This window comes from Dromiciops gliroides, chromosome 4 (assembly GCF_019393635.1).
Source record: "Dromiciops gliroides isolate mDroGli1 chromosome 4, mDroGli1.pri, whole genome shotgun sequence".
NCBI classification, from domain to species: domain Eukaryota; kingdom Metazoa; phylum Chordata; class Mammalia; order Microbiotheria; family Microbiotheriidae; genus Dromiciops; species Dromiciops gliroides.
Window position 1 is genome coordinate 54,299,821 of NC_057864.1, and position 144,179 is coordinate 54,443,999.

General features: G+C 38.8%; 1 protein-coding gene and 1 pseudogene across 1 annotated transcript; one reads left to right on the top strand and one right to left on the bottom strand.

The window, feature by feature from the left end:
• Nucleotides 1-6,382: 6,382 nt before the first annotated feature.
• RGS5 (regulator of G protein signaling 5) lies at nt 6,383-96,668 on the bottom strand. The gene is made up of 5 exons (XM_044001431.1): nt 96,433-96,668; nt 46,568-46,680; nt 33,342-33,403; nt 17,869-18,035; nt 6,383-11,644 (listed from the first exon to the last, which is right to left on the bottom strand). Exons 2-5 carry the CDS (start codon nt 46,630-46,632, stop codon nt 11,483-11,485), a joined length of 456 nt encoding a protein of 151 aa, XP_043857366.1. The 5' UTR covers nt 46,633-46,680; nt 96,433-96,668; the 3' UTR covers nt 6,383-11,482.
• Nucleotides 96,669-132,349: 35,681 nt separating this feature from the next.
• Nucleotides 132,350-133,064, top strand: LOC122754589 (annotated as a pseudogene).
• The last annotated feature ends 11,115 nt before the right edge of the window (nt 133,065-144,179 follow it).

Here is a 144,179-nt window from a genome sequence, read left to right on the forward strand (position 1 = left end):
GTTAGGGTACTGTGACATCATACTAGGCCTGAAACAGGGACCATAATCAATGGATCAAATAAATCTGATCTAGATTCAAGGGAATGATATGGATACAGTGAACAGGTAGACCTCTGCTGGAAGACAGATATTCAGGAAAGGCCCAGCTTCATGCAAGTCACAGAGACATTTTAGTAATCAGTCGATTTTTCTCTCTTTTCATTTTCATACTATTGACCCAAAGTTGCGGTGAGGATGACTACAATCTCTCCAGAACATCTCCTTTTTATTACTGTGCTTAATCAGTGTAATTGGGTTACCTTATAAAAGGAGGCATCCCAGTACAGTGGGGAGTATGTCGGATTTGTAGTCACAGAACCTGAGTTCAAATCCTGACTTTGTCCTCTACTGCCAATATGACTCTGGCTAACTCCCATTTCCTGTCTAGCCCTCACTTTCCTCATTTGTGAAACAAAGGAGTTGCCCTAGATCAGGTTTAACGTTCCTTTTAACTTTAAATCTATGATCTCCTCTTTCTTCATGGGATGAAAAATAATTTATGGCCAACGTGTTGCTAGTCTGCTTGATGTTTGCCAAAAACATGGCTATTTGAAGGAAAAAGCCTATGGGAAATTTTAAATAGCAAAACTACAGCAGGTGAAATGTTTGGGAGGGTTTTTTTCTTCTTTTTGGTGTGTTTTAAATTTAATTTATTTTCTTGTCATATATAAAGTAAAGGCTATGATGACACTAACTCCCCTGCACAGACTGGTAAGAAATGACTAACAAAATTACTTAGAAATACACATTGCTATATAAATACTGATTATGAATTCTTTCACAGACTCTGAGGGAATGAACTAAATATGGTACCCATTTGCTCTACTTGAGTTTTCTGTGTCTTCTAAAGTTTCTGGTTTCTTTCTTCTGGACTTTCTGGTGCCAGCCAGCAATGGTACCCATTTTTGACACTTGGGGACTAGGCACAATAGCTGTGGGTTCCCAGTGGGCCCTGAAGGGCACTCAAGAAAGGATCAGGAAGACTGTGTTCCAGTCCATACCCTACTACTAACTAGATACATGATCTTGTGTAAATCATTAAACTTCTCTGGCTCACTTCTTTCTGGGTCTCTCAAAAACATTGCCAATTAATATTTGCCTGGACTCTTTCCCAGAGTTGTAAGGCCTAAATGAGAGCATGTAAATCAAGTTCTTTGCAAACTTTAAAGGGCTATGAAAATGTCAGCTTTCATTGCTATTGCTATTATAATATGGTGTACGATTAACTCCAATGTATATTTGCTTTCTTCAAACCCAAAGTCATTGTCACTAGGTGACAAAGAAAATCAAGTCAAGGAAGAAACAAAAAAGACCTAAAATGATAAAATGAATAGCAGTTATTTAGGCATCAGTATCTCCATGGACAAATCTACTTTGAGCTTCCTCAGATATTTTTAGATCAGTAGAATTCAACCTCTAAATTGGGGGGTTTTAACCTGAGCTCTGTAAAGTTGTTTTTAAAGATGATAACTGCACTTTACTGTAATTAGTTTCCTTTGAAAGTCTATGTATTTTATTTTGTGCACTTGAATCACTATTTTGAGAAGGGGTCCATAGGCTTTACCAGACTTCCAAAAGAATCTATGACATGCAAAAAGATGAGACCCTCTGTTAGATTGTCATTGAAGAGGAGGAGTGAAGGTGGAAAGAATGCCTGTTTTCTCAGAATTCCAGGGAGAAGTATTTTCCAGGAGTGTCTAAGTCACTGCCCTAAGAACTCAGTGTTGTGGTGGTGTGGACAGATGAACATGGAGTAGGAAGGACTGAATAAAAATTCTATTTCTGCTATTTCTTGCCTGTTCAGTCTAAGGAAAGGCTTTGTGATTCACTTTCAGCTTCTTTGTCTATAAAATTAGGGCTTTTCATGAGATAATTCCCAATGGTTCTTCAATGTATGTATCCCATGGTTCTAGGACAATTCTTTAAAAGCTTCAATGAATAATGGTGAAGCCAGCGTGAGGGAACATTGCACTAATAATTTACAAACAAAAGTGATTTCACAAACAAATGAATAATAGATGAGCAATTGAAATATCTGTCTACTCTGGACAGTATTAGGAGTGAATTAAATATTGATAATTACAAAAAAATCTTATTTCTTATTATTAATGATCCTGACAAATTTTAGCTCCCGTCTTCTAACACCACACTTCCCACCATGTTCCAGTGATGCTGGCTTCCTTCTTATCCATGAACAAGGTCTTTTCTCTGGTTGTCTGGAAAGTTCTCTCTTTTTATCTCTAACTCCCGGTTTCCCTGACTTCTGAGGCTGAGTTAAAATCCTTTCTTCTGCTGAGAGCTTTTCCCAATCCCTCTTATTTCTGGTGCCTTCCCTCTGTTAATTATTTCCTATTATTCTATATATCTTCTTGTATATATTTGTTTACATATTTCCTCTGTGTTGTTTAAAATCTAAATTGTGGGTTCTAATCTGCTCCCCCCAAGACTGATTAAAATCACTGATAAATTCAGCAAGAGTTTAGGCTTTTAATGATTTATTAAAATACATATTATAAGTTAGTGAAGAGAGAGATTGAGAACAGATTCCTTATAGCATGGGAATCCTAGCTCAGATCTAATTCAGTAAAGCCAGGGAGGAAGAAATCAATTTTCTTTCCTAGCAGCCCACATAAAATATCTCATCACCAAGCTGTTGTCTGAACAACTCCCCCCCCCGCCCCCCATTCTCCATTTATCACCATGCTCATTTCCTGGACAAAAAGAGGCCAATTCTCAATGGCTTCTCCCAGAATACATCTGTGAAACAGGAAGCAAGACTGTCCACACACACATAGCTCCAAGCTAATTGCCTGGTAGCTTTGATTGACATGACTACAGGTGATTCTATAGACATAACTTCTGGATGCCAAGTCACATGCTTTCTCCTCAGGGTGGAGCTCTGATTCTCACACTTCCCACCCCATTATATTGTGAGCTCCTAGAGGGCAAGGACTGTCATTTGCCTCTTTTTGTATCTCCATTGTTTGACACAGTGCCTGGTACATGGTAGATATTTGATAAATGTTTATGGACTGACTAATTATCTGTGGTCAGTGTAGCCACCCTTGTAATGGGGGTTTCAGGACATCACTGGCAGATTAAAAATCCTGGAAAGTCAGAGCAAGGCCACAGATGGATATATTACTGCCCCACTTACAAAACCCTATTGTCTCTAGGATAAAACATAAATTCTCATTTAAGCATTTAAGGTCCTTTATGATTGGTCTTCCATTTACCTTTTTGGTCTAATTTCATATTCTTTCCCTTCAACACTCTTGGTTCCACTCAAATTGACCAGCTTGCTGTTCCCTGCATATGACATTAACTGCCTTGATGCTATTGTGAAAAGGTCATCCACATCTGGAATGTACTGACTCCTCATCTCCATGTCATAAAGATTTCTAGTTTCCTTCAAAATATAGCTCAAGGGCCCCCTCTGGCCCATGAGACCTTTGCTGATCACCCTCAATTATTAGTACTCTCTTTCTCCAAAAATTACTTATTTCAATTTGCATGTTATTTGTATTTAATTACTTGTGTCCATGATATATACCTCTGGTAGAATGCAGACTACTTGAGAGCAGGCATAATTTCATAGTCAAAGAATTTCAGGGTAGGGAGGGACCTTAGTGACCATCTAGTCCAATTTATGCCTGAACAAGAAACCCCACTAAGACCCATCCCACAAGTGGTTGTCCAGCCTTTGCATGAAGAGGAAACCCACTCTCTCCCATCCGAGTCATTCCACTTTTTTTAAGGCTGAGTCTTCCTATATCACTCAGGTTGGAAGCACAGAGGCTGCTCACAGCCCAATCCTACCCCTGGTCAGTGTGGGAGAGCTGACCTACTCTGCTTCCAGTCTGGGCTGTTTGACCTTTCCCTAGGCAACATGGTGGCTCCACTTAGCACTGGGCACTGGTTGGACTGAGTGTGGCCACCAAAACAGTACTTTGTAGCTCAGACTTCCCAAGCCATTTAAATTTTTTTAAGTTTTAAAGGTTTATTAATAAAATGAAACCAATGTACAAAGTATTATCCATTACAAATTAAATTGATGATTGCTTGTTTTTCTAGATGAATGCTTTTTTTAATTTTTAAATTATATTTTTATTTCATTCTTTTTCTCTAGGTCTATAAAATGATTTTTGATAGTTTGTTACGGCACTGAATAAGTAGATTAATTTAGGTAGAATTGTCATTTTTATTATATTGGCTCAGCTTACCCATGAGAAATTAATATTTTTTTCCAATTGTTTAGATCTGACTTTATTTGTATGAGAAGTGTTTTATAGTTGTATTCATATAGACCCTGGGTTTTTCTTGGCAAGTACATTGCCAATTATTTTATATTGTCTATAGTAGGATCCCTTCACCTATTGTTTCAAATGGTATTGGGATTAATTGTTCTTCAAATGTTTGGTAGAGCCATCCTACTTTAGAATACCTTCTAATCATTAGGAAGTTTTTGTTTTTCTGGTTTGAGATTTTGTTTGTTTGCATTTTTTGTTTCTTTTCTTTTCTTTTTTTTTTTGGCCTAAAGCCTTTTCAACTTCTATCTATTACTCCTCATTTTCCTCTGGGATCCAAGAGTCTAATACTTTTTTTAAAAATCTAAGTACTTTATCTTTCAAGTACTTTTTCTCCTTCAAGTACTACTTTCAGTTATCATGTGTTCCCTTTTACCCATTGCAGCTCCTATAGTCCCAGCTACACATCTTCAGTTCCTTTAGTCAATTGGCTTATGGCAGAGACTCAAAGGCCTTCATTATTCTGGTTGGCTTTTCCTGAGCACAGCAAAGTCTGTCCTTTCTAAAAATATGGGGCCCAGAATTCACCACAATATTCCAAAGGTGGTCTGATCAAGGAAGAAGTCAGAAAGATCATCAATTCCTTATTTTTCAACACTATGCCCCTCTTAATGTAGTCCAAATGGTCTTCGCTTTATGAGCTGCTATCTCATATTGTTGATTCAGTCAAACTTGAAGTCAACTAAAATTGCCAGATCTTTTTCAGATGAACTAACATAACTACTAGATCCTGACACTGAGGAAAACTGATCTTTCGCTAAAATGGAAATGCTTCCATTCAATCCAGGCAAAGTAGTTCATTCTGAAAGCAATGTACTTTGACATAATGGAAAAGCACCCAATGAATGGTACAGTGTCTAGCACAGGGTAAGCGCTTGTTAAATGTTTGTTACTGATTGACAATCCATAATTTCTTGGGATAGTTTTAAAGTACAAAATAGTCCACAAGGCTTTGTACTTGATTACTCCATATAGCTGATGTTTTTGAGGGAGCAAATCCAGCTCTGCTCTTTGAAATATTTTCACACATTACCACCAAATGCTTTTACCATCTGTACTGTCCCAGCTTAGGCATTGAGCCATGGGGCTATGGCTCTGGGCAATTATAGCTCAGCATACTGGAGAGCCTTATCACATGATGAGATTGGGTAAGATACTCAAACCAACTATTTCCAAATATCTTCAGTCTACTAGGCAAGAAGCAAAACATGGAAGAAACAAATAAATCTTATAGGATCTTAGTTCTCACATGCTCTTTTTAGAGGCGGACATGGGAGAAGGGAGTCTAAGATACTTATATGTTCGTAAATAGAGCAAACTAACTCAATCAGGGAAGGACATGTTGACAATAAATCCAAGGAAGAATTTGTTTACTTTTCATACATAAAACTGGGATCCAGGGTCTTGTGGTATCCCATTAAAGGTTTTCTCTTTGGGCCCACCTTAGCTCCTGTGTGGATTTTTAATGTTAAACCAGAAAAGAGAGACAAAGACTAAACTAGAGTTCACTGATTTCAAATGATGTCAGGAACTGGATCCACATACTAATGGTAACTGTGGTTTTGCCATGAGGACATTGTGTAACAGCTCAACACAGAGGAGGGATGTTGCAGAGATGGCATGAGTGCATTGGGATTGGAGTCAGAAAGACCTGGATTTGTATATGCCCTATTAGACACTAGCTGAGAGGTACATAATTTCCATCAATTTGAGTTTCCTCATCTATAAAATGGGGGTAATTACAGCCTCTCCTTCACAGAGTTAATGTGAAGATCAAATGAGATAATGTATAGAAAACATTTTGCAAATCTTAAGGCTCATATAAATGCCAGGTATTATCATTACTACATCACTTTCATCTTTCAGCCTAAGATATCAGGTGGCATTACAGCTGATTCCTCCTAGGATTGAAGGCTTCCTAACTTGGTCTTTCTCCCATTCTCCAGACCTAATAAACAGACTAGGAAGAAGAATCACATTCCTAGTTAAAAGATATTTTTAAATGTCTTAAGAATCAAGGAAGACCCACAGGACACTAATGTTAACATATAGATATGAATTTAATATATGATATAATATATGTGATATGATTACAGAATACATGTTTGGTGTTTTATTGATCACAATGTATGTCAGAGTACATAAAACATTGGCTAATAAAATGAGGAGGAAAGTACAAATGTCCCTGTAGTAGATGATCATTGGATAAATGTCAGATCACAGATTTCCAAACCCCTTCCCAAGTACTTGGGTTGTATGAACTAAAAGGAAAGTGAGATTGAGAGTTGAAGCAACTATCAAATTGGGGGCCATCTCTCCCTTCCCCTTAAGTCCTGCTTCTGAGGAGGGGAAAATGCCCCTTTAACCAAATTTATCAAGATGACCTCATTCTACTGTACTAAGCCACTGTCAAATTCTCCAACTCTCCATTTGGCCTATGTCAATGGGACTTGATCTTTTTCCTTTATAGTAACGAGGGTTCCTAAAGTTACCCATTGTTTCATCCAGATAGCTAGTTCCCATCCACTATCTCTATTTCCCCTTGCCAAGGGATAGGTTGGAGGTAAAGGGCAGTCTTGGGGAAGAAATGAGAAGTTTAAGGAAGGAAAATGGATAGATACCTGACAAGGAAGTCATTTAAATTGGTCATGTATGTTGGGAAAAATATTGGTAGTTTGTTCAGTAAAAAAAAAAAATCAAAGAGTAAGTAGATGGATTAACGTTAAACAATACAATTAAAATAAAGTTTCTAAAGTATTTGGTTTTTTATTTTGATTTTTTTCCTCTTAAAAGCTTAGGCAGGCTTCCATTCATTTTTGGGAGCATTATCTCAGATGGAACATGAGATGTCTTAAGGACAAACCCTTCTGGCAGGCCCCAGACATGCCTCCTGGGGAAGAAGGATGAGTTTCCCACCATCAGCTTCAGGAGGGATGACTAAAGTGAAAGGTGAGCTTGGCTCACACCACATGACAGTCCCACTCAGGGGGTTGGTGAATTTCACTATGATCCCAAGCCATGAACCCTCAAAGAGTTAGCAGGCTCTTGGGGTTCAAACTCCTTAAAGGGTCATGGAAACTCCCCAATCCCCCCCACTCCTCAGCACAAGCTCCTGCCTTTCCAGCTGACTCTAGACCAATAGGAATGAACACCTGGTCCCCAGCTGTTCTTTTCTGTAATCAGAAGCTTTCCTGGGGTTAAAATGCAGCTCTCATCTAGCCACTTTTTCATCATTCAGTGAACTGTGAAGGCACTGATTGTTAAGAAGCAAGTGCCTTCCAAACAATTTGAAAAGTGGCAGCAGGCAGATATTTTGGCTTTGTATAAATCAGGTCTGACGGTTGTTCAAAATTGTCTCCTAGCCATTAAGAGTATTTTTTTTCTTGGTGATTTGTGAGAAAAACTTAGCATGCAGCTTTGATTCCCTTTAATGGATGGCGGTTCACATATGTCTGGCACACCTTTCCCTAGCTCACCCTTGTCTGCCAGGAGGAGTGGGACCATGTGCAGCTAGATAAGACATTTTTTATGGAAGGAAGTCCTTTTCCTGAAACATTTTGGCCAATAAGATGATCGAATGTCACACAAGCTATGGCTCAATGATGAAATTAATGCTCTTTAAGATTCCTTTTAAAAAAGTAGCCTAGGTAAATTAAGTATTCAGAAAGAGGGAAAACCCATCTGTCAGTCACATAGTCCTAATAGCAATAAGCACAGAATGAAGGATAGAATGGAAGCCAAAACGATTGTATCAGAATGTGTCTGTTTCCCAGAAGCAGGCCAGCTCTAGTGCCTTGAAGCCAGAAGCCTTTAGCTAGCCTAAACTATAGGTGACATCACAATCCAGGTCAGATTGCTTCAACATTAGCTCCATCGTTAAATTGGTGGGAGATTCTGGGTTGTTTTTTTTTTTTCAATTTTATCAGCGGCGTGGGAAAGGATAGTTTCACTTGTCTGCATATTAGGCATAAACTCTAATTTTACAGAAATTGGAAAATGAAGGGTGCACAAATGGAGCCCTTTAGTTAAGACTGTATTGAATGAGCTGGAATTGGGGAATCTTGATTTAGAGAAAAAGAACAATCACATTGTTTTCATACCTCCCACCTTGCTATCATCTTTAGCTCAACCTCAATTTTGCATACGATGAACTTATTTGGAGGAGACACAGAGAGAAGCTATATAAAAACTCTTTTTCTCACCAAGGTTCAACCTGTCCCTTTACAATCATATTTGCCATGCAACCTTATCTGTCCAGGAGATGACTAAAGGGAGAAAGAAGCCTTGAACTTCATTTATAACTTCATTTAGCTCTTTTTGGGCAGTGCCTGGACTAAATTGCCTTGGCTTTTCTTAAAATAGAACACCCACTTCACAACATCTCCATCTGGGAGCTCAGTTGAGAGAGAAAGAAAGCTAGAAAAAGAATGTGTTTCCATGTGTCTCCACTCATGAATACTTCCATGAGGACTTTTAGCAAACAAATGGGAACAACATAATCTGGCTTTTTCTTCACAATCACTGTCCTGTTTCTTTGTCCCAGCACTGCCTTAGCTCATGTTCTTACCCAACTCAAATTCATGGTAAACCCAGGCTGTAAAAAGCCTGGTTTCCAGGGCTCATCTTCATTGTATTTTTGTGTAGGATGAGAAACATGATCCCCACTTCTGTTAACCCCGTTTGGTTCCTTCACCATCCACAGCCTCACACAGTCAAAGCCAACTTACAGCAGCAGTTATATTTTCACAAGGAAGGAAAATGGAATCACCACGAGGTTCCCTTGTCATTAAATTTTATACTTTTCCAGGCAATTTGCTCAGGGGAAAAGAGGGGAAAAATGCAAGTCTATTACATTTTTAAAAAATTCTGGAATGAATATCTCAACTCCTCCTCTTCCCTGGGAAAAAAAAATTATTTTCATCATGTTTCTATGGAAACCACTTGAAACACAGGGATTTTTTAAAAATACTTTTTGTTTGATTCTTTAAATAAAAGAGATTCTCAGATAAGTTTCTTCAGAAATTTAAAAGTACTTATTTTTTCCTAATTTGAGTTGCAGCATTTTTTTCTTGTTTGTGGTCTTTTACAGTTAATTCATCTATTTGGAGGATGTCTGTCCTGCATTTAAAAACATCACCACATTTAATTTGGGGGTGTCTACTAAAAAGAGCTGGCTTGACAGGCTGGGAGACAAACAGCCTTTTAGCACCTTGCCCTCCTGCTGATACAGCTCAGGAAAAATTCTAGAGAAGACAGTTCTTACCCTCCTTCCTGACAATTCTTCTCCATCATCCTGAGCCACTGTCTATGCTGAGAACACTCAAGTTTTGCCTGTTTTGACCCGAAACAGATACAGAGACTAAAAAGTCAGGTTCTGAATAAGCTCAAATAGCATGACATTTGGTATAGTCTAGAGAAAATATATGGATTTTTGGCTGAATTGTTTTTGCATTTTTGTGGACATTGTGATACCATTAAAACCAGTCTCCAAATCTCTTCAGTCTTTCTTGGACCTCTGGTTGCCAAAGAGGGTCCCATTTTCCCTAACCCCACCATTAAGGCCTGAATCACATAGGCCAAGGTGTCAAATTTTTTGGCTGTGTTGACAAGCTACTCTGGAAAATGTGGGCCAATAAGTCTGCCCTGGGGTATTCTTTTTCTGTGGCTGGTCTACACTAATCACTCAACAGGTCCAACCATGTCCTTCGCATTCTCACTATAAGTCTAAATTTTTAAAGCCACCGAATAAAATACTGGTTTCCTGAGCTGTTGGAACAAAGGGTCTTCCAAATCAAGATACCAGGGAGAGGGAGGGTCATTGATTGTTGTCTGAAGTGAGCATCTGATCTAGAAGGAGAGATTCATAGCAGACCTGAAGGAAATTGTGGGTAGTGACTTTTAACTATTCTACCTACCTCATCCCCCTCCACCTTGACATTTGCTAAATGTGAAGCAATGGCGCATCAATAGAGATGAAATATCCTGGGAAAATTATACATGGAGGTGGGTTAGGGGTCAGGTTAGCTTTGTCTTAAAGAACAAAGAGACATCAGGATGGTCCTTAAGAAACAAATGAATCAAAGTGTAATAATCTTATAGAATTAGTGGACTGACAATAACAGAAACAAATGGAAAAAAGGGAGGGGAAAGGGAAAATAGATTGCTGGAAACTAAACAATTTATTCTTTCTGCTTTAAGCACAACATACATTTTATTCCTCCTGCTAGCATCAGAACCCTTCTCCTCTGAGTGAAATCCATCATCAAAACCTCAATTGCCCCCACGAGTTTGTTTGAAGACAGGGTTCAAATATGCTCAGACTTCCAGATTTCATTTCTATGTCCCAACAGTTTGAAGAAAGGTTATTTTGACACATCTACTACAGGGGAAAGAAATAGAACAAGGTCTCTTAACATACCAAAATAGACAGGCGTACAAATATACCATAAAATACCTTGGTACCATGAGTTAAGGGCTTTATCAGGCATCTTGGGGGCATGCGTGGCTACTGTGATTATGAGTTCACTAGTGCTGATAGCAGAAACTACGGAAAGAATTTGGGTTGCTAAAAGACCACGTTGTTTTGGAAAATACTGACTACTCCATCTCCCTATACTTCTAGAGATAGTCAAGGTAACTTTTCCCAAAGAAAATAATGGTAATTCAAAGATAATGCCATTTCTTACTAAGTAACTATAATGGTATTAAGGAGTAGATATATATCTTAAGTAGGTCTACATATTTGCTTTAGTTCTGACCATGCACTAACTGGTCTGGGTGAACAACAAGGCTCGATGTCCTATTCATACAAGAGGAGGAGAAGAGGCTAGATTACTACCCTCAAGAATATAGTGGTAAGGATTCTCATTCAGGTCTGCACTGGACTGGACAGTCTCTGTGGGTGCCTTCCAATTCTGAGATTCTGAGGTTGTATTTCTGTGAAATAGGGAACACTGGTCAAACTTGAGTATATCCATAACAATGTGGGGGATAATATCTTAGCAACAACACCTGGGATGTATTCAGGTTGGGTAATCTTCAGGTTAGAGCTATTATGGAAAACTTTGTACGTTATTGGAAAAAAAGAGAGAGGTTGCTGTTGCGGGGAAAGAACTCCCAAGATGCCTTTCACATTGTTACTTAATCAGTTCCTGATAAAACTCCGACCGGATGAATCGCGGCAGGGAATCCTTCTCCATCAGAGCATGGATCCTCTTTTGGGCCATGTCAAAGCTACTTGGTGAAGGTTCCACCAAGTTCTTCATGGTCACAGCCTTAGTGAAATGGTCAATGTTCACCTGCAGACAAGAATACAAGGAGGGAAACTTCAATCTTCACAGCTTGTCTGGAGAGGGGAATATAGCACACGAAATCGGATAGTTTAGGGAGAGAATGGGAAGAAGAAGGGGGTGGTGCTAATTTTAATCTACTACCTCTTTTTCCTTTTGACTCTCCAATATAGAAGATTGTTGAATTTGAAGTCATAATCTTTCTTCCTGAAGTACTCTTCTTCCTAACTTTCCTATTTCTTTCATGGGTGCCACCATCCCGCTAGTCAACCAAGCTCAAAATCTCAAGAGTCATCTTCCATTCATCTCCCTCCCTACTTATCAGTTGCCTAGAGTCATTGATTTTTCTCTCCCAAACTTTTCTCTCTAATTTGTACCTTTTTTATTCACTTACATAGCTACTACCCTGGTATAGGGTCTCCCCACACCTTGGCTGGGTCATTTAAAAAAACTCATGATTTTCCTCCTTGATTCGTGTCTCCTGCCTATCCTCCATACAGCTGCCAAATTGATATCCCAGCCATGTTACTGCACTGCTGGAGAATCTTTAGTGAATCTTTCTTGGCTTCACAGAGCCATATTAACTAATACTAATTCTCTAGGGTTGGCAGATGTTTCATTGTGTGTTAGGGCTTTAGGATAAGGATAAAATACAACTTCTTTCTTTGGCATGTAATGCCCATCACAGCCTGACTCCAATCTCTTTTTCCAGACCTATTCCACATAATTCTTTCTCATGCATTCTAAATTCCAGACAAACTGCCTTACTTACTGTCTCCTATCCTACCAGAGTGTGTTTGCATAGGCTTTCTAACTATCCTCCATATCTGGAATATTCTGTCTTCTTCCCCTGTACTTTTTGGAATTCCCAGTGCCCTTCAAAAGGCTAAGCTAGGGCACTTTCTCCTACACAAAGTATTTCTTGATTCTCTCCCAGCCTTGACATTATTAGTATTCTCTGCCTTCTCCAATTACTTTGCACTGGGCTTGCAAATACTTTGAATTTCCTTATCCATGTTTTGAATACTGTGAATTTAATAATAGCCAATATTTATTTGGCACTTTCATGTGACAGACACTACGTTAAGATCTTCTCAAATATCATTTCATTTGATCCTCACAACAACCCTAGGAGGTAACTGATATTATTATCCCCATTTTATGATTGAGGAAATTGAGTCAAAAAGAGGTTAAGTGATTTGCCTAGCATCTCCCAGCTAGTAAGTGTCTGAGAGGTTGTATTTGAACTCAAGTCTTCCTGACTCCAGGCTCAGTGATCTATCTACTGTGCCACAAAACTGTTTCTAATTTACTCTAATGGAATCTAAGCTACCTGAAGGTTAGAGCTATTTTGTTCTCTTCTTTGTATACCAAGCCTAGCACAGTACTTGGCATATAGTAGGTATTTAATACATTTTCCATGAGTTAAAAAGATCTGGAGTCAGAAGACCTAGATTTGAGAGCTCTGATACTTACTATCTGTGTCTTTTCCTTTGTTTACAAACAGATGGGAATTTTTAAAAAAATGTTTGTGTCACTAAAGATGGTCTGTAGGAGCACATATGTCAGTCCTGGATTTGAAATGCACAAAATCAGGCTCAGCTCCTCCCTCCAACATTGACTGAGTGACTATGGGGAAAGTCATTTAATATCTTCAAGTTTCAATTTCCTCACCTGTAAAATGAAGACAAAAATAATTTCCTGCCAGGTGGCTGTAAGGTTCTAAGGAGAGAGCAGATAGGCCAAGCTTTTTGGGGGGGGGGGGGAGAGACAGAGACAGAGAGAGAGACAGACAGAGACAGAGAGACACAGAGAGAGAGAGAGAGAGAGAGAGAGAGAGAGAGAGAGAGAGAGAGAGAGAGAGAGAGAGCACAATGTCAGCTCTTCATATTACCTGCCTCACAGAGTTGCTGTGAGGAAAGCATCTGGTTGCCCTTAAAATAAGATGAAAAAGTGGGATATTTTTCTATTAGGATGGGAGAGAGGGAAAGGAGGTGGAAAATGGTGACAGGAAAATTTAGCAGGACAAGACTTTCTGAGTTCGAATTAGGACTAATACTTATAATAGTTATATTAGTAGTGTAACGATTGGAATGACGCCACCTGCTGGATACTTACTGTAGAAGAGTTCTGCCCGTGAAGGGAAGGTCTTTGAGGGCAAGACCAGGAGTCAGGAAGTGACGCGGGCTAGTGGGAGGAGGAAGGGCTTTTTCCTCCCACTAGCCCGAGTCACTTCCTGACTCCTGGTCTTGCCCTCAAAGACCTTCCCTTCACGGGCAGAACTCTTCTACAGTAAGTATCCAGCAGGTGGCGTCATTCCAATCGTTACAGTAGCTAATATTTATATAGCACTTACTATGTATCAGGTGCTTTCTGATTTTTTTATCTCATTTGATCCTCAGAATAACCTAGGTAATAGCAGGTGCTCTTATTGACTTCAGTTTGCAGATGAGGAAACTGAGGCAAACAGGATCAACTGACTTGCCCAGGGTCACACAGCTAGTGTCTGAAAGTTGGATTTGATCTCAGATCTTCCTGAATCTAGGCCCGTGCATTATCCATTAAGTCACCTAGCTGCCCTAAGGCTGATGTTTTACTTGTAGGACCCTTATTTGGCATTCCATGATTGAGTGATGGACAGATTTTTGTTTCAAATGAAGCTTAAATAGCTTATTAGGGATAGGGACAGGGCCTGAACCCATGATTTCATTAGCAGAGAGAGTTCCCAGGGGAAGAAATTCCTTCTGCCAATGCAAGTAGGGTCATCTTCTGCAACTTATGGGCTTAGTAAGGTGCCTAGAGCACTGAGTGGTTAAGAAACTTTCCCAGGCTTACTCAGCCAGCACACGTCAGGAGGTACATGAACTAGGTCTTCTTGACATGGAGGGTCACTCTCTATCCACTATGTCATGCTTTGTCTCCTAAAAAGTGTATTAGGCCAGATCCAAAATAAAGAAAATAAAGTATCCGATAGTTATCCTGAATTGGAACACTAGGGAGCACTGCAGGTCACAAGTGTGGTGGTCATGAGTTCCCATGGGCTAAAAGCCCAGAGCCATAAAGTGGGGGGATGACTCAAAGCATAACAAAAAGGCTTCAGAGCTGTAAGGCCAGGGCATTACTGCCTGCAGAGAAAAGCAGAGTTAGAGTTAGGAAGCCAAGAGTAAACAGCAAAGCATAAAGTAAGAGAAGATGGACCTTCTATTCCCCTTTAGCACACAATCCTTCATATGGGACCTAGGCCCTCAATTGTCCTCAATAAATGTTTGTTAAATTGAATTGGATAAATGAGAGGGTCTCTAAGGTCACTTTGGGGTCTTAACATTCTGTAGTTCTAAACTGTACAGTGTGTTCTCTGATGCTAGAAGAATTAATGCTGGTCCTCAAGTACCTACTCTGTTGTGTGCAGAGCACTGTGCTGGATTCTGGGAAAGATAAAGCATCTCTATAGATAGAATATCCCTGCCTTCATGGAGCTTATTGTCTAGTAGGATGACAAGACACATAAATAACTGTAATACAAACTAATATCTGATAAATTCAGAGGCACAGAACAAAGTGCTATTTGAAATTGAACCAAGAAAGTTGACAGAAGAAATCAAAGAAAGCTTTATGGAAGGGGAGGCATTGAGTTGTGCTTTTAACTACCTTGTATTTAACAACTTTGTTATACATGCAAATATACATGTGATTCATTTATCCACTTTAAAAGGACAGCTGGGGGGCAGCTAGGTGGCACAGTGGATAGAACACCTGCCCTGGAGTCAGGAGTACCTGAGTTCAAATCCGACCTCAGACCCTTAACACTTACTAGCTGTGTGACCCTGGGCAAGTCACTTAACCCCAATTGCCTCACTTAAAAAAAAAAAGGACAGCTGGGTGGTTCAGTGGACAAACTGCTGGGAAAGTCACTTAACCCTGTTTGCCTCAGTTTCTTCATCTGCAAAATAACCCGGACAAGAAAATGGCAAAGCACTCCACTTTCTTTTGCCAAGAAAACTCCAAATAGAGTCATGAAGAATCAGGCATGACTGAACAGCAACAAATTTCTTCACTTCATACTTGAGTTGTACCATTTGTATAGGTACTTGGATTCTTCATGAGAATGCAAGTAGGGACTGTTTCATACTTTGTACTTTGTTCCCAAGCTTAGCCCAGTGCCTGACACATAGTAGGTCCTTAATAAAGACTTGCAGACTGAATGAGGGATGGATTGAGAGCCCCTGAGGATTGTCAAGGGTGAGTTTGGGAGATAAGAAGTAATCTAGATTAACTGGAATACAGAGTACATGGAAGGTGGATAATGAGATGAAGCTGAAAAGGTAGAAGCCCAGTGCATGATGAAGAGCCTCAACTGCCCTCTAAAGATGCTTGAACTTTACTGAGTTTGGAAAAGGAAAGAATGGCATGAGCAAAGTTAAGGAGGGGTAGCTGGGTACCAGGAAAAAGAAGACTTGAAGGACAGAAGACCTCTTAAGAGGCTATTGGAATAGTACAGATGGTTGTTGATGGAGGCTTGTCTTAGAATAGTGTCCATGGGAATAGTATTTTAAATGTAACTGTAAGACAATGTCTCAATTCCAGACGCTTCTGATGTATGGCTTCCTTCACAGGGCCCTTGGACAGAATGAAACATTCACAGACCCTGGAGACTCATCAGGATTGATGTTAGTTATTCCAGCTCTAGGAAAACACTGCCTTCACAGTCCCCTATGCAAACACAGGGAAATCTTGGGCAATGCCACTGTATCGAATCCTGGCTGCCTTAGCTGATAGAACAAGTATCATCAGAAGTATGACACCAGAGAAGAGGTCTGTTGACCTACTAAAACAGTTCTGAATTATCTAGTAGCTAGGTGGCATAATGGATAGACTCAGTATTGGCCTGTGAGGTCAGGAAGACCTGCGTTTGAATCCTGCTTCAGACACGTCCTAACTGTGTGAATCCTGCCAAGTTAATTAGCCTCTCACTCTTTGTTTTCCCCTCTATAAAATAGGGAGAATACTAGCATGTACCCCACATGATTGCTGTGACATATGTAAAGCTCTCTGCAAATCTTAAAGTTCCATATACATATTTTTTTAATGTTGGCCACCTGTATTAATGGAAGACATTGGAAACAATTCCCCCCAACCCTATGTTTAGGGCTTAGGTTGTATGACTTCATTTATGAGTATAGCAGATTGCTCAACAAGCATGGACTTCCTGTGCCCTTGTGCTAGGCACTAGAATTACAGAGATAAAAAGAAGACATTCCTTTCCCTGGAGGAGTTACACACTATCAGGGAAGACAACCAAAAAAAAAAAAAGGGAAGGGGGTGGGAATTGGTAGTAGGGAAGATCAGAAGATGATTAAAAGGTATCAATTGAGCAGAGTTTTTAAAAAGAAGCAAGGGATTCTAAGAAGCAGAGATGGAGTGGGAATGTGTTACACGTGGAAGGCTCTGCTAACTCAAAGGCACAGTGAGATGGGGCAAGGAAGGGAAAGGAATAAGCATCTATGGTGTGCTTGGAACTGTGCTGAGCTTTTTGTTGTTGTTGTTGTTGTTGTTGTTGTTGTTTACAAATATTCTCTCTATTGTTATTCCCATTTTACATATGAAAAAACTGAGGCAGGCAGACAGTAGCCAAAATAGTGTGAGTGGTCATCAAGAAGGCCCGTTGAGCTTCCTAATGGTGGAATTCCTAATCATCTCTCTAGGCCTCAGTTTCTTCATCTGTAAAAGGGGGGATTGAAACAACTTCTCAGGTTACTTCTATTTCTGAATGTTATAATCCCATGTCCATAGACTACTCCCACCCTGCAGCCCTTAAGAAGGGCAAGGAGTGAAGGTGCTTAAGAGAGATCAGGCTCTGAAATCCCAGCACTGATGCTATGGGACAGAACAGTCCCTATATAGCAGCTCTGTTTTTGTCACAGTTCTTCACTTCTGGTCTCGTTGTATGTAGAGCAGGAGAAGACCACACTGTGGTGGTGGCTGAAGGAAAGAGCCACCAGACAATAGCACCATTCACCAAGAATTCCTACCTTTATTCTGTTCAGTTGTTTTGAATCTCATCCAATTCACCTTTTCCCAAATAGGCCCCTCTCCCCCTTCCTACACTTGCTCCAATGTTTGCTGCTCAAGCCTTTCCTTCCCACTATAATTTCCAAAATTTCTAGGCTCTTTGGTGTTTTCCCTTATGCTGAACTACCCTAGTAATGCTCACGCATTTACTAGGTTAAACCAACCTCTTTAGGAGCCTCAGTTTGGATGAATTCTTCATAAATTTTCTTTGCCTTCTCAGCCATCTTGATGGGTGACTTGGTCTTCTTATAATCCTCACAGGCAATCCAGAACTCGATGTTCTCCTCACTGAACTCAGATTTCAGGAAACTCTTGAAGCTGGAAAGTCCATCTAGCAGAAGGAAGATGAGTAGAAAAGATGAGATGCTATTAAGTCTATATTTGAGGATTTTTCTGGATTTGTGGTCAGATCAAACCAAAAACAAGAACCTTTTTATTTCTGACTTTCCTTTGAAGTTCAGAACTTGGGCATCCAGGGGTAGAGGGAGAGCACACATACACTGGACTGGAAGTAAAGAGGAGAGAGAACAACTTCAGTCATTAAATATCTATTAAGGGCTCACTATAGGTCAAGAGCTGTGCTAAGCATTAGAGATCCAAAGAAGGGTAAAAGACAATTCTGCTCTCAAGTTTCTCATAGTCTAATCAGTGAGACAACATGTAAACAACTGTACAAACAAACTATATACTGGATAAATTAGAAATAATGCAGAGGGAAGGAACTGGGTAGTGGTGGGATCTGATCTGGGACATGGAGCAAGCCAGGAGGCAGAGATGAAGAAAGATAGCATAGGAGACAGCCATGGAAAAGGCCCAGAGTTAGTCAATGGAATGTCTTCTGTGAGGACAGCAAGGAGGTCATTGCTCTGGATCACAGAGTGTATGGTGCGGGCAGTTAAGGTATAAGAACACTGCAAAGTCTGGGGGGCAGGTTATAGATTCAGGAGAACCTGAGTTCAAATCCAGCCTCAGACACTTGAAACTTACTAGCTGTGTGACCCTGGGCAAGTCACTTAACCCTCATTGCCCCGCAAAACAATAAAAGAATTAAAAATAAATAAATTAACAAAAAAATTTAAAATCATAATAAAAAATAAAAGACTTTTAATGCCAAATCAAGGATTTTATTTGATCCTAGAGGTGATAGTGGTGGGAGCAAGGATTGCCTCTGGAGTATATGGAGTAAGGGGGTAACATGGTCAGATATGTGCTTTAGGAAGATCACTTTGACAAGTGGATGCTGAACTGGAGTGGGGAAAGTTTTGTGGCAGCCAGACCAACAAATAGATTATTATAATCATCTAAGCATGATGTAAGAAGAGCCTACCCACAGTGGTGGCTGTTTCAGAGGAGGGATGGGGGTGTTGAATTTGAAATCTGTTTTGAAGATAAAATTAACAGACCTTGGCAACAGGATGGATATGGGATGGAAGTAGAAAGTAAAGTCAGGCAACAAATATGTCACCTTCACTTCTAGACTCCTGCTGCCTGGTGCCCAAATGTTCTACCACTCTCCTCCTGTATTAGAGTATAGGCTCCTTAAGGGTAGATATTGTTCCATTCTTTGCATTTGCCTCCCCATTGCCTAGCACAGTGACTGGCATAAAGTAGGCACTTAATAAATGACTGTGAATTGATCAAAGAGTAATCAACAAATGCTCATTTTATAGTTTAACATAAATATTTCAAAGCATTGGGACCAACAGGATATAGAAGCTTGTTCTCAGGAAGTGCTAGAGGTGGAAGAGAGTATGTTTAATGTGCTCACTGGTCACCAGCTTCTCATCTCAGACTCGCCACCCTAGAAGCCATCATGACTGAGCATGGGTGGTCCTACCCAACTTATAACTTCCCTATACTGCATTCATGCATAGTCAGGACCTGTTTCCTTTTTGTCTTTAAGTCTCCAGTTCCTAGCAGTGTTTTATACACAATAGGTGCTTCATAAATGTTTGCCAGGTTGAATCAAATGTCTCCTGCTTTTTATGTAGCATGATTATCTGTTCACAACTTAAAAACACCTTAAGAACATGCTGTCCATGAATTTTAGCTTCTTTTACCCTACCTCTCCATTCCTAAGTCACAAAGTAGTGAGAGGCATGGACTCTCATGGGAAGAAAAGTAGGGAACACTAATCCATGTCCATATTTTTCTTCATCTCAAGCCACATTTATAGGTATTTATCCATGACACTAGACACATGAACGTGGTAGCCATTGGGGGAAAAATAACAAGAGAAGAAAAAGAACATTCCAATTTTCTGAGTTCAATCCAAATAATGACTTATTAAAAACTTGAAAGTTTTTAAAATTAAATGAAAATGAAAAGCTTTCAAATATCACTTTGCCTCCAGAGGGGGAGACCCAAGGAAAAACCTCAGCTACATATTTACAAATACTTCCTAAGTGTAGAATTTTAGCCAACTTCTCTCACTCCTAGGTGCTCTCCTAAAGTCCATTATCTTTACTTAGCAAATGTATCCTCAATCTATTCATTTAACTTCATTCCACTTCCCTCTCCTATTTAATAATTCCTTCCTCCCAGAATGTGTCCATGTCTATCAGGTTTCCCTTCTTTCTTTAGCCTAAATACAATGCCTTACATACAGAAGGCCTTCCAAAAATGGTGTTGATGCCCAAGTAAAATGAAGCATATTGGGCCCTTTTTTTCATGTCTTTTTCACTTACTATCTCAGCCCATTTTACAATCTTCCAAAATGTCATTCAAAATTAGAGTAAACAGGGTAGAGGGAAGGATTAGCTTCATTAAGAGCCATCTCTTGGGAATAATATGACCCAGGAAGGTCACAGTATGCTTTGCTCAACCATCACTATTTTTATCCACATGAAATCAAGTTAAATTGAACATCACAGTGAACTTTGAATGGAAAACATCACCAAACATCCATCTTGAGAATTGGATATGGTAGTAAGTAGGAGATAGCTCACCCCTTTGCTTTAGTGATGAAGAAGAAGGGGAAGAGAGATTGTATACACATCTATATCAAGTTATTTTCAGCACTAGCTGGGATGGGAGAGCTCCCTCTCCTTGAGAACCACACCTACTTTTCTTCACAAAGTCTTAGTACTGTAGTACCAATATTCATATAGTCAAAAACAGCTTTGGCTCATCTAAGTCCCTTCTAGATTCTACAGATATTTATTTTTACCATCCTTTCATTGATCAAGGGTGAAAGGAGTTCTTTTGTTCTTGGGCTCTGAAGTATGAATTAATTTTATATTTGTGCTTCTGTCATTTTTGGTGTCTATAGTAGGTGCTATGTAGACCAAAAAGATAACTCCTGGACTATTAGAACTGGAAAGAACTCATGGTATAAAGCAGAAGCGTCAAATTCATAGTTCAAGGGCCACCTGAAACACTCCCCAGTGTGGCAGGAACCAGAGTTAAGTGCATTTGGGAAATATTTAACAAAATAAGTCAAAAAATATAAAACATAGATAATATATTTTTTAAATTAAGTCAATATGTAGCCTACAGGGAACCTTTTATACAGATTAGTGGACCCTGCAGATACACTTAAACTAGCTTGGATTAATTCATAGTCATATCTAATTTTCAACCCAAATTAAGTGCCATCTATCTTGGACACTCACCTTATTCAGCAGCCTAATCTCCTAATGCTTTCCATTTGTTTTAAAAAGTTAAATCCATCTACAAAGAGAAATGATTTGCCACTAGTCTAGATATTCAGAATGATGTGCCACAAGTATATAAGTCAATTCCTAAAGAAGAATTTCCCACTTGATTGGAAAGATGGCAGTATTATTACAATTAATGGGCAGCCAGCCTCCCAAGGAGTCCATAATGACAATCATCATTTGAATAGATGAAGTTTCTGTTGGTTTGTTAAAAACCCTCATCTGTTGCCTTATAATCACACATCGGATTGGAACTGACTATGAACTGAGTAAGTGAGGAATGAATGGAGATGGATTACTCTGAACATTTAGACTATTAAATCACTTGCAGCTTACTCAATGATTTGTACCTTAGTATGAACAGAGAGTTCAGAAAACTTGCTTCCCTTTAATTTCCTCCTCTTTCTGTCCCTGTCTATCATTTCTAATAGGGGCAGATAGGTGGCACAGTGGATAGAACACTGGCCCTGGAGTTGAGAGGACCTGAGTTCAAATCTGACCTCAGACACTTACTAGCTGTGTGACCCTGGGCAAGTCACTTAACCCCAATTGCCTCAAAAAAAAAAAGAATGAAGGGCAGGGGCAGCTAGGTGGCACAGTGGATATAGCACCGGCCCTTGATTCAGGAAGACCTAAGTTCAAATCCGGCCTCATACACTTGGCACTTACTAGCTGTGTGACCCTGGGCAAGTCACCTAACCACAACTGCCTCACTCCCCCTCCAAAAAAGAATGAAGGACAAACAACAATAATTTCTAATACCACCTATTTTCAAAAAGTAGGCCAGCTAGGTGGCACCCTCAATGGAGTGCTGGATTTGGAGTTGCCAAGACTTGAGTTCAAATATGGTCTCACCCACTTACTAGTTGTTTCATCCTGAGGAAGTTCCTTAATTACTTCCTGGCTCAGTTTTCTCACCACTAAAATGAGAATAATATCACCTACCTCCCAGGAACAGGAGTGTTGTGAGGATCAAATGAGACAGCAAATGTAAAGCATAGTGCAAACCTGACATCACTATATAAATGCAATTATTTATCATTGTTGTTATTATTGTTATTATTGTTATTATTATTATTATTATTATTATTATTATTATTATATACCAGCACAGGGGGAACTGGATATCCCAAAGAGAAATATGGTTCACTCCCTTTTCAATATTGGCTCAAAGTTGAATTACAGAAGTCAAATTGCTTTCTTCCAAAGTCATAATTATGCCCAGAAACTTTATCCAAAAAGATGTAAAAAGAAGAAAGGATACCAACACTGAACTAGAAACCCCAACTCAGTTCTAACTAAAGATTACATTTATTCCATGTCATAAGGGTTATAGCTGGAGATTCGGAAGGGCCCATCTTAGTCCCACTCCTTCATTTTATAGATGAGGAAATGGAGACACGGATGGATTAAGTGACTCACCCAAGGTCACACAACTGAAAAGTGTTTGAACCTGGATCTAATGTCCTCTCCATTATTCCATGCTTCCTCTAATTCAGGTTAGCCCAAGTGTATGCTGGGAACTTTGACAAGCCATCTTGTAACTCAACTTCCTTATAAATTAGGAACAAAAAAATTCTAATTTACCTATTAAAGTGTAATAAAGTTCTACTCCCAGGTCCCAGTTAAAATCTCACCTTCTACAGGAAGTCTTTCCTTATCCTCCAGTGCCTTTAGTTTGTTGAATAAACTCCGATTTGTTCTATATATAGCTTGTTTGTACCTAGTTATTTTTCATGTTGTCTCTCCATTAGACTGTGAGCTCCTGGAGAGCAAAGTCTAGTTTTTGCCCTTCTTTGTTTCCCTAGCACTTAACACAGTGCCTCTCGAATAGTAGGCATATCAGTAGGTGCTTAATAAATGGTTGTTATTGTACAGTTGTTTTTATAGTAGTGTTCGATTATTTGTGACCCCATTTGGAGTTTTCTTGGCAGAGAGATAAGAGCAGTTTCCCATTTCCTTCTCCAGCTCACTTTACAGATGAGGAAACTGAGGCAAATAGGGTTAAGTGACACCCATGATCACACAGATAGTAAGTGTCTAAATCCAGATTTGAATACATGAGGATGAGTCTTCCTGACTCCAGGCTTGGTACTCTACCCACTGTACCACCCAGCTTAATAAATATATATTGACTATTACTGATTATTCCATAATAATACAAAACATTTCTACTTTTCACTCAAGGAGTTATGCTCTTCTCCTAGATCAATGACTTACAGCTCAACCTAGTATGAGTGAACATTGCTGTTCTCTCCCCAGTACTTTACTGGAAGTAGGGGAGAGGGGGTGGGATGGCCAGTAGCTGAATGGCCTACTGGTCTATTTTACCCAATGGTCCAAGAAAAAAAGAGGCTCAACAGTCTCTAGCAGGAAAAGAGGATTACTGAGGACCAATGAATCAATCAACAAACATGTATTAAGCATTTATTATGTGTTGGGCACTGTGCAGTGACTGGAATGATCCTTTTACCTTGATTATTTGTTTGACCTTGGGCAAGTTGCCTCCTCATGGTTTCCATTTCCATATCTATAAAATGTGGAGGCTGGACTAAATGTTCTATGACTTATATGTGAGCCTATTATCTGTTACTAATTAAGAATTACTAAACAAAAACTACAGCAGTAAAAAACCCAAACTGAATATAATTTTGCTAATGCTCTTTTCTTATTGTTATATATATATATATCCTCAATCTCATTCCTGGGACAGGATCTGCCACAGATAGAAACCTTTAATGGAATGAGCCTGAAGCAAGTGAAGGAGTTCAGATGTGACCAAAAGGTCAGCTATCACCAGGTAACAAAGAGGCAGAAGGGGAGAAAGGGAGAGATAGGAGTGATGTCCAAAGCATGTGGTTTAATTGGAACACAAAACAGAGAATTGTGGGATAAGATAAGGCAAGAATCCAAGGATCACAGCATACAAATGGGTCTAAGTTTCTAAAAATGGCCTGCTTCTCTATTTGGCTTGACACAAAATTTGTACCTTTATACTCTGTGTCTTCGTATTTGGGATAATGAACAGCTGGGTGGTGCAGTGAATAGAGTGCCAGGCCTATAGTCAGGAAGACTTTTCATGACACTTTTTGGAGTTTTCTTAGCAAAGGTACTACAGTGGTGTGCCATTTCCTTTTCTACCTCATTTTAGAGATGAGAAAACTGAGGCAAACAGGGTTAAGTGATTTGCCCAGGGTCAGACAGCTAGTAAGTGTCTGGGGCCAGATGTGAACTCAGGAGGATGAGTCTTCCTGACTCCAGATCTGGCACTCTATCCACTGTGTTACCTAGAAATTACTTTAAATACTTCTGTGTACATGACACTTTGCTAAGTGTTATATACACTTGAACTAAATGAGGTAGATGGAAAGAATACTTTGCATTCAGGGCAACTAGGGTGTAGTCATATTTCTAATGTTTAAAATGCAGCTCTAGGACCAAGAGTCAGCCTGCCTTCTTTACCTCTTCCTATGGGTTTCTCTCACTTCCTTCAAGACTTGGCTCAACAGAACCAAGAGAACATCATACACAATAACAACCCTGTGTGATGACCAACCGTGATAGCTCTTCCCAGCAATACAATGATCCAAGACAATGCCAAAAGACTCATGATGGAAAATGTTCTCTACATACGGAAAAAGAACTATGGACTCTGAATTCAGATTAAAGCATACTATTTTCATGGGTTTTGTTCTCTTTTTTTTTTTTCTTTGGTTGTTTCTTCTTTCTTGTGGTTTTTCTCTTCTGATTCTTTTCTCGCAACATGACTAATGTGGAAATATGTTTGACATGATTGTAATGTATAACCTATATCAGATTGCTTGCTGGCTTCAAGAATGGGGAGGAAAGGGAAAGAAGGAGAAAAATTTGGAACTCAATATCTTACAAAAATGAATGTTGAAAATGATCTTTACTTGTAATTGGAATAAATAAATGCTTGGCTTAAATCCTCCCTTTTTCATGAGGCTTTTCTAGGTCTTTCTCTTCCTACTCCCATCCTTCTTACCCCAACATTGCTAGTACCTTCCCTCTGAGATGGCCTTCCATTTACTCTGTCTATATCTTGTATGTATATAGTTGTTTGCATACTATCTCCCCATTAGAATGAGAGTTCCAAGAGGAAAGGGATTGTCTTTGGGTTTTATATCAGCTCATAGCATAGGGTGTGGCACAGTGTAAGCTCTTAATACATCGTTGCAGACTGGGTGAGGACTGGCTTTTGCCTTTCCTTTCAACCCTACTGTTTAGCATTGTTCCTGGCATATAATCAGTGCTTAACAAATGCTTGTTGACTAACTGCTTATCACTAACTACTAACTGTGTAGATTTGAGCAGGTCACTTCACATTTCTAGATCCATTTTCTTATCTGTGAAATGAGCTAGGCAGACTACATGAGCTCTAAAGGGCCCTTCCCACTCTGAAATTTGTGATTCTACACTAGTTGGGACATGGAATGGGGTTGATTAGCTCAGGTTGTACATGCTGCCAATGAGTTCAGTGTAGGAGTTTCAATCCTAGTAGAGGCCAGTTAGTCTGACTGTTATTTATGGTCACAAGATTGTATAAGTAACCCCGCTGAGGGCCTAATAGAGCCAGGCTAGGAAGTCATGGCCCTAGTCCCAGAGTTCTAATCCTGATTAAAACGTTAGGTAAATTATTGGGTGCTCCCTTTGCAAATCAAGGATAATGGCAAGCCTAGTTAAGCAGCGATGAAATGAAGCAACAGATATAAAAGCACTTTGAAAATGCAGAAGTGTTATATAAATACAAGGCGGTGACAGCATATAGGAAAGAAAATATGTCATTGAGGGACTCTCAGTTTACCATTTAATGTCCTCCAGTGTTTTGCTCCATCCAGCTTATCTTTTGATCTCTCATCATTCTCATATATTCTACTTTTCAGCTAATCTGGATTCCTAGCTCGTCTCCAGATTCAACATTCCATCTCCCATCTTCCCAGTCTTGGTCCCTCATGTGGGAATGTACTCCCTCTTTGTGACTGACCACATCTTAATATCTCAAATTCCTTTAAGCCGCAGATCTGATGTCACTTGCTATTCAGAGCCTTTCTTGATCTTCCCCCGTAATTAATGTTGTCTCCCCTCTAAATATAAGTATCCCACAGGGCTCTGTCCTGAGCCTATATCTCTTCTCCCTTTGTAGCACTTTATTTGCTGATCTCATCAGCTCCCATGGATTTAATTACAATAACTATACTGATGATTCTCAAAGATACCTTTCCTGCCTTTACCTCTCTACTGACTGCTATTCTCACATTTCCAATTTTGATATCTCAAAGTGGATGTGCAATAGACATTTCAAACCCAACATGTCCAAAACAAAAATCATTATCTTTGCCCCCAAACTCTCTCCTAACAAGCTTTTGTATTACTGTGGAAGACACATTCATCCTCTTAGCCCCCCAGGTTTACAACCTAGATGTCATCCTTGACTCCTCACCATCTTACATCCCCTTCCCCCACACCCAATCTGCTGCCAATGCCTGTTGATTTCATCTTTGCAACATCTATCAAATATGCTCCCTTCTCTTCTCTTCCATTGCCACCAACTTGGTGTGGGGATTCATCACCTCATGCTTGGACTAATCCAATAGCCTGCTGGTGGGTCTGCCTCCCCCAATTCTCTTCTCACTCCAATCCATCTTCTACTCAGCCACTAAAGTGATTTTCCTAAAGCACAGGCCTGAGCACCCCACCCCCTCTTCAATAAACTCCAAATGCTCTGTCTAGTGTTCAGAGCCCTAAAAAGTAGTGTCCCTTATCCCACTTTGCCAATTTTCTTATACCTGAATCTTTATCACACACTTTTCAACCCAGTGACATTGGTCTTCTGGCTGTTCCTTCTACAAGACCCTTCATCTCTTGTCTCTGGCCATTTTCTCTGGCTGTCCTCCATGCCTGGAATGCTCTACCTTCACATCTCTGCCATCTGGCTTCCCATGCTTGTTTCAAGTCCCAGCTAAAATCTCACATTCTACAGGAAGCCTTTCCCAATCCCTCTTGATTTTAGTGCCTTATCTCTTTTAATTATGTTCTATTTATCCTGTTTGCACATATTTGCTCGCTTGTCATCCTGTCCATTGGATTTGTGAGCTCCTTCTGGAATTCCTGCCCTTTGCCTTTTTATTTTTTGTATCCCTAGTGCTTAGTACAATGCATGGCACATCGGAGGAAGCTTAATATATGTTTATTGATTGACTTACCCTCTGAAATATATTTTCTTTTTATTTTACTGTGTGAACGATAAATTACTCCAGTAGAATGTGAGTTTTGTGAGAGCAGGGAACCTTCATTTCTGTTTTTTCATCTCCAAAGTCTTAGTACCATGTACAGGGTAGGTATTTAATGATAGTTTATTCTACAAACCTGATAAAGTTTGCCATTATCCACATAAAATCTATTCTCTTTACAAAAAAAAAAGTCTAAGGCTTTTTGGTGTTTATTCAATACAGTAGTATCATAACACAAAAGCACAAAACCTATGGGAGTAAGCTTAGGCATCATCAATTCAGTCCAACTTCCTTTTCTTTTTGATTGATTGATTGATTTGTTTTTATTTGTCTTTTTGCCTTTTCTTTTTTTTGATAGATAAATGGCCTAGAGGGAATATGATGTATCCTAAGTAACACAATTAGAAACAATACCAGAGCCTATACCTAGATCTTCTCTTTCAAATGTTTCAAGGATCACAGATTTACTAAGTATGAGTACTTTTCTCCATTAATGGAACTTACACTCCTTCTAAGTCTTAGTTAAAGAGTCTTCATGAATGGCTTAAAATGTAAAAGAAAGAGAGATAGAGACAGAGAGACAAAGAGAGAGAAAGAGAAACAAAGAAACAATCAAGAAGGAAGGAAGAAAAAAGAACAAAGAAAGGAGAAGAAAAAAAAGTCATTACTTAATAGACAATTCCTGTAATATCAATCTCTGGAATTTAGTCAAGTTGGCTCTTCAATAATACACAGTCCATCATGGAGCCCATACTCTGGTAGCCCATGTTACCAGAAAGCCTCAGAGGATGATTATTGTAGAGGATATTTTTCATAAACAAATGATATATCATATGGAGACTAAGCTTCCCCCCAAAAAAAACTATTCCAGAGAATAAATTTTCTGTCCCTCTGACGCTCATATATATAAAATAAAAATATTTTATTGATCTTGATGTATTTGGAACATTTAATAATTTTTGTTGTAAGGGGTAAGGATGCTGGACACAAGAATAAGTGGGGGAAAAAAGAGTAGCGAATGTGGAGGAAAATGATGTAGCAATGGGAAAATGGTAGCAAGTGTACCTAAAGATAGAATGAAAGATGAAGACCAAATGTTGAGTTGCTCTGCTTCCCATGGAAGAGGACAAGGCCTGTGAGTGTCTCTAGGAAACATTATGACCTTTAGAATTTTGGGGGGGGAAAGTAGGTCTTGAATGGAAATTTCTTGCTGACTGAGTATGGTATCTTAATTCCCTGGACTCACATATTGTTATTGAGGGGATTATTTAATAAGGCCATTCCTAATATAAATTGTCTAGGGCTATTTATTTTTGAGTCTAAAGAAAATACATTTTGTGAGTCCCTCCAGACCTTCTGAATGAAAGCCATATGAATCCTTCTCCATAACTGAAGGAGAATGTGTAGGAGTTGGAACATTTTTAGAGCATAGACACACAAATGATTAAGGTTCCAAGGAAAGAATTTGAGATGATGTAACCTGGAGAAGAGAAGGCTAAGATGTGACTTAATAACGGTCTTCAGAAAAATGTAAAAAATCATTGTTTGTTTTGAAGAGGAACCCAGCTATTTTCATTTCTATTAAAGAAAGATCAAGAGAAAACAGGTTTACTTTAAGGGAACATGGGTAATGCCAAGAATTAGTACCAAGGATGTCTAAGTTCAGTGTAAATCAAGACATAAGATCTAGACTGAATGTGATGTGTCCCCTCTTGGACGTTTAAACTGTTATATTCAATCAGAAAGATGTAATCTTGGAAACAAAAATATTTACATACTAGGTTTTCTGGACCTTTGGTTTTCCCCAAACATTTAACAGCTCCAGAGGCTAATGTTTGATATATTACTAATGTGGGACATAAGATAAATTTGTTTTTAACTTACAAATAGGATAGATATGTGTTTGAATTAGGTTTTTGAAGGAAGGACTGAACTTCCTAGTATAGAATCACTGGAATGGAATGGAAATTTGTGTCTAATGGTAGCCATCTCTAGGGTAAGGTGTGGGGAGAGGAAAGAAAAAAAGGGGGATTGTATGATAACTTTATTACAAATTCAAAAAGAATATCAAGTTCTAAATACGAGATTTGCAGTTTCATATACAATCATCTTTTTTCTACTCTACTATATTATGGAAATGCTTATTTTATTTAAGTTTAGAATAATGATGTGAAATCATAGAAAATATGATAAATACATATAGAAATAATTTAAATACATATAAAATAATACAAATAAAATAAATACTTTTTATAAAGCACTTATTAAATTCTTACTCTGTACCAAACAGTGTGCTGAATGCTGAGGATACAAATACAAAAGAAGCTCACAGCCTAAAAGATGGAGATACCCCATAAAGGAGAGTGTGGTTTTCAGTTCATTGAAGATGAAAAGGTCAAGTGGTATTTATGGAAGTTCAGAGGAGGGCAGCAGGGCAGAAGGCAAGGCCCCTGAAGATGTTGGGAAGCAAGATCTAATGCCTTGTGGAAACTGGGCAATGGGGCAATATGGGATAAGGTGGGGAGGAGAATGATCCCTGGATCCCTTATATGGCATTTGGTTATGCTGATCTGAAGTCTGTGGGCAGACTGAAATGGGGTGAATCGGGGAAACAGGTAGGTCTTGTATAGATATAGAGCTAGAAGAGTCGTCATTCATACTTATGAAGAAGTCATGATCCTGCTTGTTGGCAGGAGAATGGACTGGATGCCCTTTTCTAATTCCTCCAGACCTAATATTCACAACTTTCTCTCCATTGTGATTATGTTGTTTTAGTAGATTTGGACGTCTGAAGTCCTGATTGGACAGGACTTTAAAATGATGAATGATGTCTTTCACTGGAATGTAAGACACAGGCTCCAAAGACAAAATGTTGAAAATGAAAGATTCAGTGCCTTTCCCTCTGAAAGACCATCACCTCCTGAGCTAAACACTAAAGATGGAAAATTCTATGCCTCTGACTTATCTCCTATCCTAGCTCATTTATCCCAACAGTTTTTTTGTCTGATAACATCACTAGAAATGTGGGCAGCTTTCCCCAGGATTATACTGACTCAAAGGAATACATATGGATAGAGCAATATTTATCTATTTTCCTGCCTCTGTTGAAGAAAGAAGCATGGGACTAGGGAATACTAGAGCACACTAAGAACATCAATAAATAGAAGTAGAAGGATTGATTTGATTCCATAATTTTTCATTTTATTATCACAATTACATGGATTTCAAAACCTCCAAGTCAAATCTCAGTTAGTAAAGGACATTAACCCAGTAATGGAATACCCCAAGGAACCCAATAAGTCTGTAGCTGTTAGCAGGGGCCAGGACTTGTACAATAGCAATGAGTGAAGAATGGGAAGTTGTGAGTTAGAACTTCTCCTAAGAACTTACTTTAAGGAAAAATACTTATATAGAATCAGAAGATATGTTTTGGAATAATAAGAACACTCAAAAAGGGGCTTTTAAAAGCTATTGGGGGCAGCTAGGTGGTACAGTGGGTAGAGCACTGGCTCTGGATTCAAGAGGACCTGAGTTCAAATCCGGGCTCAGACACTTGACACTAGCTGTGTGACTCTGGGCAAGTCACTTAACCCTCATTGCCCCCCACCCCCACCCCCCAAAAAACTATTGGAAAGAAGAAGACTAAAGAAGGGATAGGGAATGGATGAGCAATGGTAATAATAAATAATAGTAAGAAGGTAGAATCACACACAAAAAAGATAGAATCACTACTTAGCTTCTGTTCTCTCTTCTAAAATGGAGGATCTTTGGACTGGAAGAGCAGGACGAGACCACTAGATTGGAAGTCAGGGGTCCTGGAATCAGGAGTTTAGTTCTAGAGAACTAATAGTCTGGTTGCGCAGACCATACCTGAAATATATTGTGTTAATTTCTGAGAATCACAATGGAGAAATGCATTAGGGAGCTCTGCCATGAATATACCCAGGAAGCCTTTGATAAATGTTTGTTGATTGATGGATCTCTAAGAGGGAAACCAAAGTGCTCAAAGAGTTGAATTCCTAGCATATGAAGACTGATGGAAAAACTAGGGATGTTTAACATGTAGAAGACAAAGACTTAGGCAAGGCAGTCTTAAAGTACTCAATGGAGTGCCTTGTGGAGTGGGAAGGAGCCTTGTTCTATTTCAATCCATCAATAAACTTTTACTAAGTGCCCACTGTGTGCCAAGCACTGTGGTAAGTGATGGTTATACAAAGAAAGGCAAGACAGTGTGCTTACAATCTATTTAGCCCCAAGGGCAAAAAACCAATCAGCCCACTAGCATGTATTAAGTGCCTGTTATGTGTCAAGCAAAGTGTAAGTGGTGGGGAGAAGAAGGGATACAAAGAAAGGCAAAAACAAAACACTCTTCCTCTTAAGGATGGAAGTTGCAGAAAGGTGGATTTCATTGTCATGTACAGGGAATGGACAAGAAGTTATCATTGAAATCCTTTCCAACTCTGAAACCCTAAAATTTGATGTGGTTTTGAATGCTGTCACTAACTAGGTCTGTCTCCTTGAAAAGTCACTTCTCCTCTATAAGCCTCAGTTTCCCTATCTATAAAATGAAGATGTTGGTTTAATTGATTTCTAAGATCTCTTCCAGTTCTGCCATTCTTGAATTATTGATATTAACTATTTTGACTTTTCCTCCCCAGTGTTCTGAGACAATTTTTACTAAACCAACTGAGTAGTTTTGTTCTATTCTCAGAATTATTCAGTAGAGAGCTAAGGTACTAGCTGAAGAGCAAATATGCCAAAAAGGAGACAAAAGAGTTGGCAAGGGAATGGCGCCAATGGGGAGAAGTTGAGTTGGAAGCACATCCAACTCACAGATACAGGGTGTGGATAAGTCAGACCCAGAGCAATGGAAAAGTCCCAGCAGGAGATCCTGGGGTACAAAAGTAAGAGGCTTGTAAGTACTGTCTCGGTCATCACCTCACTGTATAATCTTGTCAAGTGACTTATTAAAACTCTGCTCCCTTAGGGCAGCTAGTTGGCACAGTGGGTAAAGTACTGGCCCTGGATTCAGGAGGGCCTGAGTTCAAATCCAGCCTCAGACACTCGACACTTACTAGCTGTGTAACCCTGGGCAAGTCACTTAACCCTCACTGCCCTGCAAAAAAAAAAATTAAAAAAATAAAATAAAATTAAAGTATATATATATTAAAAACAAACTCTGCTCCCTTTTGTACCAAATAAGGGAGATTAGTTTCTTAATATAAAGGTCCCTTCCAATTCCTTGACTTCCTAGCAATAATCATGATAAGAACTCAATGAATAATTCTGTCCTCAGACACTTACTACCTGTGTGACCCTGAGCAAGTCTCTTCATCCTGTATGCTTCAGTTTCCTCATTTGTAAAATGAGCTGGAGAAGGAAATGGCAAACCACTCCAGTATCTTTGCCAAGAAAATCCCAAATGGGGTTGTAAAGAGTCAGGTGCAACTGAAATGACTGAACAATGAAATTATTATTATTATAACCATTATAGCTAATTATTATTAAAGCTTTATAGAGCATTTTACATATACTATTTTAATTTATCTTCACAACAACCCTCAGAGGTAGGGGTTAATATTATTCCCATTTTATATATAATGAAAGTGAGACAGATAAAGGTTAATTGACTTATCCAGGGTCACACTGCTGGTAAGTGTTTAAGGCAAGAGTTGAACTTAGGTTTTCCTGAATCTAGGTCCAGCGCTAATAGCAGTCGACACTCACAGTTATTCTGAAGAAGTTTCTCAAGGGAATCACGCCACTGTAGAGCCTCTTCTGATGAAGGCCTAAAGTCAAAGAGAAGGAAATGAGTGAAGACCATAAGTGGAGAGTTACACATTTGCAACATTAATCGATCAAAGGCCCTCTTCTGACCCCCCCACCCCCCCCACCCCCCCCCACCCCATCAGCAGGATGTGGGGACAGACTTGTTTTTGCAGTTGTAAAGTTGGCTTTGTGCTAATGTCCCTACAGGGCCTCCCCTGGTCATCCTGATATTCTCTTGGTGACATGGCTGGCCCAGGTTAAGCGTTCTTCCCTGGAACCTTGGCAAGCTGCATCTGGCATTTCCTTTGTATCCCTCCAGTCTCTGTCACATAATGTTTAGGGTGGTAAAGCTGGAAGGGACATTACAGATCATCTGGGCCAACTTACTCAATTTAGCAAAGGAAAAAAGAAGGTTCAGAAAAGTCAGCTGACTTGCTTGAGGCCACACAGCTGGAAAACAAACCCAGGGCTCACTCTGGTAAACCTAATAACCATGAAAACGCTCTCCATAAAGCTAGCACCCATTGAACATGGCCTCACCCCACTGCCCACTCTGGGGCTAAACCTCTGCTTTTGCCTCTTCTTCCCTCCTAGTTTCATCAGGGCAGATGCTTCCTCCACCAGCAAAGATCATATTCCTTCCAAAAGGGACCATCGCTGATATCTGGCCTTCCAGTAATGACCTTCTCAGACCTTGACTAGGCTGGCCCTTGGACAAGTCTATCACTTAAAGCTTCTGAGCTTGGTGGAACCTGCCAAGGAGAATGGTCACATTGTATTGGGAGGACTAATGAAAACTCTGATGCCACCTTATAGGGAGGTATCAGAAGAGATGATTTGCTAGCATTATAATCTCCCTAACTGTACCTGGTGTAGCAGGATAAGCATAGAGTCAGGTAAGACCTGGGTTTGAATCCTTGACTCTGTATGTATAATCAGCATGACCAGGAGCAATTCATTTAATCTCTCTGAGGCAGCTGGTGGTACAGTGGATGGAGTGTGAGGCCTGGAGTTGGGAGAACCTGAGTTTAAATCTGGCCTCAAATACTTATTAGCTGTGTGACCCTGGGCAAGTCACAGCTGTTTGCATTAGTTTTCTCAACTGTAAAATGAGGAGCATGATAGAACCCACCTCTCTGGTTGCTGTGAGAATCAAATGAGATAATATTTTTAAAGAGCTTAGCACAGTGCCTGGCACATAGTATGTGCTTAATAAATTCATCCTTCCTCCCTCCCTTTCCTTCTTTCCTTCCTCCATCCTTCCCTTCCCTCTTCCCTCCCTTCCTTCTTTTCTTTTTCCTTCCTTCCTTCCTTCCTTCCTTTTCCTTCCTTCCTTCCTTTTCCTTCCTTCCTTCCTTCCTTCCTTCCTTCCTTCCTTTTCCTTCCTTCTTCCTTCCTTCCTTCCTTCCTTCCTTCCTTCCTTCCTTCCTTCCTTCCTTCCTTCCTTCCTTCCTTTTCCTTCCTTCCTTCCTTCCTTTTCCTTCCTTCCTTCCTTCCTTCCTTCTTTCCTTCCTTCCTTCCTTCCTTCCTTCCTTCCTTCTTCCTTCCTTCCTTCCTTCCTTCCTTCCTTCCTTCCTTTCCTTTCCTTTCCTTTCCTTTCTCCTTTCCTCCCATCTTCCCTGGTTTCTTCATCCGTAAAATGGTGATATTAGCCATATCCATCTTGTAGTATTGTTGTGAAGCTAACACTGTATAATTAATAAATAAACACTTATAAGTACCTACCATGGTGCTAGGGGATAGAGATACATAGACAAAACCTAAGCAGTCCCTGCTTTCATAAGTGCTTTATTCTTCTGGCTTAGCACACATGTGAGAAAATTATTGCTGGGGAAATCCATATAGTCTTTTTCATTACTTGCTGACCGCCAGACTCACTGTACCCCCCCCAGGCCCACACCCAGATAATAGCTGGCATGCTGGCTCAGTCTGAGTAAAGTCCAAATACTTTGGATTGATTACCACACATAGAGATACTGTCCCAAATCAAAGAGATGGTCAGTTTTTCTGACTGATGTAATGCAACTTTAATTGCATGGACCAATTAAATTTGATTGTTTATAATGATCTGCCTCTCTTTTTTTTTTGTGAGGCAATAGGAGTTAAGTGACTTGCCCAGGGTCACACAGCTAGTAAGTGTCAAGGGTCTGAGGCCAGATTTGAACTCAGGTTCTCCTGAATCAGGGCTGGTGCTCTATCCACTGTGCCACCTAGCTGCCCATGATCTGCCTCTTATCCAGTGATAAAAGCCTGCCAAAGTATTCATGCTCACTCTCTCTGGACCATGAGAAGTTATGGAGCCATTTTGTAAATCCCTTACTGGTACAGACTGATAAATCTATAAGATGCTTGCCCAGAACTGGTGTTTCTTTTAATTATTTTAAATGCAACACACAGGTAGTTGTTAATAAATGCTAATGACTTTTGGGAGAGACAATGTGCATGTGTGTGTAAGATATATATGTATATATACACATATATGTGCATGTATATACACTATATATAGGATATATACAAAATATATGGTACTTTTGAAAAGGAGAAAGGGCACTAGCAGATATGACGATCAGAAACACCACTTCATGATGAAGGGCATCTTGGAGCTAAGTCTTAAAAGAAGTAAGGAATTAGGGGGCAAATGTCAGGAAGGAAGCACTTCAGGAATGGAGGATGGTCAGTGTGAAGACACTATGCAAAAGTAAGTTATCGATTAGTTATTATAAATCTTAATTTTTTTTAGTGAGGCAATTAGGGTTAAGTGACTGCCCAGGGTCACACAGCTAGTAAGTGTTAAGTGTCTGAGGCCAGATTAGAACTTAAGTACTCCTGACTCCAGGGCCAGTGCTCTATTCACTGTGCCACCTAGCTGCCCAGATATTATAAATCTGCTGGTGTCAATTGCTTTTACACCTTACTTACATCTCATACGCTCTCATTCAGTTTCTGAAAACAGTATGTTTTCTGTAAGATATGTGAATAAATAAAACCTATCATAAATATATCCTGTCCTATACTTATCTACAGTCAGCCAGGTGGCACCATAGTGCTAGAGCACTGGGCTTGGAATCAGGAAGATTCATCTTAATGAGATCAAATCAGGCCTCAGACACTTACTAGTTGGGTGACCCTTGACAAGTCACTGAATTCGTTTGACTCAGTTTCCTCACCGGTAAAATGAGCTGGAGAAGGAAATGGCAAACCCAACCCAGTACCTCTGCCCAAGAAAACCCCAAATGGTGTCACAACGAGCCAGATATGACTGAACAACTGATAACAGTACCTGTCTATAGAGAAAACTTGGGTGACATTGACTTGTCCCATTATAATTGGGTAATGTGGAAGCCAAAGGCTAGGCAAAGAATAAAGTATTCATTTTCTTGAGCACAGGTACCCTGAATTCTCATATTGAGTCAAAAAGAAAGGATAAAAGGATCATAGATTTTGAGATGGAAGGGACCTGAGGGATCATAGTTATAGATATAGTCTAACTCCATCCTCCGTTTTACAGATGAGGACACAAGAATTTAATTAACTAGCATAAGATCATATAGGTAGTTAGAAAGCTGCGATTTCCAAATCTAGCTCTCCTGTTATAATTTTATGTTTCTTTGATATCAGCACATAGAGAATTCCCTCAGCCCCTCTGCTTTAATTTCCAGTTCCTGTCTTGCAAAACAGTCCTGTGTCAGGGATACAGGATGCTCCCATGTTCTCTTTGCAAGGGGGGCAGGTTTTTTGGGGCTGGGGATGGGAAGAAAAGATTAGATGCCTTACTCCTGTCTCCACTAGCCTCAACTATCAAATGAGATACTATTTTTGACATTTTTTGGGGGGGCAGGGCAATGAGGATTAAGTGACTTGCCCAGGGTCACACAGCTAATAAGTGTCAAGTGTCTGAGACCAGATTTGAACTCAGGTCCTCCTGAATCCAGGGCTGGTGTGCCACCTATCTGCCCCTCAAGATAGTAATTTTTTAGGTGCTTAGAACAGTGCCTGGTATATAGTATGTATTAATAAATCCCATCTTCTTTTCTCTGTCCCTCCCTCCCTTTCCTTCCACCCTTTGTTCTTCTTTTCCCTTCCTTCCTCCCCTCTTTCTTCTTTTTCTTTCCTTCCTCCCTTCATTTTTCCTTTCATTCCTTCTTTCCTCCCTTTCCTTCCTATTTCTTTCTAGTCAAAGATATGCAACATTTATCACGATGATAGGGGTTTCCTACAAATTGATTCATTTGAATAACTTGTAAATGCTTTGTCTAAATTACGTCTACTGAGCAGCAGCTAGGTGGTGCTGTAGATAGAGCACCAGACCAGGAACCAGGAAGACCTGAGTTCAAATCCTATCTCTTTTACTAGCTATGAGACCCTGGGCAATTTGTTTCACTTTTGTTTGCCTCAGTTTCCTCATCTATAAAACAGGGATGAATAATAATAGTACTTGAATTAAAGGGTTGTTGTGAGGATCAATATAAATGCTAGCTATAACACTGACAAAAGTCAAGAGGACTGGTGATAGGTCAGGACGCAGTAGATGACCTTTGCATCTTCAATGTCTGACCAAGCTCTGAGAGCTCCACAACACCTGCCTTAGCCACCTTCAGCACCTTTGGAACAAATTGTTCTCATCTGCCCATTCCAATTGGGGAAGTCTTTGCTTGCTTGGGTGGACATCCCCCTAATTGAGGTCTGTCAGTTACCATCAACCTGGATTAGCCCGCCAGCCAAGATGGTTTCCCAGGATGTGGCCACTGAATATGCCTACAAATTCTTGGAGGTACAGGTGAGAGTTGAGTGCCAGGTAGGCAACAAAGTGAATGAGTAGGGGGCAGCTAGGTGGCGTAGTGTCTAAAACGCTCGCCCTGGATTCAGGAGGACCTGAGTTCAAACTTGGTTTCAGACACTTGACACTTATTAGCTGTGTGACCCTGGGCAAGTCATTTAACCCTCATTGCCCCACAAAAACAATTAAAAAACAGTCTAATTTTTTAAAAAGTGAATGAGCATCCCTAAGAATTACCTCAGGTTAATATGCAGCTAACCTGAATTTAGACCAGGTGTCAAATTAAAAAACTATGTGTAGAGTGCTTTAAGGTCTGCAAACAAAATGAAAAAGATAGCTCATTAGATCCTCACCAACAACCCTGGGAGATAGGTTGCTATTATTATCCTCATTTTATAGGCGAGAAAATCAAGGCAGACAGAATTTAAGTAGTAGTGTGCTCAAGATCACACAGTGTTTGAGGCAGGATTTGAACTCAGGTCTTCTTGACTCCAGCTCCAAATCTCTATCCAAAGACAGAACACCTTAAAAGGAAGAGAGGCTGTTGAAGAATGGGAACAAGAGGAAATAGTCCGGATGTGGGAATGAGAAGCAAATGCATGGGCTCCTTTTCCTTCTCTTGCTCCAGGATGATATGGGACTTGAGAGGAGTACTGAAAAGGAGGATTGAGATTGAAGGAAATGTCTTCTGGGGAAAACCAGGTTTCTGTGAATCCAAGAAGGAAGAATGGGAATGAAATTCGGGAAAAAACCATGGTGCTTATAAATAGATGCTCAACAGATATTTGATGGATGGATGGTTAGGTTAGCTGAAGTAAAAAGGAGTCATTAAAACTTTGTAGGAAAGGAACAGCTGGTGGCACACTGGATACAGTACTGGCCCTGAAGTCAGGAGGACCTGTGTTCAAATCCAGTCTCAGATATTTGACACTAACTAGCTGTGTGACCCTGGGTAAGTCACTTAACCCCAATTGCCTCACCAGAAAAAACAAAAAACAAAATTGTAGGAAAGAAATAAAAGTCCCTCTGCCTGGAAGTGGAAGAATGGACCAGCTAACTTATTGAATTCCCTTTAAGACCTGAAAGTGCTTAGCTCTGTGCATATCCTTTCCAGATAGAAGTGCATTTGCCATCTTCCCCTCTCCTCCAGTTAATAGTAAGGGGTATCAATAAAGAGCTATCACATGAGCAGGGAAACTGGGCTTGAGTGTGTTACCACATCCAATTTGTCTCTAATGGGTTTTTGAAAACTAGGCTAATGGTCAATAATGGTAGCACATCACAACCAAAATTAAATCCCTGAAAGGGACATCTGTAGTCTGCCTGGGGTTTAAATGAGTTCAGATTGATTCAAGGGACAGAAAGTCAAGCAGGATGCATCTCCCACTTCATGAGACCCAGCATTCTGATCACCAGCCCAGGAAGTACCCAAGTCCATTTTGTCCCAATTCTCTGAACTCCAAGCCCTTCATTAAGGCTAGGCTTTGAAAATAAAGTTACAGTTCAAAATGACCAGTAACACCCTGGGTTTTAAGGTCATGGTGGACTCTAATTCTGGAGGTGGTAGATAGGATGGAGAAGGTATATTTGAGGAGGAGAGAAAGTGACTGGTCAGGAATGCTGATGGTGACACAATTCATAAATATGAAGTAAAATAAAAACATTTCACAGGTAGCTAATTCCTCTAGGGATGGCCTGGATAAATGGAGTTCATAGATGATCCAACAACACTATGTTTGCTCATTACCTCAACAGCCTCCACTAAAGCTATTGGCAAGAAACCAAAAGGACAAGATTGAAGAATTGAAGTGATCTCACTGATTGACACATTTTGTTCTCTCTCTGCTCCCTCTCAATGATTGAAACCACTTGCAACCAATTCATTAGTCAACAAATATTCTTGGGCACCAATAACTTGACCAGTACCCTTCCAGCTTCTCTGAGGAATGCCAAATGAGTATAAGTCTTCTAATAAATTCATACTTTTCTCGACTTGTTCCTTCTTCTTCTTTTTCAAATAGCTGCCAATATCCACAAGGGCAGGGCTTCTTAAACTTTTTCCATTCATGACTCATTTTTGCCCAAGAAATTTTTATTCAACCCTGGGTATAGAGGTATATGAAATAGGTATACATAACCTTTTACTGTTGCCAAAGTTTTCTTGACCCTCACATTCAATCACGTGACCACATGTGGGGTCACCACTCAGTTTTAGAAGCTTTGTACTAGGGCATGCATGCCTTGTGCTTCTATGTGTTCCCAACTTTGCTGATGTTAAGCACTGATCAAGGGGGTCATTGATAGAACAATATTTCAGAAGAAGTAGGAGGGATAGGGTGGCACAGTGGATAAAGCACTGGCCCTGGATTCAGGAGGACCCTAGTTCAAATCTGGTCTCAGACACTTGATACTTAATAGCTGTATGAGCCTGGGCAAGTAAGTCACTTAACTCTCATTACCCAGCAAAAAAATAAAAATAAAATAAAGAAGGAGGAGGGATAGGATCAAGGGCAGAGGTAAAGAGATTAAGCCTCCAAGGGTAAAGAGAGTTACCCAGGGATAACCAAGGAAATGAGAAGATACAGGTAACAATAGGGAGATATTTCAAGGTATAGAGGAGAAAACCTAAAGAATTTCACATCAATTTCAGTCTTTCTCAGTAAATTAGGGGATGAAGCCAAATGCTAATGGTAATGGAATGAGGGGAGAGATTCAAGTGGGTGTATGAGAATGGAAAAGGTCTGTAACATTAATTCCCTGTAGGGAACATGATTATGAGTCATACAAATGTCTTCTGGGGATAAGTGGCATTTTCCAAAACAATTTAAACTCCCAGAAGAGATTGGGGCAGGGGAGGGGCCAAGGGGGAAAAGGGGACACATAAACATTTAGAAGTGGACAAGCAGTTCCATGCCTTGGGTTTGCTTATAAAGCAGGCCCTTTCTGTCGAATCTAGGCCAGGATTCAGTGAAATAGTTCAGGACTGTACAGTAGGGATATCAATGCAGGAAGCATGATACTGTATTTAACTTTTTTTAAAGTAGGTTCTAACAGATCAATAACTGCCTCTTTATTTACTTTCAAATGGAGGTTATGGTCTACTGCTTCTGCAGCCTCAGCTATGAAATGTGGCTTTTATAATCCAATGGCCACTCTGCACTGATGAGCTCTTTTATAAATGCAGAAAACTCAATTATGTCTCCCTTCCTGTGGCTAGGATCACTTTGAAGAAATAAAAGGAGGACACTGGTAATAACCACTTAGGTGAATGAAAAAAAATAAAGGTAAGAATAAGGGCCTGCCCTCTTCCCATCCCAAGTCTTCAATTCTATTTGGACAAAAAGCACTTACCAACTTCTATAAATGCTGGTTTCTCTTTCATTTATGGGTAGGGAGGGAAAGATTCCTATGTTATCAAATCTTTTCATTTGTTCCCAAAGCCTTTAGGTAGGAGATTCACAGATTTATAGAATTGTAGAAATAAAAGGGACCTTAGAATCATTCTGGTTCAGCCATTCATCTTACAAATAAAGAAACTGAGACCCAAGGTCAATCAAGATTCAATAAACATTTATTAAGAGCTTACTATGTGCTAGGCACTGTGCTAAGAACAAAGAAAAACCAAAGACCTTCTTTGACCCAGGTACTTACCATCCTAATGGGGGATATAGCATATAATTAAATCTGTAAATATTAGATAGAAACAGAGTAGGTAGTCAGAGAGGGGAGGGCACTGCCTGGGAGGGGAGAGAGGGAAAGTCTGGAAAGGCCTTCTGAAGAAAGAATTTGAGCTGAGAAATTAAAGGAAGCCAGAGAATCTAAGAGGCAGAAGGAGAGAGCATTCTAGGCACAAGATGGTTATTGATGGAATGGGACTAGAATTCCCAATCTTCCTACCCCTACTCTCATATTCATCCTGTTTCTCTAGCCTCTCTCTCCAGGGTACCTCCCCAAATCATTTCCACTTACAGATGAGGTAATTTAGATGTTTTTTTGTACTTACTATAAAATATTCTTTCAGTCTAGGGACCCAAAGGAAAGGGTGGGGATGGATGGAAGAAAGCATAGCCTCATTCAATGTAGATAGAACCAATGTACATCTTGGAAATTGAACTGAGGCAGCTTTATAATTTCTTACAATGAATACACAAAGAGATTGCAGAAATAGGAAAAGATCCTATATGTGCCAAAATATGTATAGCAGTTCTTTTTGTGGTGGCAAAGACCTAGAAACTAAGAGGGCACACATCAGTTGGTGAATGGATAGACAAATTATGGTATACTATTGTAATGGAATATTGTTGTGTTATGAGAAATGATGAAGAGAATGGTTTCAGAGAAACCTAGGAAGACATATGAACTGATGCAGAGTGAGGTGAGTAGAGTCAGGAGAACAATTTGTACTATGACAATAATATTGTAAAGATGAATGAGTTTTAGAGTATCTATAATAAAGAGTGTACCTAACTAAGTGGTATAGTGGATAAAGCACCAAGCCTGCTGAGTTCAAATCCAGCCTCAGATACTTATTAACTGTGTGACCTGGGCAACCCACTTCACTCTCATTTGTCCCCATTTCCTCAATTGTAAAATGGATATAATAATAGCATCTACCACACAGGGTTGTTGTAAAGATCAAATGAAATTATATTTCTGAAGACCTTAGCACAGTACCTGGCACATAGTAGATGCTATATAAATGCTAGCTATGGTTATTATTAGTATTATTATTACCTCTTAACAAAAAGGTGATGGACTGAAAATGGAGAACGAAACCTATTTTTGGACATGGCCAATATAGGAATGTGTTTTGCTTGATTATACATATTTATTACAAGGGATTTGTGTTTTGTTTTTTTTTCCAGTGGGGTCAAGAGGCAAATGGAGAGAGAAAATAAATGTATGTTAATTAAAAATATATATATATACAATTTACAAAAATGTAATAGGGAGAGCTGTCTTACATTTGGGTTCAATAATGAGATAGAGGATAGAAGTTTATCTGAAAAAGGTGTAGGCATGTGCAAGACGTATCTGCTATGTAATAGATACAGAGTTGGTGTCAAAGTCAGGAAGATCTATGTTCAAATCTTACCTCTTGACACATACTTGGTTGTATGGCCCTTGGTAAAACTATTGAGCCTCTCCAATGTCCTAAACCTATTTAAGTGCAGAAAAGATATCAACCTTCATTGCTAGAGGGTGAGAAGCATGATTAGACAAAACTGAAATCACTTGTCTGACAAAAAAAGTAATTCCACATGAGACAATGGTGTGATATTAAGTACCCAAAGTTAATGTGGTCATAGGCTTTCATTGAGAGGCATAGCTTCTAGAAATAAAAAGGTGGCAGGCCAACTGCACCTTTATCAGACCATGTATGGAGTAGTGTGTTCAGTTCTGGGCAAATTTTAAGAAAGACATTGGTGAGCTTCAGTATCTAGAGGAGATCAACCAAAATGATGAAAGTTTCCATGACTTTGGCATATGAAAATGGGTTGAAGGAAATAGGAATGTCTTCCATAGAGAAGAGAAGGCTCAGGGGGAAGAGAAGAGGGGTCTTCAAGTACTTTAAAGACAATCATCTGAAAGAAAGACTAGCTTCTCCTGCTGGTTCTCTGAGGCAGAACTATGAGCAGTGGGTGGACATTACCTAGAGAAAGATTTGGGCTTGAAGTAAAGGAAAATCTCCTACAAATTAGAACTATGCAGACGCACCTCATAAGTAGCGGGTTTTCTCCTCAGTGGAGTTCTTCAATCAAAGGCCAGATGACCATTTGTCTGGTTGTTTTAGGAAATGGGCCTGTTCAGATATGTCAGGTTAGATGGCCACTGAGGAACCTTTTAACTCTGAGATCTTGTGATTCCTTTTAGGTCATAGTCCCTCCTGCCCTATATAGAGCCTATGGCCTAACAAAATGAGACCAACCTATCCTTACCCAAGGAGCATTTCTACATGTGCACTGAAGCTCATAATAGAGGCACCTGCCCTTTTGTTTGGTTGTTTTTTCAGTCTTATCTAACTCTTCAATAACCCCTTTTGGGTTTTTCTTGGCAAAAATATTGGCATTGTTTGCCATTTCCTTCTGCTTTATAGGTGAGGAAACTGAGGCAAATAGGGTTAAGTTGACTGTCTAGGGTAACACAGCTAGTAAGGGTCTGAGGTTGGGTTTGAACTCCACAAAGATGAATCTTCTTGACTCCAGGCCTAGCGCTCTAGCCACCGCACCACCTAGTTACCCTAGGGTATAGATACATAAACTGAGGTCCCAAGAGAGATCCTCATTCCAGTGCTCTTTCTGTTATACCACACTGACCACAACCTAGGTTTACTGAGTTTCACCCCCTTTTTATTTCTATTCCAAGAAATGGAAAGAAATATGGAAGAGAAAGTCCAATGGAAGGAGTCAGAGAACTTGTTTTTAAATGTCTGCTCTACTATTTACTATTACTCTCTGACCCCGGACAAGTAATTTGGCTTCTCTAGGACTCAGTTTCTTCATCTTTAAAATGTGGGGGGTTAATCTAGATGAGTCTAACATTTCTCGTCAATTAGAAAAGGAATTAAGCTGAGATACATATTGGTTGGTAGACATCTAAGAGTCCTTTAATTTTTGACCCATCCCCAGTTTCCCATGCCCATTTTCTTCTTAAAAAGGGAACATAAGTTAAAGTGCATTTTAGGGTCACCATTACTAGCCCAGATTTTCCCTAGGGATTTCTCAGGATCTTAAAACCCCTTTGGAATAGTTCTTGAAAACAAGGAAATGAACATGTCTGTAACCCTTCAATTACATTGTCTCACTGAAGCCACATCATCTATCAATATCACAGAGTCAAGTAGCTGGGGAGCTGAGTAAGGCCAAGGTTGTTTGTCATTACGTGGAAGGACAAGGGAAGGGACTTTTTATGCTGAGAAAGTTGTTTTATTTCTTCTAAATTAAAACTTATTTTAAACTTGCTGTGTAACCTTGAACAAAACTCTCTCCCACTTCTCTAGTTTTTTAAATCATGAAGTCTCTAGGTTTGTTTTATCTTGAGAATTCTATAAATCCTTGAGTAATAATAACATTTTATATAGCTCTACGAGGTTGGCAAAGCTTCTTTTTCCATCACAAATTTCTCTGATGTAGGTTGTTGCAAGTATTATTATTATCCTCATTTTGCAAATGGAGTAACTGAGGTTCCAAAGAAGTTAATTTACTAAAGTCATGAAGCTAGTAAGTATCAGAGCTGGGACTTGTACCCAAGTGTTTTGACTCCAAGACCATTGCTTTTTTCAACTAAACCATAATGGGGATTATTAAATACTTTCACCAGAACCACTCAGAATCATGAAATTAGAATTATGGAAAATCAGAGTTGCAAGGGGCTTCAGAGCTTATTCACTCCACCTCTTATCAGGATACAAGAATTCCGTCAATAAAAAAGCCAATAAATGGGTATCCAGACTCTAATGGAAGACCTGTAGTAAAAGGGAACCCATTATTCCTGTTGCAAATCATTCCACTTTGGGATAGCTCTAATTTCTAGGAAGATATATTTTCCCTTACATGGAGCTGAAAACTACTTCTTTGCAACTGCCACTCATTACTTCAAATCTTTCTCTTTTTCTGTCACCAACCAGGACAAATCCAATTCCTTTTCCTCATGAGGACCCTGAAAATACTTGAAGATAGTTTATCCCACATCTGGAGCTCTCCACTATGACTTTTACAGCCTAAAAAAAATGCAAGTTTTTTCAAATAAAACTCCTATGACTTGGGGGCCTCTCACCAGGTCGATCACCCTTCTTGGGATATCCTCCAGTTTGTTACCAACCTTCCTTAAATATGATGCCCAGAACTGAACACAGTACTCCATATATGTTTGGATAGAGACAGATGCATTAGGATTATGACCTACTTGGTCTTGAACTCTCTAACTCTCAAGGCAGCCTAAGAATATGCTTCTCAGAGGGTCTTTCTGCCACAGTACCACACTGTAGACTGATGTTGTTTGCAGTCAGCTAAATCCTCCTGATCTTTTCCCAGGCTGACCTCTACCTACATTATCTGTGCCCCTTCTGAAATGATTTCATTAAACCCACGTGTAAGATTTCTGTTGGGGGCCTTTTGTAAAGTATCTGAAGCCACATCATGTGCATGAGCTTTGTCTCTTCCATGAAATCGATTGATCCTCTAGGGAAGAACCTGCTGTCTTTTGTTTTGTACCTAGCCCACCAATGTCCACTGCTAGATGTCGTGGGCAGGAGGGATATGAGATGTCCTATGACCTGCTTTTCTAGCCATCTCTCTAGGAGCTCTCAGGGACTTCCTGAAGTACCAATTTGGGAGTTCTACAGATGAAGGGAGTCATTCATATCAAACTGCCAAAACCCAAGTATTGATACTTATTCAATTCTCACTTTGGGGTCTTCACAGGCTTTTTCTGGCTTATCAGGATACGGTATGATAAAATCAATGGTGGCATCGGGCTTCTGCAGGAGAGTGCCCCAACTTAGTCTTGATCTCCTTGGCCCTGCAAGAAAAAAAGGAAGAAGCTATAAATTTCCCAATAGTTGCCAATATGCTTTGGTAGAGGGAATTTCCTCACTCAGAATCCCATATACCAATGAAATCATAAGTCAAAAATTTAAAGAAAGGAATATACCCAGCATTGGAATATCTTTGCCCTATTTTCAGATTTGTAAAGCCCTTTTAAATATATTATTTTATCTGAGCTTCTCATTGACCCCAGATATTAGGTACTCTCAGGCATTATTAGCTCCATTTTACACGCTGAAAAATTGAGCCTGAAAGAGATTAAGTGATGGGACACCAATAAAAACACCATTTCAACCTAGGAAGTCTTGGCTCCAATTCAGGCCTTTAAATACTATACCATATGACCTCTGCAAAAAGCCCATCTAACTCTGAAATTCCATTCATCTAACTTGTTGATTCATCTATTTATGACAAGTGTTTTTCAGTTCATTCATTCAGGGACTATTTATTATATGCCTATAGTTTACAATACACTGTGAAAAGGACACTACAACATATGCTTCTTGAGGTCAGGGACTGTCTTTTGCACTTTTTGTATCCCCAGTGCTTAGCATAGTACTTGGCACATAGCAGATGCTTAATAAATGTTTTTGATTGATTGACATGGCCTCTATTCTCACTGTAATCTAGCAATCATATCCCCTCTTACTAGACTGTAAACTGACTGCAGATAAAGGTCTGCTCTTACTTTACCCCCTTTCAAATCAACTAAAAACCATATATTTTTTTTAATTCTTTTTTTTTGTGGGGCAATGGGGGTTAAGTGACTTGCCCAGGGTCACACAGCTAGTAAGTGTCAAGTGTCCGAGGCCGGATTTGAACTCAGTTACTCCTGAATCCAGGACCGGTGCTTTATCCACTATGCTATCTAGCTTCCCCAAAACCATATATTTTTACATTTTTATTCATTTATTTTAATCATTTTACTAAGTGCCTACTATATGCCAGTCAATGAACATTTATTAAACATCAACTCGACACCAGGCATTGTGCCAGACATTGGGAGTTACAAATAAAAATATGAGATAATCCCTATCTCCAAGGAGTTTACATGCCTAAGAGAGGTTCCTAGACATATTAAGCTTAAGGGCTCCTTTACTGACAATACCTGAAGAACAATGGCTTCCACCAACACCTTACCTAAGTGAATAAATGTGATGGGAAATCATAGGATGGAATATTTAAAGCTAGAATGAACCTTAGAAGTCATGTTACATATAGAAACCACACAAGCTTTTTTATGTTCACAGATGAGGAAATTTCATAAACTTATCCAAGATCACGCAGATAGTGGATGATAAGAGTTGCCATTTAAACCCAATTCCAAATCCGACAGTCTTTATGTGACCTCCATATTGCTGCCCTGGTGCCTTCATCCTTCAGAGAAGACAGCTGGGCTCCCACTTAACCTTTCAGGTGTCTCTCACCTTGTCAGGGTTCTGGAACCTAAATAATAATTCATTTTATATAATGCTGTAAGGTTTACAAAGTGTTTTCTTGTATAATAGATCTGAGAAGAAGGTTTTGCAAATATCATTGCCCTCATTTTACAGATGACGAACCCAATCTCAGGGGATATGAAATGACTTGCTCAGGGCCACACAACTGATGTGTTAGAGTTCCTCATATCATCTGCATGAGGAAGACACTCACAGTCAAGTCAGATTTGACCTTTACCCAAGAGTCAATCTTACTGTTGGCTGGGAGAGATTTGTTAAGTTTGTGCATTATTCAAAATCTTTCCCTTTACTTCCCCTTCCTAATGCCCAACTTGGGCCATTTCACTGTGGTGAGTTTCTAGTTAAAGTTTGGTGATGTGGGGCAGCTAGGTGGTGCAGGGGATAAAGCACTGGCCCTGGATTCAAGAGGACCTGAGTTCAAATTTGGCCTCAGACACTTGACACTTGCTAGCTGAGTGACCCAGGGCAAGTCACTTAAGCCTCATTAACCCCCCCCCCAAAAAAAGTTTGATGATGGAGTAGAATTTGCCTAGATCAGAGGTTGTTGTTTGTCCTTAGTTTTCAAATAAGACCAATGAAAACACAGAGTGATGCCTTGAATCATGCATGAATTGGATTTAAGTGAGGCAGAAATGTGCGGTGTCATCAGCCTCACTCTCTCCTCCAGAGTTATCAGAGTCCAGTGGCAGGACAAAAGTCAAGATGACTTGTGATGGCCCAGGATTCAGTGGGTGACTTTGGTATCTTTGATGTCTGATGGCTCTAAGCATGCCACCTTCATGGCCTTTAAAACAAATTTTTCTCATTTATTCATTCATTCATTATGCCAAAGTAATTCACATGCTTGGGGTAGATAATCCCCTAACTCACTGATGGGTTTGAGGCCTGTCAGTTACCCTCAACCTGGTTTACCCCATCTGCTGAGATGATTTACCTAGGTGTGGTCACTGTACATGCTACTGCTTCCTGGAGCCACAGGTAAGAATTTAGTGCCAGGTAGACAACAAAGGTGGATGAGCAGCCCTGAAAAGGGCTTGGCAAGTCCTCACACTTGAGGTCCTAGTCTTCCTTGAACATCAGATAAGGAGAGATGGCATAAAAGGAAGACAGTATGTCAAAATGGAGACTTTAGATTTTATGGTGATCCCTGGTTTCCCTGGTGGGTAGGGGACAATACTCAGGTATTAGCACAGTTGAGGCAGGGTATACCAAGGAAAAAAATGAAACTCTTCAGAAATGGATTCACAGAATAATTAATTAACAGCTGGAAAAGATCTTAGAAGTCAGTCATTAAGTACAACCCTCTCATTTGACATATAAGGAAACTGAGACCCAGAGAATTGAAATGATTTGTTCAGTCACATAGGCAGTAGGTAGCATATCTAGTATTTGAATGCAGTTCCTATGGATTTCAAATCTCATGTCCTTTTAACTATACTACAGGGAATTCCCAACTTAAGCTTACTGTGGTTCAAAAATCCATTTCTCAGTTTATAATTTCTGTAAGAAAAGGATTTGTGTCAATGTAATACATGGTGGTCAGTTCCTTTGGTCAACCTATAAAAGGTCTATTTAACCCATAATTGGGTATTAGAGTAACACATCTACTATAATTTGGTTTCAATAGGATTTTGTGGGCAGGCCTGGAAATCTAACCACCATGTACGACATTGAGTCTGTACCATTTTCCCATCGGGAACACAAAGACCAGAAATATGCCTCTTTCTCCCTCATCTCCCCCTCTTCTTTCCTTCTGTTAGGCAGCATGGCGCCATTGGTCACCCAGAATATCATCAATGTTAGCTCAACAAATACATCTTATGCTCTTTTCCATGACCCCCTTCTCCCAAGCCTGGGTTGGTCATGCATGTATATCATTCACAAATCAGGTGTTTATAATTCAGAAGTCCATATAGTTCAATCAGGAATTTTGTCTGATTCAAAAAATAGCATCAGTAACAAAAATTAATGTAGTGTTAGACCCTTCATTATAAAATAGTCAGACTTTCAAAACCATTTGCTTTTGAGAGAAGCTGGGGCCAATTCAATTAAGGTCTTGCAGATGATCCACAAGACTATACAATGTTTCTATAAATTTCCCCCCCCAGACATTCTAGGGAATGCTATTCTATCCTGTTTAGTTTCAGAAACAAAAAAATACCAGATTGAAAAACAAATAAAAATCCAAAACCATCTCATTATTGTTTCCCTTTGAGAGATTGGCTTAGACTTCTTAAATTTCAGAGACAACCTCTCAAACAGGAGACAATTTTGCAATTGAAAAAATACTGCCTGTTTTGAGGTTTTAGAGGCAAACTCTGACTGTATTTAACCCTGCGGGGATCATTTTTCCTGATCATATTAGAGTGATACTTGTAACAGGAAACAATTTTATTCTTCCCTCGAGTTTTCCTTTTGTTTTATAAAGGAAAAGTTGTTTGGGAATGAAATCAATTGAAGTCCCTAGGTGAAGATTTTAATGAATGTCTCAGGGAAAGGAAATTCTCTCTCTAGATGACTCTTACCACCCATTTTGAGCTCAAATGGAGTGTGAATAATTCCAGAGCTGCCCTGGATGGAAGCTGTTCTTGGGAAGGGGGAAATACACTGTCTGAGAAATCAAATTACAAAATGGCCCCGGGGCCCCATTAACCAGGCCTACTGATGGGTAAGCTGAATGACAGTTATCCCTTTAAGTTCCCCACATAGGGAAAGTTATTCTCAACAATAATGAAAGCCAAAAGAATGGGTTATTTAAAAGTGTCGGGGGGGGGGGGGGACTGCTTTGACTATAGATGCCACTGAAATTTATCTATTCCATCCCTTTCAATTTAGAGATGAATCGAGGCCAAGAGAGGTCATGACATTTGCACAAAGTCACAAGGCTAGTAAATCCCAACCCAGGCTTGGCCCAATGATGATTCTAGGGGAAATGCCACATTCTGCTGCCTATAAAAAAGAAGAGGAAATACTTGGCTTAAATAATATATATTCTAAGGTTCAAACCAAGTGTATTTTACGCCTCAAAATAGGACTGTGGGTCAACAGTAGTCACTGGGAGTGTCTAATAAAGATCAAACATGTAATCTTTATACATCTACACAGTCGATGATATCTTAGATGATTCCACATATGTCTGATATCTGGAAACCTGAAGTAAGTTCCATATCAGGTTCCCAGAAAAGGTCTCAGAAATGACCAAAGAAGGAAGAAAAGAATACAGGAAGGATTTCCTTAAGATGCTTACAAAACCAAACTTCTTCCATTTTAGAGGAAATCTAACATCAAAGCTACACTTTGTGTTCCTTCTGCTGTACATGTGACAGCCTCCTTGGAGAGGTTGAGGTAGGGAACTGCCCGCCTGATGGCCCAGGAAAGAAATAAACAAAAAGAAGAACCCCACTCTAAAGTCATTGATTCTGAGCAAATACCACATTACTTGGTGTAGGTAGAAAAAAGACAGAGAAAGAAAAAAAGGGGATAACTAAACAAGGGACTGCAACCTATTTCCAACACTCACAGCATAACATCCAGGAAAGAACAGACTCCAGAGTCAGAAGACATGGGTTCAAATCCTAACCACATGACCTTGAGGCAGTCACAACTTCCCTGGGCTTCAGTTTCCTTAACTGTAAAAATGAGGGGGTTGGCTTTGGTGGCCTCTGAGGTGCCTTCTAACTCTAGCTATGGATCTATTCTTTCCATGTAGAATGTTGTAGATCTGAAAACCAAAAAATAGAAATATGAGCATGGTAAAAGTAATGATGTCCTACCCTGAACTAAGTGCAGAGGAAAGAGTCAAAGAATTTTACCTGAGGATCTTAAAGAGTGTGTAATCCTGGGCAATACTTAGGTATTCAGAGCAGAGTTGTATCCCGAGTCATAAACTGTCACAGATAGAAGAGAGCTTAGAAAACTGGTAAGAAAACTGGGGCCCGCAGAGGTGAAGTAACTTACCTCATCAATTTATTTTATTTATTTGGTTAACAGCCAGTGAATAGATAACTACTGGGTTTTGCTAGTTGCATTTTACAGTATCCACATCTTACCTCTCCAACTAAATTGGGAATTCCTTCAGGGCAGGGACTTAAGTTCTATACTTATATCTCCCACAGTGCCATAGAAGGGGAGTCAAACATGTTTATCTATTGATTTATAGACAAAGAGATCTCTTCTCTAACCTGATCCTCCCAAAGTGAAGGGGATTTAGGGACCTAGATGGCATGTTATAATAAAAAAAATCAAATTAATTAGGAAAATTTAACCTGAAGAAACTGCACATATATGCATACATACATACACACATACATAGGAATAAGTATATATGTATGTATGTATTTATGTGTGTGTGCATAAACAATAGAGTATCTACTGTGGTAAACACCAGAGAAAATGAAATGATAATTAAGTCAGGGCCTCTACTTTCACAGAGCTTATTACAGTTAGTGAAAGTCACCATTTGAACTCTGATCTTCTTACTTTCTGAGTGTCTTCCATTATACCACTTTACCTTTAAGAATTCTTACTTGATCATGGGTTGAGAAATGGTAGGACTTTATTAAGAGAAGGATCCAGACCATGTCTTTTGGTAGACTTTCCATTCCAAATAAATATGAAAGATTCAAATAAATATTGGACAATAACATCAATGATTCTGAGTGATGCTGATTGAGGAAAGCAAGACCAAAAGAACAGTATACAGGCTGACTAGAACTAAGTAAATAAGGACAATATTAAATGGGAACATAATTCATGGCAAAAGTGAAATGTGACTATTAATACGTTATTAACATTAGGACATGACTTTCGTTCCTTTTGAGATAACAAATGCAGTTACTTATATAGTCACCTTTGTGTTCCACTGATTTGGGAGGTTACTTTCTTTATTGTTCATAGATCTAAATGCTTTTTATATGTATCAAAAGGGCCAAATTTCAGAATTGGAAAAGTCCTCAGAAGGGACCTGTAGCCAAAAACAAAACCCCCTACAATATACCCTATAAGTGGTTGTCTAGACTTTGCATAAACTCCAGTAAGAGGAAACATGCTACTCTCTGAGATAGTCTTTCCACTTTGAGATAGCTCTAATTGTTACCAAAATTTTCCTGGCATCGAGGCTAAAATCACTTCCACATTCTTCCCCTAGTTCTGCCCTATAGGGCGAAACAGAGTCAGTCTAATCCTTCTTCCATATGACAGCCTTTCAAACACTTAAAGATAGTTCTTCTGTCTTCCTGAGATTCCTTTTTCTCCAGGCTAAGTGGTCCCATTTCCTTCAACGGATCCTTGTAAGGCACGAACTTGAGGCTTTTCATCATTCTTATTTCTAGCATAATTGATGTATTAGCTAAAGGGACAGCTAGGTGGTGCAGTGGATAGTAATGCTGGGTCTTGAGTCAGAAAGACTCATTTCCCTGAGTTCAAATCTGGCCTCAGATACTTACTAGCTGTGTGACCCTGGGTAAATCACTTAACTCTGTTGCCTCAGTTTCCTCATCTGTAAAATGAGCTGGAGAAGGAAATGGCAAGCCACTCCTGTATGTCTTTCAAGAAAACCCCAAATGAGGTCATGAAGAGTTGGATGTGATTGAAAAAAATGACTAAGCAAAAGAATTATGTGTAGAACTGAGTGCAATTTTCCAGATCAAATGAAATGATATTTGTAAAGGACTCAGCACAGGGTTTGACACAAAGTAAGTGAATGATAAATACTTATTCCCTTCCTTTCTCCCTCCTTCCAAATGTAGTTTGACCAAGTCAGAGTAGAAGTGACGAACACCTCCCTATTCCTGGAAGCTATGTCTCTCCTATCATAGTACATGAGTACATTTGGGGGCAGTGGGGGGAAAGGCTGTCAGATCTCACTGTTGACTCATTTTGACCTTGCAGTCTACTAACCTCCATCCCCTTCATCCCCAATTTTTGAAAATGCTATTTAAACACCAATGTCAAACCCCATCTTGAACTTGTGTCATTGAGGAAACTTCATATTTACCCTGTGAAATTTCATCTTATTCAATTTAGCCCAATATTTTAGACAGTCAAGATCATTCCATCATGACAATCATCCAGGGTGTCTGCTGTTCCATCTAGCTTTGGATCACCTGAAAATTTGGTCAGGATCCCAATGATTAAAAAAGAAAGAGCATGGACCCATACACATATCCCTGGGGTACTCTCCTGTAGACTTTATTCCAAGTTGGCATAAAACCATTGATGACCAGTCTTTGATTCTGGGCATTCGACCAGTTCTGGAGTACCTAACTGCACCATTGCCTAGCTTCCATTTTGTCTACAAGAATGGTATGAGATGACTTCATAATACAATGTATCATATTTCTTGGCCTCTGGATGGGTGGGGGAGTGATGGGGAAGAAGAAGAGAATTTGAAACAAAATTAAAATGAACAAAAGTAACAAAATAAAACCCCCCAAATTGCACGAGAGATTCTATCAAATTCATTACTAACATGGTGGCAAATTGTATCTAAAGTATTTCTCTGGATGACTAGTTTAGAAATTCAGTGAAAAGGGGAAATAAGGTTAATCTGATTAATTCTTGATAAAGCTGGACTGGATCTTACTGGCCATCATTTCCCCCTACATGTTCACTATCACTTTAATGAAATATTCTAGAATGTTATCAGGAGTTAAAGGTAAGTCCAATGGTCTATAGTCTGAAGATTTCATTCATTTTGCTTTTCTGAAAATCAATATTTTGTCCTATTCTATTGTATTAGTATCCCTCCCATTTTCTCCTCTCCCAGATATCACTGATGGGCTCAGCAATCACATTTGCCAGTGCTTTCAGTGATGGATGACATAGTTCCGTTGGACCAGGTGCCTCGAATTCATCAAAGGCAGCTAATTTTCTCCTTAATTTTGCCTTCCTAACCTTGGGTTAATTTCTTCTCTGTTAACTTTTTTTTTTTGTTCTGTGTGTAAAGTGATCTGTGGGTCATTCTCCTTGGCAGAAAAAGCAGAAGCAAAACAAGCACTGGGCAACATTGTCTTCTCTCTCATGAGATATCCCCAGCCCATCCAGCCAAAGCAGAGGTCTTATATCATATTGGCTCCCCTCTATTCCCCAATCATTTGGGCTGTCCTTAGCTTTGCTCCTGAGCCACAACTTATTCTGAGATTTTGTACTATTCTTTGAAGTCTATGACCTGCTTTTGTATTCATCCTCTGTTGCTTTCCCTTGCACCCATCTTTTGTACATGTCTTTAAAAAAAGAAACAAACAAATTCAGTTTAGGTGGTAAGTTCCCTCTGCTTCCACAGATTTTCTTGGGTTGTTTTCTTTTTCCTCATCAGAACTTCTTCCTTTGTGTCTTTACAATCTTGAGAACTTCCCATCCCTTAGGGGTTATCTTCCTCTGTGGAATTCAAGACCACAGGACCATATTTATCCTTCCCTTAAACTCTTAGAAAACAGCACTTCCCAAATCTGGGGAGCATGTCAGACTATGACTGCCTTTCTTGTCTTCTTTTGCCAAGTATAGAATGTGGAGGTCGCTTTCCCTAATAGTTCCTATCAATCTCACCACAACCAGATTCTCTCTATTGATGATAGATCCAGAGTAGAATTTCTGCTTTTTTTTTGTCCATGGAAAAGTTAGAACCCAAAAAGAGCACTGTCCCATTCTTAATACTTTTAAGGTAACCAGGTAGATGACTGGATAAAGTGCTCAACCTGGAATCAGAAAGACCTGAGTTCAAATCTGCCCTCAGACACTTACTGGCTGAGTGAACCTGGCCAAGTCACTTAACTTCTGTTTGCCTCAGCTTCCTCAACTGTAAAATGAAGATAATAATAGCACCTACCCTCCAAGGTTGTTTTGAGGATCAAATGAGATAATATTTGTAAATTGCTTAGGACAGTGTCTGGCAGAGAGCAGGCACTATACAAATGCTTATTCTCTTCCCTTTTGGATAAAGATTGTAGTATGATGGCAAGGAAGAATCCCTGTTCAGTATCGTGAGAAATGATCGGTTTGGCCCTTTTCCCTGTCCTGACCCAGAACTAGCTCATTTCATTTCAATCATTTAATGTGACCTTAGAAAAATGAAATAGAGTGTTAGAAGGGGACTAAGAAGGCATTTAGTCCAAACCCATCGCCTTGTAAATGAGGAAATTGAGGCATAGAGGTGAAGCAATTTGTCCCAAAACACACGACCAATGGATCTTCTGACTCTCCACTTAATCACCTCTATAGACAGTTCAGAACCAAATTCTCTTCCAGCCTTTCATAGCATACAAGACACACATGTTTTTACGCCCTTGTAATTGGTAACATATCAGTCTGAATTGAAGAAGATCCATTCACTTTAGTCCTGAAATGAACCTCTTAAACTGCACGGAGAAGCAAATAGCTAGCCAGTGAACTCCTCAGAGACAAAAATATATGTGGTTTAACTAGAATTGGCCTGCATCCCCACCCTGCCAAGTTTCATCAGTGAAGATCTATTTCCTTTCCAGCTCCCTCCAGAAAATGGTAAAGCTGAAATGTGTGGATCTTCTGCCTTTCTGTTTCATACTTTTTTATGTAGGTGGTTTCTGATGAGGAGAGAAGCCGTTTTCATTTAAACAAACTAATATGTTAGGAACAAGAGCATAATCCACACAGGCATGTTCTGATATTCTTACCTTGGTGAACATTCCCCTTTAATATTTTGCATGGATAGTTGGACACAGTACAAGCCTCCCTGTCTCATGTATACCCATGCATACCCATTGAAGGCTCTAGTATTTTCTCTGAGGTCCACCCCTAACTAACACAGGATTTTTTCATCCTCTAGAAGTGACCTCGATTTCACTACATCTTCTCCTCCTACACTGCGTCATGACATGTTACAGTAGAAAAGAATACTGGCTTTGGAGTCAGGGGACCCGGATTTCAATCCTGCCCCTAACACTTAATGCCAATGTGACTTTGGGCAAGTGACTTAACCTTCCTGGGCTTCTGTCTCTTCATCTCTCAAATCACAAGGTTGGATTGGATGGCCTTGGAGGCCCCTTCCAGTTATAGTATATGATCTTATGAACTCCATTAAGAAGGAAAGAATCCATCTCCAATACCAGCTCCTTCTTCAGGGTGCTTCTTAAGATTTCCCCTTCAAGGGGCAGCTAGGTGGCGCAGTGGATAGAGCACCGGCCCTGGAGTCAGGAGTACCTGAGTTCAAATCCGGCCTCAGACACTTAACACTTACTAGCTGTGTGACCCTGGGCAAGTCACTTAACCCCAATTGCCTCACAAAAAAGAAAAAAAAGATTTCCCCTTAAACACTCAGACCCAGAGGACACCATCATGATAGATTGACCATAATGGATGTCTTGTGTTCACTGAGTGCCCTGGTAAACTACAGTTTGAGGTTCAGTCTCTTTACATGGATGCCAAAAGCAGCCTCTACTTCTCCAACCATCAGAAGGATGCCATAGACAGAAAGGAATCAAATACACCTCTATGGAAAAGTGGTAGCAATGAAGCCTGAGGTTATCTAACACAACTGGATTGTAGAAGTTCAAACAGGAAGGGACCTTAGAATACATCTAATAAAACGTTACCATTCCATAGAGGAAGAAACTTAGGTACAGAAAGAATGAGTCAACTGATCAAAGAGACAGAGCCTAAGTTAACTGGTTTCCTACTTTCTAGCATGTTAGCATTGGTCAATTTCACCCATAAGATGACCAGAAATAGTGAGGCACAACCCTAGAACATAGACATCTTGACATTTTAATTTTCCTAATTCTGGGTGTCCCATGACCATCCACTCTCAGACAGTTTTCTTGATATCTGATATTTTCATCTTTGAATTTCAAACTCTAGAGGGATGAAGGATATGTATAGTAAGGGAGAGTTTTTCCTTAAATGCTTTTCTCCTCTCTATAATAGAAAGGCTCATCTTCCTGAGTTCAAATTTGCCTTAGAAACTTATTAGCTGTGTGACCCTGGGCAAGTCACTTAGCCTTGTTTGCCCCAGTTTCCTCATCTGTAAAATGAACTGGAGAAGGAAATGGCAAATCACTCCAGTATCTTTGCCAAGAAATCCCCAAATGGGGTCATGAAGAGACAGACACAATGGAATAACAACTGAACAACAACAAAAATATGGGATTCAAAGTCTCCATCTTCATTTTATTTTAAAAGAATGATTTTGATCTGCAGTACTGAACTATAACACATTGAGTGTGCACCAAAATGCTTCTAGTTAAAAGCTCTATTAAGTGCAACTTCTCCAGGTTAAAAGTATCACAGGTCATAGCCTTCCTGAGAGGCAAATGGCTTGGATAGAATGATAACTTACTTAAAAGATAACTGTAATTCACGGGTTCATACTTGAATCAGACAACTCTAATTTTATGTAATTTCTCCTTTCGTTTGTTAGCATAAAAATTTTAATTTAAAAATTCTGAATTTAAGTCCCACTCATCCCCCACAAATAACATCTCCATACACAAAATAGAACACAAAAGAGGATTATATGTGAGAACAGGAATCTCCCCTCTACTACCAATAAAAAAAGAACAACACAATCACTATTATAGGTATAGTGAAGCTAAACAAATCTACATATTTTCTGTGTCCAAAAAAAATGTTTGTTTCATTCTTTGAATTCAACACCTCTGTGTCAGGAGGTAGCTGTAATGCTTCATTATATGTTCTCTGGAGAAGTGGTTGAATCATTGCATTGGTCAGTATTCTTAAGGGATCTTCTCTGAAATATCCACACTGTCCCCTCCTACCCACTAGGATAAAGAACATGTGTTTACAAGCTGCCTGGGTTTAGGGATAAAGTCTATGGAAAATAAAACACCTTAACTGGCCTTCAAGGATAAAGCCCCACTTCCTTAGCTCCTGAGCACTAACCAACTGAACTGACCAGCTCCAATCCCATCTCCTCTGGTAAGCTTTTTTCCAGACTTTTTCGGTCTGGAAACAATCTCCCTAAATTCTTGGAGCACTTTCTATCTCTTTATACATTAAGCACTTACCATTTACTGCCTTGAATTGTAGGGGGGTTTGTTTTGTTTTGTTGTTGTTTTTTTAAATGTAGGTCCAAGTCTTTGCTACTCCTTCCCCCAACCAGATTCTAAGGTGCTATGCTGAAAGATACTAAGCTTTCCATTCCTTATTATCTCTAAGTTTCTCAGTAATCATGTTGTTTACTTATCAGTTAACATGAATAGATATAGGCCTACAAAAGTATGCATGTAAAACCTGTGAATTCTAATGTACATGAAGAAGAGATAATTGGAGCCTGTCACTGGCCCTTGTTTGCAGTATAATCACTTGTTTAAATGAAGGCTTCTCTTCTCATTAGAAACCCCAACCATATCAAAAGGGTATGATTGGAAGCCTGATAAAGGGATTTAACATATGATATATAACTTATTTATTTATTGGGGGGAAGGGGAGTCAGTGGGGTTAAGTGACTTATCTAGGATTACACAGCTAGTGTCTGAGGCCAGATTTTAACTCAGGTCCTCCTGACTCCGGGGCCAGTGCTCTATCCACTGTACCACCTAGCTGCCCCATATAATTTACTTTTTATTTCCAAAGCTAAGGGTTATTTTAAGAAAAACTCCCTTGGCCTGTTAAAGAGCCTATAACAGTAGCACCAATGCTAAGTTCATTAAATAAACCACTAGGCAGTCGATAGAGCACTGGCTCTGGAGTCAGGAGTACCTGAGTTCAAATTCGACCTCAGACACTTAACACTTACTAGCTGTGTGACCCTGGGCAAGTCACTTAACCCCAATTGCCTCACTAAAAAAAACAAAAAACAAAACCACTAGGAGACAAGAATCAGAGTATCATCTATTAATTTGCTGATCAATGCCTAATCAAAATTCCTTTTACAGAGTAGGAAATAATTTATTGAAATGAATAATACAGACAAGCATATAACAAGATAGAGTATGAATAAAGGTAAAGTCATTTCTGAATCACTAATTAAAAATTACCTGCAAAAGTATGGGTTGAAGGAGACAGCTTGGACAGGAGCTCATTAATCTAAGAGTTTCAGTGGACTGAAAAAAGCTCAAGATGAGTCGATAGTGTGATGTGGCAGCCTACCACACAGTAAGAAATTAGTTAATAGGAATATAATAGACAGAAGCATGAAGGTTGATGCCTTGCTGTACTCTCTTCTTGGCAAACTGTGTTTAAACTATCGGAGGAACACATTTTAAGTGGCATTGAAAAATTGTCCAACAAAGGAATGGGCTGCCCATGGGAGGTGGTGAGTTTTCCATTACTGGAAATTATCAAGCAGAGACTAGATAATCCTTACTTGGAATGTTGTGCAAGGTATTCATGATTAACATTGTATAAATTGGACCAAAAGTCTCCTTTAAAATTTTAAACTCAATGGTTGTTATTATAAGAAACTTTAAAAAAAAAATGTGTTTCTCAAGTACTCTACTTCCCAGCCAAAATGGAAAACTCACTGTCTTCCTTCCCCTTCCCCCATGTGCCTATTCTTGTTCCACCCATTACAGTCATTATGACTTTGTTAATACTTGAAATGGATCTCTTCCTTCCACACTCCCAACTCTACCTGTGAAGTTTGTTCCCTTCTTCAAATCCCAAATCAGTACCTAGCTCCTCCATGACGACCCTCCTGAATGGTAGCCCGTGACCCTAAACAACCATTACATTTTTCACTGTAATTTTGGAGGCTTCTCAGCACTCATTTTCTGGAGTGTAAAGAATTGCCTTGAGTTATAATTATTTGTGCTCTCCAATTAGAGTGTAAGCTCCTTCAGAGAAGAGACTGCGTCTTATTCATCATTTCCATGTAGGACCTAGAATTTAGTAAACACTTCAGAAATGCTTGTTGAATTGAACTCAAGGGCCTGAATCGGCAGCCTTTCAGTGGAAAATAACAGTAGCTAAGCACAGGAAGATCTATTATGGAGGCTACTCTGGGTGGGAGAGCAGCTGTTCTTTGACTTCTTTGGAGTTAGATCCAGAGAGAATCCTAGTACTGTTATCTAAGAGGGGATTCAGGTGAGATAGAAAGAATAGTGTCCTTACATAAGAGTCTAACACTAGAGATATAGATGCAAAAGTGAAATAGTTCCTGCCTTCCAGAAACTAAATCTCTATTAGTGGACACATTGTGTATAAGCATGTATGTATGTACATTCCATGCACCTGTATGTTTATGTGTATACATGTGTGTACATGCACACATATAGGCATGTGTGTACTTGGAGTGTGTGTGGGCACATGTATGTTCATGTTATATATATGTGTGTGTATTTGTATGTTTGATCTATACACATATACAGTATTAGTCTCATATATCATGCATGAAGACTGTATACATTATATATACACATATAGATAGATAGATACATGCATACATGCATACATAGTATAATATGGGCAGTTATTTGGCACAGTGGATAGAGTGCCTGGCCTGAAGTCAGGAAGACTCATCTTTATCTGGTCTCAGACACTTACTAGCTTTGTGACCCTGGGCAAATCACTTAACACTGTTTGCCTCAGTTTCTCATCTGTAAAATGAGCTGGAGAAGAGAATGGCAAACCCCTCCAGTATTCTTGCCAAGAAAACCCACACGGGGTCATGAAGAGGCAGACACAATGAACAACAACAATACATTATGATGTAATAGTATATGATATATTGCATTATATATAATAGTATATATAAAATGTATACATACACAAATATACATACATATGCATACACACATATGCATATATACACATACATAGATACATACAATACATGCATATATACCCTATACATTTAATACATACAAGGTCATCTAGGGAGGGAGCCAATAGTTGGGGGAGTTGGTAGGGATCAGGAAAGGCAGGAAGCAAATATTTATTAAGTACCTGCTATTTGCCAGGCACTGTGGTTAACACTTTGAAAATATTTCATTTTATCCTCACAATAACCCTGTCAGGTAGATGGTATTATTATCTCCATTTTACATTTGAAGAAACTGAGGCAAACGAAGGTCAAGTCACAGAACTGGGAAGTGTCTGAGGCTGAATTTGAACCCAAGTTTTCCTGATTCTACGTCCTGTATTCTTTTATAAATTAGCTGCCCTCCAGGTTAATTTTTTAATGTATCAAAATGCACTCAATCCCTACCATCCAGACAAAGTAAATTTGTGTAGTAGAAAGAATAAAAGGAAATTAGGAACCTAACTTCTCTGCCTAGCCCTGTTATTATGAGGTGGGTAACCTCTAACAAATCATTCAGCTGCTGTAGTCCGCATATAACTTATTCATTAAATGGGTATAATGTCATCTTACCACCTCAAGTCAGGGAACTATAAGGCTTGACCTCTTGTAGATTCTCCCAGCTCTAGGAACTATGATTCTGTTGAGTTGAATTCAGTTCATGAAAGTTCAGTTTTGTTGGATAAGTGACCTCCCCAATTCCCTCATGGTCACTTTCTCACCCCAAAGGAAAGAAACTAATGAGTGACAGCAGAGGGGATGGAGCCTATTCCTTAGGGATTGTGCTGAGAAAGATCTGGGAAAACAAGGCCTTTGGGTTCCAAAACAGTAAGCAAAAAGAAAGAGGGCCTGACTCATTTCAAGTTAGCAGAGAAAGATCTCTCTCAGTATTTCTCCCTCTGTGTCAAATGGCTCCTAGGAAGCAGACAGCAGCTGGGAAGGCCTCCAGGCAGGGATGATAAAACACTAAATAGTTTCCCTCTGCTGGGGAATACAACCTTCTTCATTATTCATCCTGGGAGAGATTATGTACCCAAAGCTCCCATCTTCTGTCTAAATACCAGACAGACTTGAGCAAGAAATACTGTTCAAATTACCCAGGGTTCCTGCAGAACCAGGCAGACCCCGAATCTGTACCACAGGACCTCTTCCATGAGGGATTTAGCTGCTGCTCCTACCCTCCCTTAAATCCAATTTGCTGCAAGTCATGACATCACCTTTCTGATGTCATGGTCCTCCCCACTGGGGACCCAACTGGTAAACTCCAGTTGGGCAACACAGCTCCTTCCTTTCTCACTTCCTCTCTTCCTCCCTCACTCCCTCCTTCTCCTCCTCCTCTCCTCCCTCTGTCCATATTGGGAATCATACCTTTATCTTTGGGTGCCCAAAGGAATATGTTTTGACCACTGAAACCTCACAAGATGTCTTGGGATTCACAGGCTAGATTTCTTTTTTAAAGGACTATCCCTTAAAACCAAATCATTCAGGGGCAGCTAGGTGGCACAAGCCCTGGAGTCAGGAGTACCTGAGTTCAAATCCAGCCTCAGACACTTAACACTTACTAGCTGTGTGACCCTGGGCAAGTCACTTAACCCCAATTGCCTCACTAAAAAAAAAAAACAAACAAACAAAAAAAAAACCCAAATCATTCAGGCTCTCATTAATTGGTCAATAATAGGTGCCAACTCAAGCCTTATTTGGCCACAACTTGACTTCTTGGTGGCTCAGAATGAGTGTAAAAATCATTTTTTTCTGTTTTGGTCAGAATCCCTGAGGGTCTTCTCCTCCTTATTTGTTTGTCTATTCATTTGTTTATTTATTTAATTATTTTGACTGGTTAAAGGAAGCCATTCTTTGCCTCATTTCTTACCCAGCTTTAATCACTGAATAGGTATTGCCTTGGGCAAACTAAGACCTGGGAAAGGACTTGCTTAAAAAGTCCAAGGTCTCCCATTGTATCCTGGACCATCTCCAGTCGTCCTGATCTATATTTTGCCTCTGGACCCAAATGGTTCTGAGGAACCAGTGAGGCTGGTGACTTTATACAGCCCTGCCTTACTTAAATCCAATTAACTGCAAGTCATGACATCACCTCCTCAATGTCATGGTTCTTTTAGAGAATGAAGGACAAACAATAACAACAAGCCCAGTGCCTGGCACATAGTAGGTGGTTAATCAACACTTGTTTCCTTCCATCTACTCATACTGATACTTCCTTTCTCTGAAGTCCTTTTGGACATACATACTCAATGTCAATGAGTTTTGAATGTTAGTCTCTTCAGATTATTTCATGCATGTTTGTCTTATTCTTCAGCCAAATGAACCTTCAACATTAAATGTAGGCCTATCTAGACCAATTCCTACCTAAACAGGAATCCTATCTAGTACAAGAACCATGTTATCTATTCCTCTGTGGTGGGCAGTTCTGTATTCACCATCATAGGTAAATAAATTAGGTGATTAATTGAAATCACACTATATTCAAAAATGTGGGATCACACCCTTGGAACGAATGGGTTATTAGTCCAACATCCTCATTTTGCAGATGAGGTAACTGAGGCAATTTTCCCAAGGTCCTGCTGATAATTTATGGCAGACCTAGCCTTTGAAGGCAAGTCCTTTTGATCCCTAATTCAGCATTCTTTCCACAATGAAGTGACAACCATCAGAAAAGAGCCTCTTATGGGTTCATCTTCTTTAAAATAATAATAATAATAATAATTAATAATGAGCAATATCAACTGTGAATCACAGACTTCTTGAAGAGAAAGTTCCCAACCAGATCTTTCAAAACTCATTTTAAGCTCATTTTACTAAGAAATGGCATCAATTTGAAATCAGAATGCTCAGGAAGAATTCTGTAAAAGCCTGACTTCAACTCAACACTAGCAGAAGGAAAACAAACCAATTTGTCAGGGGATTGGTAGTAATCTGGCTGTTACCTCTGTCATTTCAGTGACCATCAGTCCTGATCTGACTAACAAGGAAAGTTTGCCATTCACACCAAATCAAAGCTAGAAGGGACCCTAAAGATCATCTATCTATTCAGCCATCTCTCATTCAACTAATGAGAAAACTGGACCCAAGAGAATTTAAGGAAACTGTCTGAAGTCATAGAGAGATTAAATTTGGATAAAACCCCAGGTATTCCGAGTCCAAATCCAGTACCCCTCCCGCTACACTCAGATGCCTCTTCTTTCTCTCATTGTTCCTTTATTTGCAACAACAACAAAAAAAGGGTAAACAATTCCAGAAGAGAGTACAGTAAAGAATGAAAAAATAGTTAAATCTCCCTTAGAGGCCCCCCAAACAAACTCTCCAAGACCCATGTGTAGAGCATAAAATAGTTAATGCCTCCACTCCTAGAAATGCCCTTCCCAGTCATCCTTGGGACTTTCTCCTTTCCTAGATCCTCCAAACAATATAGGAGTTGATGAGACAGTCATTCAACAGTAGATCTGGGGAATATACTCCAGAAATTGTGTGTATTTTGTTTGAAGAGCCTCTTAAACTAGAGATTTGGCAATCCTCAAGTGCATACTAAGTTTTGTATTTTGCAAAAGTAAATCACTAATGTATTATGTCTTGATTATCAAGAGATTGATGAAAGACATAACAATGGAAAAAAGATCTGTGGATTCTGGGTGGATGTAAAAAAAGGGCTGTGGTGAGTGTGACTGAAAAAGTTGATGGGTGATGCAGGAGGAAGTGCTTAAAGTTGAAAGAAAAAACTCAAAGTGATATAAATTAAGAACAGAAAGATTGATCTTTTCTGAGCTGAAGCTAGGGAATTCCCAAATAGATCAGATGATTAATGACCTCTGATCACGTTCTTGCATTTGTAGACACTGCCAAATCAAGCATGGATTTACCAATAAAATCATATAAGACAAGGGTAAAATCATATACCTGTTCACCATCTTTTAAGTTTCATTTGCTCAAGGTTAGATTCTCAAGACTCCTAACAGTTCAGACTTGCCTTATGACTTCCAACATATAAAAGAGTCTGCTATTCAAACAAAATCGAGTAAGCAATAGTCATACAAATGTTTGCTGACACTGTTCCCCAAACTATATTTGAAGTGTGCTCTGTGCAAAAAATATACTTTCTTCCCAGAAATTAACCTTAAGGAAGGGACAGCAAGATCAATTCCAGAAAATAAGCCACGTATCTTGGACATCTCAAAATCTTTTGGAGTACGGCTATTGCTTGTGATATGTTTGATATGTGATATGCATCTGAAGATATTTGTGCAAGAAATGGTAGTAGTCCCTTCCATTCTATTGTGGGCTCGCCTTGCCTAGACTATTATGAAGCTTATTCAAGGTGGTCTAAAAAGGGAAGTTAGAGATACTCTGACTTTTCTGCAATGTTATTGCTTTAATGAGATAGTATTTTTGACCATGACCCTCACATAAGTGAGCTGATGTCTGATAAATCAATTCTTGAGAAAAAAGATTAATGGTCCTATAGCTATGCTACATATTGGCAAGAATATCAGAAATCATTTCAACTCCCTGTATCCAAGAGAACAAGAAGGTTGAACAAGACTTTAATTGATGGAAAGCTTGACAGTATTGTAGGTATCCTGACTTTATTTCATTGGAAAGTTCAAAGGACAAAACCTCTTAGCAGTATTAGTTTCAAAAAAGGAAAGAACTCAATAGAAAGGACCAGTTCTTTAGTGTAGAGACTCTGGAAAAAAGTGTTAGAAGTCCATGATGCCCGACATATCTCACTAAATTAACATGGGTATAACTAAATTCTTCCATGATTTGTATCAATCAACTAATCAGTTGACTGTTGGTGCAAGATTTCTGGTCAACTTAGACTATTCCTTATGATGCAACCACTTCAAACTTGAAGTGTAACAACCCATTGGTGATGAATTTGACTCTTCTGCAATCAGTCGGTTGTGTTTTGCTGTGTTAGACTACCTTCATTGTATAGTATAGGTTTAATCCCCCCCAACAGGGCCAAAACCTCCTCTTTATGGAAGACAGGTCTACGGTATTTATTGGGCAAACTCCAGTAGTGAGGGAATAAGGCAGAACTTGTGGAGAATTCCCACATCTTACTCAGAATCCCTGGTTCTTGAGGGCATAGATGTTAAAGGAACAAGTCTTAGAAACAATGAAACTATTGGTATAGATCATCTATGAGGGAGTAAGGGAAGGATTTGTATGACTATCCTTGAGTCAATCTGATTACATGCAGATAAGATGGGTCATATCCTTGAAAAGGAAGAATGCTGGGCCAGTGACAGTCTCTAAGAATTTGGAAAGAGTATTTCAATAAGTTTCTTATACCAAACTTATTTAAAATAATGTCAAGAGTTTCTAACAACAGAAATAAAATATTTCCTAATATTCATTTTCGGCTTGTCTACATAGTTTCATCATGTGTGGCTGCATATCAGTCTAACCATTGCCACTGGACAACTATTATCATAGGATGCTTCTTGTATCATGTAGAATTCTCAATTCAACTGGAAGAAAAGATTTAGAAAAAAACATAGATTTATCACTTGAATTCTCAATAGTTGGATTACCTTTGTTTAGATTTCCAAACATCCCAAGAGTCCCAGCTGCTTTTTCCCCCAAGGTTTGTTTCACTCTCTGCCTCTTCAATTAAGTTTAAGTAGACCACAAAGGAGGGGGTACCCACTCCAGTACTCCAATGAGAAGGGCTTTTTTTTGTCCCAAGTGTGACTTCAAACTTTTAGCTCTTATATCAGACCCCATATCCCTTAAGATTAAATAATCTTTATATTCTGAGAGAGTTTTGAGAGAATAGGTTGAAGAATCCTTGATCAAGGGAACATAAACAGTTAAATTTGCAAAATTGACCTAAATGTCTCTTACGGAATCTGCAAATGCATTAGCTAGAGACCTTTCATCAATGATTCCTTGTTTTCCTGGAATTATGAGTGATATTTGAGTTGAATAATGCTGTACTGTGAAGATCAAATAGCTGAGTTTAAATTATAGGGAAGATCTGGCCAAGCTCCAGAGATGGTTTTGGACATGTGTTATAATAAAGGTTGATACCACATAGGTTCCTCCCAACAGTGAGGTTATCCTTATCACAAATACATGCACCATTATAATCATCCCTGAGGGTCATCTTACAATTGCAAGCTTACTGTTTAATAATCTTATAAGATTATTAACTCAATTAATCAAGAGGCATGTACCTTGTATTCTATCCAAGATTTTTTGTTGTTGTTATGGACCATCTCTCTCTCAATTTGTCTCAATTTACGTCATTTGGGTATCAAGTTGATCTAACTGCCAAAGAAAGGAATTATGTATCTGAGAAATATCTTAGATATGGACTTTTGCTCATTGGTTTGTAAAAACATGGATTTAACATGATTGTTTTTATAAAGCTTTCCAGAAGAAGTAATGTGACATTGACCTGTTCTATTTTAATGAAAAAGAGGAGTTTGGAGTCTCATATAATCTTTTATGCTTGGTCAGAAGGAGCAATGTAATATCATACAGCCACTATGAAGAGGTATCACAGTATTCTTAAACCAGAACAAAACATGGCTCGTCAGACTCCTGATGTGCTTCTTTGCTAAGTGACCCATGTCCTAGTATATACTCAATTGATGGTTACTCATTTGATGACTTAAAGTCCTAGGTGAAAGAAGTACTAGCTACATCATGGGGAGATTACTCTGGTACAGAAAGACTAAGAAATCAGTGACTCCAGTTCCTCCTTGTTTATTTGCAGCAGGCATTGGATCATGAGATCTCTTGTGTGAGGACTTATTTATTTGGAAATGGGGAGTGACAGATGATGCCAAGTGAGGATGGTCCATAAGGACTGGGTAAAAATCCTTGGCTTAGTGGGACCAGATGACTGAAATGATGGGCTGTAGGGTAATTAGTTGTGATATGGATCCTACTGTTCTAGGTTTAACTAAAGGGGCTACAGTTTCTGACCTGAGAATTAAGAGAACTGGTCTTAAGTCCTCAGAATAGATAATTTAGGAAAGAAGAATTCTTGATCAGTAACCAGCTATCTCTGGCATCCAAGAATCAGGCTAGAAAGATGGAAATAATATATGTCAAGTGTTTGGTAAATTTTAAAGTGCTATGAAGAGTATACTGAAAGTCAATACAGCTTTTAAAGATTTTAAAGCATTTTTAAAAATTACAAAATTCATGTCTGCATAATTTCTTCTTTGCCACTGGCCACCTCTTATCATAGGATTTGTCTTATATCAAGTAGAATTCTCAATTCAACTAGAAGAAAAGATTTGATAAAACCCATAGATTTATCAATTGCATTCTGTATTCTGCCATACTGTGTAAATCTTAAGTCATATTATGTGGCAACCCCAATCCCTGACCCCAACCTCTAAAAAACAAAACAAAAATTTTAAAAACTACAATCCTAGGGGTAGCTAGGTGGTGCAGTGGATAGAGCACTGGCCCTGGATTCAGGAGTACCTGAGTTCAAATCCGACCTCAGACACTTAACACTTACTAGCTGTGACCCTGGGCAAGTCACTTAACCCCAATTGCTTCACTAAAAAAAAAAAAAACAAAACAAAAACTACAATCTTAGATTGCATTAAATGAGGCACAGTATCCATAGAGAAGTGTCCTGTTTTACTCTGCCCTGGGCAGACCGCATCTAGACTACTCTTTTTCATTCGCAGTGCCTCATTTTACAAAGGACAATGATAAGTTGAAGGGCAACTAAGATGATTTATCCAGTAGGGCAACTAAGCTAGTAAAGTACCCGGAGACCATACCGCATGTGGATTGCTTCAAGGAATTAGTCTGGGGAATAGAAGACCTAGGGCAGGGGTGGATGGATTTAATATCAGTAGTATGTGGGAGCCAGATTGTACCCATGAGGTAAATGATTGCTTGTTATTGTGAGAAATCAAGGCTTTATTTGTTGTTTTGTTGCTTGTCTGCACTTTAAAAAGTGACAGAGAAAATGTTAATGTAAATTAAACTTAAAACTCTGGTGATAGGTACAGTCATTCTTTTTCTTTTATAGAGTGCTAATTGTTAACCATTCATCAGCACACCACTGTTAACATCGGTCTTGGGCATTTTCTAAGTAAAGGCAAGATAGATGCCCACTTGTCAGGTGTGTTGCTGAAGGAATCCTTTTCCAGGTATGCATTGAATTCAATGGCTCCTGGGATACCTTCCAACTTTGAAATTCTTGCCATTTTGGGAACTCCAATTTTCTGAATCTGTCAGTCATTAGGCATTTATTAAGTGCCTACTAAGTGCCAGGCACTGTGCTCTAAGTCCTGGGAGTACAAAAGACAGAAGACAGTCTGTTCTCAAACTGCTCCTAGTAAAAACAAACAACTGTGTACAAACAAATCATAGATAGGATAAATTTGAGATGATCAGCAGAGGGAAGTCACCAGCATGAAGGTGTTAGCATTATTTGATACTAAAAGCAATGGAAACAAAACCTGTGAACCTTCTGACTCAGGTACATACCTAGCTGCAGATCACAAAGGTCAGCTCCCTGTTCATGTAATGTGGTTGGAATGTGGGGACCCTGAGAAAAGGGAACTTGAAAGCATTGTAGCATGTTGAGAACTGCTTTGAACTTATCTTCAGAAGACATAGACTTGGGGATTGACTCAGACACACGATGTTCCTTCTAGACCTGACAGAATGTATACAAAAGCACTTTGCCAATCTTAAAATTTTATATAAATATTGGCTCTTTATTTTTAAAAAAACATCTTTGGTGATTCATTATTTTCATCAGTGTGGGTAACCTCTCCACTGAATCAGATTATAGCCCTTACATGACTTAAATGGAATTTGAGTTTCTATAATAACAAGAAGAAGAAGAAGAAGAAGAAGAAGAAGAAGAAGAAGAAGAAGAAGAAGAAGAAGAAGAAGAAGTTACCCCCTTGAAGCCAAACTGATGATGAACTTTCCTGAGATTAGACAGAGCGGTCCTTAGACAGCAGAACACTGTCCTTGACTAGGTCTGTGAGCAAAACCTTTCAAGCTTAACAGGGTTTGGTAGAGTTTCCATCCTACAGCTTCTCTATGAAAAATAAACTGAACTTAAAAAATAATAATAAAATCACTCAGCCTATTCCTTCTTCCTCATTCCCATCTCCTTTCTTATTCTACCTCCAGTTGCCAACCAAAACTAATGACTTTGCAGTTTTCTTGTCAGTTTTTCTTCAAGGGCCTGTTTTCGAACCTTGGAATTATTTTGGTTCCTTCCTCTGGATCTCCTCCAAATTTCAAGTTTCCCTTTTCTTTCTCAAGGAGAAGAGGCTCTCTCTCTACTAGAATCTGCTTCCTGTGGCTTCCAATAACCATGAAGGACTCCCTGGAGTCATCCCTGGGCATGAGGTTCCCAGCTGCTCTTTTAATCAGTTAACAACTAGAGAATATTTAAACAAGGGAAAAATAAGTCTAGCTCAGCTTGCTTCGGTTAAGTGGTTCTTTCCTGACCTGGAAGCTTCCAAAGTAGACTGAAAATCAGACTCCAGAGACTCCCTGAACTCATATGAAATCTAGCCCTCCCTAATCCCTCCAAATGGTAGAGTACTTTCATCTTGCTATTATCCTCTAGGTTGCCCAAGGTACAAGCCCTCTTCCCCTTGTCCTTTGGCTATCTTCTACCCTGTTTCCAATATTAAAGACCATTGATTTTTTTTCTTCAAAATGAGGCCAGGAAAATACTATAGATACACATGTGTGTATGTGTATACTGACATATACATACATACATACATAATTCCCCCCCCCTGTCTATCTTCACTGCCCCTACCTTGGTCCGGATTCTAATCACTTCATTCTATCTCCTGGTCTTCTGATTGCTCCCCTTGATTCCCTATTGTGAGAAAATTATTAATAATGGGGTGTTTGGAGGACTCAGAGACCCACACACACATACACAGGAACTCTGGCTGGTTTTGCAGGGACAGTCCAGAGTCAGGAGAATTTCAAAGGAAATGTAGATCAACCTTCCTAAATAACTAAAGGAAGTTAACTAACTTAAGACCACCTTCAAGTCATGTCAATCAATGGACTTGAATGTTACTGTCCAGTTAGCTTGGATAAAGTTGGAGTGACCTACCTCTACCTGAGAAAGGTTAAAAACCCTGGAGCAGGGTCTCTTGCTCTCTTGACATGCTCTCCCACACTGCTCTCTATCTTAGGTATGGAGGGCTTCTGAACTTTCTGAGCCATGTGCTCTATCTCTTTACTAATATTTAATCTACTTTAATAAATGCTTAATGCCCCCAAACTGGTGCAGTAGCCTCTAATTTCTAAGTAACAAGTATATTAGAACCCCTAATTTTCCCTAAACTTGGGAATAGTAATAGAATGACAATTCAATACAGTAATAGAATGACCTCATAAATTTTTATTTGCCACACTTTCAAATACAAAGCTATAATATTCTCTCTAAATCACCCCTCTGATCATAGCATTCCTCTACACAAAAACCTTGAATGTCTGTCATTGCCTACAAGATAAAGGAGAAACTACTTGACCTGGCATTAAAGATGCTCTACACTCTGGACCTTACCTATCTTTCCCCTCTCTGTTCATTAAGTACCTTTCCAACCTCACCTCCCACTACTCCCTGTTCACAACCCCCCCCCATAATCCAGCCTGAATCACATCATCTATTTACTCTCTCCCCCATATTCTGATGTTACTTTCTTGGCTCCTCCCTTGGAATGCCATCCTAGGTGCTTTCATTTACCTGAATATGCCCATTCCTCAAAGTCCCTTCAAGGTTTAACTCTTCAGAGAGGCCTCCCTTGGCCCAAACCCTTAGACTTTTCATAGCACTTCATTTCAACAATTCTCCAAAGCATTCATCACTTCATGTGCATGATAATTATGTATGTAACTTACCCAGAAAGAAAAGAGAGTCTGTCTTATCTAAACTTTCTGTCTTACACACACACACACACACACACACACACACACACACACACACACACACACACACACACACAGTAGGTACTTGATAGCTGTTTTCTTCCAGGAAACAACAATAAAATGAGCTGATATGATTTGCAACGCTGAAAAGTTGCTGAAAATATGAAATGGGAGAAAGGAACTTTAAAACAACAACAACAATTTCTTTTCAAGACTAAAGTCCCATGTTTCTTAACCAGATTTTGAAACTCATAATCATAGTTCCTGAACTGAACACAACAGCTGGATAAACTCTTGTCTAATAAGCACTTTGTACCTGTGTTGATTTCTGTGGGATCTCACTTTCTCTTAGTCCTTAAGGGCTTTTATTATCCCCAGGCACAGACAACATCTCCAATTTCAGCTGGCACAGTGAGTCCTGGATACTAGAACTCAGGACTCAATGTACTCCAGATATGCTTTTTTATATGCACCTTTCACTTCTTCCTGGAAAACCATTCTTTCTTTTTTGTCCCATATGTAGTGACAGGAAAATGAGGCTGAAAGTTAAGGAATGTAGATTCTAGTGATGTCTCAAAGTGAGGGAACCTGGGTTCTAGTGATGGCTCAAAGTGAGGGAACTTGGGTTCTAGTGATGAACCAAAATTAGGAGACGGGTTCTAGTGATGACTCAAAGTTAGGGAACCTGGAATCTAGTGATGGCTCATCCTCCAACTCCCTCTGTGACCCCAGACAAATCCTTTAACCTTTGAACCTCATTTTCCTCCTCCATAAAATGAGGTTTTGGTCATATGATTGCCAACACTCCTCCAAATGTACAATCCTGTGAAAAATAACCTTTCTTTGTCTATCTGCCTTTTCCATAATATCTTCTTCACTTCAGCTACTATAAAAATTCTTCCTTGAATCTAGCATTATGTGCTTTCAAGAAAACCTTGTCCTCTATAATAAAGCAATAGTTGATGATGGTGATAAATAGTGTTTATATGGTGCCTTAAGGTTTGCAAAGCATTTTCCATGTTATCTCATTTGATCTTCACAATAACCATGTGAGGTAGGAGCTATTATCTTCTTTTTACAAATGAGAAAAACAATGATTAGAAAGGTTAAATGACTTGCCCAGAGTCACACAGCTAGTAAATGTCTGAGGCTGAATTTGAACTCAGGTCTTCCTGTCTCTAGCTTGCTAGTGAATCTTTTTCAAATTCTTGTACTTTATTGTATCTTGACCACCCTGAGTATGTGGCAGTTTCACAGGAAGCAGGAGAATCTTCCTTTATTATTCAAGGGTCAGAAAACATTTGCTTAAATCAAAGCTTGAAGTTATTTGGGGTGATGTCTCTGGCTATAGGGAACATCATGCTTTGCAGAGGATGACTGCTGTGGCATTTTAATCAGAACAGATTGAGGTCCACAATCTTGCTAAGTCCAAAAGCTTTTACTTTAACTATTACAGATGTATCCTGGAGAAATCTTTCCATTTTTTTTCCAATTTGATATCAAACAATTGATTTGACTGCTTTGATGTGTGACAAAATTGGTCAATTATGAAAAAGAGGAAACAGGTGCTTGCATGAACACTGCTGAAATAGTCCTCATTTTATTTCACCCACTCTTGTGCTGGGCTTCTAAATTCTAGAGGAAGATCTCTGATTCACCCTTAACTTGTAATGATGCATCATAGTCACATCCTGGGTTTCAGCAAGTCAATCCAAGGCAATTATCTGCCTATTCTGGTCCAAGTAACTTTTAAGTGAAGAATAACCCCAAAGTGTCCAAATTCATTGTCTGTCTACTTGCCTTGATCTCAGGAGTTCAACCTTCAACTACATTTTAGAGAAGAAAGATCGAATAGAAGTTCGAAATAGGTTTTAAATGTTATCAATGTATTATTCATTCATTTAACCAATGTATACTAAGCACCTACTGTATGCAAGTTATTTTACAGAATGTAAAGCTGGTCAAGACATAATCCTTGCCCTATGGGAGCTTTCATCTAATAAGCACACCAGCAGATATTATAATACCCACTCTGCAGATGGGGACAATAGAACTCACAAGTCCACAGGAGTCCATAGGAGAATTTAGAATGCCTACAGAAACAACATAAATTCATTATCAACAACACTGGATTCAAAGACATGGGTTCCAATCTTGACTCTGCTATTTACTTAGATGATTCTGGGCATATCATTTCCCTTTTCTGAGGATGAATCTCTGCACCTGTAAAATGAAGGGGTTGGAGTAGATTAACTCTAGAGTTTCTTCCAACTCTGTGACCTTTATCCTCAAGACCACAATCACTCAGTATCTACTTCCTTTTCTCCAGTAGTACCTTGGGCTTCCATCTTCTGATTCAAGAAATATCTCCAGCTATCTCCTTTATCATACCAAGAAACCCAAGATGTCTCTTCCTACTCAATGTGACAAATCAAATTTCTCAATCTCCTCATAAATAACATGGTCATCTTTTTTTAAAAATAGGGTCATCTTAAAAGGAGACGTATACATCATCATTGTTAGAAAAGTTAAGCTTGGACAGAGAGCACAAACATCACTACATTCCATTTTGAAGTTGTTGTTCAGTCACATCCCACTCTTCATGACCTCATTTTGGGGTTTTCTTCGCAAAAAATATTTGAGTAGTTTTGCCATTTTCTTCACCAGCTCATTTTGCAGATAAGAAAACTGAGGCAAACAGAATTAAGTAATTCACCCAGTGTCACCCCAATAGTAAGTGCCTGAGGCCAGATTTGAACTCATGAAGATGAGTTTTCTGAACTCCTGGCCCTGGTTCTCTATCCCCTGCAACAGCTAGCTGCCCCAGTTTCTTTGGGGGGGGGGGAGTAAGAACATTCTTTTCTTTTCATCATATGCCCTTTTTACATCTGTATAAGGTTTCTTTTTCTTTGGACAGTGACAATTTTAGACTGATTTTTAGTAAACATCATAGCAATGGGAACAGAAGATTGATTCCTTTGGTGATGGCTTTAAATCAGTTGATCCGCTCTTTCTCCTAATGGTCAAGCAGCTTTCAAATTTGGAAAATAAAACAAAAACAAAAGACCGTGATGCCCTGGAATGCCCCCTCCTCTGATCCTTAGGTTGCCTTTAAAAGCTTCAGCAGTTCAAAAGTCACTTTCTTAACCTACCTGAATTAACTTTACCCCACTCAGACTTCCCTTTCACTATAGTCTACGTGTTATTATACTTTGTGCCTTCTTTATATTTATAAGCTACAATTAGGTCATAAGCTCATCATTCACAAAACTTGATTCAATTCATTGCAATCCATTATATTAATTGTTTTCAATTAGTTTACAGTTACAAAGCTTAGTCAAATCCCAGGCTCTCCCTTCCCTTACTATATATCACAGAAGAATAAAAAAACCTGAATAATAATAATTATTATATAATTATTATTGAGGCTCTAAACTTAGTCCACAAAGAGAAAAACCCATATAGTCAAACATCCTTGAAAATTAAATACATATAATATTATATATGCATATATGTGTGCATATCTGTATATATACAGATATACATACATATACATATGCATACACATATACATATACATATACATTCCATTAAGTAAAGTATCTTTAAATGTTATATTCAGAAAGGGACTGGGATCTCTTTAAAAAGCAGTCCATATTGGAGAGTAGAGGGATCTGAGACAGTTGCTAGTCATTTGCATATTGTCTCCCCCATTAGAGTATAAGCTTCTTGAAGGTAGTTAAGCTATCTGTTAGCAATTAGGTGGGGTCCAGGATTCAAAAGGGAAATAAGAACAAGTAAAGACTTAGCTTGTAGGAAAACTGAAGATTGGGGGAAAGATGGTACTTAAAAGTGAAACCACTTGTATGTGAGTTTCTACAGTGTATTACCAAGCTCACACTCACTCTGAAGGCTTCACTCACTGAGTGTCATGGTAACTTCCAGTTTTCATTTTAATGATTTTAGGAGTAGGTATCTCAGCTTAAGATGGAATATGACTATATGCAAGGATTCAGACAAAATGTGTCTATCTTTGAGATTTCCATTAGGAAGACAAATTAGTTATGTTGAACACCAGTATTGGAAAGAATAATCAACCCAAATTGTTTTTATTTTGAGCTCCAAATTCTCTCTCCTCTACCCATTGAGAAGGCAACTAATATTATAATACGCATTATACTAATGTTTCCACATTTGCCATATATTTAAAAGGCAAAAAAAGTAAAGAAAGTGGAAAAAATTATTCTTCAACCCACACTCAGAATTCATCAATTCTCTATCTGGAGGTGGATAGCATTTTTCATCATAAGTCCTTTGGAATTTTGGATCACTGTATTGATCAGAGTAGCTAAGTCTTTCATAGTTTCATTGTTACAATATTGCTGCTAATTATGTACAAAGTTTTCCTGGTTATACTCCGCTTTGCATCAGTTTATATGTCAACATAGATCTTTCTGCAATCACCCTGCTCATCGTTTCTTATAGCACAATAGTATTGTATCATAATCACATACCAAAACTTGTTCAACCAGTCCCTAGTTGATAGGAGTTTCCTCAGTTTCCAATTCTTTACTATCACAAAAAAGCAACTGCCACTTTTTAAATTTCTATTTTTCTTTCTCTTACTTTTTTTCAAGAGCAGGAAGGAGACAAAAACAAATATGGTTGAATGCATTTAAATTAAATGTCCCTATGATGCAATCCCTCTGCATACATTACCTGGAAGGTGCAACAGATAGGAATATGACAAAGGATTATGGGATGTCTGGAGTGAAAGATGTTTCTGTCAGTCAGCAAAGGCTTAATGAATAGGGCATGACATTTCATATAGTTTTGAAGGATGGCTAGAAATCCAATAGGCAAATAGGAAAATGAAGAACAGTAAGCAGGGAGAACAATGAACAGAGACAAAAAGAAGGACAAACTGAGGCAGCTAGGTGGCTCAGTGGATAGAGCACTAGGTCTGGAGTCAGGAAGACCAAAATTCAAATCTTATCTCAGGAATTTACTATGTGGCCCTGGGCAAGTCACTTAACCTGTTTGCCTTAATCCACTGAAGAAAGAAATGGAAAACCAACTCTAATATCCTTGCCAAGAAAACCCCAACACTGTATGGTCCATGGGGTCACAAAGAGTCAGACATGACTGAACAAGAGCAACAAAACTTGGGAAATATTTGATGGGCTTGTCTGGAATTTAGAATGACTAGAACTGGAACCTAGAACTTAGCATAAAACATAGGATGGCTCAGATCTTGCCTTCTTAAGAGGCTATTTCTGGCCTTTCCATCCCACTGTTATTGCCTTCCCACAAAGACTCCCACCCATTTACGCTGTCTATATCATTTATGTAGATATTTGTATGCTGCCTCTCCCAATAGAATGTGAACTCCTTGAGAGCAGGGATGTTCTTTTGTTTTTTTCCTTTCATTCTTCAGCATTTAGGACAGGGCCTGGCACATGATAAGTGCTTAGAAATAGCTTGACAGCAAGAGGTCAGAACCAAATTATACAAGACCTTGAAGGCCAAGAAAAGGAATTTGAACTCTCCCTTACTAGGCAATAGGGAACCAAGCAGAGTTCTATGCAGAGGGAAAAACTTAGAGGAAGAATGGATTGGAGGAGGTAGAGAGTAGAGGCAGGGAGACCCCTCGAGACTATGTAGTCTGGGCAGGCATAATGAAATTCTCTATTAGACTGAGAACGTGGGAAAAGATAGTAGAAGTAGTGAAGGTTGCATGGAAGTATTTAGTAGTTCGACAGAAAGGAAAGAGTAATCAATCAATAATCATTAAGTGCCTACTATGTGCCAGGCATTCTGCTAGGGATCAGGAATACAAAGATAAAAATGCAATGGTCCCTGATCCCTCTTATGCCTACACTTTTTTCAGTGACCATATTGTTCACCAAGTCTTCCAGTTCCAGTTGATGTTACAGCTGTGTCTTCCCTGTAGGCATAAGCAGGATCATGCTTATTTTCCAGCCAATGACGAGCTCCTGCTCCCTCCCCATAGCCCTCTACCCTTTACTCCCCAGTAGAAACTGCATTTGAGAAATGCTCTCCCTGTGGCATGCTCCCAAACTGGGAATCTGGCCCAGAAAGCCATTTCTAAAGCTTATCTGGTAGGTAGTCATGCTTAGCAAGGTTGAGAAGGGAGAGGTCTATAAATAATTTGACTTTGGGGGCCTGGCAAAATTAATGCCTAAATGCTATAGGTGCTTTATGGACACTGGAGAATCTCCATATAATTAAAACTATTGAAAATATAGTATAATGGGACAGTTAGGTGGCACAGTGGATAAAGCACCAGCCCTGGATTCAGGAAAACCTGAGTTCAAATCTGAACTCAGACACTTGACTCTTCCTAGCTGTGTGACCCTGGGCAAGTCACTTAACCGTCATTGCCCCCCCCCCCATACACACACACAAACTATGAATCAAAATGCTAAGGCTAAATGAGAAAGATGTCCTCAAAGTATCCCCAAGAACAGCATCTACCCCTCCATTGTCATCTTTGCCTGAAATGGGAGAAGTCATCTAGGGATCCTTTCTGACATCAACTGAATGTCATGCTGGGCCCCATTCAACACATGAGAGTGTCCTATTAGTGCCTGCTGCAGAAGTTACACTTTCTTATCACCCAGCTTCAACCCAGTTTTCTGAACTCAGAACTCCGAATAATAACATATCAAAGGTTGTGGCAGAGATTAGACAGGGACAGACAAGAGCTGTGTTTCACACAGTGAAACCATAGGGTGGGAGACTAAAGGATAATGATGAAGATAATAATAATGATAATAAACCAGACACTTTGTAATTCCTCAGATAAACAAATTGAGAAGGAAATACTAATTGACATAGCTTTAAGAGAATTTTTTAAGTAGTGCCAGATAAAAGAGAAAGACTCTTATGGTGCATAAGTCTGTAAAATTTGAAAGATGAAAGAAGGAAACAGGAAAGTGTTTGCTAAAATGGGAAAAAACATCAATCCACATTTTTCTTAATGATAGAAAAATTGCTCCCTTCTCCCACATTAAGCCGCACTTTCCCTTTCAGTTTGTCTATTTAAAAAAAGAGAGAGAGCTCTGCTTTTAACTCCCGATTTATTTTCCTCTCAGGCAACAACAGGAAATCCCAGGGGTTATATGCATATGTTTAAAATGACCTGGGTGTTCTGGACATTGGGGATTTGGAAGCAAAGTCTACAGCTCTGCTCACTTGTTTCCCAGACAGCCCCAGCAGATGAGGAGGTAACCTTCCCTATTATCCCAAGGACTCCAGCATGACCTGCCCTCAACTTGGTCCTAAAAGGTCAATGAGTCACAGAGTCCCCATGCTCCTGCTGACCGAGGTATCTCTCTGATGGAATAACTTTCACTTAGAATAACTGCTATCACCGAGACCCACAAGGAAAATCTCAGGAAACTACATTTTTTAAATGGAACATCTTGCATTTTCAGAGCTTCTTGCATTCCCAGAGTCAAGTGCCTCATCATGGAACAGATGTTCTATACCAGAACATGTTTAAATGTGGCCTTTGACTCAAAGTTGATCTTTGTTGTTAATACACATTTATATAGGAGAGCTCTTGAGACTTGCCAAATCCTTTGCTTCACATTCTAGCTTCCCATGTGGCCCTGGTAAAACAACTTCATAACTTATGAAGGATCAGGTGTGAGGGTCAAGCCCAATGGGTAGAGATGGTAATGGGTTGGGTTAAGTAAAATAATATTGAGGGAAAGGGTGAGAAGGAGAAAAGAATAGAGAACTGGTGAATGTATAAGAGAAGACCTTATCCCCCTCATTTGTTAGTTAGGGAATCTACAATATTTACAATGTTACAATCCACCAAATGCTTAACTCTCTTGAGACAATAGTATTTCTATAATTTGTTTTGATTACAGAATGCAGGGTTGAGAGGAGATGATGTAAAATAATAGAAAATTGTTGCCTTGTCTTTTTGTAAATGGTTTCCTTTGTGTGAAGTTAAAGTGCTAGTTTCCTCATAAGAAAGAAGGAAAGAAAGAAAGAAAGAAAGAAAGAAAGAAAGAAAGAAAGAAAGAAAGAAAGAAAGAAAGAAAGAAAGAAAGAAAGAGAGGGAGGGAGAAAAGAGGGGAAGGAAGGAGAAAGGTGACATAGTGATAGAGCACTGGGGCTGGAGTCAAGACCTGAGTTCAAATCCTGCCTCAGACATTCACTAGTTGTGTGACCCTGGGCAAGTCATTTGATCTCATTTTGACTCAGTTTCTTCATCTGCAAAATGAGCTGGAGAAGGACACGGCAAACCACTCCAGTATCTTTGCCAAGAAAACCCTGAATTGAGGGGAGGTAGGGAAGGAGAGATAAAATTTGGTACTCAAAACTATAAATAAAAATGTTTATTATTTAAAAAGAAGCTCTATAAATACTAAAAAAAAAAAGAAAGAAAAGAAAAAAGAAAAAGAAAACCCCAAATGGGAGAGTTGGATATGACTGAAACAACTCAACAACAACAAAATGGACCGGGCAGAATACTATCCTCTGAGAACCGGCCCAAGTTTGGAGAGTTTCAGTTCCCAGTAGGTTAAAGGGTAATGAATTTTTGGCCACAACAAATTTCATCTTCTACTAAGCTTATAGAAGAGGGGGGAGAATTTACTGGCAGAGGGAGTACAACCATCAATTACATGGGAAATTCCTAGAGTATTCAAATATAAAAATAATCAGGTTGATTTCTAGGAAAAAATACACATGACACACTTGTTTAATCTGCATTTTAACATATTTCCCATCGCTTCCTTAAGATGATCAACAAAACAAGAAATTGACCCGAAGGTCAAGGGATGCCAATCTTTTGGAAAACATGAACTTGTCTTCTGACTCAGTTTTGCTCCCTAACATCCCACAAACTTTAGAAGACCTCTAGGCTTGCTTTTAAAAAAAAAGATCAAATTAACTCTAAATGTGATCATTGACATTCTTTCGTGTTTTTTAAGTTAAAAATTATTCTTGTTTCTAGTTCCCTAAAACAATTAAGTCACAGATCTGGTACAAAAGCACCCTTCAAATATTTACACAATCCATTAAGGTTTACAATATTCTTTATCTACATTGTCTCCTGTGATTATCAGAAAAATAATTGTGAAGTAGGTGTGATTATTGTCTCCATTTTCTAGATAAGGGTCAGAGTCTAGGGTCACATGCTCTAGTTTCAAAGGCAGTATTCAAACCTAGGTCTTCTCGTCCAGATCTCTGTCTACTATAGTAAAAGAAAAGTCTTAGGTAAGCAAGACCTCAGACTCAGATTAGGAATGCTTACTTTTTTTTTCCCTTCCAAAGGATCAAGAAGTAGAAGAAAGAGGCAGCTAGATGGCGCAGTGGATAGAGCACCGGCCCTGGAGTCAGGAATACCTGAGTTCGGATCCAGCCTCAGACACTTAACACTTATTAGCTGTGTGACCCTGGACAAGTCACTTAACCCCAATTGCCTCACTAAAAAAAAAAAAAAGTAGAAGAAAGACCATTTACCAGGTAGTTAAAGATATTTTTTAAAAACTTGTAATTCATCAACATTGTGTGTTGATCTACTGTGATGGACTATTTTCTTCTCACCAATGCAATGGTACAGAAAAGTTCCAGGGAACTCATGATGGAAGAGGATCTCCAAATCCAGGGGAAAAAAAAGAACTGTGGAGTATAGATGCTGAATGAACCATACTATTTCTTTTGTTCTTGGTGCTGTGGTTTTTCTATTTTGAGGTTTTTCGTCATTGCTCTGTTTTTTCTCTTATAACATGACAAATGCAGAAATGTTTAATGTTATTATGTATATATATACATATATGTGTGTGTGTGTGCATGTGTATATATATATAAAATCTATCTCAGATTATGTGCTGTCTAGGGGAAGGGGGAGGGATGGGAGGGAGGGAGAAAAATCTGAAATTGGAAAACTTTTATAAACAAAAGTTGAGAACTATCTTTACATGTGATGGGAAAAAAATAAAATACTTTATTAAAAATAAAAAAAAACTTGGAATTCAACCCTCTGAGTTACCCCTCAGTAATGCTGAGAAAAGGTCAATAAGTTAAGGCAACCAAGTTCTAAGCTGTAACCACTCTTGGTAGCAGATGGTAGAGATCCCTTGTGATTTGCACTTGAACTCCTTTGGGGGAGGTAGCATGGCATTTGATTTCTCACAAAGGTTGAGTGTCCTTATCTAGTCACACAGAAGTGTCTTGCCTGGGAGGTGCACAGTTGGGCTTTACAACCCATTATCAACAGCTCCTCAATGCTAGACTGTTTTTTTCCTTTTTTAAAAAGTTTGTTTGGGGGGTGGAGGAGGGTTGGAGAAGTAGCTTTAGGTTGTTATTGGGTGTTTTTTTTTTGGTGTGGGCAATGAGGGTTAAGTGGCTTGCCCAGGGTCACACAGCTAGTAAGTGTCAAGTGTCTGAGGCCGGATTTGAACTCAGGTCCTCCTGAATCCAGGGCCGGTGCTTTAATCCACTGAGCCACCTAGCTCCCCCAGTAGCTTTAGTTTTAATGTTACAAGATTGAATATTGTCCAAACTATGGTTTTCCATTAGTTGGATACCTCATAAGCTCATCCTTCAGTATTATATATACATATATATATATATATACATACATACACACACATGTGTATATATATACATATACATATATATATATATATAATTCAGAATGAAACAGGATATGGCATCTGGGCTGTGTTGCATATGGAAGTTTATAGAATCTTAATGGCTTCAAACCTCTCCCTAAAATGAAGGTCCATCTATTTAATCCCAATATTCAACTTGTGTTCATTTACTGCTTTGAGTCATTAAACATAATTAGTGGCATGCTAGTAAATGTTTAACAATTTCCTCTATGGAAAAAATACACATCAAGCATTTTTATGCTTAATCTGCATTATTAATATTTTTCTCTCTTAAGTCTAGATAATCAAAAAAAAAACAATAAATCAAGCCTTGATATGCAGCATTTACTGATTTCCAAGATGTAAATGTTCACACTAAAATGTTTAACAATTGGCTCTCTGAGCTGGTGTGAGCTGGGTCCAGCACACCCCTGACAACAATTAACATTGAGAGGGCAATGGAAAAGAACACGATGAATGGGCAGAGAGACTGTCAAATGAGTAGAGCAAAGGCTGACTGCTGGATAGCTCATGTATTCCACTGGCATCATGACTCATTTGTCAATGGAACCGAAAGGTCCCTTAGCATGTTGGTGGGATCCTCTGTAGCTACAGTCATCCACAAGGTGGGAAGACACAGATAAGTAGTGATCTGCATCATGAAGGGGAACAATGACCTCAGTGAAATCACACATTCATCTGGGTATGTGAGTAATGTTACATGGAATATTTGGGTTCTTATTTAAATAAACTTAATTTTCAGAAAGAAGGGAGGGAAAGAAAGGGGGATGAGAAAGAAGCAGAGACACAAAGAGACACAGAGAGACTGACTCCTGGATCATGTATGGGATTTGTAAATCTACTCTCTTAAGGCTTCAGCCACTATTCTCCTAACTTTCCAGACCAACATGCACCTCCCTGGCTACCAGTCCCCTAATACACGAAGTATTCCCTATTAGAATGAAAACCTCTTGAGACCAGAGACTATCTTTGTTTTGTGTTTGTATCCCCAGGGCTTAGCATAGTCTTTAGAACAAAATAAGCACTTAATAATTTTTCTCATTCATTCTTTTTTTTTCAATACCACAATGAATAAAAATCTAAGATTCCCAGGGGGTATAGTAGAGGGCAGAAATTGGACAATAAGTGTGTGGTCTGTGGAATCAGTCACATCATTTTAGTAGCACCCTATCTAAGCCAATATAGAGCATAAGAAATGTTTTATGGATCTCTGCAAATCTAGGAATTAGTAGACTCCTCAGTCCTTTTACCCTCCATGGATATTTGGTTGATACATCTGCTACTTTAATGAATCTGTCATTTCACTATAATGGATAATATGCTGCAACCTCCTTATACCCACCATGCACTTCTCTGTCACCCGTTGAGTCATAAGCAATTGTGATTCTTCTTGGGACTGGAGTATTTGATCATTCCTAGAACTAAAGCATCAAAGGGAGAATGTGGGTGTAAGCTCTCTATCTGCTTTAGTAGATGAGACCAGCCTGGGATTATTGAAAACACTGTGCAGTTATTCAAATGCAAACGAGCCTTCCTCCCCCTCCAATTCAAGTGTAGGCTTATCTCAGATATCTTCTGAACCAGGAAAAGAAATAAATGTTTAAAGCAGGAGTTCTTCATCTTTTTTTTTTTAATGTCCTGGACCTCTGTGGCAATCTGATGAAGCCAATGAATGAATCCTTTCTCAGAGTTTTTTAATGAATAATATAAGATCACAAAGGAAACAAATTATATTGAAATACAGTTATCATATATTTTTTAAGTTCACAGACCCCAGGCTAGGATCTCTGCTTTAAGAGCAAGGAAGGGGGCAGCTAGGTGGCACAGTGGATAAAGCAACAGCCCTGGATTCAGGAGGACCTGAGTTCAAATCCAGCCGCAGACACTTGACACTTACTAGCTGTTTGACCCTGGGCAAGCCACTTAACCCTCACTGCCCTGAAGAAAAAAAAGAGGAGGGGAGGCCTCTTTGATGAGTCCTGTGGTGCCTACTTGCAATCCATATTATGCCTCAAGAGTCAGTCTCTCTGTGTCTCTTTGTGTCTCTGCTTCTTTCTCATCCCCCTTTCTTTCCCTCCCTTCTTTCTGGTGAAGTTGTGAACTGGTCCAACCATTCTATAGAACAATTTGGAACTATGCCCAAAGGACTATAAAACTGTATATTATTTGACCTAGAAACATCACCACTAGGTTTTTATATGGAGATCAAAGAAAAGGGGGAAATGACCAATTGTCCTATCTGTACATAAATACTTAACGGCAGCTTTTTGTGGTGGCAAAGAACTGGAAATTGAGGGGATGTCCATCAACTAGGGAATGGCTGAATAAGTTGTGGTATATGTTTTGTGATTGAATACTATTGTGCTACAAGAAATGATAAATAGTGTGATTTCAGAAAAACCTGAGAAGACTTGTATGAACTGATGCAAAATGAAGTGAACTGAACTAATAGAACATTGTACAAAGTAACAGCAATACTGTAACAATGATCAATTGGGAAAGGCTTCCATTCTGATCAATACAATGATCCAAGACAATTCCAAAGGACTAAGGATGAAAAATGCTATTTACCTCCAGGAAAAAAAAACCTGAAGAACTCTGAGTGCAGATTGAAGCCTGTTGGTTTTCCTCTTTCTTTCTCTCTTTCTTCCTGCTCCTTTCCTTCCTACCTTTCTTTTTTAATATGTCTAATATAGAAATGTTTTGAGGGGCAGCTAGGTGGCACAGTGGATAAAGCACTGGCCTTGGATTCAGTAGGACCTGAATTCAAATCTAGCCTCAGACACTTGACACTAGCTGTGTGACCCTGGGCAAGTCACTTAACCCTCATTGCCCCATAAAACAAAACAAAACAGAAATGTTTTGCAAAGAGGGAAAATGTTAATATAGCATTTCCCTAGAAATAACCATGTGAAGTTGGTAGTGCATTTTTATGCCCATTTTTACAGATGAGGAGGCTGAAATAAAGAAGCATATTTGCCAAGGATCATATGGCTAAGTATGTGTTTGGGGTTGGGCAACCACCTGAAGTGTTTCAGCACCAAGGCTAGGGCTCTTTCTTTTGCACTACAGAACATATATAAATATCCCTTCTGCTTAAAGTGGAAGAAGGTTCCAACCAAGTTGCTCATGTACTGTAAGAAGCCTGTACTCTACTAATGGCCTGTTATTATGATACAGTATTGAAACTCAAAGAGCTGGAACCCCGAATAAACCATCCTCCCCTTGGGATTTTAGCAAAAAAAGCAAAAGTGAGTACAATAGGTTGCTAACAGAGGTATCTATCTACCTATCTATCTATCTACTATCTACACACATATATGTATATATACATACATATATATACACACACATATACATATACACACACACACACACATACACACAAACCAAAAAGACCCTTCATCTTATAGAATAACATAAATCAATCCACCATCATATGCCAACTTCTTCCCCATCATCACTGTTATTAGGCATCTACACATTTCTTAAAAACTGTGGTTTTGAGGCAGCTAGGTGGTGCAGTGGATAATCGAACACCGGCCCTGGATTCAGGAGGACCTGAATTCAAATCCAGCCTCAGACACTTAACACTTACTAGCTGTGTGACCCTGGCCAAGTCACTTAACCCCAATTGCCTCACCAAAAACAAAAAAACAAAACAAAACTGTGGTTTCATCAGGGTTGGAAGTTTCTGCTGAGGAATTTTCTTTCCCAATGCAGAATGAGCATTATCTTTGATAATAACAATAGCTAACATTAATAAAACACTTTAAAATTTGCAAAGGGCTTCCAAATAATATTTATCTTATCCTCACTGTAGCCTGGGGAGGTTGATGCTCTTATTATCCTCATTTTACAAGTGAGGGAATTGAGGCAAACAGAAGTTAAGTGACTTGCTCAGGGTCATACAGCTAGGATGCATTTGAACTTAAGTCTTCCTAACTTTAGGTCCAGTGTTTTATTGACTAAGTCACCTATGCATCTCTGATCTATATCAAACAAAGCTAAAGGTCACAACAATGTTACTGAGATGCTATGAAATCCTGAATCAATCAATCATATTCACTTTAATCTCCTTACTAAGGCAGAAAATTGGACCGATACATTTCAGAAAATTTTCTCCAATGACAAGAGTTAGAACAAACAATTGGTGAGCCCTTAATTAATCAAATTAACCTCCACTACTTGAACCTTCTGGTTTAGCAGAATAGGGCTCTATGGGGAAATAATAGGGAGGCAGCATGGGAGTACTGGCTCAGGAGTCTAGGGACTCAATTCAAATCTCACTTGTGATACTTGTGACCTCTGTGACCTTAGACAAGTTACTCTCTGGGCTTTAGGTCCCTCATCCATAAAATGAAAGGGCTGGCTTGTGGGCCCTTGAGGTCCCACTAGCTCTAGAATTATAATCTTATAATTAATATATTACTTAAGAGATACATGTGCTGGGTGCAGCTGGGTGGCACGTGGATAAAGCACTGGCTTTGGATTCAGGAGGACCTGAGTTCAAATCCAGTGTCAGACATTTGACACTAGCTGTATCACCCTGGGCAAGTCACTTAACCTTCATTGCCCCACAAAGAGAGAGAGAGAGAGAGAGAGAGAGAGAGAGAGAGAGAGATACATGTGCATACTTATTCTCTCTACACTCAGATGCAGTTCCTTTCAGCCATTTCTGAAGAGCCTTTAGGTCTTTGTGAAGGGCTGGACACTTATCTCTCAGAGCTATCATTTGCTTGGGCAGGATGGCAAAACTAGATATCCATCCACTTCCTGTAACTAGTCCACCTGCAATGTTCATAACATGTAGTCATCTAGCTTGCATTTAAAATGATGGGGAACTCACTACTGGTTAGGATAGCTTAGTCTATGTTTGGACGGCCCTAATTGTTACGAAGTTTCTCCTTAGGTTGAGTTCAAATCTACTCCCTTGTAATGCACATCTTGGTTCTGCCCCACTACCCAGAGTCAAGCAAGATAACTTTAATGCCTCTTAAAGAATACTAGAACAGGAAGAGGATTGGATGAAGATGAAGATTGATTGATGAGGAGGACTGATTGATGAAGAGGAGGATTGATTGGTGATGATGAGGATTGCTAGATGATGATTGATGATGATGACAAAACGTATGGTACTTTTCTGGGCTATTGTGAAGAAAACTCTTTGTCAGGTATAAGGTACTATATAAATGTTATCTATTACTGTTGTTGCAGTAGTCGACCTCATGGGCTTATTGTAAGGAAATCTCTTTAAAGTACTATATACATGTAGTTTACTATAAAAAAATAATGAGCAGGATGCTATTAAAAAAATCTGCAAAGAGCTACATGAGTTGATGCAAACTGAAATGTACTGTATACAAAATAACAGCAACATTGTAAGATGATCTGCTGTGAATGACTTGATAATTTTCAGCAATTCAATGATCCAAGACAACTCTGAAGGTCTTATGAAAAATGCAATCCATCTACAGAGAAAGAACTGATGGTATCTGAATACAGATTGAAGCATATTTTTTGGTTAACTCTTTTATCTGAAGTTTGTGGTTTTTGTCTATTTTCTTTCACAATCTGGCTAATGTGGAAATGTTTTGCATGACTGCTCATGTATAGCTTATATTGTATTGCTTAAGGTCTTGAGGGGAGGTTGGGAGGAAGGGAGGAAGAAAATTTGGAACACAAAGTTTTAAAAAATTGATGTCAAAATTTGTATTTTATGTTTAATTTGGGAAAGTAAAATTCTAAATATTGAAATTTTTTTAAAAAAATAGAGCAGGAACATACCAGAGACATCATCAAGTCTGTGCTAGAGATTCTTAGTAAAGAAAGATGACTTGGTGTCACACAGATGGTAAAGGAAGGTGGCTTGGTGGTGCCATCTTGCATAAATACTGAGCCTGGAGTCAAAAAGACCCAAGTTTAAATCTCACCTCAGGCATTTACTAGCTGTCTGTGTGACCCTGGGTAAATGACTTTATCTCTGTCCGTCTCCATTTCCTGAGCCATAAAATAGGCATAATAATAGTGCCTACCTCCTAGGGTTCTTGTGAGGATTGAATGAAATGTTATTTGTGAAGATTTAGTATGGTGCCTGGCACATAGTCTTAGGCATTTAATACATATTTATTCTTTTCACCTTAAGGACAGAACAGAGGCTCAAATCCAGCTCATGGAACTCCAGGTCCAGTATTGTCATTCCACTCTATCATGATGTCTGCCAGCCACATGGTGGCAAATATTTCACAGAAGTTCAGATTCTTAGAGTGCGAAAGAACTTTGGAAGTCATCAATAAAGTTCAATTCCCACCTGAAAGAGAATCCCATTTATAGTAACAAAGACAAATGGTCCATCAGGCTCTCTGTATAAAGTCTAATGGAAATACTACCTACTTCCTAAGACTGCTTATTCTCTTTGGGCACAGAGCAAACTCATAGGGAGTTTTTCTTATTGTTGAGTTGTTTTAGTCATGTCTGACTCTTCATGACCCCACTTGGGGTTTTCTTGGTAAAAATGCTGGAGTAGTTTGCTATTTTCTTCTTCAACTCATTTTACAGATGAGGAAACTGAGGCAAACAGGGTTAAGTGGCTTGCCCAGGGTCATAGCTAGAAAGTATCTGAGGTTGGTTTGAACTCAGGTCTTTGTGACTCCAGTCTCCAGTGTTCTATTTATTGCAACATGTAGCTGCTCTGAGTTATTCTTTTTTCTTTTTTTTGTGGGGCAATGAGGGTTAAGTGACTTGCCCATGGTCACAGAAGCTAGCAAGTGTCAAGTGTCTGAGGCTGGAATTGAACTCAGGTCCTCCTGAATCCAGGGCTGGTGCTTTATCCACTGTGCCACCTAACTGTCCCCACTCTGAGTTATTCTTGTAAAAAAGTTTAAATCTGCCTCCATGCAACTTCTACCCCACTTTGCTTCTACTTCTGCTCTCTGGGCCCAAGTTTCATGTCTCTTCAAATAATGGAATACCACCATGTTTCACATTAAGTTTTCTCCAGGTTAGCTATTTCCCATTCCTTCAAATGATCTCTTAAAGTCTTTCATCATATCCTTGCTAACTATTCCCTTCCTTTTGGAGGGTAGGGGGGTATCAAAAACAGGGTAGAGATGGGGAACTTATAACCAGACCAAGTTCAGGAGAAAGTCAGCTGACTTAGAAAGAGAGAGCTTGGATCCCAGCTCATGTTGGGGGAGGAGCAAAACAGCTAGAACAATGGGATGGGGCAGGGAGGTGCTGAGCGGAGGTGAAAGCACAGGAAAAGGTAAAACTTTGCAGCTGAGGTGTCTGCCAAATCCATGGCAGAGATGTCAAGCTGAAGGTGGGAGGATAGAAGCTTACTATGGGTGCTGAAGATATGGAGGGAAATGTTGCAACTCCATCTGTTTGAACACTACCATGTGGGGGTGGAGCATAGTGGGAAGAGAATGCTGTTTGTTATGCCATGTCTTTCCCAAAGTAAACCTCCTTAGCATCTCTCCCTCCTCCCAACTCTCTCCATAGAATAGTTTTTACACAATCTGAACAGGATGTTCTTAGGTGGAGGCATCCAGGGATAGAGTAGGTGTGGCTAGAACATATGGAGGGCTTCACAGTGGCTGCTTGAAAGGGTGCCCAATCCACAATGATGAAATAAAACCAGGTTTAAAGAGCTTTCTGAAATGCTTGAGTGGGAGACTGGAGGAAAACAGAGATGACTTCTTTTTTATTTTTTTTAATAGGAGTAGTTTGCTTGATTTTTTTTGTCATTGTTTTTCTTCTGTTATTGAGCACTATAACATTACGTGTCCAAAATAAGCATGATCCAGATACAATAAAAGGTGGCAAAGTTGGAGAACTCCAAAGCAGTGGTCCTGGTTTGCTCATTCCTAGGCACCACTCTAAAGGGTCTGAGGATCTTTGTTAGATATTCCATGAAGGTGCATCAGACCCTAGAACTCACAGGTTTAGAGCTAGAAGAGACTTCACAGGCTAGTTGAGTCAGGAGATGTGGAAAGTCAGGACCAGAAAGGGGAGTGATTTGCCCAAAGTCACACAGGGAATAAAGAAATAGAGCCAAAATTCAAACCCTGGAACTTGGGTTCTTGCTGAACCAAGCTGCTTTAATTTTTTAATTAAAAAAATCCATTTATGAAATATAAAAAATCAATTTATGTAAGTAGTCTTTGTATAAGTATAAGATTATATAATTCCTTCCTCCAGTTGCTAGGGCAGAAAGATGCATATATTGTCAGATGGCTAGTCTGACAAGACTAGAAACTCCCACTACCAATGCAAGACAGGGCAGCAACCTTTTCTGTAATTTTTAGGTAACTTAGCTCACCTGGGGTGGGCAAAGGACTTGAGATACCACCTTGACCATTTATCCTGCATTGCCCATATTATAATAATATAATAAAATATTAATTTATCAGTGAAATCCTTGGTCCAATTCCCTTTCCTTCTTCCACACCCCCCCCTCATTGATTGCTCCCTTGTAATAAAGGAAAACAGTCAAGCAAAACCAAAAAATCCATTTATGCAGATATTCTATGTTTCAGTATAAGATTAAGTGATTTTTCTTAATTAAAGTTGTCATATCAGAAGTACCACCAAGCTGCCTTATTTGGTATATAGTCTATTTTGTTTATAGTTGCTTCCATATTGTCTCTTCCAGTTGATTGTGAGTTCCTTGAGGGCAGGGACTGTCTTTTACCACTTTTTTTTTATCATTTAGCAGAGAGCTTGGAACGTAGTAGGTACTTAATAAATGTTGATTGATTGATTGATAAAACTTCCTAATAGGCAAGTACCACAAAATAACACTGTCCAAACATTTGTTTTTTTATTTCAAACAAAACAAAACCAACAACAAAAACTCCAAGACTTAGTTAAGACTAAGCAGTTTTCTATCATCTCTTCACCTCCTTCTCTCTTTTTTTATTCTGTAGCAATTTATGTTCCTACCTCCCCTGCAATTTTTTCCATGCTTCTGTAATAGAACTGTGGTGTTATTGGCATATGAGACAGTAAAGTAGAGACTGTATACACAGCTTCACAGTGGTCTGGCACAGCCAGTCCAATGATCCAGGAGGAAGGAGGGTTTAACTGGGAAATGCCCTGGACTTGGAGTCTGGAGATCTGAACTCAAATTCAGATTCATCAGCTTCCTTGTTGTGTGACCTTGACCAAATCACTTGTCACTCAGTGCCTCAGGCAGCTCTCTAAGACTAGGAGTTGCAGATTTGAATCACTAGAAGGTGTTCCCTATACACACAAAGGTGCACTGTGGCTAGAGCTCCAGGCCCGGAATCAGAAAGGAATTTTGTTCCATTGTTGTTTTTTTTCCCCACTTCATGACCCCATTTGGGATTTTCTTGGCAAAGATACTGGAGTGGTTTTCCATTTCCTTCTCCAGTTCACTTTACAGATGAGAAAACTGAAGCTGAACAGTTTGTATTCTAGCCTCAGACACTTTATAGTTGTGTGACCCTGGGCAAATCACTTAACCTCTGCCTGCCTCCATTTCCTTATCTGTAAAATAGTTATGATCATCATACCTACCTCCCAGGGTTGTGAGGATAAAATGACATCATACTGATAAAGTGCTTTGCAAACCTTAAAGTGCTATGTAAATGCTAGTTGTTGGTGGTGATGTAGCTACTACTACTACTACCACCACCACCACCATTAATTCCCAATGTATATGAAAAACATTGGGACCAACCAAAAGAAAAAAATGTAAACTCTACCCTGATGCTATACGCTATGCCTGAGGCTAACCTCCTTCAAACAAATCCCCATTTCTCCATCCTTAAGATTCATGCTTTATCAGGTCTCCCTCCCCCATTCCAGTTCCAAGACCCTAGTCTATTCTGGCTCTGACTCATTACCCAACAGGCTCCAGCTTAGTTTGATTCCTGCAGTGCCTTTTTTTTTCTTTTTTAATTTTGGTAGGGGTTGGGGTCATGAAGAAGGGAGAGAGGGAGATCATAAAAATTCCCTCTGCCCATATCAACTAGCAATTCATCTGCAACTTAAGACTTGAGAGTATAAGCTGTTCGAAGCTGTACTTCGAAGCTAGGCTTTTCCAACTCCAAGTTCTTTCTGACATTGACCTCTCTGATTTCACGTTGTCATTAAGTCACATCAGACTCTTCATGACCCCATTTGGGGTCTTCTTGGCGGAGATACTGGAGGGTTTTGCCATTTCCCTCTCCAGCTCATTTTGCAGATGAAGAAACTGAGGCCAACAAGGTTAATGACTCACTTAGCTAGTGAGGAACACAATGTAAACTCAGGTCTCCTGATTTGCTCTTCGGTCCCTATATCTTGCTCCTTTGCTACAAGTGTGTTTTCCCTGTGATTACAGCTAGACAGAATCTCAAACCTAAAACCTCACACAATGCCTTCATTTTACAGAGTTCCTCCTTTGTAAACTGAGGCCCAAAGAGGGGAACATGATATATAACTCAACATTATTATATCCTTTTTATAATGTCTTCCACCAAAAAATCCTGCCAGGTTTTGTTAAAAAAAAAAAAAAGGACTAAAAATGATAGCTGCTCCCTGTGTAATCTCAGCATGTCACTTTACTTTTCAGGTCTTGGCATTTCTCATCTGTAAAATGAGAAAATTTAACTAGATGACCTCCAACATTCCTCCTCCCTCAAATACTTGATCCTAGGACCTGTATCAGTGAAGCCAGGAATTTATATAGTCCTAATGTAATAAGTATATTAGCATGGACCCTCTCAACCTGGATATTAAGCCCTATGTACTTGAATCAAGCTGTCCACTAGTTTAAGAAGGTGATACCACCAACACAAGTAAAAAAAAAAAAAAGCTTCTCTAATTATCTCTGTTATTGAGGTAAAGGTTGATAAGGCCACCCAAGATTAGAACCAAGAACTCCTTAATCAATTCAAGCTTGTTCCAGGAAACTACAAAGTCTAATTGCTACCTCTTGCTCATTTAGGAAAGGGCACATAGGTAGTACTATGTAATGTTTTTATTAATAACTTCAATATCAAACTAGTAGTAGATCAAGAGTATCAAAACATATCAGAGCAAGTATTGGAACTTTGATAAATCTCATTTTAAAGATTGGTGAAGTGACCAAGCTTGGCTGGAAACAAATTGATCTGTTATTAGATCAATTCATCAAGGATTGGCAATTTCATCTAGTCATTCCTTAACTTCAATTCATACCTTGACACAATTCATCTATAATTTCATAGATAAGTCTCAGGAAGTTGTGTGAGGATAGAGAAGTGAGGTGGCTTCTCTTTGGTCCCACAGCTAGGGAGTGTCAGAAGGATTCAGACACACCTCTTTTTGACCTCACTTCCAGAATCCTGTTTATAACCAGCTTATATTATTTTATCATTTTAAAGTGATTATAATAGTGCTAGGAGAGAAGTCATTTAAAAGGTAAATCTGAACTTTTGGAATGGAAAGAACTAACAGATGTCTATTAAGCATCTGATAATTTAAATTATAATAATATAAACAATAATTTAAATCATTTAATGTCTATTAATTATTTGCACCCTTATATAATCTTGTATAAACATGGTCAAGGAACTTATGTTGTTGTTAAGTCAAAATTACATATCATTTTCTAGAAAAAATTAGGGACACACCAACTTTATCCAAAGCAAAATGAAAGAACTGTAAGGAGGTGTGGGGGGGAGATCCACCAGCATATTACAGTCTTTTAGAGGCAGATAGGACTATTGAGTTAAAATTTCTAGGAGTTCAATGTCACATTCCTGCTTTTTAATAAAATCTGGATACTGCAAATTCCTGACATTCCCCGTCAGAAGGTCATACTGGCAAGGCCCCAAGCAAGCCTGGAGGTACGTGTGTGGCTGCATTTACCTGAGAAAGTATGCCAGCTAAGTAAACAGTACACTCAGTCTTTCCATATATCTCAGTAGCTGATGCTATCTAAGAGCATTCACTAACAATCTGCAGGTTTAGATGGAGGTCCCCTCATTCCAAAGCTGCCTTTTCAACCTCTTCTATTTTAAAGTCAGCATCAGAACTGAGATGCCCAGGTTCCACTGGGTTCTAGAGCAAGGACTTCCTCTGTGCCTTTTTTTTTAACAATGCAGCAAGCCCCCCTCTATGTATAAGTATAAGAGAGAATAGCTCCAGTTTGTAAAGGCTTTAGGGGTACAAAGAACAGGCACCTATGATCTCATTTCATCTTCACAACAACTCTGCAGGGACGATCATGACAACAGCTCTACTTTTCCCACATTGTCACGGTGAGGGCTAGATTTTTCCAGGTAACAGATTCATGGGTTCTTAGAGCTTGAAGCTATTCCAGTGGCTATCTAACCCAGCCTGTAACTGACCTAGAATCCATTTTCCAACATGAGTAACATGTGGTCGTCCAGTCTTTGTTGGAAGACCTCCAGTGAGGGGGAACTCCACTTTCTCCATTCAAATTGAATAAGCTCTAGTTGTTTTGAAGTTTGCCCTTCCATCAAACTCACTCTCTACCATCTAACTTTAGGGTAAGCTCTATTTGTTAGGAAGTTTTCCCTTATATGAAACCCCAATGAGGAAGCTATGGTGCAGACTGAGTGTGACTTGTCTAAGAATATTCACCTACCAAATATAAGAGCTGGGATTTACTAAAGGCAGCACCTTGATACCCTGGAATCAGAGGACTTGGGCTTAAAGCCTCCCTCTGAGACTTGCTAGCTGTGATCTCAAATCTACTACTAGTTCCCCAACCCAAACATAATGTTCTCTCCCACTGGTCCTCCTTCAAAAGCCTCTACTAAAGCCCATGTTGGCATTAGCTCCAAGAATAGAATCCTAGAGTTTACTATGGCTTTGAGTCAGGCACAAATGACACCTCTGCTTAAGCATCAAATCACCCAGCTGCAGCTGGGCATCCTGTCCACCCTTAGGCACTGACCAGGCCCAGCCTCTGAAGCCAAAGGAACTCAAGTTCTCACCTTTCCAGGCAGGAGTGGGGCAGGGCTGCTAGTCCTTTGCACATTTTGACTTGCTGGGTTGTGAGCTCAAGCTGTGAACAGGACGGTGGGACTGCCCGAACTCAACTTCAGCACGATCTGTAGCTGCCTTTGCCTCCTTTAGGAAGATATAGAGGTTCTGTCCCGGCCCTCTGTCAGTGGCCTGGCCAATCAGTAGCTTTGGAGTAAATTGCTGGCTAGGGAGCAGAGCCAGTTGTGTAGATAGATGGGAGGGAGGGGGCTGCTGCTGCTGCTGCTGCTCTTCCTCCTCCTGCTGCTCTTCCTCCTCCTCCTCCTCCTCCTCCTCCTCCAGACAGAGTGGTAGCTGAAGATCTGAGTAAAACAGTATTACTTCATTTGTTAGAGTCAAATTACAGGTATTGCCTGCTAAGAAGGGAATCTGTACCCAGCTGCAACAAAGCCCTGGGGGGTTTTCTCCATTGTTTTTCTCCATTGTTCAAGGTGAAACCAAGTATCCCAAAGTCTGTGAGTTACTAACTCCCATTTTCAGTTTCCAGGCTTCTCTCCACCCCCACTTTCCTTTGTGGAACAGGGCAGGCCCTTAAACTGTTTAAGTGAATTTATCACTCAAATCTCCTCCTTCAGAAAAGTGACATGCAGCCCATTTCCTTGATGGCTCCCAGACTGGGCAAACTCTCCCTAACTTGGCCTTTCCTTCCCCCATAGCCTTTCATGTGGCAGGCTCTCATTATCATTCTCTAGTTCATCCCTTCCGGGCTCAAGGTGTCTACTTTCTAATCTTCTAAACTAATCCCAATAATCTGCTAATGGAAAAACGCTAGAGAGGTGATTAGATGTCAGCATTGTATCTGAGACCTTCTGGAGTCAATGCCTAAACTGTGTTTCCTGACCCCTGCGGAACTTTAATGCCATAAATGTCAGAATATATCTTGGGGAAAATAGCCCAGATCAGCAGTCTTACCTGGCTATGAGGAGGGTTGAGTCACCCAGTGAGGTATCAATAAAAGATTTATAAATGGAAGCACAGAAGAAAAGACAGCATGGAGGCTCGAGACAGAAACAGTTCTCCCATAGGGAGAAGTGAGGCAAATCAGGAGTTTGGGCTTCAAACAAGCCCAGAAATGGGTGAGACCTGGGAGTCAGTGAAATGGACAAAGCAGAGTTTGGGATCCTGATCCAGATGAACAGCCGGACAGAGGTAGTGAGGCGGTGGAAAAGGACATTGAGAAGTAGGCAACATGGCCTGGCCCTTGTTGTTCAGCAGTCAGAGGGCTTATATTCAAATTCTACCTCCAACATTCCCTGTCACCCAATCTCTCTGGGCCTCAGTTTTCTTACCTAGAAAAGCAAGAGATTGGACCAGATGGATTCTTTTCTCTTCCGACTCTAAATCTATTTTCCTATGACCCCATGGTATTATATTAGTGCCCATTAAATTAGTGCCCAGATAACCAGAATAGCAAGACAGCTGGGAACTGTGTTGAATAAGGTATTGCTGAAGGATAGGCAGTTATTTAGCCTGGAGAAAAGAGGAGAATATGATAGCTATCTTGAAATATCTGAAGGGGCATATGAAAGAGAGAAAGCAGGAGAACACAGTACAGTGGAAAAATAATTATACAATCTGGGTCTGTGTCTCAGATCTTGTGTGGACTGTCTGTGTGACCTTGGGCGAGTATTACTGAATTTCAGAATTGGAAGGCACCTCAGAGGCCACAGGGTCCAATGCATAGACACAAAAGAATCCCTTTAGTAACATATCCAAAAAGAGATCATGCAGCCTGTTCTGGGAGATTTCCAATGACAGGGAATGCTTTTTAATGAGTTTTGAAGTTTCTTTTTAGACCAAGTTAAAATTTGCCTATTTGAAATTTGTATTTCATCGCTGCTGGCTCTGCCCTCCGAAGCTTAATAAAATAAGTCTGATCTTTCTTTCATTGGTGATCCCTTCAACAATTCAAAGACAGCTATTATGTCACTACAGAGGGAGCTAAGTTGATGAAGTAGAAAGGAGAAGGGACCTGGAGTCAGGAGGACCTAAGTTCAAATCTGGTCCCAGACACTTAATAGCTGTGTGACTCTGGGCAAGTCACTTAACCCTGTTTGTCCCAGTTTCCTCATCTGTAAAATGAGCTGGAAAAAGAAATTGCAAACCACTCCAAGAAATACCAAGAAAACCCCAAATGGGGTCACAGAGAGTTGAACATGATTGAAATGATTCCAACAATTTCATTATTTACTCAAATGGAGTTTACAGTCTACCCAAACCCTAAGATCTTTTTCAAACAAACTGCTATATTACCTTACCTTCTCCCTTTTGGTTTTACAAAATCACTTTAAAAAAAAATCCAAATCTGGATTTACCTATTAAAAATTATTGTGTTAGAATTTGTTCAGTGTTTTAGACTAGGGATACCAATATGCAGGTGGCTGCCTATTTTTTAAGGCAATGGAGGTTTTTACATTTTAAATATAATAAAAATTTATTTAAAGATGTAAAAATCATTCTTAGCTTTTGCAGGCCCTACCAAAAAAAAGGTAGACCAGCTGAATTGGACTCTGGGGCCATAGTTTGCTGATTCCTATTCTAGATTGTCAAGATATTTATGTATTTTTACTTTATGAATTTGGCCTCAGTTTCTCCATTTACATCATAAGGGAGTTGGATTAAATGAAATTATCTAAGGCCCATTCCAGTTCTAAAAAAAAGTTTTATAATCCTAGGGTTAAATTTACTTTGCATTGCTCCAGATTCCCGATCTTGTATAGGTATGGGGAATCAGACTTTATCTCAATATAAGGGAAAACATTCTAGCAGTCTGAACCACCCAGTAATGGAATGGACTCCCTTAAAATTTTTAATGCCACCTCACTGGAAAGGTTCAAGAAGAAGTTGAATGATTACTTGTCAGGGATGCTGAGGAAAAGGTGACTACATGAAGTCAAAGGTTGAAATGTGTATGCTTGGGATTTCTGTCTTTTCTAATTCTGGCATTCTATGAGGAGTACCCAGTGCCTACAGACCCCAAGTTGTATCTGTCAACTCATCTGAGCAGTAATTAGGGAGTTAGGGAAGGGCAACAAGAATTCCTAGGGTCAGAATCTTCGTAAAATTGAGTCTATGATGTCGTTAACAGAGAGGAGGGTGAGGCAGACCACCAAGCCTGTGAGTGCCACACAAGAAGACCTGAATCTGAATTTGCTTTAGGCAAACCAGATGGAACAAAGAGAGAGAAAGTGGATTTCCGGAGCTGTAAGGATAGGTGAGAGGCACAATAGCTGAAACCCAAGGGAGAAACAACTTTGAGGTCTTGGGACCAGGTACATGAGGAAAGAATCTCTCTGGGTCCACAGTCAGATTCTAGAAAAAAACATCTCATGAATAACAAAACTGGACATACTTCACGATATAGTTATTGTTTTCAAGACCTGAGTTTCCATTCTAGTAGCAAGTTGGGGGAAGCAAATTTAGAAAGGTTTTTGGGTGACCTAAACCAAGAAGTGTGAGAATAAAGTTAACATTAAGGCAGAACATTTCCTGTTGTTCTCCCTTAATTCTAATAATGCCTTCCCTCTGTTGTTTCTCTCCAATTCATCCCATGTGTAGTTTCTTTGTATGTAGCTGTTTCCACATTGTCTCCCCTATACATATGACTGTGAGCTAATTGAGAGCAGGGGCTATCTTTTGCCTTTCTGTGTATCCCAGCAGTTAACCCAGTGGCTGCCACACAATAGGTGTTTTTAAAATATTGTTTACTGACTGACTGGCTAAGACTGAGTAAGAAATGAGATTAGAAGTAAATAAGAAGGGAGCAGCTAGGTGGCGCAGTGGATAGAGCACCAGTCCTGGACTCAGGAGGACCTGAGTTCAAATCCAGTCTCAGACACTTGACACTTACTAACTGTGTGACCCTGGGCAAGTCACTTAACCCCAATTGCCTCACAAAAAAAAGAAGTAAATAAGAAGAAGCCTAGTCATCTCAAGGGACCTTTGTAGGCAGTTAGGTAGAGTAGTGAATATTGAGTGCAAGACTTGGTAGGGGTGTGTTCCAGGGCAAATCATTTAACCTCTCTCAGCCTCAGTTCCCTCATGTGAAAAACCATGTATTAAGTTCACCACATTGTTTTTGAAGCTAAAAGAAGAATTGAGTTATGCTGCTAAAAACTTGGGCTCTCAGAGATCTGAGAACCTTGCACAGACAGGATGTATGTCACCAGGTAGCAGTTGTGGATAGTCCTTCTTGAGGAGGAGCATGATATTGGGGAGGTGATGTCATGATTTCCAATGAATTGGATTTATGTGAAGAAGAGCTGTGCCACCAGGTAGCTACTACTTCTCAATGAGTGGTGAAAGTTCTCTAACCTGGAAAGTCGAGATAGAGTCTCCAGATAACTGGTCAAGGACAATGACTATCAAACTATAGCATCTTAATCAAAATTTCTCTGTCCTATTTCCAATGTTGTGTTGAAATAGCTGTATGTCTTCCCTTAGTACATGGAAATTTTACATGAATAAATTCTTTAATCTCCCATCAATTGTATTCTTTTCCCCCATTTTCCTTTCCAGTACATGTGTCATTGTTTAATTTAATGTTCAACTATTATGAGTAGGTAGGGAGGGATTTGGGCAGGGAGCAAAAATTAGGGCTTCTTCTTGTTTTTGTTATTGTATGGGGTGGCGTGTCTCATTTGCTAACAATTATGGACTGCTTATTTTGGTTATATTACCCAGACTTATATGGTGAAGAGCCATGGAATACCACAGTTTCCAAAGATTTAAAGGTGATTGCCTAAATGGCAGTGGAGAGGTGTGTGGTGGACATGAGTAGAATCCAACCCATTACCAACCAAAAATTACATAAGAGAAACAAAGATTACATAAGAGAAACAAAAAAAAAATTACATCAAAGAAGTGTATGATTTGGGAAGAAGGTGGACTGGTCACATGGCAGTGGGAAGAAAGCATCAATAAGCCTGTGCTCCACTGGCATCTATACAATAAAAGAGAATGAGAGGAAACTCTCCAGCATGTTAAGTGGAATCTCTGTGGAAGATTTCTGGAGTTAGAACAAGGAAACCAATTAGGTTTTTGCAATAGACTAGACAAGAAGTGATGAGTGCTTGAACTAGGATGGTGGCATTGTGAGAAGAGAGAAGGGAATATGTGTGAGATATTGTGAAGGCAGACAGAAATGACAACACTTGGCAAGTGAATCGATATATGGAGTGAGGACAAAAGAAAAGTCAAGGATCACACTGAGGTGACCTTATATGCCTCAAGGAATCATCAAACGCTCAACAGAAATAAGTTCAAGAATGCCCCAAAGTAAATAAAATACTAGCAAAGAGATTACAGCAATATATCACAAAGATCATACACTATGACCAGGTTAGGATTTATACCAAGAATGCAGGGCTAGTTCAATATTAGAAAAAACTATCAGCAGAATTGACCATATCAATAACAAAACCAACAGAAACCATATGATTATCTCAATAGATGCAGAAAAAATCCTTTGACCAAATACAGTACTTATTCCTATTAAAAACACTAGATAGCATAAGAATAAAAGGAGCTTACCTTAAAATGATAAGGGATATTTATCTAAAACCACCAGTGAGAATTATCTGTAATGGGGAAAAGTTAGAAGCCTTCCCAATTTAATCAGGGGTGAAGCAAGGATTCCCATTATCACCTGTATTATTTAATATTGTATTAGAAATGTTAGATATAGCAGTAAGGGAAGAAAAAGAAATTAAATGAATTAGAATAGGTAATGAGGAAACAAAACGACAGCTCTTTGCGGATATGTAATTATACTTAGAAAATTCTAGAGAATCAACTAAAAAACTACTTGAAATTAACAACTTTAGCAAAGTTTCAGGATACAAAACAAAACCACAGAAATCATCAACATTTCTATATATTACCAACAAAGTCCAGCAGGAAGAGGTAGAAAGAGAAATTCTATTTTAAATAATTGTAGATAATATGGGAGTCTACCTGCCCAGACAAGTTCAAGAACTGTATGACCAGAACTATAAAATACTTTTCACACAAAGTCAGATCTAAACAATTGGAAAAAATATTAATTGCTCATGGGTAGGCCAAGCCAAAATAATAAATATGACAATCCTACCTATCTTCATCTATTTCTTTAGTGAAATGCCAATCAAACTACCAAAAATGTATAGGTGTAGAAAAATTAATAACAAAATTTATCTGGAAGAACAAAAACTCGAGGATATCAGGGAAATCAATGAAAAGAAATATGAAAGAAGGTGGTCTAGCAATACCAGATCTCTGTACTAGAAAGCAGTAATTATCAAAACATTCTGGTACTGGCTAAGAAATAGACAAGTAGATCATTGGAATAGAATAGTGCAAATTATACTATAGTAAATGCAAAGATCCAAGCTTTTGGAAGAAAAAACTCATTATTTGACAAGAATTTCTGGGAAAACTGGAAAACAATTTGGAGAAACTAGGTATATACCAATATCTCACACCATATACTAAAATAAGGTAAAAATGGGTACATAATTCACACATAAAGGGTGATACCATAAGCAACTTAAGATAGCATGGAATAGTTTATCTGTCAGATTTAAGGACAGAGGAAGAATTTAGGACCGAAGAAAATATAGACAGCAATATGAAATAGATAATTTTGATTATATAAAATTAAAAAGCTTTTGCACGAACAAAACTAATGTAACCAAGATTATAAAGGAAATCAGAAAATGGGAAAGAATTTTGGAAATAAATATCACTGATAAAGGCCTCATTTCTCAAATATATAGAGAAATGAGTCAATTTAATAAAAACACAAGTCATTTCCCAATTGATAAATGGTCAAACAGTTTTCAGACAAAGAGATCAAAGCTATCTATAATTATATGAAAAATGCTCTGGATCATTATCAGAGAAAATCAAATTATAACAACTCTGAGGTATCACCTCACACCTATCAGAGTGGAAAATATAACAAAAACAGAAAATATTGGATGTTGAAGGGGATGTGGGAAAACTAGGATGCTAATCCATTCTTGGTGATGAGATGTTATTGTGCTATAAGAAATGACAAGCAGGATGATTTCAGAAAATCCTGGAAAGACTTGTATGAACTGATATATAGTGAAGTGAGTAGAACCAAGAGAACAGTGTACACACACAGAGAAAAATCGTTTGATGAAGAACTGTGAATGATTAACTATTCTCAACAGTACAATGATCCGGGGAGGCAGTTAGGTGGTGCAATGGATAAAGCACCGGGCCTGGATTCAGGAGGACCTGAGTTCAAATCTGGTCTCAGACATTTGACACTTACTAGCTGTGTGACCCTGGGCAAGTCACTTAACCCTCACTGTCCCACTAAAAAAAAAACCCAAAACAAAAACCAATACAATGATCCAAGATCCCAAAGCACTAATGATGAAACATACTATCCACCTCCAAAGAAAGAACTGATATCGATTGAACACAGACTAAAGCATGCTATTTTTCACTTTCTTTCATTTTTTTCTTTTAGTTAAGTTTTCTTTCACAAAATCACTAATATGGTAATGTTTTACATAATTGCATATGTATAACCCATATCTGATTATTTACCACCTCAGGGAGGGGGGAGGGAAGGGAGGGAAGGAAGAAGAAAATTTGGAACTCAAAACTATAAATAAAAATGTTTTATTATTAAAAAAAGAAATTCCTACTTTTCCATATACAATCTTTATTATCTGCTCTACATGGCATATGAAAATGTTTATTTTGTTTGGTGTTTGTTAGTTTAGGATAAACAAATAAAATTTGAAAAAAGAATGCCCAAAAGTATCAAGGTGACTGGCATGTATAGATACCAACTTGGTGTTTGAGTTTGAAAGCACACAATAATAAAAAGATAATTAAGTGTGTATTCAACCAGATGAAAGACTAGAGATTTTCTGCATCATCTCTCAAAGTTTCCCTCTTGACGAATAATGTATGAATGATAACATAACTGCATCTGAATCTATAGACTAAGACACAAGGAACACTAAGGAAATAAAAGCCTAATGAGTTAATAGCAGAAAAGGCTAATTCCTGTTCCCTAACACATTCACTCAGCACCTCCTTCCCTATCTAGCTCCACACCTGGCAGGCCCCACATACTATGCTAGTGACTCCAGTATTTACTCAGTAATTTCCTTGCTACTGCTGTAGTCTCTGCCAGAAAAAGAATTTATGGCTTCTAGATAAGATACAATTGGCCAAAAACAAAACGAAACAAAACAAAACAAAAAAACTTGAACACCATAATATAGGAAATAATAGAAGATCTTCTAGTCCCTCTCAATGCAGAAAAACAAAGTGCCAATTTTTTGAAAAACAAACTATAGAAAGATGTTCAAAAATATAACATATACAAACTAACTGAAAACCAAATTTAGGTCTTCAACAATCCAATCTCAGAAAGGAAAATAAAACTAGCTATATAGGGACTATCAAAGGGAGAAATCTCAGTCCTAATGGATTCCCAGCAGAATTCCATCAAACTTTTAAATGTCAATTAGTCCCAAAATTATCCTCAAAAATTGGGAAAGAAAACACTCTAAGAGACTCCTTTTCCAAGATAAATATAATCCTAATAACTGCAATCAGGAAGGAGAACCATGGATTGATATGTGATGAATTTGAAAGTTTTAAATAAAAACAATGAACATGAATATAGAGAAGCATGAAAAGATTTACATGATCTGAAGCAGAATGATGTAAGCAAAACTAAGAGAACAATATCCACAGTAATTACAGCAACATAAATGGAAAGAACAACTTCTTTCAAACAATCAAAAGTGAATGTTGTAAAGTTACGAAAAACTACCATCCTCTTTCCTTCACAGCGGTAGGAAATCTCCAGGCAGAGTTCACTGCCCCTATTTTCAGACTTCTTTGGTGGATTGATGATTTTTGCCCATTTTAAAAATCTTACTTTTTTTTTTCTTTTGCTCTTAAAAATGTTATGTGAAATTATTCTCTGGTGGGTTAGTGGGCAATGATAGGAATTTTTAAAAGGGCATTAAACTTTCTTTTAAATGCACAGAAAAAAGTATAGAAGGGAAAAATAGAGCCATGTTAATACTTTGTCAAAATGAATATTTCTTTAAAAACAAACTGCAGGGGGAAAAAAACTGCATACAGAACTATACAATTTCTGATGCTGTCCTCTTTTTTTCTTCTTTGTATATTGGAATGCTTGTATTTGTTGATGATTTTAAAGTTCATAATAAAACAGATAATTAAAAAAATTCATGACTATAGTTAAATTCAGGAGAGGCTATTCTGCCTTTGTAAAGTGAATAAACACCCTCTCGTTGGTCTTTTGTGCAAATTGGAATTTTCACTTTGGCATTGCAAAAAACAAGTTACTACTACTATTCCTGCCAGAATGTTAAAAACTTTTTTTTAACAACCCTTTTGAAAGGATCTTTGATGTAATTCTTTCTATGTGGCTCACCCAGGGATCATGCCTAGAAGATCAATTATTAAATTCTCCCATTTTTTTTAGTTTAGGAAAACTACCCTCTGGGATTAACTTACTGTGACCAAGAACTAGATAACCACAGAGATCTGGATTTCTTTGAATGCATCCTACAGCCTCTCAAGCTAAACACTGGAAATAGAAATGATGCCAGTTCAGAGATAGGAATTCATTTGGCCTAGATCCCAAAGCTGCCATGCCATGGCCACCTTCAAGACTTCCCAAATCAATAGACTGCTAAATCTGGTTCAGGCTTTACCGACTATGAAATGAACCATCCTCGTCTTCAACTAGTGAATTCCCACCCAACTTTTAGAGTTCAACTCAAACAGCATTTGCCCCTTGAAAGAGAGGGAGAAAGAGAGACAGAGATAGAGAGAGAAGCTATATTAGTACCATAAAATGTAGATGTGGTTGGCCTACATGTGGCATACATAGGTACCTAGGATCTGGCCCATCCTCTCTCCCAGGGAGATTGCAATGTCTGCCTTTGTAGAGGAAAGGAGGACTATGTTGGCACCCCAAATAATCTAGTTGGAAAAGGACACCTGAGATCTCTCCTTCACTCTTCACTCTTCACTCTCTTATCTTCGAGAGAAGCCAGAATTATATCTATTATCTATTATATCTATTTATCACAATTCAAGTGAATGTATTCTAGAGAACTGGTAAGGGTTCAGAAAAAACAAAGCCACTTACCTTGGTTACTCTTAGAAGAGGGTAACACTAAGTTCATTCTTGCCATCTCTGCTCCCTCCTATCAAATTTTAGTTACTCAAATGACAGACACCAATAACTAGCAACCATCCTCATAAAAGTAAACAGAAATAAGGAAGTTATATAGATTAGAATAGCTCCAATAATTGTTCCTATTATGTCATGTCTGACTCCATATGAGCCCATGGACTTATCCATGGGTTTTTCTTCAAAGATGCTGGAGTGGTTTGCCATTTCTTTCTCCAGTGTGTTGCCAATTTATGCATGAGAAACTGAGGCAAATAGGAGTTAAGTGACTTGCCCAGGATAACACAGTTAATAAGTGTCTGAGGCTGGATTTGAACTCAGATCATCTTAATTCCAGGCCCAGTGCTCTATCCACTGCCTCACCTAACTGCCCAGCACAGAATACACATGGTTAAATAAGCTTTTCTTCACCTTTCAAGATCAAATCTCAGTTCAACCAGAGAGAAAAAGATTAATCTCTTTGGGGTAGTCTGCTCTTAGCAGTTTTCAGAGTTGCAGATGCTAGAAATGAAGGGACATGATGAAAGACACGTATCTGTGTTTCAATGGAGATCTCTAGTTGCTGGTGGTGCAGTGGATGGATAGAGCAATGCCTCAGGAACTAACTAGCTGTGTGACGCTGGGCATGTCACATCACCCCTATATGCCTCAGTTTCTTCAGCTGTAAAATGGGGATAATAATGTCACCTACCTCTCAGGATTGTTGTGAGTCTCAAAGGAGATACTATGTGTAAAGCTGTTAGCACAGTGCCTAGCACATAGTAGGTGCTTTATAAATCCTTATTAATTGATTCCCTCTCTATTCAAAAATTTATCCTTATTTCTTGATTGCCTCTATCTCTACTTCATTTCCTGCAGCGTGTCCGACAATTTGAGTCATGGCTTTCTTCACATAAGAAATCTGTAATTTCTCAGGCTCAGAGGACTCTCAGATAATCAGGAGGTCACACGTTCTCTTTAAAGAATGCATCCCAGAACTCAATATCACAGAATTGTCCATTAGGACAACTACCTCAGTTGGTCTTGGGCAGAAGTGAGTTTTAAAGGGACCTTAGTGGTCATCTAGTTCAACTTCCTCATTTTACAGACTGAGAAACTGAAGCTCAGAAATTTAAAGTCATTTAGCCAAAATTACTCAGGCAGTAATTGACAGAACTAGGATAATAACCAAAGTCCTTTGTGTTTAAAGCCATCACTTTTTTCTACAAAGCCTCTCATTTCCCTGGTCATCAGTTATAGCCTTTTAGATAATGCCTTTCCTTTTCGTCTTATGAAATTATCTTGTAATACTGTAGAGGACGGTTCTGAAGCTTGTGCCTTATATCTCTTACTCATCTGTAAAATGAATAAAGTCAGGTTTTCTTTAAATTTTCTCCCATTATCCAACACAACAATCCACCCACCACGCTTAAAAATTATTTGTTGAATGGACAAATGAGTAAATTAAATGTTTAAAATGATGATCCTAATTGGAAGTGAAACAGTAGTTTGGTGGTTGTTTTTGCTAATTGTACTACATTCATATAATATGTTTCCACAAGGTCAGCAGTGGCTGCTGTCCTTTTCCCTCAAGAAAGTCACTCCCCACCCCCAAATACTTTCTTTTGGAGGAACATTTTGTAAATCTGTGTTCCCACTGCAGCAGTAATCACAATTACCCTTGGAAGATGTTAAAAAGCAAAGCCTTCCCATATCTCGGAGCCAAGAAGCCTTGGATTCCATTTCCTTTTTTTCAGAACAGACTTGCTTTTTGAGGTTAAGAAGTCAAGATAATAAGAACTTTTACCCCCTCTGAAAAATAGGTGTAGACTAGTGGTCTTAGTTAATATGCAGGAAGAGAGAATGAAGACTTTCTCTTCCTTTCAAAGGGCACATCAGAGTCTTCCTCTTACAGACAACTAAATGTTTAACAAATATTTAATATAGACAATAACAAAAGCTAGCATTATTATAGTGCTTTAAGATTTACAAGTCAAGGTGCAGCTAGGTGGCGCAGTGGATAGAGCACTAGCCCTGGATTCAGGAGGACCTGAGTTCAAATCTGACCTCAGACACTTGACACTTACTAGCTGTGTGACCCTGGGCAAGTCACTTAACCCTCATTGCCCAGCAAAAAAAAAATCTGCTTTGGGAAACTTGTGATATTATTAGGAAGTATGGGATAAATGGCTCACTGTATAATCTATTCCTCCCTACCCCCACCCCCTCTCAGTTAGAGATTCTTTAACAATGGACCAGGGATTGGATTCCAAGGCTGGAACCAGGCATCTATGTCCTAGTCAATATTCTTCTATGTGGCTAAAATGATCAGAACTGTCCTGACACACACTTAGACCCTGAACAAAGGGACACAAGGAAAGGAACGTGTCTGGGTCAACTCCATTTTTATAGACAGAAAAACAAAATCCATATAAAGGGAACAGCTTTGCTCATAATATGCCAACCAATGGCAAACCCAAACCAATATTTTTTTTTTGAACAAGCCAAGTGGAGAAGAGAAGTAGATAGAGCCAGCTCAGTTCTCCCTTGGAATGTATCTGCCCTGACTGGAACTTCTCACACTGTTGATCTGCAAGGATTACAGAATGTCCTCTCTACCTCAGCTTCTGGTTTTGGTGCTCTGACTGTTAAAAATGACTTGTGACAAGGTGCCATGGATACAGTGAGTGGGATGAGGGAGTCCCCCTCACTTTTTAAAATCCCATTCTTTCTGTTGACCTCAAGTGGCACTTGCTGGTTTAGGAAGATGAGCCCCAAATCCACTCACCCCAAAATGCTCAGTGAAGGCTTAAACTGTTTCCCTTCTCACTCCCCATATCTATAACATAACCCCCCCCATTCCCACTAGAGTCCATCCAAACAGCTATTATATTAATCATGTCTTCCCAGCTCTATCCAAAGTTCCTCAATGCTGGGGACCTTGTCATTAATGTCTCTTGCTGTCCTATATGGTATTTAACACATTACTGGGAATACAGATCATATCTAGAAAATAAAGATTTTCCTAAAAGTTTTAATCTATTAAAGTTTTAATATCTTAACTAACTTTAACAGCTTAAAGCTACACCAAGTCTTCTGGGACATCCTGTATTTGTTAAATATTCATGGACTAGGGGGCAGCTAGATGGCACAGTGGTTAAAGCACCAGCCCTGGATTCAGGAGTACCTGAGTTCAAATCCAGCCTCAGACACTTGACACTAGCTGTGTGACCCTGGGCAAGTCACTTAACCCCCATTGCCTGCAAAAACAAACAAAACCATAAAATATTCATGGACTAGAATCCAGAGAGACAGTGTCATTGACTGAAACTTCTGTATCACATAGAAAGGGGCTACCCACAGAATGCTTTCCTGCCCTCAAAGACATTGTGATTGCTATCTTAATGAACCCTAAAATGTTCTTTTCCCAAAGACTTATTTGAATCTATGGCCACACCGAGCTGCTAATTTCCGATGGCCTTCTACACCCTATTCTGATGCATATAGAACTCTGCCAATGTCTACAAACCATAAAAGACACTGGTTAAAAGAGAAAATAAAATTATGTAAAATAAGAGATTAGGTAGCATATGGAAAATGAGAACCAGTAATTTGGCTAAATTAATTTATCTTTATGAAATTCAGTCACAAAAGTTTGTATCTGTACAGGTCCTCCTCATTCCTAGGTGGGCACTGACAAATTTAGAAATGTGGCTGGGAGGTTCCAATAAAATAATATATGTCAAGTGATACGACATTAAAGTCGTATGTACAGGTCAGTTTTAATTATTATTTACAAAGGTTCCATGGGAGTAAACAAGGCTGGAGGAAATTAGCTGGGATTCAGAGGAGGAGGTGGTGGTGAGGAGATTCCTATCTCCTCATATAGGCCCTCTCAGTCCTTGGAAAAGGGGTGAGAGGCTAGACAAAGTTCCTTTTTTTCAGAACATCACATCACTTTCTGCAGACTATTCCACATTTTGGAGGTGACTTGTTGCTTCTATCTCCCCTTGAGATTTTATCTCTTTTTCCTAGGTTTTCTTAACTTGGGGCCTGTGACTTTGCTTTTTAAAACATTTTGAAAACTATTTGAATATAATCAACTTATTTTGTAATCCCATGAATTTTACTTAATGCATTTAAAAACATATTCTGAGAAAGGATCCAGGGGTTTAAAATTGTCAAAGGGGTCCATGATACACACAAAAAAGCTCATAACAATTGTCCTACGTACAGTAAAGAATTAATTGTTATTTGAGGTTTTTATGCCTCGGCCTGAACTGGCCTGGGGCTCCGCAAAGCGGAGGGTCCTCCACCCACTGGTTATAGCCTAGCCGTTGCCATGGCGCTGGCACTTTACGTCATCACCAACTCAAGGATGCCTACATGGGCCTGGCAAAATTATGATTGGAAGCCTAGTGAGGGCAGTCATGTGACTGTCAGAGCGACCATCCCATTGGCTGGGGCTGTGTGGGGTGTTTTCTGGGATTGGGGGGTGGAGAATGGGGCTTGCTAGCGGGAAGCTGGAAGGCGACTGACGTTCTGCTGTTCATTCTCAGCTGATTCCCGGGCGGTGGTATTTTTTCAGGTATTATAATTTCCTTTTCCCCATTTTATTTCCTTTCCCTTGATCGTACTGATCCTGTTTGTGTTTTGTTTTTTTTTTTTAAGTTTGTTCTTGTTAAAATAAATCCTGTTCTGTTTTGAGGGAGGCTGCCGGTCTTCTTCCTTGCCCCAATATTTCAGGGAGCCACTTAGCTAACACTCCCCAATTAAAAATTGGTCCCCACAATACCCTAGTACTGTGACAAATTTCCCTCCATGAAAATTTGGTATTAGGACCTTGAGAAGGCACACTCTGGGGACCCAACTCATCAGTGTGAGAAGAAGTTTGTGGAGTGGCCCCGGAGTATCTGTTACACATCTAATACGAAACTAGTCCTGGTCCTCAAGGAACCTTCATTCTATTAGAGTTTTGTAAATATGTTGGGAAGGGGGAAGAAAGGTAAGATGGGGAAGGGAGCAAGAAAGAGGAATTAAAACACCTAGAAAGGAAAGTATTTTATAGACAATGTAATTACAAAATAATTTCAGGCAGGAGTGAAGGACACTAGTATCTGGGGGTATTAGAGGAGGTCTTGTTTACAAAGTCTTCTGAGACAGTAAGCTCTTTGAGGGTAAGAGTTCTATATTATCTGATCTTTGTATTTCCCTGTTTCTGGTGCAGTGTTCTCCATACAGTTCATGTATTACTAAATTTTTGTTGAATGAATGGGTTCTGTATACTATTCAGTGTTTCAGATGTGTTCTTTGTTTTTGTATAAAGAAGAGAGTTGTTATGCTTGAAATCTTTTTATCTTGGAAAAAAAAAGGTGTTATCCTCAACTAAAACAAAAACAGAAATTAAAGATTAAAGAAATTAGACCTTTTTTTGTTCTAATAATTTTGGGGTCTAGCTGAATTAACTTACCCAGACTCAGAATAACTTGTGAATAGAATGCAGAGTTTTAGTCATCCCCACAAATGCCTACATTTTCTGTAGTGTTTGGCTAGGGCTCTATTTCTATTTCTATTTTTTTTTCCATCAAGTAGAGAAATGTCAAGAAAATTGGGCAATAATTCAGAAAAAAAGTCAAGCTGTTTACCTTTCCCTTCTTTCAAATTTCTTCCCTTGTAAACTGGTCGTTGGTTAGTGAAACATGTTCTCTTAAAATACTTTGTTATAGGAAAAAATGTTTTTACCCCAACATCTTACTTAACATCACAAGTAATAATTTAGTTTCTTCTGTCTCTTAGGAGAAGTTATTTTTTAAGACCTGTTGGTGTTTCTTGAACATTTTTGAGAGGATGGGTAGGAATGAAACTCCTAAAAGTTTTATGATCCTATAAATTCTTGGTTTGCTATGGATTTTGAAAATGGCATACAGGGTGGGATTGACCAATAATGGATGAAGAATGCACCCTGTGACTTGGTTTCTGAAGAAAACACAGGTCATCCTTACAGTGTGGGGAAAAACAATCACCTTGGAGTCCAAATACCTGAATTCAAGTTCTTAAACATGGTCAAGTCAGTCAATAAGCAGTTGATAAGCATTTATTAAGCACCTACTCTGTGCCATACATTGTATTAAGTGCTGGTTATCCAAAGAAAGGCAAAAGACAATCCTTGATTCTAAGGGATTCCCAGTCTAATAGAGAAGTTCATGATCTAATGGAGGAACTCACAGTATAATTGATGTTTTCATTGGTAAGTAATGATAAAAATACTACTACCCACAAGGCTGTTATAAAGATTGTATGTGATATTATTTGAACCTGTGAAATATGACTTAAGATAAGCTAATAAGGCAAGTGACCTTTCTAGAAACATTTCTATACAGCCTTCCATGCAATCAGAGTAAATTAAACACTCCATGTTGATAATAGTTACAGAAAAGTAAATGAGCTAAGCTTTGCCATGAAGATATTTATGACATTGTATTGGAGAACAAAACTGAATAATACAGAACAGAATACAAATGCTTTCACAATGGGTATTCCAGACAAATTTTATGGTGAAATGTATCATTGCTGTCACCTATAGAGGCTGATTTTCTCCTCCAAGGCATTACACCTACAACCTAGGGAGTAGCCATCAAGTGAGTGATAGACCGTGGGCTTCCTTCAGGTATGGACAATTGAGGGGAATCAATAATCAAGATCAAATTCAGGTTTTTTTGTTTTTATGTTGTTGTTGAGTCATTTCAGACCCTCGGTGACCCCATTTGGGGTTTTGTTGGCAAAGATACTGGAGTGGTTTGCCATTTCCTTCTCCATTTTACAGATGAGGAAACCAAGGTAAACAAGGTTAAGTGACTTGCCCAAGTTTACACAGCCAGTAAGTGTCTGAGGCCAGATTTGAACTCAGGAAGCTGAGTCTTCCTGACTCTAAACCCAGTCCTCTGTGCACTATGATGCCACCTAGTACCCCAACAATGAAATCATCTACCAACCTTTCATTCATTATCACCATTTCCCCAGAGATACCTGGCATAAAGGTCAGTCAGTTAGTAAATATTTATTAAATACCTACTATGTGCCAGGCACTGTGCTAAGCACTGGGGATACCAAAAAAGGGGGCACAAGACAGTTTCTGTTGTTGGGGAGCTCACAAGTTTGCCCTCTTCATTAATTTTATTTTCATTCAGTAAAAATTTATGTGTTTAATACATTGTCCTAGGGGCTGAAGGATATTCAATATTTGCATAATACAGACACAAAGAATTGCAATGCAAAATACTTGCATTGGAGAGATGCAAACCAAAATGCTACGTAAGATCTGAGAGGGAAGGTTGCTACTGAGACAGGCTATCAGAACTGTAACTAATCATGGGGTAACAGAGCTTTGCACTCTATTGGTGCTGACATTGAAGGGGAGGGGGGCATACTTTCCCAGCTTTGTCTTGCAGTCCTTCACTTCTCCTTATACTGTAACACCCAAGGTCCAATCACTATTGAATCCTATTCCTTCGACCAGGATACAGAGCAGCCCCTGTCCTGTTTCAACTGTACTCACTGTCCTACATGTTACTGCTCTCATCTCTTTCCCACTTGAATTTGTCCCTGACAGAATTATTCCTAGTTTTAATTCTGAGGGTGATGGCATTTGGGCAGAAATTAAGAAGGGGAAAAGGGGTGAATGAGGCTATTTTAAGGACAGGGAACAACAATATATGCACAAAGATGTCCAAGCTCCAGATGGATTTGGGGAATGGAGCATTGTACAGTTGAACTGAAGCATAGAGTAGAGTGTTTGGATGATAGCAATATAACATAAGCCTGAAAAGATTGGGCCTGGAAGGGCATGAAGAAGCCATTGAGATTTTTCAGCAAAGAAGTACAAAACAAAACAAAACAAACAATCTCTGTAAAATGAAGATTACTAAAGGCAGTTAGATGGTACAGTGGATAGAGCACTGGCCCTGGATTCAGGAGTTCCTGAGTTCAAATCCGGCCTCAGACACTTGACACTTACTAGCTGTGTGACCCTGGGCAAGTCACTTAACCCCATTGCCCCGTAAAAAAAAAAAGAAGAGATAAGGACTTGAACTCCAGCAGCTGTGTGAGTGGAGAGAAGGGATCACATATGAGAAACAGTGTGATGTTAGAAATCACCAGATTTGGTAGGTGGCTAGATATGTGGGGTGGGGAGAGAGGGAGAGACAGAGACAGAGACAAAGAGAGAGGGAGCGAGAGATAGAGGAATCAAGGATCATGTTGAAATTGAGAACTTGAGAAATTTCAATGTTGGTATGACTTAGAAATAGGGGAGTTTGGAAAAGGGGAAGGTTTTGCAGAAAATAGATAAGAATGAGTTTGGTTTTGTTTATGCTGAATTGAAAATGTCTATGAGATATCACATTTGAAATGTCCAACTGGCATTTGGTGATGTAGGGATGAACTTCAGGGGAGAGACTGGGATGAAGATATAGATTTGGAAATCTTCTTCATCGAGATGAGAGTTAAGCCCATGAGAGCTAATGAGGTTACCAAGAGAGTGTAAATGGAGGAGAGAAGAAGGCTCAGGATAGTCTTTGGGAGCAAGCACTACTGAGGGCATGATATGAATGATATCGACAAAGAAGGCTGAAAAAGAACAAGTGGTCAGACAGGTAGGAAATGGGTCAGGAGAAAGGAGTGTAATGAAAAACCAGAGAAGAGAGAGTATTTAGGAGAACAGTAACTGATAAGATGAAATACATTGGAGAGATCAAAAAGTGAAAACTGGGGCAGCTAGGTGGCACAGTGGCTAAAGCACCAGCCCTGGATTCAGGAGGACCTGAGTTCAAATCTGGCCTTAGACACTTGACACTTACTAGCTGTGTGACCCTGGGCAAGTCACTTAACCCTCATTGCCCAGCAAAAACAAAAAAAGTGAAAACCAAGAAAAGACCATCAGGTTTGGCAATTAAGAGATCACTGGAAACATTTTTAGTTGAGTGATGAGTTGAAGCATAGACTAAAAAAAAAGATGAAGATTAAGAGGAGAGAAAATGGAGGCAAAGAATGTTAAGTTGCTTTCTTCAAGTAGTGTGGCTGAAGGGAAAGAGAAATCTAGGAAGGCGTGGTATAGTCTAATGAAGATTCTTTAAGGAATTGCAGTAGAGAAGGAATTGTATGAGATAGTTACATAGAGCTGGTATGATATGAAAAGATTTAAAATACATTTGAAGAGAAGCATTATCAAAAAGAAAAATACAGAGGTTTCCATCAGGTTTCCTCAACATTATTATCTTCCGCTTTGAGACTATTAGTGTAGTTGTGGGAAGTAGAGCCTTCATGCATTTCTTATTTCTAATCTTAATAAAAGAGACAGAACTGGATGATAGAGAATGTGATAATGAAGATGAAGATGAGGATGATAATAATGCTAGATAGCATTTATATAACACTTTAAGGTTTGCAAAGTGATTTATAAATATTATCTTAACTTAGTCTTACAAGGACCCTTGGAAGTAGATGCTATTATTATCCCCATTTTACAGATGAGGAAACTGAGGCAGACAGTGACTTGCCTATGGTGTTTCACAGCTACTAAGTCTCTGAGGCCAAATTTCAATTCAGGAAGATGAGTCTTCCTGATTTTAGGCCCAACATCCTATCCACTGCACCTGAGATGATCATACCCTTGATCTATCACTCACAAGTTTTCTACTTCCATGTTCATGACTCTTCGTTCATGACATTTATCATTTCATCTTTCCTTCTGTTTTACAATTTCAATCTCATTATTCTTTCTCATCATGACTTCTAAAACTCTATCCCTTAGTTCTTTTCACTAGCTACACTCTCCTACATTTTCCATTTTGACCCCTTGGTAAACCTGCTCAACTCTACGCTATTCTCTATTTTTGAGATCCTTGCATCCTTATCCTATCTTTGCCAGCCATGCTTCAGTCTTAGATTACTTCCACAATTTGCACCTTTGCTCCTGTTCACATGCTACTGAAGAAAATCATGATAGAAAAGGAGGGGGGAAGGGAGGCAAGTAGGTAGAAAGGAAGGAAGGAAGAAAAGAAAGAATTAAGAAAATAAATAAAAGAAAAGGAAAAAAAAATCTGTGTAGGAGATTAAGACCTGGACTAGAAGCTTGGAATCAGGAAGAACTAGGTTCAAATACCACATCAGAACTTGTTTCTGGAAATCTTGGGGAATCCTCTTAATATCTCTAAGTTAGTTTCCTCATATGTAAAATAAAGATAATAATAGTATCTACCACACAGGTTTAATGTAAAAACCAATGTAGATAACATATGGAAAGCACTTTGCCAACTTTAGAGCGTGATACAAAGGGGAGCCAGCAGCAGCTGTCACAGCAGTAATTATTTTCATAGTTGTAGCCAAACAGCTTCAGTTTCATAGTCCATTAGAACAATCCTAATTGTAGTCATTTAAATGTTAAGCTTTCCAAAGCACTATCCTCAAAATGCCACCAGTGATGTGGCTTGTGCCTACACTGTGATTCCCATTTTATAGGTAGGGAAACTGAGGCTCAGAGAAATGAAAGGACTCCCCTGAGGGCCATACAGCTCCTAACTTTCAACATGTGTCAGAACCAAAGGACTTAAAAACTTTTAGTAAATCCCACAAAACAAATACATTTCACAGAATTTAATGACATTTTCTTTTTTTTTTTTTTTTTGGTGAGACAATTGGGGTTAAGTGACTTGCCTAGGGTCACACAACTAGCAAGTGTCAAGTGTTTGAGGCCGGTCTTGAACTCAGGTCCTCCTGACTCCAGGGCTGGTGCTCTATCTATTGCGCCACCTAGCTGCCCCGCCATTTTCAATTGATAACCATGCTTGGGGTGGGGATGGGTGCCAGGAAGGAATCACATCAAAGAGAAGACCATAGCACAATAGGGCGCTCTGTCTCAGGAGCTTGAATGAAGAAGGAACATTCAGCTCTGACGAGAGAAACTATTTCAGGGTTGTTCTTTCTTTAGTCAAAACATAAGGCAGATTATTGATGGATAAATAGGTCCTTCGGAAGACCTGACAGTTGTCTCCACTACTAAGGGCAGGAGGCAGATGGTCCTGAGCTGGGACCTACTTTCTGTAATTCTCTGGTCTCCTGTGGTACTTTAGAGAAACTTTTCTAGCCCTTTAGTGCAATTAGGCTGGGAAGAGGGCGTTTGTCTGACGGATTCTACAATGTTCAGGGAACAATCACTGGGGACTATTTTTAGTCCTTCAGTACAAACAAACCAACAGTAATCCCAAAAGAATGTGTTCTGTTGTGATGGGGAATGAGCTGAACATATTTGGCTATATTCTTTTAAGCATTAGCCCACGTTGGAGCAGTGACTGCTCCCCCCATGAAGGGAGAGCATGTAGCCTCGTTCTGTGGGAGCAGAGACAGAAGGTAGAAATCAAACCGAGCCACAGGCTCCAAAGAGCAAATGCGTTTTCTTCTCCGCAATGTTAAAATTGGTATTTCTTTCAGAATAATGACAATGACCTTCAAAGTATTCGGAGCAATCTAAGGTCTCTTCCCCTTTCCTTTGCCAAGCCAGGCAAAGGGCTGTTATTTTAGGTGCCAGGCAGAACAGAGCCAAGAACCAATCTGTTTAATTTTCACTTGAGCAATAGGGCACTCTTCTTGCTGCATGCCAGGATAATCGATGAGGGTGTTTCTCGGTTGCTGGAAATGCAGGCACCATATAGAAGGACTGAAGGACTGGGTTTGACACAAAACTGGAGTCTGGAAAAAGTTATCAGAACTCTTCTGCTATATGGGGATAGACACAGCCAAGGCCCCAGACTGACTCAGCAATTAAGACCCATTAAGCTAATGCTCAATATTCTGAAGAAAGAAAGTCTAGGGCTTCCGTTGGTAGGGATCTTTGTATATTCTTTTACCTTAGTGCTGTGTTAGCGATGTGTTCCACAGTAAGTGTGTGATAAATATTCATCGAATTGGGATAATAGCTTGACTTAACTATTGAAGAGCAAAATCAACAGCCACTGGGAAAGATACATTGGAATCTTTGGTAAAAGGTTTGAAGAGGAGAAGGAAACAAGGCAAGAAGCTTAAGTTAAGAACTGTGCTAAGTGCTTCATAATGATCTCATTTTATCCTCACAACAACCCTGGGAGGTAGGTGCTATTATGATGCCCATTTTATAGTTGAAGAAACTGAGGCAGACGGAGGGTGTCTTACCCAGGGTCAGGTAGCTAGTAAGTGTCTGAAGTCACATTGGAATTCAACTCTTCCTGATTCTAGGTCTAGTATTCTATCCACTGTGCTATCTAGACATCTTATGTTTAAGCATATAATTTATAACTGAGCTAAGTTTAAGGGTACACAGGTTTTGGGGGTTTGGGGGAAGAAATAGGATACGAGGCTTGTGGGAGAGGGAACTGGAAGTCTTTCATGTGAAACAGGTTTAACAAAAAAAAAAAAAACGAGAGCAGGTAGCTGCCACACGTGTTGATTGTGTATGAGAAAAGCTTGCTTAAAGCTGAATCTTAAGGTTCACATAGATAGGTGGGGCTCGCTGATTGGATGAAAATTCCACTTTTGCAACAGAACTGGACCTGAAGGTCACAAATATCGGATGAAGATTTGACCAGATTCTAAGTGGGACAAAGAGAGAGAAGATATGAAACCAATACCAAGGGATATTTACAGAGAAAAAGTTTTAGGACTTCTACTCGAGAGGGGAATTTCTAGGTCCAAAGGAATGTGAATTTGTTAATGGTTAATTAAATAAAGATCAAATGCCTACTGGCAAAAAGTGGGTAAAAGAAAGGTAGAAGGTATGTGTATGCCTTGGGCAGTCACCTATACATATGTGGGGCAGCTAGGTGGCACAGTGGATAGTGTGCTGACCTCAGACATCTACTATCTGTTTGAGCCTGGTCAAGTCACTTAATGGTTTTCTTCAGTTTCCCCATCTGTAAAATGAGTTGGAGAAAGAAATTGCAAACCACTCCAGTATCTTTGCCATGGAAACTCCAAATGGGGTCACAAAGAGGCAGACATGACTGAAAAACAATACAACACCTACATATATGTAAGCTGGTTGGATGGGGGCATTTAAGTTTCTGGGTCTTGCTTTAACAGGACACTGCTATGGCACTGCCAGCACCTTTACCTTAAAATATAGCTTCACTTGCCACTGCTTCCCTGGGTTTCTAAACTTTGGATGAAGAAGCATGTAATGATAGGGCTGTTGAAAGGAACATTGTGTGAAAAAAATAATGGAGTGGATCTAACACAACAGCACCTATGTATGGCTCATCCTTCTGGATACTGTGGACACTGAGATTTCTCCTGTTTCTTGATCACTTTTGATATTGGTTGCTAATGGAGCTGTGAGGCAGAGATCTCCTTGCTCCTATTGACTCCTGGCTTGTACAACCCGTGGGGATCTGGCCATCTTCTGGCCCCCTGCTTGAAAGAAGAGCTTTCATTTGTAATTCTGATCAGTACAATGACAATCCACAATTCCAGAAGACTGAAGATGATGCAAGCTCCTCAGCTCCTAACAGAGAGACTGTGGACTCAAAATGCAGAGCAAGGTCTAGATTCTTGGACATGGCCAACAATTGGATTTAATTCAACCAGGCATGTTTGTTACCAGGGTTTTATTTCTTTATTGTTGGGGGGGGGAAACATGTAATAGAGAGAGAAAAGAAATGCTTTCTAAGTGAAAAAGAAATTTAAAAATTAAATTAAAAAAAAACAAACAGTTTTTGGGTGAAGCTCCAAGTCCAACAGAAAGAGTTTCTTTCAGATTGTTCTTCCTGAACATCCCCCTCTCTCCAATGACACAACCATTACCCTAGTTCAGGCTCTCATCACCTCTTGCCTGTACTATTAGAAGAACTTGGGGTGGCTAGGTGGCGCAGTGGGGGGCGGCTAGGTGGCACAGTGGATAAAGCACCGGCCCTGGATTCAGGAGGACCTGAGTTCAAATCTGGTCTCAGACACTTGACACTTACTAGCTGTGTGACCTTGGGCAAGTCACTTAAGCCCCATTGCCCTGCAAAAAAAAAAAAAAAAAAAAAAAGAACTTAACACACTGTGCCTGTCACATTTTTGTTGTTTTATCATTTCAGTCATGTTGGACTCTTTGTGACCCCTGTGTTTTGTTTTTTTTGGCAAAGATATGGGATTGTTTTGCCATTTCCGTCTCCATCTCATTTTGCAGATGAGGAAACTGAGGCAAACAGAGTTAAGTGACTTGCTCAGGATCACACAGCTAATAAGTTTCTGAGGCAGGATTTGAATTTACAAAGATGAATCTTCATGACTCCAGTCTCAGTGCTTTATTCACTGTGCCACCTGGCTTCCCCCCCATGTTCCCAGCACATGATAGGCACTTAATAAATATTGATTGACTGAAGGGTATACTAATTGGTGTCCCTGTCCCATCTCTCTCCCCTCTTCAGTTATCTTTTATTCTCCAATTTCTCCTCCACAAAATGCCAAAGTAATTTCTCTCAAATTAAGGTATGACCATATCATTCCTCAGCTAAATAAACTCTAGAGGTTTACCATGACCTCCAGGCCCAAATATAAACTCTTCTGATAGTTAAGGTCCTTCACAATTTGGCCACAGCCCACCTTTCTGCCTTGCTATCTATGCATTACTCCCATTTCCACACACTACATTCCAGCCAAACTGGCCACACATGGCACTCAATCTCTCATCTCCATGTCTTTATATTAATTGTTCTTGATGTCTGGAAAGAAATCCCTCCTCATGTCTGCCTCTTAGGAGCTCGAATTCTGTTCAAGCCTCATCTCATGAGCCACTCTCCATATGAAACCTTCCTTGATATCCTGAACTACTTGTGCCATCCACCCCAGACTAGGAGAATTTAAGCTCCTCTGAGGGCAAGGACTGTTTTATTTTTGTTTGTTTGTTTGATTTGGGGGGGGGGGGGAATGAGGCAATGAGGGCTGAGTGACTTGCCCAGGGTCACACAGCCAGCAAGTGTCAAGTGTCTGAGATTAGATTTGAAGTCAGATCCTCCTGAATACAGGGCCAGTGCTTTATCCACCGCGCCACTTAGCTGCCCCTGGACTGTTTTATTTTCATATTTGTTTACCTGGAGTCCAGCATAGTGCCTGGAATACAAATAAGCATTTAATAAAAAGTTCTTGACCAACTGAGCCACTGACTTTGAGAGTGCTTGATGCAAGGAGATTTATTTCCTTCCCATTGTTATCTTATGTTATTAAATAATAAATTTTAGCATCTATTATTGAGATGAAGCCTTAGTGGTCATTAGCAATGCTTGATCTGAAAAAGACGGCTAGGGGGCTGCCAGGAATGAGGATAAAATGGGCCCCAAACTACTGAGCAATGGAGACTATCTTCCTATTGCCTTTTGGGTCCTCCAGTTAAAGCACATGGGTACCTACAAAATCAAATTGGGGGGGCAGCTACATGACACAGTGGATAGAGCACCAGCCCTGGAGTCAGGAGGACTACAGTTCAATTCCAGCCTCAGACACTTAACTGTGTGACCCTAGGCAATTTACTTAACCCCAATTGCCTCACTAAAAAAAAAATTAAATTAAATTGGTCTCCCTTCAGTGGTTCAATGATGGTTAGTGTTATTATATTTATATTATTGATTTAAAAATAGACTCCAAACCTAGGCCATGGTCCCCAGATGATCATAAGAGCATAGATTAAGAATAGAAATGGGAGTCATTAAACTGTATGTAAAGATCCCTGAGAGAACCTCATGTTTATATATGTACATATATATGTATATAAACATGTAGATGTATGTATGTAGGTGTATAGAAATATATTAATATGTCAACAAATTCAAATCAGAGAGGAACTCCATTTTAATCTGGTTCAGGTCACAGTGGGGTGTGTTGTGCGCTGCATGTGACCTGTGGGCCACGTCTTTGCCGTGGTTGGATTAAGAGATCGAAGCGACCTCAAAAATCATCATTTTTGAGAAAACTTGTGGCTTTGAGAAAAAAAGTGACTTACTGAAGGTTATATAGAAGCAGAACTGGTGTTCAATCTCAAGTCCTTTGACTCCAAATCCAACTTTCCATTAAATATGGCATTGCTTTGGAAAAAATACAAAGAAACAAACAAAAAAAGCCCCGCGTTGCTATTCACTATGAAGAATACTTAGTATAGACTGTGCTCAGGCTTCATACGAATCCTATGGGAGCCTCTGGGGAGAGAGTGAGACTGAAGTTGGACCAATATAGTACCCAGAATTCGAACATAAGTAGTCCGTGTGTATACAGAAAGACTAATAAAAGGAAGAGAGCACAAGAAGCACTTAGTATTATACTTTCTTAGGCAACTGATATTCTTTGCCATTTTTTCATCAATTGTATCTTGTATCACAAACTAATAGAATACCTCTTCATTCAACAAATATTTTTAAGGGTCTACTATGTGAATATTTATTAAGGACTCACGATGTGAAAAAAATGAAATGATTTCTATCCGTATGAAACTTACTGTTTAATGGGAGAAGGGAGAATGCTTTAAGCACGCTATCAAGTATAATGTCAAGACATAGTACTAGGAGAAATTCCAGGGAAAGAAATTGCTTTGAACTGTGATCAGGGAAGGCTTCAACCAATGCCCCTCCTCCCATACCTAAATATACCATAATAATTTGAACTCCTTTTCTGTCTCAGCTTCTACATCCAGACAGCAGAGGACCATTTAACCTGGGTTGAGAAAATCCCTTTAAATTCGTCTCGGTGGTCACCATACCCTCATGATACATGTAAGAAGAATTGTAAACTGTTGCCAGTCACATAAAAGAATATTCCAAATCACTACTAATAAGACAAATGCAAACCAAATCAAACCTGAGGTTTCACCTCATGCCCTGCAAATTGGTAAAGATGACAAAAGATGGGAAAATTCAATACTGGAGGGATTGTGGGAAAATGGGCACATTGGCATATTGTTGGTGGAGTTGTGAATCAGTATAACCATTTTGGAGAGCAGTTTGGTATTATGTGAAACAAATGACTGTAATTCCCATGTCTTTTGGTCCATAGATTTTACTACTAGGCTTATACCATAATAGGAAGGAGAAAGTTCTCATAAGTACCAAAATATTTATATCAGCACTTTTTATGATAGAAAAGAATTGGAAATGAAATAAGAAATGAAAATGGAAAGAACAACCACAAAACATCGAAACTGAATGTTATAATATTAAAAAAAAAAAAAACAAGCACAGCTCCAAAGAAGATATATGAGAAGACCCGTTAGCAGAGGTAGTAGGTCCATGAGTGTGGTACATTTTTGCAATCTTTTTTTGATGTATCGATTGATCAGTTGCATGTATTTTTCCTCTCCTTTTTAATTTGTCTTTTAAAATAGTATTTCTTGTTTGGCTTGGGATAAAGGTAAGGAAGAAGAAACTAGAGAAAATTGTGATATTAAAAAAATAAAAATTATAAGAATTTTTTAAAAGAAAAAATAGCCAATTTTATCTAAAATGCTATAATTTTAAAAGTAAAATTATTTTGTTTTAAGTAATTAATACTTATGCTCTTCTAAGAATAAACAATTTGACAAGAAAACTAGGTATGTTTAAAAAACAGCATTAGCACTACCTGTTCCTCAGAGTTGTGAGAAATTCATTTTATAAACTGTAAAAAACCCAAAAGTAAATATCAGCTATTGCTTTGCTTCTTTGGCAGGTTCTTAACATTAGCCACAAATTTGCAGTAAACTTTTAAATAAAGAAAAATCAAGACTATGTTTTCTCTTAAGTACTTTCATTACTTTGTCTATTTCTGACATGAAAGCATATTTCTTGACAGTTATTATACTGAATTCCAAAAGAGTGTCAGAAGTGACTTTTTTCCTCCTACCTTAACTTTTTTTATATATATAAGACATATCTAAACAACAAAGAAACATACAGAATGAAAATAAAAGGCTGGAAGAAAATTAACTATGCAGCAGATGAAGCCAAAAAAGTAGGAGTTGCAATATGCTATGCTATGTTATTAGGTACACCAAAAACAAAACTAAAAAGACTACAACATAGATAAAAGAAAAAACAGGGACACTATAAGCAGCTTAAAATAACCATGGACATTCAACAAATAACAATATTAAACATATGTACAATAAATGCCACTTTATCTCAATTCACAAATAAAAAGTTGACTGAACTATAAAGAATAAAGACAAAGATATAATTGTATGAGATTTGATGTACTTAAAACTGGACAAATCTAATAGAAAAGTAAACAAGAAAAATAATGAGCTGAAAGCAAAGGTTTGTATTATGTACTTCTTTGGAAGACTGGCGAAGCCTTTGAACTCCTCAGAATAATCCTTGTAAATGGACAAAATACAGAAAATTACAAAGAAAATCAACTATATTAAAATATAATTCTCAAAATATTTTTAAAGCAAGTTCACAGACCCAGATTAAGAACACTTGAAATGAACAAATTGTTACAGAAGAGATGAAATATCTAAGATGTCCCCAGAATAGAAACATTAAAAACCATGTATTTCTCATCACCATATGATAGCTTTAAAAAAGAAAACACATTTTAGAGCACTAAAATATATTTTAAAATGTAACTACGAAATACATTCATGGCAGACGACAATGCAATAAAAATGATCATTAACAAAAGAATACGAGCAAAATATATGAATCTAAATATCCTACTAGTGAAAATCATGAGAAAAAAGAGTAACAATTAGTAATTATAAGAAAGAATTTTATTTAAATTGCTGAGATAACAAAACGAAATTTCTGTATTACAAATAAAGCAATTCTCAGAAGCAAAATTGTAGTTATTAAAACATACCTTCATAAAGAAGAACAGGAAAGGATTAATGAACTGAATATGTGCTTTAAGAAACTAGAAAGTCAACAAATCAGCAAACTCCAAGGACACTAAAGAGAAAAAATTGAAAAAGAAATAATAGATAAAATTGAAAAATTAAAAAATAAACCTAAAAGCTGGTTCTTTGAAAAGACAACAAAATTAATAAATGTCTAGCCATATTGATCAAAAATATAATCAAACTATTGTGCTATAAGAAATGATGAGCAGGTAGATTTCAGAAAAACCTAGAAAGACTGATTCTGAGTGAAGTGAACAGAACTGGGAGAACGTTGTACACGGTTACAGCAACATTGTGCAATGATCAACTATGATAGACTTAGGTCTTTTTAGAAATTGAATGATCTAAGACAATTCCAAAGGATTCATGATGGAAAATGCTTTCCACATCCAGAAAAAAAAAAGAAATGTGGAATCTGGATGCAGATTGAACCATACTGTTTCTACTTTTTTCTTTTTTTTTTTTTTGAGGTTTTTCTCATTTGTTCTGATTTCATAACATGAATAATGAAGAAATATGTTTGATGTGATTGTACATATATAACCTGTATCAAATTGCTTTCTGTCTTGGGGAAGAGGAAGAGAAGGGAGGGAGAGAGGGAGAAAAATTTGGAACTCAAAATCTTATAAAACATTCCAGGGAAATCATGATAGAAGAAGATCTCCAAATTCAGGAAAAAAAAAAAAAGAACTGTGGAGTAGATGCTGAACGAACCATACTATTTCTTTTGATTTTGGTGCTGATGTTTTTCTATTTTGAGGTTTTTCGTCATTGCTCTGATTTTTCTCTTATAACATGACTAATGCAGAAATATGTTTAATGTTATTATGTGTGTGTGTGTATATATATATATATATATATATATATATATATAGGAAAGCTTGTATAAACAAAAGTTGAGAACTATCTTTACGTGTAACAGGAAAAACATTACTTTATTAATTTTAAAAAAATCTTATAAAAACAAATGTTGAAAACTGTATTTAAATGTAACTAGAAAATAAAATATTTTCATGATTTGAAAAAAGATAATCAAAAATTTTAAGATGAACAGGGCAAAAGTTACAAGAGAGAAGAAATAAAAAGAAAAATCATGACCTATTTTATATAATTTATATTCTAAGACATTTAGAATAATTAAAAAGAAATGAAAAATCACTTACAACATTATTAAAGACTTAGATTATCAGAACAGCAAGTAGAGATTTCATCCAAATTTCAGAAAATTAAATGGAATTATCTGTAGAGAAATTACCAAAGGAGGAAAAAAAAATCCCATCATATGGATTTATAGGTGAATTCTATAAACCACTTAAAGATCAATTAATGCTAAAAAAAATCTTTAAAACATAGGTATAAATGGTCCATTTTTACGTGATAAAAATATATGTAGACCTCAAATATACCATTATTTGTAATGTGGAAATACTAGAACCCTTCTCAGGAAATAAGAATAAAGCAAGGGTTATCTCCCCAACTTCCCCCATTTTTATTTTTCAGTGTTCCAGGTATTCTAGTTATAGAAATGACAAAAGAAACAAATAAAAGGCATAAACATCATTGAAGAGGAAATGGAATTATCCTTTTTTGTTGACATGATGGTTTACTTAGAAAATTCTAGAGAATTAGTGAATAGACTAATTGAAACAATAGCTTCAGGATACTAAATAAATCCACAAAAGTCAATAATGATTGTATAATAAAACCCAGGGAGAAATAATAAAAAGAGAAATTACATTCAAAATAACTACAAATTATATAAAATATCTTAGAATAAATCTACCAACTCACTCATTTGGGGTATTCAGAGAGAACTGGAACCTCTGGTGTAAGAGCTTGCCAAACACTTTTCAGGGCTGCTCATCCATCCACTTTTGGTGTCCAACTTCACCCAACTCTTCACCTGTAGCTCCAAGAAGCTGTAGCATGAGCCGTGGCCACACCCCAGTAAGACAGGCACACTCACCAGACAGGCTAAACCAGGTTGAGGGTAACTGACAGGCATCAAATCCTTTGGTAAATTAAGAGGATGCCTATTCCAGGCAAACACTTTCCCAGGTGGAATGGGCATATGTGAACAATTTTTTCCAGTGCCCATGTAGGTGGTTAAAGCAGACATTGTGAAGGGCTTAGAGTTTGGTCAAGAATTAAAGACGCCAAAGTTATCCACTGTATCTTGGACCATCACCAGTATTCTTGACTTTTGTCCTGCCACTGGACTTCAATGATACTAGAAGAGAGAGTGAGGCTTACAACTTTGTGTAATACTGCCTCATTTAAATCCAACTCAAGCATGGGTCCAGAAATCACCTATGATGTCATTGTTCCTCTTTCAAAACAAAGGATGAACAACAAAAACCAACTCACTTTTCATTTTTTGTTTGTATTTTTGCAGGGCAATGAGAGTTAAGTAACTTGCCCAAGGTCACACAGCTAATAAGTGTCAAGTGTCAGAGTTCATATTTGAACTCAGGTCCTCCTGAATCCAGGGCCAGTGCTTTATCCACGGTACCATCTAGCTGCTGCCCAACTCACTTTTTTTTTGTAACTTTCTTTTTTTGGTCAGGCAATTGGGGTTAAGTGACTTGCCCTAGTGTCAAGTGTCTGAGGCTGGATTTGACCTCACGTCCTCCTGAATCCAGGGTCGGTGCTCTATCCACTGCGCCACCTAGCTGCCCCTCCCCAACTCACTTTTAAGACATAAAAATAAACCAACAATACTATCCTTTCAAAGTTGGAAAACACAGCCCAGACACTTCATTTTACGTAGTGAGTAAAAGAATCCTATGTACCTAGAAATGGGAAGCAACTTGCTCAAGATGAAATATGTAATAAGACAAGCAGCTGAACTGGGGTTCAAACTAAGCTCCTCTGATTTCAAATCCTGTGTTTTATGCACTATTAATTTAACAAATATTTATTGAGTTTCCTCTATGTACACACAATTAACACTCATAGAAAATACAAGATAAATATGTAAGAAGCTTCCTACCCTGCTGAAATATATTAAATATAATACAGATAATGATGATGATAATCGCTGACCTTAATATAATACTTGACATACATTATTTCATTTGAGAAGTATATAATCAAAGCCAGAAGACAGAGTATAAACACTGAATGCTCATAAACACATCTGATTTTGTCCAATTTCTGTGCATCAAAGGCACCTTTTGCTAGAAAGGGTGTGTAGATTCATAGAATTTTAGAATTAGAAGGCAGCAGAACAATCATTGGGTTCATGTCCATCATTTTATCAATGTGAGATAATTTTGTGGTTGCTGCCTAAAAATGAAAAGATGACTGGTATTTGATCTGCAATCTGGCTGATTTCTCGCCAAGGGATATTGTCATATCTATCATTGAGAAGGAGCAGGAGGAGGAGGGCTCTGGCTAGGTACTAGTTTCTTTTCCCTGACCTCTTTTCAAGAGGGATATTAGTCTAGAATTGTATCTATTGACCATACATCAAATAGCTACAAATTTCAGGATATAACACTTTGAGGTGAGCCTCAGGATACATGCCACTTTCCCCAATTACTACTGAGGGAAGAATAATAGCTTAATATTGCCAAATTAGCTCCCTCTCAGCAAACATTAGTTACATAGAAGGTCATCATGAATAGGGAATTATGAGGAAACATATTTATGGAAGAAAAACAGTAAACAGAAGTCATGGAAGTTATAAAGATTGGAACAGACCAAAAGATAGATAAAAGCAAAAGAGCTCTTTGATTAGGAAGACATAAAACACCTCAATTCAACCAAATGAAGAAGAGAAAATAGATCTTTAATGGAATAGAGGATTTTCAAGGAATTATGATACAAAGACCAGAGCTGTATAGGAACTATGGGATATAAAAATAAGAGTGCAAAGAAATCTAGCAAAGAAAACTTATTTGAGAAACTGAAAGGATTTATATATAGTGTACTCCACCAACAGTGCATTGGTGTGCTATTTTCCCATTGACAGTTGTCATTTGCTTTTTACCATTTTCTCCAATCTATCTCATAGGCATTTTTGTTTGTTTATTTCCCTAATTGTTTATGAGGTGACTTTTTACATCTGGTTCATGTATCTATTTGGAGCTTATTTGGGATAAGGTGTCAGATGTCCTGAAAGGTATTTAATCAAATGATTCCATAACCCAGGAATCAGAGTATTTTCATTTACTGAACACTAGGTTACAACATTTTCTTCTGTATGTTGTGTGCCCAAATAGCCCCCTTCTTACCCTGGAACTTGCCTCTACCCCTGTGGCCTTTTTATTCTGGGTTATCTGTGAACTCCAGGACCCCTTTCTTTCATTGGCAATCTTCTTCTAGAACCTCCATTGTGAGGAAGGGCCCCAGACAGCCATTCTTCATTCCCTCCCAGCTCTGCTTCGGATGCTCCAGACCTCACCGCTGTCCCTATCTTCCCTTTCAGTGCCTTTTGGTGGTCTTTCTTTAGGTTGTTCATCACCAGTACTTAACAGAGTGCCTGGCACATAGTAGGCTCTTAATAAGGGCTTATTGACTGAAAAACAAAAGAGGATATGATGGGGGAATAAGTAGATATTAGATGAGCCTCACTGAATAAACACAGGATTGAATGCCCCCACACACATAATTTGGTATAGAAATACATCTAACTCAATAAAGAAAAAAAGTGGGGCGCAGCTAGTGGTGCAGTGGCTAAAACACCAGCCCTGGATTCAGGAGGACTTGAGTTCAAATCTGGCCTCAAACACTTGACACTTACTAGGTGTGTGACCCTGGGCAAGTCACTTAACCCTCATTGCACCACAAAAAAAGGAAAAAAGGAAAATGAAAGAAAAAAAAGCAAGGATAGGGAAAAGAAGGGAGTTGAGGGGAGGCAATATTGGATGGGAGACAACTGCAAGTATAACAAATTTCCTATTCTGTAAGGAGAACTAACAGGGGGAAAGGAAGAAAAAATACTAGAATGTAATTGACTCTTAAGACAATTGAGGGATTGCTGAACAAATTTAGGTTTAAGAATGGAATGCAATGAATGATAGAGCTGATTTCAGGGAATCCTGGAAAGTGTAAGTTCTCACCGATGACATGACCAACCATTCCTTCAGAGGACCCAGGAAGAAACATATTACCCACCTCCTTAAAAAAGGGTGATATACTCAAAGTGGGTGAAGAAAGAGACATTTTTTGGACATGGTTACTGTGTATTCAAGTGTCAAATGATTGTTGTTTGTCCTTCGTTCTCAGAGGACCATAATATCATGATGATATCATGACTTGCAATGAATTGGATTTAAGTGAGAGAGGGCTGTGTAAAGTCACCAACCTCACTCCTCCAGAGCCATCTGGTTCCAGTGGCAAGATAGATATCAGGATTACTGGAGATGGCCTCAGGCAATTGGGTTTAGGTGACTTGCCTAGGGTCACACAGCTAGTAAGTGTCTGAGGTGAGATTTGAACTCAGGTCCTCCCAACTTCAGGGCCAGTGCTTTATCCACTGCACCATCTAGCTGCCCCTGATAAATGAATAAATACAGAATAAGCATTGTAATGCTTGCTAGGGACCGATCAACAAGGGTTAGAACAGGGGAAAGCCCCATGCCTTAATGTTTGGCCTTGTGTTTTCTGTATTGTATTATTACTATGTCATGGTGAAGGTATTCCTGGGTATCTGGATTGATCTAGATCTGTAGTATATGCCACATCCTTCAAATCAAATGCAGCAAAGTAGGGGAGACATTATCTATCAAATTTGTTTGCATTCCCAGACACTCCATTTGCTTCTAGATTTCTCTTCATAGGGAAGTATGCTTGGGGTACTATGAAACCTACCTGCTGGAATTGTAGTAAATAGAACAAAATTGCTCAATTTCAATCCCATGACCAGGTACACTATAAAAAATGTTTATTTACCCACAAAATTTTGCTATTGCAAATCCTTACTAGTTAAACCTATCAATTTAAAAACAAACTCTTCATTGTCATTTGTTTTCTGATATTCTACATTCCTCCTCTCCTTGAGTTCCAACAAATGGAGAACAGCTACTGAGGCTATAGAAGGTAGAATATTCAGATAATTTATTATTTGAAGTATAGTTTGGGTTGGGGAAAAATGGACTAAAAGACAAGGCATGCTGAGCAGCAAAGGTAGAAGGAGAGGGACAGAATCCTCAATATTTCTTAGATATACACTTTTTAAAGAGTGAGGAAGGGAGAGAGTGGGCTAAGATTCAATTTTAAGTGCTGGTCTCCTTCCTGCCTAACATATTCCTTTACAACCTTTCTCTTTATTTTCCCAAAATAACAGTGAATACTTTGGTTTTGCAAAACTAAGACATAAGCAAGACTCTGTAAAACTTATAAAGTCCCAACTTGAAGTTGGGAAATTCTGTTCTATGTACCACAATTCCTTCAGGTAGGTTTCCTTGTAACCGAAGCACCTTTCCTTAGAAACAGGAACTAGACTTAATAAAGTCTAGCCTAATGTCTATAACCTAGACAATAAACAAGAAGAATACATCCCCTCTATCTTTATCTTCAACATCAAAAGCATTTCCTAACAAATGGTTTGTATGTGGTACAATCAACAATGACCTTCCTGCCAAGTGCCTGAAATTCCCATAATGTGTCATTTGAGTCAAAACTTCAGTTTCTATGAGTTGTGTCCTTTAAAATGGCCTCAGGAATCCTTCAATTACTTGAGTAGAGATTAGCTAATCAATCATTTTGCAAGTGGTTGAGGCAAAGGGACAAAAGACAAAGAGGAAGAAAGAACCTGGACTGGAATAAGGGACTGGACTTTGTAACAGCGAATCTAAAAATGCTAGACAGTATGAAGATGTTGATTATTCAAGAAGGGGGCACCAAAGGTATTGGAAAATCTGCTCTGACCATACAGTTTGTTCAAGGAATATTTATTGAAAAATATGATCCTGTGATAGAAAATTCACATAGAAAGCAGATTGAAGTATATGTTCAAAAATGCATGCTTGAATTCTTGAACACCATAGCAACAGAACCATTTATGGCAATGAGAGAATGTGTATGTTAAAAACAGACAGGGCAGCTAGGTGGCACAGTGGATAAAGCACTGGCCCTGGATTCGGGAGGACCTGAGTTCAAATTCGGCCTCAGACACTTGACACTAGCTGTATGACCCTAGGCAAGTCACTTAGCCCTCATTGTCCCGCAAAAAAAAAAAAATGGACAAAGCTTTGCATTAGTCTACTCCATCAGAGCACAATCAACTTTTAACAGTTTGCAGGATTTTCCAGAACACATACATCAAGTTAAAGACATTGGTGATGTGTCAATCATTTTTGTTGGTAATAAGTGTGATTTGGAAAAGAGTTGAAAGAGTTGTAGGATAAGAGCAAGGACAGAACCTAGTAAGACAATTGAACAACTGTGGATTCTGAGAATCTTCTGCTATATCAAAGATAAACTTTAATGAGATCTCTTATGATCTAGTCGTGCAAATTAACAGAAAAACATTGTCTGGGAAGGCAAGTAAAAAGTCATGTCAATTGCTTTAATATGTAAATGTATTGTAGCTATAGCCAGGTCTGAAACACTGTTGCCTATTTCAACAGTGCCAGTAGTGTTCCAATATCTTAAGTGGACTTTCCTACACAGGTCCCTTTTAAGAAGCAGATGAAAGCTACTATATCAGTTCACACATCCTAATCACTCTGCAGTGTCCTAAGAAATTTTTTTTACTTAGAGTCTGAGTATATAACTGGTAAAACAAGAGGTGACACTGAGTATTATTGCGAAGTTCATTCATCAGTGTGGTACAAGTATGAAAATGGTGTACTGGTTCACTTTAACATATCCCCATGCTTTCTACTGGAGAGTACAATAATGTAAATCCTAAAAGCACTACTATTATAGCAATATACAAGAAAGTCCAAAGAGTTCCTATATAGACTGTTCCAGATAACTTTGCTTCTTTGATATTTGCAGCTTATTGTAATTTTTAAAAATACTAGGTCACAATCATTGTACAAAAATGCTTTGATTAACGCAGCTATATAGTTGTTTTGTTTTTTACTTTGTTGAAAACCCTGTGGATACAATGATCTTCTCTTTAAGATAATCTTTAAAAAAAGATAATCCTTTCAGTATAATGTCTTAAATAAAAGATACTACCTTTAATATCCATTGGGAAGGAAATGTCCAGACTTTTCAGTCTTATCTTGTGTGTTTCCTTTTTGTTTTGCCTGAGATGTTAAATGGTGGAAGTGTACTGTGGATGTGAATGTAGTAAGTAATCTTAATTATATGTAACTGGTCACAGGGCTTAAATTGCAGTAACTAACTTTGTGCAGATTTATTTAACAATGCCTTATTGCTTTGTGTGCATTTAACATTTATGTGTAAAGATTGTGTGTATAGATGACAGGAAGCCACAGTGTTTAAATTGACAGGCCTAAGGTTACTATTACTTTAAGGTGGCCAGATGTAAACTAAAAGCCTTAATTAAAGTGGTGCAATTTGTATAACTTAGCATAAGTAGTTCAATAAATTTGAATTGCCACGGAAGGACTTACATTATAAAAAATAAAATAAAATATATGCATTAATGGACTAACTCAATAGTTTGCTCATTCCATTCTATTCTGTGTCATGATATAGACTAGATGCATGATTGAGAACGACATAACCTATTTTACCTTCAGTTTTTTCATTTACAAAATGGGGATAATAATTTCATTGTTCAATCATTCAGTCGTGTCCGGCTCTTGGAGACCCCATTAGGGGTTTTCTTGGCAAAGATACTGGAATGGTTTGCCATTTCCTTTTCCAGCCCAATTTCAGGTGAGGAAACTGAGGCAAATGGGGTCAAATGACTTGCACAAGGTCACACAGCCAGTGTCTAAGGCGAGATTTGAACTTAGGTCTATAATACAATTTACCTAATGGGATTATTATTGGCTCAAATGACAGACTATGTGAAGTACTTCGTAAACCTTAATTCTAGTTATTATCTGCTTTGAATATATTTAAAATTTATTTTTTTCTATACATGTGTTATTTTCTCCCATAAAGTATAAGATCCTTGAGGTCAGGACCTTTCACATATATTCTTCATACTGGCATCTCTGATACCTAGCACAGTGACATTTAGTAAATGTTTGATTAATGAATGAATGAAAATAGAGAAAATGGAAAGGAATCACATAATATATTAAGGGAGATGCCTTTCTGTATATAAGGAAGGAAAAATGTCCCAACCTTGGTTCTCTTATTGAGAACCTTGCAGATTTGTGTCCCAGTTGTTGACTTTTACAACAGTAGGGACTGGCAGCAGAAGGCAAAAGCCAAATCCTCTTTTGTACAGGTCTGTTGTACTTTGGGGCCTAATTTTTAGTAGCTCTATTGCCCATTTAAGATCAACCTTTACCTCCTCTAAATTTCATTTTAGTGCTTATTTTGAATTTATTTGTTGATTTTCTCATTTTAAAAACATTTTGCATTCAGGACACTAATAATCTATTTTGTTAATTTAGGGTTTTTTAATGATGTAATGTTTTTTCCTATCACAACTGATTTACTTGCATCCCAGGAATTTTAGCGTGTCATCTCATCATTGTCACTCTCTTGAGGTCTGTTTCTTTTCCCTTTGTTCCCTGTATTATTTCTATTTTTATTGTGTTATGGTATATAAAGGATGTTTTTATAGTATTATTATGTATAAATGTATAGCATCTGCTTTTTCACATGAATTTGTCAAGTCTCACATGTATTAGTGATGGTCTGTGTAAAATTAGGTTTGGTACTGAAAAATATGTGCACTCTATCATGTCCTCATTCAGAAGATACTATGAATCTTTCAGCTCAAAATTTTCCAAGCTTGTTCAGTTCTATATTTTCTGTTTTGTTCATCTTTCTCTTAGATCTGTCCAGCTTGGACAAAACTTGTCATTCAATTAACTTTTTCTTTATGATTTAGATGTGTATTGTTTAGTGCATATTTGATATTGATTCCTTTCTTTATGGGTCCTGTAAGGTTAATATAGTTTTTCCTCTTCTCTCTTGATATTTCTAGTTTCTTGACATTTTTAATATGATGGCACAATAACAATTTCTGCTTTGGGGGGATTCATATGATGCATAATCAATTTTTTTCCCATTTTCATGCCATATTTCTTTTTTTATTTCTTTTTTTTAAGATGGGCTTCTTGTGCTCAACAAATTATTGAGTAAAACAACAACAGTTAATGGGACCCAGAATCCATATGTCCATGACTTTGTACTTCTCCTAGCTGAAGAAAGTGACAGAGACAGAACCCAGAACCTCCAGTCTGTTCCAAGTCCCTTTCCCAGAAACGACTTCAATCTGTGCACATTCCAGTCTCACATGCAGCTTCGTCTTGTACATCCTAATCCATTAAAGTTCCTTTTAGACACTAGAAACCTTCAAAGCATTTAGGATGGTGGAGTTTGTCAACTGGGTTATTTCCAACTGCTTTGGGGTTTATTCAATAACACTTTCCATGATTTGTGGAAAAATAAAGCTACAAGGATTAGAAAGGATATTTTGTTGGCAAAGGGAAGAGGCAGTTAGATGAGTTGTTAGGGAAGAAGGAATGCTTGTAAGTGAGAAATTAAAGGAATTCAACAATATATTAAAAGGCCTCAAGGTGATCTGCAGCCAGACATATATTCAGTGTGGTTTTAAAGCACCAAAAGGATGAGTTATTAACTTGTACTAAACAGAAGAGTGAGATAGATATATAACCCTAAATACTAATCTCTAAAAGCAACAGGAAAAACATTATGCTATGTCATTCACTGGAGCATTCTTATAATGGGTCCCACAAAAGCAGAATTTTGTGGAATACAAATTTCTGCAAAAGAATTTCACTACTTCATTACAACACTCTCTATTTGTGACACAGTCCCAAGTCATGAGAACCATGGAGATTATAGAGATGTTCCATTGTAGCTTGGGAGATGTCTGTACAAATTCCATTAAAGATTTCTAGAGAAATATTTCTTTGAACTGAATGGGATCTCTCAGTACTTTGGGCCCACTGCCATTTCTGTCTGATACTATTAATGCTCAAAGGACCAGAACTTAAGAATACCTGGATGGACCAAGTCAGATCAATTGACACAATGAATATTTTAATCCATTAGGCTAAGAAAAGAAAGATATTAGGATGACAATTTGATCTAAAGGCAAAATCAGAGTAATTTTTCCCATCCATTGATGTACCTGATCATTCTAATGTCAATTGGTGGATATGAAGAAAAAGTCCTGAAACATGTTGCCTTGCCTCATGTAGGCTCGGCAAGTAATATCCCCATTTTAGAGATGAGGAAACTGAGGCTCAATGAGGTACTGTGACCAGGGCTGGCAATGAAAGAATGAAATCTGTGACTTAGGGTTTCTTTCTTTAAAAAAAAAAAAGACATCTATATTAGAAAACACTGGAGTATTACAGGAATGATTTAATAGCTTTAAAATCTCTTCCAAATTAATCATGAAAAGAATTCCAGTTTAAAAATCTACATTGCCTTTTTTTTTTTTTTGGCAGGGCAATGAGGGTTAAGTGACTTGCCCAGGGTCACACAGCTAGTAAGTGTCACATGTCTAAGGCTGGATTTGAACTTAGGTCCTCCTGAATCCAGGGCTGATGCTTTATCCACTGAACCACTTAGCTGTCCCCAAAAATCTATCTTCTACTTCATTTAAAGAATCACTGTCTTTTTTTTCCAAGCAACTGCTTGTGTTGTTGCCTCAAATCAATTTTTCTGGAGATTCTGCCATCTGTGGTAATGTTGATGATTATGTGTATTTGCTACAATTACAGTTCTAACCTGAAGAATGCCCAAGTCCCTGATTAGGCAGTCAAAAACTCTCAAGCAGGGGGCAGCTAGGTGACGCAGTGGATAAAGCACCAGCCCTGGATTCAGGAGGACCTGCGTTCAAATGCTGCCTTAGACATGTGACACTTACTAGCTGTATGACCCTAGGCAAGTCACTTTACCCTCATTGCCCTGCCAAAAAACCCAAAAAAACCCTCAAGCAATCCTGGGCTGCAATAAGAGAGACATAGCTTCCAGAGAAACAAGGAGGTGATAGTTCCTCTGTTCTAGACATCCCAAACCTAGAATATTGGGCTCAGTTGAAGAAAGTGGTCATTGAGAAACTGAAGCACAGTCAGTGGATGACAACCAAGATGGGGAAAGACAGTGATTCTGCCTCATATGATGATTGTGCAAAGTAGCTGAGTATAGTCAGCCTGGAGAAGAGATGGAGAAGAGAAGGCACAGGCTAGAACTGGTAGCATTGTTCACCTAACTGAAGGTCTTACAGAAGAGGAATTAGGTCTGTTCTGTTTATATGCTTGAGGACAGAGTCAGGAGCAATGGGGAAGAGTTGCCAAGCAGTAAATTTAGTCTTGATGTCAGGAAAAACTTCCTGACAATTAGTATCCCCAAAATGGATATCATGGTGTCATAGATCTATTGGAGGGACCTCAGAGGACCTCATTTTACAGATGAAGAAACTGAGGCCTAGAAAATTTAAGTGACTTGTGCAAGGTGATCCAAAATGCTAAGTAGTTTCTCTGCTCCCACCTCTATTAATCTTTGATACCACATTAGAGGCCTTTAAGTACGGCCTGGAGGACCATTATTCCAGGAGTGTTTGAGGAGGGATTCCTTTCAGATGTGTTGGCCCAATCACTGCTCCAATTTCCCCAGCATTGGTAATGAATTATAGAATTTGGAGCTGGAAGGGCTCTCAGAGGCCTACACATGAAATTTCTCCTTTAGCACCTCCCTCAAGAGTTCCTTCATCCCCACTCATGCACCTCCAGTAATGGGGCATCACAATAAGTAACAGTTTAATAGCACTTGAAAGTTGGCAAAGGGCTTTCATTATATCAACTGCAAATAACAATACAACATAAGTCCATTTTATAAATGGGGTAAACTGAGCCTTTGGGAATTAAAGTGACCTGCCTATTTTCACACAGATGATAATAATCCAAGGCAGGCTTTGAATCTATGAGTTCTGGAACCAATACCTACATTCAAAGTGCTATGCCATGTTGCCTCTTCATTAGGAAGATGAAGGGATGGGATATGAAGTAAAACCATAAAGGCAGATCTGGGTCTAAGAGCTAGAGCAATGTGGTGGCACCCTCTGGATATTACTGTACCAATAACATTGTGATGTATTATGTATTATGATGTAAGAGTCTAAGACACTCTTCTCTTTCTTCTCTGTCAACTTGGAGGGAAAAGGTATCTGGGGCAGTTGGAATACAGCCCTGACCAAAGGCCTAGAATAGGGGTGAAAGGCCTTGCTCTTTCTGCCTGGTGTAAGTGTTAGTTATTAGCATTACCTCATGGCATTTTCAAGGTTCATCCCAGCTAATCGATGTCAAGAGCAAGCTCAACTTCACGATGAAAGAAGTGCTTATCAAGTATTTCACCTCTGCAACCCTATTTGGACCCTCCCATCTACTCTGGGCTATTCAACTAATGAGCAGCATAGTTGTGACTGGAACCCTATTGCCTTCTGACCAAATAACAGTGCAGTGGCCAACAGGTTTGGCTTTATAGTAATCCAGTCTGTCTGGGTAAAATAGTTGAGTATAAGTTTAACTATAGCACAAACCAATTACTAATGCACTCATTTGTGATTTACTGCAGTTATCCATTATAAACATTATTAAGATCAGATTATAGAAAGGGAAAGTTGATTATTATACTTGATCTTACTGCAGTAATACTAATACTAATAATAGCATTTCTCTAGTGCTTTAAAATTAGAAATTACTTTACAAGTATCTTTTTTTTTTTTGGTGAGGCAATGAGGGTTAAATGACTTGCCCACAGTCACACAGCTAGTAAGTATCAAGTGTCTGAAACCGGATTTGAACTCAGGTCCTCCTGAATCCAGAGCCGGTGCTTTATTCACAGCACCACCTAGCTGCCCCCACAAATATCTTTTTATCCTCAGCACAACCCTGAAAGGTAGTTTGTTATCTCCATTTTACAGATAAGGAAACTGAGTCAAAGGATAAGTGACTTCCTCAGGGTCACACAGCTGGTATATATCCTGGTTTAGATTAGAATTTATGTCTTTCTGACTCTAGGTCCAGCACTCTATCTATTCTGCCAACATATAAGAGTCTTAGGAGTCTTGAATGCCAAGGTTATAATGAAAGTCTACTGCTGCTCCCCAAAATAAGGCACCTTGAGACTAGATTAAAGGTTGGCCTAAATGATCATTTATAACAAAATAGCCTTTGAGTCTCCCAAATGGGGTCAGGAAGAGTCACACATGGCTGAAACAATTCAACAATAACAAAAACAATAAGTTAGAGTAGATGGTTATTGAAGGCCTGTTCAAGATTGAAATTCTTTGATTCTTCAAAGTGTTGTTGTTGTTGTTGTTGTTGTTGTTTGTACTTCACTCTTGAAGAGGACTGTGACAGATGTCATGACTTGCACTGAATTGGATTTGAGTGGGAGAAGGCTGTGCAAGGTCACCAACATCACTTTCTCCTCCAGAGCCATCTGGGTTCTGGGGCAAGATATACATCAAGATGACTGGAGATGGTCCTAGGTGTTTTAAGGCAACTGGGATTGTGACTTGGCCAGGGTCACACAGCTAGTAAGTATCTGAGGTGAGATTTTAACTCAGGTCCTTCCAACTTTAGGGCCAGTGCACCTAGGTACCCTTTTTGAAGTGTTATATAGAAGAAAAAATATTCCACTGGCTCTGGACCGGGAGTCAAAAGGCCTGGCTTCTAATCCCATCTCTGCTTCCATCTTACTGTGTTACCCTGAACAGTAACAATGAGAACTGATTCCTCTATAATATAACACATATATGATTTCATTCAGACCTTCCAAGTCTGGGAGAAAGGTAGTTTAGGTTTTAATCTATTTGTACCTCCCTCTCTGGGCTGCTATGAGGATCAAATACAATATATTTGTAAAGCACTTAGCCTAGTGCCCAGCACATAGTAGGTGCCATATAATTATAAAAATACTTATTCCCTATTAAGAGATTTACCCACGCAGGTATAATTTAAACCTAGATTTCTCCTGACTTCATGTCCAAAAGGCTTTCTTCTACATTACACTGTGCATCCTGAGAAGATGCATCTTCACAATCAATAGTTCTTGAACACTTACTGCCTCCTCTCAAATCAACTGACCTCTGTGTATCTTGGTTTCCTCATATACAAAATGAGATGGTTGGACTACATGATCTCGAAATATTCCTTTTACCTCTCAAATTTGATGAGTCTGAGAGTGGTCATTTAGTTGGATGGCCTTGGGTAAACCAACTCTCCAGGCCCCAATTTCTTCATTCATAAAATGAGGGATTGAAGCACCAAGGTCCATTATTCTATGAGTATAAAAATTCAGAAACCGAGATATGAAAGAGAAAAGAGAGCAAGGGATGCCATCCATAAGGTATACCCAAGATGAGAAGGGGCCCAGTTTCTTGGCTTTTATCATTGTTCTTACAGCCCACATTATCTCCCTGGGCAAACAGAGTGACACTATGATTGTTATCATTAACTTCAATTGGGAAATGAAGGTCTGGGTAAGCAAACAAAAAACAGAGATAAAACAATCTCCCTTATTAGATCTGGGGGAAGCCAGAAGGCCCCTGAAACAGACAGTAAGGCAGTTAGGACCTCTGCTCTAACTTGGTTAAGGATTGGCCGCTGGACCTGCTCTCTATTTTTAAACCAATGGGTTCCAGCCAGAGGATAAGGGAGCTCTGAATGTTTGCCGTTATTCTCCTTCCTTTAATAACTGTTGACAATTCTTTGGGGTCCTGAAGGACCAAAGCAGGTCTAGAGCTCTTCTGAAGCAAAGAACAGGAAATTAACCAGAATGACTAGATTTCCTATTATGCCTAGCAAAAGAAGAAGAGAAGGAGGAAGAGGAGGAGGAGAAAGAAGAAGTAACACATACATACAACACCCAGAGCCTGGGCACTGTCAGAATTGCTTTCCAAGTTGTTTGTTTCATTTTGCCCAAAATTAAAAAAAAAACCCAACTTGGAAAACCTGCTCTCAGCAGATGCTTTGCTGTTTCAGGAAAGCCTTGTGGTTTTTGGTTTTTTCCCTAACATTAGGTTTCCTCCACATGATATAAATAACATATTTACGTGGTGCCTTAAAACTCCCAAAGAATTTTACATGTATATTACCTGTTTTGAGTCTAACAAAAACCTTATAAGGTAGCTTGTGAGGCAGCTATGATGTAGAGGAAAAAAATCAGTTATTCAACAAGCCTTTCTTTATTCAATACTTACTAGGCACTGTGTAAAGTGCTAGGGAATACAATGAAAGGCAAAACCAGACCTAGCTCTCAAGAAGCCCACAGTTTAATGAGGATGTGCATTTAGGAAGAATTCTGCATTTGGAAGAAGACTTTGAAATGGATCCTGGCTCCCGATATTTGCTGTCTGTGAATATTATGACCTCTCCAAGCCTCTCTTTTCCCTATTATACAATTGGGTTAATAACATTTGTGCTACCCAGTCTCCTACCCCCATTTATTTTGGGGCAAAGTGCTTTCTAAACCTAAAAGTGCTATACAAATGTGAGTTAATATTATCTTCCTTTTGCTACAGTCACATGGTTAACATGATTTGACATTGAATTTGCAAGATTTTGACTATTCTTTAATTCTTCATCATGAAAACACAACTTTATCACATTGGATATTTAATGAGCCTTTGATGAACATTTTAATTTTTATCAGCTCTGGCCTTGATTATACCTCAAAGGTTTTCAATGCAATGTAAATAACTAGAGTTTGCAGGCCACTTAAATATGTTTATCCCCATCTCTTGGATAAATCTCTTAACTTTCATGTTGTATAGCATGGTACTAGGTAAGTTGCTGTATATCACCTTCATTTGGAAATTTTTCTAATTCCAAGAAATTCTGCCTCTCAGTATATAATACATGTATCATTTTTGCAATGGAGAGTTTATCATTTTATCAATGGAGAAAACCCAAGGCCCTCTAGAAGTTAAATTCTCTCTCTCTCTCTCTCTCTCTCTCTCTCTCTCTTTCTCTCTCTCTCTCTCTCTCTCTCTCTCTCTGTCTCTCTCTCCCTCCCTTCCCCCCCCCCCTCCATCTCTGTCTCTGTCTCAGTTTTTGGGGTGGTTATTTTACAGTCTGATGATGTCCAGATCTTACACCCTTAACTTAACTTCTGACAAAGCTTTCAGTATAGCCTTGAATGAAAACTTGAATTTTATCAGTAAATTTAAAAATTACTTTTTCCCAGTCTTCAGTACGCTAATATTTGTAATGACAAGCATTTTTTCCACAGAGATGGTTATGCCATTCTTTCAGTGATCTTCTTATTGAAAAAGCCTATGCCACACTGTTGGAAGATCAATACCAACATATGTTATGTCATTCAATACCAACCCTTCCTACTATCAAGTTCCTATGAAGATAGTTGCTTGTTTTCAGAGAAGTAATTATTTTATAGAAATTGTCTATTTTTTCTTGAGCTTCAATATGAAGTTCAAGATTTGAAAAAAATTGAAATTCTTGACTTTCACACTTCAATGGATGGCTCCTGCAGTATCTCTAAGACTGTTGAAGTCTTCTCTTCAAGAACTACAATTTTTGCATATTTCCTTACAGGTAATAACCATTCATAATAAGCATTACAGGTAAAATCCATAGGATTAAGGGCATAACAAAAGAGATCAATGAAACAAGTGTATATAGCATGAAACACAGTATTCAACTGATAAAGAGCTCATAAATGCTTGGGAAGTTCTATCTTATTTTTCCCAGTTACGGTCAGATGTTCTGGATCAGCCTGGTATCTGTAGAAACACACATGTCCATTAATGTCACAAAATGAAGCCATATCAAAATTACTGCTTATCACAATTCACATACTTTTATTGCTGCTCAGTCATTCAATCATGTTTGACTCTTTTTGACCCCATTTAGAGTTTCCTTGGAAAAGATACTGGAGTGGTTTGTCATTTCTTTCTCCAGTTCATCTTACAGATGAGGACACTGGGCAAATAGCTATTAAGTGTCTAAGGCTGGATTTGAACTCAGATCTCCCTGACTCCTTGCCTGGTGCTCTCTCCACTACACCACCTAACTGCCCCTTAATTTACACACTACTTGTACATGAAATAATCCCAATAAAACCACAGGAGAGTAAGAGGCACAATATGGTAGAGAGGGCATTGAGTCAGGAAACCTAGATCCAACCCCAATATTGCCACTTAAAAGATGAATAACCAGGGGCAGCTAGGTGGCGCAGTGGATGGAGCACTGTCCCTGGATTCAGGAGGACCTGAATTCAAATCCGACCTCAGACAGTTGACACTTACTAGCTGTGTGACCTTGGGCAGGTCACTTAACCCCCTTTGCCCCACAAAACCAAACCAAAACAAAACAGAACAAAACAAAAAAAGATGAATAGTCCTGATCTGGGTTTGTTCCTATCTTTGAGCCTGTTTCCTCTTCTGTAAAGTGAGGAAGCTGAACCAGATGATTTCTATATTCATTTCTTGCTCTAATAATTCTATGACTTTATGTTGAAGAGACCAAGTACCCTCAGCTGGATCCAAAGACAAAACAGAGCATGGTGTGTCTGAAGCAAAGGTA

Coding starts and splice junctions, on each gene's coding strand:
- RGS5 (XM_044001431.1), bottom strand. CDS start 46,632: ATGCCACCATTGATTTTATCATACCGTATCCTGATAAGCCAGAAAAAG. Junction 33,404..46,567: donor AAGCCTGTGAAGACCCCAAA/GTGAGAATTGAA, acceptor CTTTGACTTTAG/GCCTTCATCAGAAGAGGCTC. Junction 18,036..33,341: donor GAAACTTCTTCAGAATAACT/GTGAGTGTCGAC, acceptor TCCTTCTGCTAG/ATGGACTTTCCAGCTTCAAG.